Below are 104712 nucleotides of genomic sequence, written 5' to 3'. Positions count from 1 at the left end.
GCCCAGAACCAAGATCCTCCGAGAGAGGGCAGCCGTCATAACCCCAGCCCATACAGAAGGGCTTTTGACTCTTGTGTGCTTTTTTTATTTTTCCCTTTGAAATGAACAGTCACGGGAACAAATAAAGGGTTAATGGGCTAGTCCCTGCCCCGCCCCGTGGGAGCTGGAGGGAAGCAGGTTTGAAAGTTCCTGTGTGCAGAGGGAAAGGGAGTAAATATTTCTGCTAAGGCTAGAGGCGTGGTGGCACCCGCTGCCCCAGCCTGGGGGACGGGACTCCGGGGCGAGGACACCCCCGCCCCCCCCCCCCCGCGCTCCGGGGACCTCTGCCAGGGCCTGGAAGGGCCTGCAAACAGAGCTTGGGGAGGCGTCCTCCTGGACAGTCATCCTTGAGCAGCCTGGGACCCGGGCGGGTGACCGCCAGAGCAGAAGTGAGAGGTGACTGTGGTGTGGGTCTACCGGACTGCGAGGCACTTGAGGCTGCGGTGCCCCGTTTCAGCACTGCCAAGGCTATGCGAGAACGCAGCCAGGACAGCCAGGCAGGACTCACGGTGTATGTAGGACTCTTTGGGCACCTGGGGATGCTTCACCGGACCAAGTACAGCCGCTTTCGGAACGAATCCATCACGTCTTTGGACGAAGGGAGCCCAGGAGGCTCCGTTGGAAACAAGGGCTCATCGCCGCCTCCCTACCCAACCCTGGCCCCTCACCTGCCGACTGAAGATGCCACTGCGCCCAGCCAGGAGAGTCCTACCGCGCTGTGCACCTTGATTCCCCGGATGGCAAGCATGAAGCTAGCCAACCCTATCACTTTTCTGAGCCTGAAAACCTTCTGCTTGGGTACGAAACAGGTACCCCGGTTGAAGCTCCAAGAAAACCAGGATCAGACTCCAAGCAGTCCAGCGTCCCCAGAAACCAGTCTAAATAGGACTGGGCCTGCATCTGAACCGGATCCGGACCAGGTGGGACGCAGGCCCACCTCCTTGCGTCCTGATACTTGCCCACTGCCTGGCCCTGGAGAACCAAGCCCCAGGAGCAAGCAGGACAAGCAGGACGGCCCCCCTCTGCAGCACCTGTTGGGGAACGGTCTGAACTACTGTGTGAGGGTAAGTTCCTTGAGGCCTGCTCCCTGAGCACTCACAGGAGGGGCAGCTGTTCTCTCTGCTGGGGCTTCGTTTTAACCTGGCTGGCCTCTAGATTACAAGACATACCACATACCGTTGGATCAACCGAAGGGAGAGTTGACCTTAGGGATTTCCTACAGGGATCTGGCAAATACCAGAGTCGGATCCACTTTGCTCCAAGGGTGTGTGAGCTCTTGCTAGCCCGTGGGCAGCTGCTGGTACAGACATAGCTTCTCATAGAGACAGATAAGATGGCAACCTCTGGCAACTGGGACATGTGGTATAAAAGGGATTTGACTTGCTTTATTTATTTATTTTTTTAATTTGACATTTAACAAGTACTTCCGAAAAGTTTAGCAAAGTCCCGAGTGTTACCACGGAGCTGGCCTTAGTGCTCTCTTACCCACATAGTGGGAGGTAGGCATGATCTATGTGCCGGGTCTAAAGTCAGCCTCCATGTTGTTTGTCCATCTGAGTAACTAGAGCTGCAGCTTCTCAGAGTCTGTCACTTAGAGCCCAGATCTCAACTCACGCATGCGTGATCGATTACACAAGAGCAATGGTCAGCATTGGATGCATACTGTGAGAATACTCAGGGACCTGGGGTGGGGGAGGGGCACATAGATGGGTTCGGAGATTTATGAGAAGGTGTGTCCATGGTAGAAAGGTTGATTCACGACAGGTGCATGAGTAGGATCAGAGTCACTGTGGGGTCTTCAGGGAAGCTTGGGGTTTGTCCTGGAGAGGGGGTGGGGAGGTGGAGGTGACGGCTGGCACAGTCCTCAGGGACTGAGCAAGTTAGAACAGGGAAGAAAGGGAGGTTGTCAAAGCTCTTCAAGGGCCAAATGAAGAGGCTGAGAACATTGGTGAGCAAGGTTCACAGGTGTATCGTGAATGTAGGTTTTAAAAAATTCATCTGATGCTTTATTTAACTTGTGCTGAAGTAGGTAGAAATCCCCGAGGCCAGTGAGAATGCTTGCTGTTCTTCATGGAGGGTGTAGCTGAGTTAGGGCGAAGACTGGAGAGTGAGGAATAACTTCCAAAGTTAAGTCCTGGATGATACTCCGGACGCCAGAGTCAGAAGGGTCAATTGGGAAGGGGACTCATAAGTTTGCACTTGACTTCTCAGATAGCAATGCTATCTAGAGGGGCTGGCCTACAGGTCTCATCAGCCCAGCATTGACTGAGCTTGAAAAGTCAGAACTGAAGGCAGAAGAGTGGGTGACTGCGCTGCACACTGACAGCACCGGGCTTGCAGAAGGCTTGAGGGATGCTTGCTGGAGGGATTGCAGAGAGAACAGGCTTGGAGCAGACTTGGTAAATCGATGCCTACCGCCCCTGAGGAAGATAAGCATGTGGAGCCCAGTTCCTGCCCTCCACAGGGAGCACCGCACTGTGGCCAGGCTTGCGTGTGTTTGTGGAAAGCCCAGGAATGTGTCACACTTATCACGCTGTAGGGAGCCAACCCTTTATGGTTTGGAGCAACTCCCAAACCTGGGCTCTTGGCACCTGCCTATCGCCCTCAGATTCCCTACCTTCAGCCCCACCTTTCCTTCTGTCCTGTACCCCTGCCAGCATCCCCACACTCACTCACATTGTATGATTTTAAGTGTGAAATGCTGGGTGATGTCTGTTTTCTCTGGGAGGTACCCTTACCAGTGTTTCTGGGTTTTTAATGAGGACACCAGCTGTCTCTTCTCACAGCGGTAATAACTTACTCTAGGAGAAATGCTGACCCCGTAACCCAAATGAACTCACAATTTTGCTATGATATTGTGATGTGCATCTCTGGTTTTAGCTGCTTTTCTCACAAAACCTAAAATATCTCAATATTTATAGATCCTAACTTGAAAGACAAAAGGGTTTCATTTGTCACTTTATCAAGTTAAAATGTCTCGGAGGAATCCCAGAGGAGTAATTTTTCAACTCAAAAGGCAGAGCGAGATCTGGACTCCTGTCTCCTCTATCCCATTCTAAGCTCTCCCCCCACAGGATCCCACGCTGGCTGTCATTCTGCCCTTGAGAATTCTATTGGGACGTGAACTAATTTTTAAAAATGCAGAACCAGCCTCTTAATTTTCATTGAAAAATATTGTATGGAGAAAGACCCAGCACAGTTGTGCTGTGTTTATAGTAGCAAAGATGTGGCGCTTGAGTGGGGTGATAGATCAGGCTGGGGGGCCAAGCGATGTCCTAATGACAAGTGGGCATGGGCCCCTGAGGACTTAGGTGCAACTTTAGCTGTAGGTAAAGGAGCCCCCATGTCCCACCTCTCTTCCACATATGTGACTATTGCCGTCTACTCCCAGTCACTCATGTGTCTGACCCACACATACCACGAACCAATCACATTGCAGGATCTGTTGTTGAAGCTGGACATTGGTCAATGAAATAGACTAACCCTAAGCATCAGAAATTATCTTGTCTCCGTGTAAGTCAGTGTCCTGTTTCAAATGTTAGTGATGCCCTGGGATGTGACTGCAGAGTCAATGGAGAGGCAATCACTTGGGTGGAAAGGGCTGGATCCTTAGGGTCAGAATCAACATTGTGATCATGTCTTCCTTCAGTGCAACAGGGACTCCATTTTCCATCTACCCTAAGTTAGAGTTGGCTTTGGGTTAAGCAACCTTTGTAAAAAGTGATTCTTCTTGTGGTCTTATGATATAGAATTAGTAATGCTATCAAATTTTTCCTATGGTTCCTAAATGCTTATTTATTAATTAATTAATTTATGGTTTTTCAAGACAGGGTTTCTCTGTGTAGTCCTGGCTGTCCTGGAACTCAGTCTGTAGACCAGGCTGACCTCGAACTCAGAAATCTGCCTGCCTCTGCCTCTCAAGTGCTGGGATCATAGGCATGGGCCACCACGCCCAGCTTGCTTATTTTTTTTTTTAAAGGAACATTTGTTTAAGCTCAAATTTTGATTCTCTCAGAAGCTTCTCAAGGGCGGTGGTCTACTAACAACCTGTTCTTTTTGAGATCCCAAACTAGGAATGGGTAAAGTACTGGAGGGGGGGAGTGTGAAACAGGGACTTTTGTATTGGCAGTAAGTCAAAATCCCATGACTCTGAGTCCTTTGCAAGGTACTTTACTCATCAACAGACACTCACGTTGGTCTTCAAGGTGCCCAGAATGATCCAAGGGTCCCATCCAGGTTTGCCTCACTCATACCTCCTCCTCTTCTCATTAGCTCCCCACCCCAAGACATAGAAGCTTCCTCATGGAGCAAGGTAGATGAAGGGCCACGCTATGCAGGAGATCTCTCTCCCAGGAACAGCTCATACAGCTAGCTCATACATCTGGCCAGGCTGCACATCTGCACAATTATAGTCACTCACTTGCCCCAGCTTCTCCTAAGTATTGCCCCAGACTGGCATCCCAGGGCTCCTGTGGCACGTGCCACAAACTGGGTGGCTTATGCAACAGGACTTTACTGGAGTTAAAGGATCATAAAGGGGTCTGGAGAGATGGCTCAGAGGTTAAGGAGACAGACTGCACTTCCAGAGGAGCTGTGTTCAATTCCCAGCACCCACAAAGCAGCTCACAACTGTCTGTAACACCATGGATCCAACGTCCTTACATAGACACACATACAGACAAAACACAAATACATATAGAATAAAAGCAAATAATTTTTTTTTTTAAAAAAAGAAGTCAAAAAGCCCCAAGGGAAAAGATTAGAAAGGCCAGCGCTCTACCAAAGATCACTGAGAGCGACCCCTCCTCGCCTCTTACAGCTTCTGACGGCTGCCAGTCGTTCTTGGTGTCCTCTGCTGCCACTATTTGTACGGCATTCTGCCTGGTGCCTATGCCCAAGTCACCTCCTGCATGGACAGGGACAGCTGGCTTAAAGCCTGCTCCAATCAGAGGACCTCATCCTAATTCTATGTCCGCTCACACTGGTCTTCTTGTGCTCAGCAGCTGTGCATGGGTTGAGGGGTTTCTTCCTGTCCTTTGTAAATGTAATTTCCTCCTGCAACATACGCATAAGGAGTACAGCCTGCTCCTTCCCCAATATGTTCCCTGACTAAGGATGTAGCTGGTTCATTAGCCAATAAGCTACCACTCTGAATCTTCTTTGTCTGAACTGGATATAGTCTGCCATACTCCACGTGAACTTACAATTCTGTATTTGTGGGAGAGCCTAGGACTAGGAGTTACACAAAGGACGGTGCTCCCATCTCCCAGTTACACAAAGGGTAGTGCTCCCATCTCCCAGGACCTGTGTTTAGTGGCTCTAGGTCTCCTTTCTCTTTAGAGGACTGAGCTAGAAGCAGTGGCTCTGATATTAACTGACTACATGACCTTGGGTGAGTCACTTCTCTCTCTCTCTCTCTCACACACACACACACACACTAAGGAGCTTTATTTGCCCCTGTTTAAAACCAGGAGTTGGAACCAAATTCGGTCTTAGAGCTTGAGTCCAGGGCTCCCTTTCCATGTATCTCTCTTATCAAGATCTCTGTTATTAAATCTTCCTGGAGGACATTATTTGTAGCTTCTTGGTGGCCAGTAGAAGGAATGGCCTCAGGGACACACTGGGTGATCCTTGTCTCTTGCTGTGTGGCCCTTACAGGCAGGAAAGGTTTCTTATGCCTGAGTGGAGCTGGTGGGTGTAAGGGTAGGGGTGGGGTTTAGGGAGTGGGGTAGAGGGAGCAGGACATTGCATGTGTGAAGTGGCTTCTCTTTAGATGCTCACACACCCCTTGACCTCCCCAGTTAACACTACTGGACAGTAGGACAAAGCAGTTACACAGCTCAGTCAGGCTAAGCCCTGACCCTGAGCAAATGGAGGCTCAGCTGTGAGTATCATCTTGCCACAAAGCAAACATCTCCTTAGTTCTGGAGTCCATATACCTGGGTAACGCTCCAGTTTCCTAACCTCAGCTCACGTCTCCCAATTCATGTCTTCTGTTAAATGTGCCCCGTTAGGTGACCCTGCCTGGTTAAGATGGTGGGTGTACTTTTGAAAGATCAAAACAAAAACTTTTTTTTTTTTAACAAATACAATTAGAATATAATTGACAAAGGAAGTGGAGATATTTTCTGATAAAACTGAAGATTTTCATATAAAAAACAAAAACCTTTATAGGTGATTTGTCTTAAAATAGTAGTAAGATATTAAAACGGATGCGTGGAAGAGTGGCAGGGAGCCTGCATTGGCGTGCTAGCCGTTGCTGTAACAATTGTCCAATAGCAGGAGAGTTTATAAAAAAAAGAGGTTGACTCAACTCACACTTTTGGAGGTTCAAGTCCAGGACTAGACACCACATCTGTTTAGTCTCAGGAGAGGGCCTCTCGACTTTATTGTAAGGTGGTAGATGGCATCCTGGTGAAAACGTGTGAGAGAGAGGTTATTGGAGAGATAAAAAGCCAGGATGATTTACAGTCCAGGCTTTCTCTTTTATAGCAATTCACTTTTGTGGGAACTAACTGGGGGTGCTATGAAAGCTTTCCAAGGGAAGGCACCCACAGACCAACTTCCCTGCCTCCTTCTCCCACCGGGATATAGTTTTCAAAGGCCCCATCACCTCCTGACAGAGCCACACTCTGACAGGTTTCAGCACCTCCATCTTTGAGGACATAGCCAAACCATAGCCAAACCTTAGCAGGCCCACAGAGCACTGGCTTTGCCCATTGTACTCTGTTTAAGGAACATTTTGGGGGTGGCATGTGTCCATGTTGGAGCAGACTAACACAATGTGCTGAGGTCCTCGACACTGTTTGTGACCCTGAATCCCTCTTGTGCCCAACTTCCACTCAAGACAACGCTACAAGGACGAACCAACTGTGGTTCCCCAAACACAGTTCAGTCACCAGGAGAATACCTGCATATCACACTTCACTTATGGGGCAAGGTGGCTTTGCACCCCTTCCATCCAGCCCCACTCACCCCCATTGGCTGTCTGTACCCAAAGGTGGCTAGGTTTATACAACTGCCTGTGGCATGGCTGTGTGAAGAAATCTCCAACTCCTTTATCTTTCATTTTCCGAATGAGAAAACCTGACAGACAAGCTGAGGTATCTTTTGGAGTGAACGCCACGGGGCTTCTTTCTTTTATGTAGGGAGACAAAGAGTTCTTGGGCACACACCTGAGGGAGGGACCCTTCCTCCTCCTCTGTGGGAACAGCCTTTTCTCTCATATAGATGTGGCAGTCTTCTGGAACAGGCTGTCCATAGTCACAAAGGAGTTGACTGTCAGAAGTTACTTTGTACATCAGTTGTTTGGGAGCAATAAACTTATTAAATACATTTTGCTTAAACTTGATAAACTTTCTCATGTGGTCAGGGACAGGCTGAGCTGAGAAAAGAATGTAAAACAGCTTTGTGCAAAACTTGTCATGGGGATGGATCGACATTCAAAGATCTAGGTATATGTAGGTATATTAGAGGCTAGGTATGTGTGTGTGTGTGTGTGTGTGTGTGTGTGTGTGAGAGAGAGAGAGAGAGAGAGAGAGAGAGAGAGAGAGACTACATTTGACCTTGGTACATGACCATGTCCACTTCCTTAGCCCTAGTGGAACCTTCTCTTCAAGTCTCTGCTCTCTGCTCTGATCCCTCAGAGCAATAGAGTAAAAACCTTCTGTACTGTAAAGACATTTGTGTATCTTTTTTAAATTTTTTTTGCTTTTGGTTTTTCAAGACAGGGTTTCTCTGTGTAGCTTCGGCTGTCCTGGAACTCAGTCTGTAGACCAGGCTGGCCTTGAACTCAGAAATCCACCTGCCTCTGCCTCCCAAGTGCTGGGATTAAAGGTATGCACTACCACTGCCCAGTTGGACATTTGTTTATCTTTTTTTTTTTTTTTTAATTTGTCTCCCCTCCCCCCGCCCCGAGACAGGGTTTCTCTGTGTAGCCCTGGAACTCATTCTGTACACCAGTCTGGCCTTGAACTCAAATCTGCCTGCCTCTGCCTCCCAAGTGCTGGGATTAAAGGCATGCACCACCACCGCCTGGCTGGACATTTGTTTATTTAATGATTCTTTATATTGTGTTGTTTCCAGAAGTTTTCCAAGGAAGCTTCTACATCTGTTAAAAATGCAGATTTCTAGCCTACATCCTGGATGAGGAAACCTGAGGCAGGGGCCCAGAAACCCACATTTTGTTAAGCCCTCTGCAGGATTCTTACACACCTAAAACTGGAAAATGACTGACTGAAATGAGTGTTGTGGGTCAGGGTAACTTTGCCTCTCAGACCATTTGGCAATACGTGGAGATGTTTTTGGTTATAACCGAGAGGGAGCAAGTGCTTCTGGATTTAGTTTAGCCACTGTCAAACATGTCTCAGTGTACAGACAGTACCCATGACAAGCACTGGGATGCCTAACCTGCCAACAGTGCTGAATCACAGAAAGAAAAGGAGCCTGGGTGTGGGTCAGGAGCTAATAGTGAAGAAGGAATAACCTAGGGATTCCGAGAAGCTGCTGCCTAAGTTGTGTCTCCTGTTCTACCTTCTCTCTCCTCTCTCAAACACACACATTTTCTGAACCATATCCTTTCCCACACTACCTCCTACCCCCAGTCTCTCAGGGGTCAAGTGCACTTTCAGCAAGATCAAGTATGCTCACACTAGCAGCAGATTTTACCATAGCTCAGGCACACTCTGGGCTAAATGGCACTGAGAGGCTAGACTGGTGTGTATGTGGTAGGTTGTTTGACTATGCTAATGAGACCCCTATAGGCTCTTATAAGCACGGCTTTGTTGGAGTAGGTGTGGCCTTGCTAAGCCCTTCCCAGGCCCAGCCTCTTTTTTTTTTTCTCTCTGTCTCTGGACCAGGTTGGAGCTATTACTCCAGGGCCATGAGTGCTGCCATGCTCCCACTGTGCCTCCACCGTGGTGATAATAGACTAACCCTGAGTCCCCTGGATCATGGTATCTCTTTACAGAAATAGAACAGTGACTAAGACAGTATGCTAAGTCTCGTGTCCTGCCACTATTGGGACTGGCATTTTCACTGGGAAATGTAGTCGGAGCTTTGACAACTTATGGGCCACAAACCTACTCTGAGGTTGGAGATTCCCTCTAGCTAAGGGGAAGACAGGGCATAAAGCAAAAACCTTAAAGATCATGTGCTGTAAAGATAACATTAGAAATCGGATCTTTCTCCTCGGCAACTGTCTTAGTCAGGGTTACTATTGCTGCGAGGAAACACTATGACCAAAAGCAAGCTCCAGAGGAAATACTTTGTCTTATATTTCTACACTGTAGTTTATCACCGGAGGAAGTCAGGACAGGAACTTAAAGAGGACAGGGACCTGGAGGCAGGAGCTGATGCAGAGGCCATGGAGGGGTGCTCCTTTATTGACTTGCTTCCCATGGCTTGCTCAGCCTGCTTTCTTATAGAACCCAGAGCCACCAGTCCAAAGATAGCACCATCCACAATGGGTTGGGCCCCACCACATCTGTAACTACTTAAAAAATGCCCTACAGCTGGACCTTATGGACACATTTTTTTCAGATGACTTTAGCTTGTGTCAAGTTAACATAAAACGGTCACAGTCACATTAGAAAGGAGTTTATTTGAGCTATTTATTGGAAAATGATTAACTGTATAATTCAAACTTCGTTGGAGGGAGGCCGGAAGATGGCTCAGGCAGTGAAGTTCTTTCCTTGCAAGCATGAGAACCACTAGAATTTATGCAAAACGCTGGGAGTGTTAGTACCCCAGTGTGTTTGTGTGTGTGTGTGTTGGGGAGCAGGGAAACAGGTGAATTCCTCAGGCTGTTCTGTCAGTCATCCTAGCCAATCAGAGCGTTTTAGGTTTAGTGAAAGAAGCTGGTTCAAAAAATAAGGCAGAGAACAAGAGAGGAGGACACTGGACCTTGACCTTGGTCCTCACAGACCTGCATGCACACCGGGCATACACAGCGCACTGCCCGTACCTCTGCTGATGGGTCCCTAGGTTGGTTCCCTAAGTTAGCTGTTGTCCTCTGTGTGACAGGAAACAGGAAGTGCAAGCGTCTCTATGGTGCGCAGACTTGGGGTGGAGTCCTTTGGTGAAAACCCAGGAGTGGTGTCCCCCAGGTCATATGTAAGATCTAAGTTTAGTTTTTGGCAGAGGCTCCATGCTGATTTCCACAGAGGCTGGACAAATTTAGAATCCCAGTGTATAAAGGCTCCCTTTCTTTTGCATCTTCACCAGTGTTTGTTGTTTTCTTCATGACTGCCATTCTGACTGGGGTGCGATGGGCTCTAAACGTAGTCTGCGTTTTCTCTGAAGGCTAGTGAGGTTTAATTTTCTCTTCATGCGTTCATGGGCCGGTTGTGTTCCATCTCTGAGACCTAGTTCATGAACTCTTAGTATTGAGCTCTTGTTCAGCTTTCTTAGTTCTTGTCTATATTCCAGATATTAGCCTCCTATAACATTTGCATATAACAAAGGCTTTCTTTCATCCTGTGCGCTGTCTCTTCATTCAGTTAACTGCTTGCTCTGCTGAGCCAAAGCTTTTGCATCTCATGGGGTCCTGTCTGTCAAATGTCAGCAAGGAGGCCTGTTCAGAAAGGCCTTGCCTATGCCTACATCTGGAAATGTTTTCCTGTCTGACAGATCCAGAGTTCTGGGTCTTGCATGAAGGTCTTTGCTTTGTGTGGAGTGAGAGATATGGATCTGATTGCTGAAGAACCTGTCTGTTCTTCAATGTATATTTTTGGCATCTTTGTCAAAATTAGATGGCTGTAGCTGTGGGGGGTTATATCTGGAGCTTCCATTCCACTGATTTACATGGTTGTTTTTGTGCCATTACTGAGCTATTTTTATTCTAATGGTTCTGATACACACACACACACACACACACACACACCTTGAAGTCAACTATGGTGACACCTCCAGTATCATTTTTTTCTTCTGAGACAGGGTTTCTCTGTATAGCCTTGACTGTCCTAGAACTTACTCTGTAGGCCAAGCTGGCCTCGAACTCAGAAATCCACCTGCCTCTGCCTCCTGAGTGTGGGGATCAAAGGCGTGCGCCACCACAGCCCCGGCCCCTGCATCATTCTTTTTGTTCAGAAATGCTCCAGTTGTCCCAGACACCTCTTGGTTCCACAAGAATTTTAAGATTTTTTTTTCTGTTTCTGTGACAAGTGGTTTTGAAATTGTTGTGTAGGGAAGGCTGCTGGCTTTGTTAGTAACTCTGTATCCTGCTACTCGGCTAAGTAGTGTTTAGCTAAGAGTCTCCTGCTGGAGTCTTTTGGTACAGAATCATACCTGTAAAGGAGGCACAGTCCATACACTGGTGTGGAGGAGATGAAAGACATGGGAACCCCAACAGTAGAAGGATCAAGAGGGAGGCTCTGTTTCAGACAGGTTGAACTGGGAGTGGCAGAGTTGCCCAGCTGGGATGGAGGTAACCAGTAGCAGGCAGAAGGGTGAACATCTGCCTGTGTTGTGCTTTGCAGATCAGGCTAGTTGGTCAGCCATCCTTACCTGACAACTGACCTGTTAAATGGAAGGACTGTAGGTGATTTCAAAGTGGTGATGGAACAGAGTGTCTCTCAACGCTGCATGATAGAAGGCCTCTTCTTAGACACTCTGGGGGTGCAGTGAGTCACAGTGGTCTTCTTTCTCTTTGAGCAAATTCTGCCCTCAGCATTGTGGCTTCATTGTGCTTCTTATTTCTCTAAAGTGAAGAAGCTCTTGCAGACACCTTCAAGCCCACTTCATAGTTTATTATATTTTGGAATAGTCTTAGCTACCCCCAACTTAACATTATTTTTAAAGACAACTTGCCACCACAAAGTAGTTTTTACCAAGCTTTTGACCATTTTCTTTTTCAAAAATATATTTATTTTGTTTATATGAGTATACTTTCTTCAGACACATCAGAAAAGAACATCAGATCCTATTACAGATGGTTGTGAGCCACCATGGGGTTACTGGGAATTGAACTTAGGATCTCTGAAAGAGCAGTCAATGATCTTAACTGCTGAGCCAGCTCTCCAGCCCCTTGACCGATTTTCATAGAGTGGCTTTAAAAAAATTAAATCTAACATGCACACCTTATCAGCAAGGGCAATGATTATGTTTTTCTTTATATAACCATAATATTTTATCTATTTTGTTTTTGTTTTTTTCTGAGACAGGGTTACTCTGTGTAGCCCTAGCTGTTCTGGAATGCACACTGTAAACCAGGCTGGCCTTGAACTCAGGGATCCTCCTGCCTCTGCCTCACTGGCATTAAAAGTGTTGGCATTAAAAGTGTTTACCACCACCACAGTGTGATTTTTGCTTTTCTGAATGATAGCCTTGTGTCTCCTAGATACCCTTTACATCTCCATAGAATTTGGTAAACATTACAACATTTGGCTAAGGTGTAATTCTGCAATTTTGCTTTCTTTAAAATAATAGAAATATTATAAGATTGTGCTTTTGTTTTAATCACAGGTGTGGGGATATCAGACTGTCCACACCTGACTATGGTTTGCCTCTTGCTTTAGCAGAGGTGTGCTTTTGCCAGCTGCAGACAGATTTTGAGAATGTATGATGTTTGGAATTCTGGGAAATTTTCTGGGGTTCACAAATGCTAGGTGTGGTGGGTGGTTGTTGGTTGTTCAGGGATGTTGGTTGTGGTTTTTTAGTAGTTATGTTCAAAGAAGAAACAAAAGGGAAAAATAGATTCAGGGATTCTCTCTCTCTTTCTCTGTCTCTCTGTCTCTCTCTTTCTCCGTCTCTGTCTCTCTCTGTCTCTCTCTTTCTCTCCTCTCTCATTCTTTCTCTCCTATCTAGTGATATGGGTGAAGCCAGGGGGATAAAGGGTGGGAAAAAGAACCCATGAAGTAGCAAAGACCAGCTGCACTCAACAGTTTTTGTCATTAGGACAGTGTTAGCAATTAGTAATACCTTCTAGCTGTTGTTGTCAATTACTTAAAAGGGGCTAACTCTTCTAGAAGGTGGGACATTCTGTCTTCACCTTCCTTTTGCTAGACAAATGAGACAACATCTCCGTCATTCAGAGCCCGAGGCCTGTGTCAACAGACGGAGTGTTGGGGTCAAAGGTGAGCTAACGTACATCACATTATGGGGTAAAGCAGTTTGGGGTTTGGCAAACAGATCAGGAAAAGCAGATTGGTTTTTGCTAAAGGATTATTTTCTGTATTGCTCATATGTACATATATTTAGGGCTGACCATTTGAGACTGGATAACCGTTTAGAGTGCTCTTCTCTGGGGAAGACTACTTCTTCACGAGACGTTGCAGGATATTTGACCACACTATGAACCCTGAAACTGTGTTATTTACTGGGAAAAATCTCAATCATGTGATTTTTACCAATGAAGACTTGGGAGCCAGATGCTGGGCCGAAAGCCTGCCAGCTCAGAGAGGCAGAGGCAGCACCCAGCTGACCTTCCTCCTCAGATAAGGTCCTAATGCCTCTCTCTCACCCCTTCTCAAAAAGCCCTCCTTCAAACTCAATGTCCCGCCCTTCTACTTCCTGCGCCCTGCTTGTCTATCAATCCTTCTGACTCCCTCTTATGCTTTATGTTTTTTTAATAATCCTATGTTCACTTCCTGTTAACTGGTTGCTTGTTCCGGCTTTTGATTTACAGTTGACTTTACTTAATCCTGTTTTCAATATTCAGCTGAAAGCTCTTTGATTAAAGGTGTGTGCTAAGACTGAGCCACATCACAATTTAAAAACATGTTTCCCAGTAAATAACACAGTTTCAGGGTTCATAGTGTGGTCAAATATCCTGCAACGTCTCGTAAAGAAGTAGTCTTCCCCAGAGAAGAGCACTCTAAACGGTTATCCAGTCTCAAATGGTCAGCCCTAAAATATATGTACATATGAGCAATACAAAAAATAATCCTTTAGCAAAAACCAATTTGCTTTTCCTGATCTGTTTGCCAAACCCCAAACTGCTTTACCCCATAATGTGATGTACGTTAGCTCGCCTTTGACCCCAACACTCCAGCTGTTGACACAGGCCTCGGGCTCTGAATGACAGAGATGTTGTCTCATTTGTCTAGCAAAAAGAGGGTGAAGACAGAATGTCCCACCTTCTGGCTGAGTTAGCCCCTTTTAAGTAATTGACATCTTCCTGCATTTGTCCTGCTGGTTTCAAGAAAGGAAGCTGGAAAATGGCTGTTTTAAAGCTGGGTACATGTGGGGTACACTGGGGGACACATTTCTTATGTGGACTTCAAAAAATGTTGAATATAGGGCTGTGTACGCAGTGAGCATGATGGGTAGGTCTAAAGCTCTAGCAGTCAGCACAGGGCTAAAGTTAGTAATTTCATATTGGATACTGAAAATTTGCTAAGCAGAGAGATTTCAGATGCTCTTACCAAATACGCAGAAACATTGCCAACAAGGGTCATCTTTTAGTCATGCTGAATTGTCTGGCTCAATTCTTCAATCAGAGAATCAGAGGACTTTCTGGAAGACAGGATATTTCAGAAGAATGTTCGAGGAAATGACTCTGTGAAGGAGCCATCTTCAGGGGTTACAGGACTGCCTGGCTCACAGCCAGCAGGCTGTCCCCTACCTCTCAGGGTTCCCATTGTTTTATTTGCAAATGCTATTAGTCAGGGGTCCTCACTATAGGTTTGGGGTGTGGGTGTTTGGGGAAAGAGAGAAGCTGCCTGTAAAGGAGTCAAGTTTCAGATGGGCTCTTATCCTGCCAGACTCCTTTATGAGCTTGGGCCCTAGGGTTGGATATGATCATCCTTTTGTTGTACTTAATCTTTTTATTGCTATGACAAAATGCCACACATAAGTGACTTAAGAGAAGCAGGGTTTACTTGAGCCTACCATTAAAAAAAAAAGGGAGTATGGTCCATCCTGGCAGAGGCAGAGGACAGGGGCACAAAGCAGCCAGTCACACTGCGTCCAAGGTTAGGAAGCAGATGGGTTCAGTTCCTTCTTCCCCCTTTGTAGTGCGTCCTGGACCCCAGTCCCTGGAACTGCTGCCTGAGTGGCAGGTGGGCACCCTCACAGTTAAGCTCTTTGTAAACAGCTGCACGGAGAAGCCCAGAACATATTCAGAACATATCTCCTGGGTGATATTACAAAGTGTCGCTGAAGATCAGCTATCACACATCTGTGCTATTGATTACTTACACTGATTTACTTTCTACAAATGTGTTCCTCAGTATCATAATGAGTAACACTAACAGGGCTTTAAAAGAGATGGGAAGTAGCAACACTTTAGTCCTAGCACTTGGAAGGCAGAGGCAGGTGGATCTTTGTGAGTACAAGCAAGCCTGGCCTACCTAGGAAGCTCCAGGTCAACGTTAGTTATATAGTGATTCTGCCTCAAAAAGGACAGTAAGAACAAAACAAAACACAAACAGAAACCACTAACCAACCAACGAACAGACAAGCAAAAACAACTATAACCAACCAACCAAAAAGAGACAGAGAACTTCCTTGTATCTTTTCTTTCTCCTCAGTTAAAAAAAATGCTAGTTTTTTTTTCCCTCCCTCTAAGGAGTACAAACCAAAAAATGTACAGTTGAATCTAAGGTCCTATTTGAGATTCATTCTGAAGGTACCGATCTAATAGAGGGCATCATTTAAGTCTCGAGCACAGTTGTAGGGTAGACCTGTTGGGAACTCTCTGTGCGTACATGGCAAACTCTGTACGTGACAAACTGGACAACGTTCCAGGCTCAGTTAGAGTCCAAGGATGGCGATGTTGTTCAGGTCACTTCCTGCTTCCAAAGCAAAGGCTTTATGACTTCAAGTGGGGTTGGGTTTAGAGGAGAATCAGCTTTCTCCTATCGAATGGATTCTCCTGGAGACTCAGGTTAGCAAACCTGGCTTCTAGCTTCTTTATGTGCTGAGCGGTCTCAGGCACAAGACTGTCTCCTTTTACAGACTGACTAGCAAGAATGCCCTTTCGGAAGTGCAATCACAGGGAGCTTTGGCCTAATCCTGAAGCAGCTCTGTGGCTGTTGCAGGCCTGGTATCATACTCCATAGCAGCCTTGGGACTTACACGTCCAGAGGCCCAGTGCTGCTTATATGAAGTTATAAGATTCCCCCAGTGCTACCCAGACATACAGAAATAGCGGATGCCATTTCCCACTCTGAAAGCTGTTTGATCCAGGAACTTAGATCTGACTCATTACTAAAGATGATTTCTCTGAATTCAAACTTGCAAGTCTTGTGAGTATCCCCCCCCCCAGCAGCCCCCCCCCCCCAGGATGTGAGAGTTCCTTGGTCTCTCCTCTTTCCAGTTACTGTCAATGTTGACACTGCACATGCTCCAGTCTATATACTACCTTTAAAATCACTCTTCTCTTTAGCTTATCTTTTATTTCACCGAAATACAGATTCCCATAATAAACAAAACAAAATCTACATGTCTTAGTGAGCTTTTCTCTGCTCCCACTTTGCGTATATACGCCATGATTATTTTGTGAAAGAGTCGGAATGGATGGCCTCTGAGCTTCCTCCAAGCCTGGGCTTCCCTTCAGTCTACCACCAGAATGAGATTTCACTAAGAAACACAATGGCGGATGGTGAGCACCTGGACTGCAGCTCTCTGAGAGCCTGTTGGCTGTTTCTTTTTCAGAGAAATCATCTACGCTGAAGACACAGAGACTCTGTCTCAAAACAAAACCAAAAAAAAAACATCAACAATAACAAAAACAAAATCAAATCTAACCAAAAAATCTGTGGCTGCCACATACTTAAGTGTCACAGAAAAGGGAGTGTCATTAAGCAGGTGGGGGCCCTGAAGTCCTGGGTCCTGGTAGGAGACTTACTAGCACAAGGCGTGGTCTCAGCATTGTGAGGCCGCCATCTGTGCAGGGCTTCAGGGCTCTTGAACTTGTAGGGTGTGGTCTGGTCCCTGAAGCTCACGGGCACAGGGACAGTGAAACAGCAGGGTCCTCATGCTCTGCTGGAGACACCATATCTCACTAAACCCAGCAACAGTTAAATGATTTGGCTTTTCCCAACTCTCCCCTTTGTGACACTAAACTATATGGCAGCCCCAGGTTTTTGTTGTTGTTATTGTTTTGATGTGATTTTGTTGTGGTTATTGTTGTTCATTTTTTGTTTTGTTTTGTATTGTTTTGAGAGAGAGTCGCTGTGTGAAGAAGGCTGGCCTGAAACTCTTGAGTGCTGAGATTAGAAGCATACACTGCCAGGCAACAGTGTAATTTAGCTGTATCTACTGACAGCCAAGGCTTCAGACTTTTACTGATAGCAGGGTTCAATGTGACTGCATGGGCAGGAGGAATATTTCACAGGCGGAAGGCTCTTCAAGGCCAAGGGTACAGACACTTCTCAGTAGGAAAGGGCAATGGAGGAGATGGAGGAGGGCACTGGCTTTCCAGATGCCCCTTTACCTGGAGCAAGCGCGACCAGATGTTCCTTTGTGAGCACACAGGTTTTGTTGCTGTTGTTGTTGCTGCTGCTGTTGTTGTTGTTGGGGTTTTTTTTTGGTTTTTTTTTTTTTTTTTTTTTTTTTTTTTTTTTTTTACAGCATTGTTCAGTACTATAAAACACACACTCTAGGCCCTCACTTATCAAGGCTGAGTCAGATTTGTGGATAGAGGGCATAACTAATTCTTTCAAGGACTCAGAATTGAGAAATAATGTCATATAAAAAGATGTTCCACTTTAAGTGGATTATAGGTTGTCAGGAGAGATCATACACATACATCATAATTAGATTTATTACATCCCAATTTAATTAAACAAGTATACAGAATATAATTGCTAGGTCATTCATTAAGCCATTGGAATGATTAACTGAGTTTTGGTGTTGCCTTGGCTACAGAAACAACAGTACTGAGGCCATGGCCAAAAGAAACAAAAAGGAAAATTAACATGATGGACATGCTGGACCACTAGGACAATAGTCACCCATTTCTTTGTCTGCATCTTTTAGCATCCTTGTTGGCACCTGCCTCTGGGCCTGCCTCTATCATAGGCCACACAAGGTGCCAGACCTTTGCATCTGGGCCTGGCAAGCTTCGAGTCCTGGTAGCAGGCCGGAGAATGACACTGGGTATCTGAAGAACATGGTGCTGGCTTCTTGCCTAACCTTTCAGAGCAAAGGACATCCAGCAAGACTCTCCTGAGGAGCAGACTAACTTCTGTGAGTCACTGCTTTTCCATCTCATTTACGATTCATGACCTTTGCTGTATTTTTAGCTTTTATTTATTTGGGTCTAAGAAGTGGGCTAAAAGGAAATGGAGTTTGGAATCTCACAGAAGGATGAGGAGAAATTGGTATCACATTTTAGCTAGGATTGGCTAAAATTTGGCAAATGTAATCAAACCTTCAGCATATGTTCAGAGAGTCCACTGTTCTGAGCAAGTTCCATACTGTTCTGGGTTCTGAGAATAAAAGACTTCAGAAGACTCTCACACTTCAAGACTGGCTCAGATAGCTGATCAGGAAATGATGGTATTATAATCTCTGCTGATACTCCCTGACATACCTGCACAGCTCATCAGGAAATGAGGGTATTATAATCTCTGCTGATACTCCCTGACATATCTGCAGACTTTAGTCTCTCACTGAAGTACTTGGTGCTGTGGGGCAGCCTTTTGCCCCTAGCTGTACCCACTGTCTGGGAGCTCAGCTTACAACCTTCAGGGCTTGCTTTCCCTGACAATATCCCACCCCCACACCCCATTCCCAACTTTCCTTTCTCTGAGACATCTTCCCTGGCTCCCCAAGATTCGCTAATCCTGCTGCCCCTATAGAAAGAGTTCTTGCTTAAGGTTCCTTCAAAGTAACTGGGCTTTTCTATCCGCTCTCCAAGCTAAGCAGGTGGAATTGAAGGTGTCCAAGAAGAACACTGCCATCCCTACACAGTGACCACTCCATAGGTCAAATACACGAGTCACAAATAGTGAGTGCATGCAAAGCTCAGATCAGTCCCAAGACTGTCTTAGTTCTGAAGCACAGACTCTTAAGACTCTGTGGCATTCTCACTTCCTTTTTGGGCTGACCCTGGTAGGGGCCAATCATGGCCTGTTCTACATTAACAGGACAGTGAGGACTGTCTCGGTATTTCTTTCTCCTGCTGTGCATCTGCAGCGCATTGGCTGAGTCTCTATTCTTTACTATTCCCACTCACTGGCATTGTAAGAGGAAGGAAACTGGATAGGTCACTGTTGTGTGATGTCATCCACCAAATGAGAAGCTGTGTCCAACTTTGAAGAGGCTAACGGAGTAAAAATTCATGCTGGGGAAGGGGAAGGTTGGAGATGCTTTTGGGTTGGCACTAATGGCTCCCATGTAATCAAAAGAAAACTGTAGAGGTAGGAGCGCACAGGGCATGATCAGTAGAGCGGCTGGGACAAGAGTCTTCTGGTCACCATTTGCACCAGGGAGCCAGGTGGCTCCATGGCCTTCTGTGTACAGACCCTGCCAGAAGAGAGTTGGTCTCCCAGGAGTACAGACACGGGCTTATAGGCCCACAGGAGGGACAGAAATAACAATTAACACCAGAGATAATCAGATGGCGAAAGGCAGGCACATGAACCCTACCAATAGAAACCAAGGCTACTTGGCAGCATCAGAACCCAGTTCTCCCACCATAGCAAGTCCCAGATACCCCAACACACTGGAAAAGCAAGAGTTGGATTTAAAATCATATCTTATGATGCTGATAGAGGACTTCAAGAAGGACATAAATAACTCCCTTAAAGAAATACAGGAGAGCCGGGCAATGTTGGTGCACGCCTGTAATCCTAGCACTCTGGGAGTCAGAGGCAGGTAGATTTCTGAGTTCGAGGCCAGCCTGGTCTATAGAGTGAGTTCCAGGACAGCCAGGGCTATACAGAGAAACCCTGTCTCAAAAACAAACAAACAAACAAACAAAAACCCAACCAAATCCAAAAAAACCAAAAAAAAAAAAAAAAAAAAAAAAAAAAAAAAAGACAGGAGAACATGGGTCAACAGGTAAAAGTCCCTAAAGAGGAAACGCAAAAATCCCTTAAAGAATTATAGGAAAATACAAACAAACAAGTGAAGGAACTGAACAAAACCATTCAGGATCTAAAAATGGAAGTAGAAACAATGAAGAAATCACAAAGGGAAACAACTCTGGAGACAGAAAACCTTGGAAAGAAATCAGGAGTCATAGATGCAAGCATCAACAACAGAATAGAAGAAAGAATCTCAGGTGTTGAAGATACCATAGAAAGCATTTACTCAACAATCAAGGGAAACGCAAAATGCAAAAGGCTTATAACCCAAAACATTCAGGAAATCTAGGATACAACGAGAAGAACAAACCTAAGGATGTAGGTATAGAAGAGAGCAAAGATTTACAACTTAAAGGGCCAGTAAATATCTTCAACAAAATTGTATAAGAAAACCTTCTTAACCTAGAGAAAGAGATGCCCATGAACATACAAGAAGCCTACAGAACTCCAAAGAGACTGGACCAGAACAGAAAGTCCTCCCGGCACATAATAATCAAAACACACCAAATACACTAAACAAAGAAAGAATATTGAAAGCAGTAAGGGAAAAAGGGCAAGTAACTTATAAAGACAGACGTATCAGAATTACACCAGACTTCTCACCAGAGACTATGAAAGCTAGAAGATCCTGGGCAGATCTCATACAGACACTAAAAGAACACAAATACTAGCCCAGACTACTATACCCAGCAAAACTCTGAATCACCATAGATGGAGAAACCAAGATATTTCATGGTAAAACCACATTTACATAATATCTTTCCACAAATCCAGCCCTACAAAGGATAATAGATGGAAAACACCAATACAAGGAGGGAAACTACACCCTAGAAAAAACAAGAAATTAATCTTCTTCCAACAAACCCAAAAGAAAGTAACCACACAAACATAAAAATACCACCAAAATTAACAGGAAGCAACAATCACTATTCTTTAATATCTCTTAACATTAATGGACTCAATTCCCCAATAAAAAGGCATAGACTAGCAGAAGTATTTTTCATGTAAATCTTCAATTTTATCAAAAAATGTTTGTTATTCCTCTTCCAATTAATTTAGTAATGTTTTTATGTCTACCATTTTATCTGTATTATTTTCCATGATAATCTTCAATTTTAACATGTTTTTCTATATATTTCTTCAATTTTATCAGAAATATTTTCCATGTAAATCTCCAATTTTATCAGAAAATGTTTATAATTCCCCTTTCAATAAACTTAGAAATATTTTTATGACTGCCATTTTATCTGTATAATTTTCCATGAAATAGTCTATTTTAACGTGTTTTTCTACATATTTATTCAATTTTATCAGAGATATTTTCCATGTAAATTTTCAGTTTTATCAGAAAATGTTTATAATTCCACTTTCAATCAACTTAGAAGTATTTTTATGCTTACCATTTTATCTGTATAATTTTCCATGATAATCTTCAGTTTTAACATGTTTTTCTATGTATTTCTTCAATTTTATCAGAAAATGTTTCTAATTCCACTTTCAATCAGCTTAGAAATATTTTTATGCCTACCATTTTATCTGTGTAACTTTTCATGATAATCTTCAATTTTAACATGTTATTCTATATTTTTCTACAATTTTATCAGAAATATTTTCTACGTAAATCTTCAATTCTATCATAAAATGTTTCTACTTCATTTTTCAATTAATTTAATAATGTTCTTTATGTCTACTGTTTTACTCTTTGATTTTCCATGAAAATTGTCAATTTTTACATGTTTTTCTTTATATTTTTTTCAATTTTGTCAGAAGTATTTTCCATATGTCTTTAATTTTATCATAACATGTTTTTACTTCCTTTTTCAATTAAAAGAAAAAGAAAAAAAGGAAAGCAGTAGAGGAAGCAAAAAACATGAAAATGGAGGCAGAGTGGAGCCTCTGTCTAGAGGAAGGAGAGTCTTAGGGGAGTAAAAAAGACCTGCCTTTCTAACCACAGCCTCTGATTTAGCAGCTGCTGGCATCAATTATTCAGTTGTAACGGGCCCCTTAAATTAGCACTTTTAAAGCCTTTTCTCCTCTGAAAGCATCAATTCTTTGACACGCCCGGGGATTCCCTGCCTCCTCAGGAGAGAGCCAGGAGAACGCAGTCAACTGATACAGCAAAAGCAAACCTAAGCAGGGCAGGCTTGGCAAGCCAGGACCTCAGTTCACATTTGCATTAGGAGCACTGGGTCCCAGAAGGCTGAAGACTTTCTCCCAGAACAAGAGACAGCACCTGTGGTCTACTTGGATTAGGCCTTTACACACTGATAAAAATCTCTTAATAGCTGGGCTTGGGCACAATGCTTGCTTTAGGGTATTAGTTGCAACTTTTGAATTGTAATCACAAAATCAAAACCACCGAATAAAAGATAGAAGGCCTGGTGACTCTACTAAGACTGCATGAGAATTTTTGTCAGAGAATACACCTTTGTTTGTTCCAATCCCTGCTTTCTTGGAACTCAAAGGATAACTGGATAAGGTGGAATGGAAGGCATATTTACCGTGTTTGGTGGCTAAATTTATATTCCAATAATGTTGTTACTGGAATTGTTAGAGTTAGAACCTGGGTACCAGCAACAGTCTCAACCTAGCTGTAGCTTGTCCTCAATTGGCCGACTAAGGAGGCAAAGCAATAGTGGAAAACTCAGCAAGTGGATGTATTCAGTTTGGCCCCATTGGCAAAGATAAGAATAAAAGTCTAGAGTCCATCTTCAGAGTCTCGGTTTATGCATAGATGAATGGCAAGAAGTCTATACAACCGAGCAGACCCAGGGTGGGCATGCTCCTGCCCACCACTCAGCATCCTTGACCCGCCTCCAGTCCAGCACTTTCCAGGGCTCTGAGAACTTGTTGGAACTGCGGGGAATCTTTTCCTGGGAGACAAGATTCTCTTCTGTTGACACCAAGCTTCAGTATTTCCTTCTCACAGCATGAGATTCTTGAGAAAAGCCTACTTCTTGGGGTTCATTGATTCAATTATATGATCACCAAAGAGAGGAGGACAAGTATTTTCAGAATATCTTCATTCCCGACAGGACTGTTACACTGCAGCATAATATTCAAGAAGGGACAGTTTATAAAGAATAAGGAAATTATGTGTGTATGCTTCTGGAGTCTGGGGAGTCCAAGAACATGGCGCTGACATCAGCTCACTTCCATCAGCTCATGTCAGCACCTGGCCAGGGCCATCTTGCCCCACCATAATTCAGTAAAGGGGATGACATGGTGGGATGGAGTTAATGTTCTAGTTTGGGGTCTATTGGATGAACAGGTGGAGGAAAACGTAATGCAGCATCTTTAATCTATAGTTGTTTTGGTTCATAGACTCTCATTTTAAATATGCCCCTATATTATAGCTACTTTGGTATATGACAGACTTTGAGTAGGGTAGGCGTGATGGAAGCCTCTATCTAATCCAGGACCCCAAAAAGAACTGTTACTAATAGATGTCTTATGGATTAGTTGTCATAATCTTGAGTTTAAAGTAGTGTCCAGCACATAGTTGTATGTGTCTGTCTTGTACTTTTTCATAAGTCTAGGGTAGCATCTCTCCTATATGGCAAACTTCTTTGGTGCCGGGTGGTACCAGGATATAGACAGCTTCAAACATTAGAAGATGTAAGCTCCACATTAGCCATCCCCTGAGCAGAGCACCAAGCTTCTGACAATAAGTTTTTGCAGCTGTCAAAAGAGATTGTCCACTTCTGTAGGTCCTGCCCCAGACTCATCCTGAGCCTCGAACTCTTGAGACCAGATGGAGCACATCCCTGTCTGTGGCAAAGCGCAGGGTAACACAGGGTGATTGTCTGGCAGACATACAGTAACAGAAAGAACTCCTTGTGGCTTCAGTGTTGTCCCTAGAGGAGGTCACAGCCCTCAAAGTGCTCCCCTGGCAGTATTTGCCTCAGGGATGGCCTCTGTCTGGATGATTTTGCCTGTGTTCAGGTCTGTAGGCAGAGAGGAAACCTCCCTCCGTTCAAAACATTTCTCGTGTGTAAGGGGTTTTCAATAGGAGTAGGCTGGCTGGAATGAGGGAAGAAAGGATCAGCATAGTTGCCTTGCCCACTGATGACCAGTGCCTTTTTCAAATTAGAAGGTTTCTATGCACAGTCAGAGGCAACTCACTTCCCAGTATATTAGTCATTTTAAGATGGCAAAAAGACCCTGATTTTTATTGTATAGTCTGTTTTTTGTTTGTTTGTTTGTTTTTGCTCCAAAGATATTTTATTTCAGGATCCTGGGTTTCCCCTGTCAAAGAGGAACTCTTTCGAATCAACTTAAAGCCTCACTTATATCTAAAAAAAAAATCTTCAGGAAATTGTATTTTAGATGTCATTTTAGATGACTTTAGATGTACTTTAGATGTCACAAAAGCCTTACTTTAGATAAATCAGCAGTGGAAGCAGAGTGGAGACAGTTCCCTCCGTAGTTTCTGAGTGAAGGAGTCTGCTCAGTCGAGAGGCAAACGGACAGTCATCTGGTCCCAGAATAATAGGCCTTTCCAGCCCCAGTCCTCCCATTCGGTTTGGGCTCTCTCCCTGGGTGTGAGAGCTCCTTCCTTGTAGAAGAAGCAGAAGATACAACTGCTTTTAGAAGGCTCCATTTTTGTGAGCACCAAGAACTCCGGATGGTTGAAATTCCTGGTATGCCAAGTCCCTGTTTGTCAACAAGCGAATAAGTCCAGGTTTTTAAGCTTTGACCTTGGTGTAGAAAAAGGAGTTTTCAGTTCATGCTGAGAGAGAGAGAAGGGGGGGGGGGAGAGGGAGAGAGAGACAGAGACAGAGATTCAATTTAATTGACCGAGATGTATCTGAGGAGCTGCTGGGGGGCTAGGCAGTACATCAGATGCTGCCAACAGAGCAATCCTCCTGTTTTTCAGGATTTTTTTTCCACTAATCTTCCAGTGAGAGAGACAAAATGGGCAAATACAGTGTTTTCAGCAGTAGGGATGTGAAGAGAAACTTAGAAGAGGGCAGAGAATGGAGGGAAGACGGTGGCTTCCTGCTTTCCTAGACATTACATCACTCTGAAGAGAGGCAGTGCTTGTCAATACCAGGCATCTTCCGGGGTTGTATACTGAGTGGTACTTCTTCCCAGTCTAGAAGAAGGGCTTCCCCATCTATTTCCAGAAGACCTACCTTTCAAATCCTAGCCGGCAGGAGAACTTCAGGCGACCTAGCTTCAGGGTTCCCTTAACAGACTTCATACTCCTTTAAGAATGAGCATATTGTAGGTGGTCCAGCCAGGATACAGGCTATTTTGAGACTTCCTGAACATCATTTCTTGAAATAAATCATGTATTGCACTGTCAGAGGTGCAAGGCAAATGATGACTAAGACACACTCCCCTGCCTCACCTCCCCCCCCCCCCCCCAGCCTGTCCTTGAGAAGCCTGTAGGGCAGCTGGGGCTTAGACATCGGAAAGGAAGTGCAGACTCCTTGGGTCAGTGCCACCTAGAGGTGTGACCAACATTCTCAGGGACCCCAGAGGGCAAGCAGAGAACTCTGCCTCCAGGGTATCGGGTAAGGTTTCAGGCTATAATAACTTCTGATTCTGGGTTCATTTATTCATTAGTCAGCCACTCATACCTGAGCGGTTTATTCTGGGATCATGTACCGCCTGCAGGTACTGCTCGATTCACTTCTTAATGTCATAGCTTCTGGGCGATTGCTTTACTAGGTTGTAGTTCACACACCAAAGCATTTCATCGGGCTTTATTTTTGTAGATTCTTAGAGTTGAACAACCATTACTAAGTGGAAAACATTGTTATCAGCTTAGAGGGAAACCACACCTTCCCAACCCAATGTCCTAGATGCTAACCTTCTCACGCAGGAGGCAGAAAGCGGACCCATGTATGGAATTTTCAGTTATGGGTGCACAAAGAGAAAGAGAAGTGGGCAGAGGATGGAGGGAGGGGGGCGCGGCAGTCTGGGGTTACTTTGTACAAATGAAATCATACAAAATAGATTCTCGTTTCCCCTTCCTCTGATTAGTGACTTCAGAGTTTATTTCTGTTACAGCATGCTTTTACACCTCGTGGTTTTCACTGTCAGGCACCATTTGGGGGTTTAGTTGTAATTACTTTCTCCACACATCAGTTGATGGGCAGCGACATGCTTCTAGCTTGGTGCTCTTCCGTATACAACTTTGATGAATGGTTGTGTGCATTTTTTATGCTGCTGTGTATTTTTGGTTTTTCTGGGTCTCCTCTAGGGGCAAGAATGCTGGTTCGTTAATAATTCTCTCTACTTTTCTTGAAGCAGTGCTTAGCTGCATCTCCTCATGGCTACATCATTTTACATTTTCAGTAGTATGCAGCAGTTGTAATTTCTACACATCTGTGCTTTCTGGTTTTGTTTTGTTTGTTTTTTTCTAATCATGCCTCCCTGAAGGTACGAAGTATTTTGGTTTGCATTTTTCTAGCTGATGGACCAGGTTAATAACTTACAGGGGTCACCTAAATATCTTCTCTGGAGTAAATTTGAACCCAGACTGTCAGGCTTGCTGGCAGGGGCTCCAACCACTGAGCTATGTCATCGACTCAGCACAGACATTTTTAAACATTTCCCTGGTGATTCTAATGGGGTCGGAAAATATTTGTGTAGGCTGAGAAAAGCAGGAGTCATTGTTTAGAGAAACTACAGATGGCATGGAACGAAACCAACAAAGGAGACTGAGAGAAGGCAGTCTAAAGAGAGAGATGGTATGCAGAGGAACGTGTTCTCACAAAAGCCAAGGAAAGAGAGGGCTCAAAGGGAAGCAAGGAGAGGGGACGTGAATGGGGAGGAAGCAGTTGATGGCTCAGACAGTTTCAGTGCAGTGGAGAGGGAACCTGAGATCTCTCCCCAACTCTGCACAAGTCTAAAGGCATTTAGTATGCCCACTCCTCCACATAGGATTAGGACTGGAGGTGCAGACAGACAGACAGCCTCATGGTCATGAAGGAAAGAATGTCTCTCCTTTAGCTATGCTTTATTTTTTAATCAAGGAGGACTAGAAATTGTTTAAAGGTGGCAGATTAATCCTTCAGCGTCTTCTTGCTGGTGTGGTGGCCTCTACTGTGGTTGAGTGTGTTTGCAAATGAAGCCTCATGGTGTGGTACTTGATGACAAACCTTAGTGTTTCTTTCTGAAGTATTTTCTTCTCTGTCTGATTTTACACTTGCCAACTGCAGACCTATCACTTACATTTCTCTCACATATACACAGTAGTCTTCCCTACTCTGAGCCCAAGGGCAGCTTATGGTAAAGTTAGTGTCCTTGTACATTATTTGTTGCTGTGATTAAACACCATGGCCAAAACCTGAGTAGGAAACGGGTTGTTTTAGCTTTCAGGTGAGAGTCTATTGTTGACGAAATCCAGGGCAAGAACCCAATGCAAGAACGTGGAGACAGGAGCTAAATTAGAAACTGTAGAGGAACACGACTTACTGACTTGCTTCTGTAACTTGTTCAGCTTGTTTTCTTGTATAACCCTGGCCCACCTTCCTGGGCCCTCCCACATCAACCACTTATAAGAAAATGTACCCCCAACATACCCATGGGCTAATTTAATAGAGGGAATTTATCAATTGAGGCTTCCTTTTCCCAAGTGACACCAGTTTGTGTCAAGTTGACAAGCACTAACCATCACAGAAGGGATCTTTCCATTGGTTCAAAGGTCTTTAACTCTTGTTAGTAAGCTGTGGTTCCTACCCATGAAATGTTGTGTGTTTATTTGTATTTTTATTCTAATGCTATAGATTTACTTAAAAAAGAAAAGCCAATTTTAATGTTTCAGTGATTCCCAGGTTCCAGCAAAGGAACCACATCTCCAGAACTTTGAAGAAAAAGGGCAATACAGGAGAACATGGGATTCACTTTCTCTTTATTGACCAAGCATCCTCCAGTATCTACAGACACCATCATGGCCCCTGGATCATCACTATTACCTATTTGGAAGATAGGAAAGGAAAGGAATAGGAGCCAAAAGTGGCCATACCAGGTCCCAGAAAGAAGGCTGCAGAGACGCCACAGCAGAGCTTCTCACCCATCCTAACACTGCAACCTTTAATATAGTTCCTCATCTTGTGGTGACCCACAACCGTGCAATTAGTTTGTTGCTACTTCATAACTGTAATTTTGCTACTGTTATGAGTTGTGATAATATCTGATATGCAGGATATCTGAATATCTGAATGAATGGATATCTGAAATGAAACCACAAAGGAGTCTCGGCCCACAGGTTGAGAGCCACTGCTCTAGAGTAAATTGTGATTCAGCCTCGGTGAACCAATGAGAGAAAGCCAAGCGCTTATCCTGAACCGGCTTCAGTTTTCTTGTCTATTCCAATGGAGGTCATGATGATTCACCTCTAGAAAGAGAGCCAACCCAGTCTTTTGGAGGCTGCCCTTGTTTTAGGAATAGAAAGTAGATCTTATGTGGATCTGCGTTTAATAAAAAGGGAGGCCTTGTCATCTCTGGTTTATCTTAACAAACCTCTCCCACGGGCTTTGCAGTTCAGCAGCTCTTTACTTCCGAGGTTCAGAAGTTCCTAAACAAAGAGTCAGACAGGTTGCTTTTAGGCACTGCTCTCTCTGGAACTCGGCTGGGGCTTTAGACATGGCAAAAATCCATTGTGGTTTCTTCCACATGTGCCCAGCCTTGGAAGGGGAATTGTCCTCACTGATGGCCACATCTGCATAACTTCTTTTTCTTTAGAATCTTGTGTCTTGTCAAAGTGAGACAATGTCTTCCCCCAATACTCTTGACTAACTATGTATATTGTCATAGAGATTCACTGAAGTGCAACAAATATACCCATGAGCATATGACCAAGAGATCCAGACACCTGCAGTGTTAGCATCCCAACTATGACCTGTTCTACTTGCAATGATTAGTGTTGACAATATCATAGAATCTAGAATCACGTGGGAGATGGGCCTTTGGGTGTGTCTTGGTAGCAGATGCAATTATCTTGATTGTATTGAGGTAGGAAGGCCTGCCTATTATGGGTGGTCCCATCACCTAGCTGGGGTTCTGGGTTGCATAAGCTGGACAAAGGAAGATGAGCACAATTGTTTATCATGCGTTAGCATATGACTGTTCTGTGATCAGGTACTCCTGCTTGACTTCCCCACCATGATGGACTGTAACATTGACCTGAGAGCTGAAATAGAACCTTTCTCCCTTAAGTCGCTTGACCAGGGTACTTTATCACAGCAACAGAAGGAACTAAGGCAGCACCCAAGTCTTTTTTATGAGACTTTAATGTTCCTGTTTTCCTTTGGCACAGCGTGGAAAGACTTGGCCAAACCTTCACCTCCTTTTGCTACCTCTCTCTACTCATTTTAAAGGCACAATGAAAAATAAAAATAAAATGAATAAAGGTATATGCAGTAAAGCACTAGATGCTTACTGTAGAGTAACAGATGTTTTCTTCCTTCCTTCCTTCCTTCCTTCCTTCCTTCCTTCCTTTCTTTCTTTCTTTCTTTCTTTCTTTCTTTCTTTCTTTCTTTCTTTCTTTCTTTCTTTCTTTCTTTCTTTCTTTCTTTCTTTCTTTCTTCTTTCTTCTTTCTCTCCTGAGTATTCTTGGGTTCTGGTCACAGTCCCAGGCCCTTCTTCATTATAAACAAGCAAATTGACAGACAAATCTGATACATGGAGGCATGAAAGAGATGAATGAGAGTTGTGCTCATAAGCAACATGTCATGACCTAAGGACATTGCATGTTAATTAAAGCCTGTAGGATGAACAAGAATCTCAGACCTGTAGAGCAGAGAGATGAGTTAGTCAAGGAGAATGGCCAGTGGGAAACCCTGCCATTGGGAAGAATTGAGGACAAGGATGGCGGGCCAACATTACATCACAGTATGGGAGTGGGGCACTTAGTCAGGTGAGCAAAGGCAAGCCAAAGCCAAGGTCTAGGCACTGACAGTAGTGATTCTGCTTTGGTAATAGATGTGAAGAGATTTAAGCAGTGAGGGTAAGGTATTAATATATTTTTACTTTTTATAAGTCCCTGTGTTAGAGCACGAAAATGTAGCATCTGTCACATTTTTAGGCATGTACACGTAGATCATTGTATCATATATCATCTTGACTTAGTGATTTATAACTGTCAGGGAAAGAATTCACCTCAGTAGGTATCTTGGAGAATTGGAAGTGTGGCCCAGACCTGCTCCCTGACTTGTGTATAGACTCCACTCTTCCCCAGACTGGTGTGTAGGAGATGCGGTGACTGAGTCAGGCTCTAGGGTGAGGAGGAGAGAGAGGGCCATGTAGTCAAAGCAGCCAATGAGAATTCTCAGGTAGACCTTTCCATCGGCCTCATTGTGGAGTGTGGACCCCAGAATTCCCCACCCACCTTCCTGTTTCTAGTCAGTCTAGAAGTCTCAGTCAGTCCCGGTTTCCAGACATTTCACTTCCCCACAGTGCCCGAGCCTTAGGGGTTAAGAACTAAGTATACAGGATGTGTTTTGTGTCAGTCTCAGACACCCCATGAGGAGTCTGTCTAGTGGGGTCTGGCTGAAAATGTCTCTCTCACACCAGACTTATGGTAGCAACTGAACACAAAGTCAATTGGGGCTGTGGCATCTATAGATTCCACTCAAATTTACTACAAAAAAAGGGGAGTGCCCCCTCCTCTTCCCATCACCAAGAGAGGCTGGATAGCTTCCAAAGGACAGCAAAACAGGAAGTGTCTCATTTCTGCAGACCTGAGAGCCCTTTCATCCCCATCACAGGGCACTCAGACTGGTCCAAGACAATTTTCAGTGGAGCGCTCCAGAGTCAATGGCTGCTCTGAGGATCCCACAGCCTCACCTGCAGAGATACTTAAAAAGCTGTGACTGTGTCGTCCCCCCTCCCTTTGCTTTGTCAAGCTTTATCCTCTTGGGGACACTGAATTCCATTGTCAGCTGACAGCCTGTTATTTCCTGGCTCTCCAACCGGGCAGTGTAGGTGCCTTGCATTCAGTGGTTGCCAAGGCGATTCCTAACCTTCTTTGCCTGGCCCTCCTGGTCGTTAATGACCCTCCTGGTTCCTCTGTGCCCTGGCTGGAAGCAGCTGAGTTACCCTTGACTCACTCTACTATGTACTCTGTGGCAATTAAACTGCTGAGTCCTATCTAGGTCTTTCCGTGATGTCACTCAAATCCATCTCCTCCTCATTGGTACCATCCCTCCTCTGAGTGGGCCAGCCTTACTTACTTCTCTCAGGGAGCATCCTACTGCACACTCTCACTGTCACCCACCTTCACCCTTCTCGGCCTCTTAACCCTCATCCCTGATTTGGCACTGTTTGCTTTAGAAGTCGCAACTCTTTTTCCAATACTCCCTGTTCAAGCTAATACTACCAAGCCCTATTTGGGGGCATGCTTTTTTCTTTCTTTCTTTCTTTCTTTCTTTCTTTCTTTCTTTCTTTCTTTCTTTCTTTCTTTCTTTCTTTCTTTCTTTCTTTCTTTCTTCCTCTCTCTCTCTCTCTCTCTCTCTCTCTCTCTCTCTCTCTCTCTCTGTCTTAACTACAATGATCTTACAAAAGATGACAAGACCTTCTTAATGTTACTAGTTCTGTCTAGTGCAGTCATATGCCTGTCCTGGCGCTCAGGAGATTGGCGAGTCCTGCGTTACTTGTCTCCTGTTTATTTTTGCTTCCTCTGACATTTGTGCAGTTTTGCCTGCTAAGCACTGTCCTGAAAGCTTTTCATATGTGACACTATTTAGCTCTCACAACAATTCTAATTGAATTTTCATTTTCACCAAGGACAAAACCAATGTGGAAAAGTTGGGTCACTAGCTGGGACTTGGAAATGAAGATGTGGCAAAGCCAGAATGTGAGTCTGCATCACGCACAGTGTAGCCCTCAGATCCACAGTGTGAAGCCCTCAGATCCACACCCCCAGCCTCCGAGCCCAGGGTCCTTCCCGTTCTCTCGATTCCCAGTACTGGAGTTTGTATTTAGCGTGTTTTATAGCCAAAGGGATGTGTGTGCACACTGGTGGTCAGAGATACTGACACAGGTGATGCACACACGGAGCTGCTCTCTGGGGCCAACTGTGGGTGTTACGCAGGAGGTCACCGTGCAGCTCTGAGCTTCTGTATCTGTGACCTACTTCTTTTTTTTTTTTTTTTTTTCCTAGTACATGGGCTGCATTGAAGTGCTGCAATCAATGAGGTCACTGGATTTTGGAATGAGAACCCAAGTTACAAGGTAAGAGATAAAATTAGAGGGCCTTTAAGGGGCTGCAGTTTAAAGTCTCCTGAGGGTCTCTTATGAAGTCTGCAAAGTCACCAGTGTGGCTAGAAGGGAGGGATGCCCCAATGACCTTGATTGGCTTTATCTCCTTGTGTGAAAGTTTCAGACCTGTGTGGGAAAGCATTGGTGTTATATATGAAGACTTACAAAGTAGTAAGAGGTTCAGTCTACAGAAATAACCATTTTCCAAGGTACCACTGTGTTTCAAGGTGTGCCTAGAAGTAAGGCATTAAGTGTCTCCAAAGCATCAACAAGGTCACACGAAATAAGACAAAGCAAGAACTTTCAGCATCATCAAGGCCAGGCTACCCTGTTCATCTAGTCTCTGACACAAGAACTTGTCTGTGTAGCCCTCCACGTTGTACAATGGTGTGGGTGGACCTCTACCCAGAGTCACTCCATGTAGCTTAGTTTAAGGCACCAAAGTCCCTGTAATGCTGGACTCAAGTCCCCAGCACCAGTACAAGGCGAGCTTTGTTAGGGTCAGCGTTAAAACAAGGAGAGCTGAGTGACAGCAGCTGCCGGGAAGGCTGTGCCGGGAGGGAGATGAGGGGAGGGAGGGAGGGAATGGCTTGATAGATAGGTCAGGATGAAGGCTCGGCATCTGTTGGACGGGATGCCAAGTGTGCCTCAGAGGCTTGCCACGACTCCCATCTGGATCTGTGACTGTGAGCCACCTGTTTAAAGGTGACTGTTCTCATTATCAAGAGGGAATAACCTTTCTTGATGCTTACCTCATGCAATTCTAGACGTAGAAAGGTCCTGTTATCCCCAAAGCCTGAAGAAAAAGTCCTTCTCTCCATCTAGGGGACTCAAGGTATACAATAATGTGTTAATTCCTGTGCTCTGGTTTTTTTTTTTTTAAAAAAAAAAAACCTTATCCCAAAATGTCCTTGGGCTATTCAGACCCAAGGTTTTTGATATAGGTTATTCAGAATAGGTTTTTGATATAACGAAATGTCCCATATACCCCCAGCCTTCCAGGAAACAGAGGAGGGCATATTGAGCCGGGCTCTGCCTTAGAGGGCATGCAGTTCTGCCTTTCCAAATATCTCCTCATCCGTTGCTTGTTTGGAACCGTGCTTAGTGGTCACAACTACACAAACATCACAGGAAGAAAAATAAAAGGAGCCGAAGGCAGAGATGCCCAACCTCTCAAGCGCTGTAACAAGCACTTAACGGAAGTTGGTAACATCAAGTGAGATCTTACCTTCTTTGTGAGATGTCGAGCAAATGACATATAATTGTGTTTGTGACACCTGTTTCAGACCCTGGACCATGGAAGGGGCTTGGTAGATATTTGTTAACTAAATGTGTGTTTCTCCCTGGCTGCAGTTCCCGTGTCCGGTGGAGATAGCTGCAGAATTTCTCTTCACTCATACCCTACTTTTCTCATTCTTATGCCCTTTGGGCCACCTTCTAAATGACACAGATTCTAGACTACTTTCTACCCGGTTAACCTATTTAGGTTTCATTTAGAGGACCCTGCACCCGAGAAAACCCTTCCTAGTTGCCAAGAAGAGGTTGATCTGAGGTTGCCTGCTGGTGGGGCGGGGGGAGGCAGGCAGTGCTCAGGACAAAACAATGCTCCCACCTGAGTGCTATGGTCTAGTAGTGCCCACATTGATACACTGAAGCTTATTTGCTGGTGTGATAGTGTTAAGAGATGATGCCTTTTGGAGGTGATTAAGTCACAAAGAGCTTTTCTTTTACATAAAATTAGTGCCCTTTTCAAAGAGGTACAGGGAGCCCCTTATTCTAGATGAAGATACAGCAAGGGGTTCTCTTCTGTGAAAGGAGATGTTGGCAAACACTGAGTCTGTCTGTGCCTTCATTTTGGACTTCCCAGCTCCCAGGACCATAAGAAATATATTCCGATGAGAAATTCATAAATTTCTCAATTTCGGTATTTGTTCTAGAAGCAGGAACCCCAGACAGAGACAAGAAACCTTACTTTCTGTTCACCTGTGTGTTTATACGCAGACTCCTTGCTTCATCAGAGCATTTATAAAGAGCCTAGTTAGTGTCTGAAACTGCTTCAGCACTATGGGTCCTGCATGAGTAAGGAGAGGAACCACTCAGGCGGAACTTAACATTCAGGTGGGAGACCGACTCTTCAAGGGATATAGCTACAATGTATTTGCAGTAACAAATAGTGCTCAGGAGACCGACCTGCAAGCAGAGCTCTTCCAAATGTTATTGTTTCTAGTTATACAGATACCAAATAGTTACCAGAACATTAAGAAACACATGAGAGGAAAGATATCTTACACTTCCACCCAGGTGATATCTGTCATTTTGTGTTCAGAATATGATTCCATGCTTTTTCTTCCACACATGAGATTGCAGAAATATAAATATAGTGTAGAATATCTCTACCACACTAAAATTTTTCCTGGAGTTCCAATTTTTTTTATTGTTGTTAAATATATAAAATGAATATACTATTTTAACCATTTTTTTTAAGTTCAGGAACTGTATCTTGATTCACACTGTTGTATAATCATCACCAGCATCCACCCCCAGAATGTATTCATCTCCTCAGACTGACATCCTGTACCCATTAAACAACTCCTGACTGGCTTCCTCTCTACCACCACAGTCTCTCTGCCAACTACTTTTCTGTTTTCTGTCTCTGTAGTCTTGACTAGTTCAAATAGTTTAAATGTTTGAAAAGTTTTTTATTTGTATTGGTAGTATACACTGAAAAGTATAGTTTATAGACTTACTTACTTGCCAATCATTATTTAAAATACACACACACACACACACACACATACACACACACACACACACACACACACACACACACACACACACACACATATATATATATATATATATATATATATATATATATATATATATATATATATATATATTTCCCCCTAAGGGCTGGTTCCTACTTGGTCTAATATGTACAAGACCCTAAATGTGATTCCCAGCACTACAAAACAAATAAACAGACAGACAAACCAAAGTAAAAGAAAGCAAGCACTACCATCGCCATCATTATGAACAACAACAACAACAACAAACTTCATAATACCAGCCCTGGAGAGGCAATCCAGGCTGTGTGAATTCAAGGCCAACCTGGTCTATATGGTGAAAAAATTTTTTTGAAAAATATTTTTACGTTTTCCTCCAGAAGAGTTCACATTTTGCTGAAAATAATGCCAACTTTTTTTTGAAAAATTTCTCTGAAGATGTAGGTCTTGTTGAGACATTCTTCATGTGGATATGAGATTGGGCATTAGTATGCAATAATAGATTTGTCCAGTGTATCACTTGCATGGGAATATTTTATCTGAGTCCAGAAGCTTTCCCTTAGGTCCCCTTCTCCCATGGACATTAGGGTCGCCCAGCCAGTCAAGTGGGCATCTTGAAGTCTTGTCGAGCCCCTGAGCCAGTGGCTCGTTCCTCTCAGAGAATCAGAATAAGAAACTGACTCCCTTTGTCTGTAGCATCTATGCTCCCCCCAGGCTCTGGAGTGCTCACTCTTCTCTTTTCTCCTTTATTTTTTCCCTTTTCTTGTTTTTCTTTGTCTTGATGTCTGTGTCTGTATACCATGTGCAACGCCTGGTGCTGGTGGAGACCAGAAGGGCTCAAATCCCTGGGACTGGAGTTACAGATGTTGTCAACTACCATGTGGGTGCTTGGAATAGAACCAGAGTCCTCTGAAAGAGCAGCCATTGTGCTTAACCACTGAGCCATCTCTCCATCCCCTCTCTCCTAATTCTTATCCTGGGGCTTCCAGTCCTGATGCTGGTCCAGATCTCAGTTGTTAGAAAGAGAAGATTCACAAGACAGGGCGAGGAAGCAGGCATTCCCTCTTGGTATGGAGAAACAAGATTATTAAGGGATCAAAAGCACACAGTCATATTTATCTTCCAAGTATCAGGAAATCGGAAAGAAATGGAAAGGAGAGAAGGGGAAACTGAAAGGCACATGGCAGACGGTCTGACCATTTGCTCTCCTCTATAAAAATGCCTTCCTTGTGATTCAAAAAAACAGTTAAAGATCTCAGTGTGCCCTAGATCGAAAAACACAGAGACAGAAACACAGAAATCGAGTTGTTGTTAGTACTTGAAGTCCAGCTTCTTCCCCTGGATTAACTATCCACATAATGACAAAAGCACCAGCCTTCACTTTCCTCAGGGTGCCAGGCAGTGAAGGTTCAGATACACCAGGGTGAACCCAAGAAGCAGAGCTGGGGGCGAGGCTTGGCTTTCATCCTGAAGATCAGAACTTGATATTTTGAGTTTAAAAGAAGTTACAGAGGCCATGTGTCTTAGTTACTGTGCTGTTAATGTAAAGAGACACCATGACTATGAATTTATAAAGGGAACCATTTGATTGGGGGCTTGCTTAGAGTGTCAGAGAGTGAGTCTGTGACTGTCATGACAGAGAGCAAGACGGTAAGCAGAAAGAAACAGTGACTGAGGTCTCACATCTTATCCTCAGTTTATCCCCCAGATAGAGTAAGACTAGGACTGGCGTGAGTGTTTGAAACCTCAAAGCCAGCACGCAGTGACACACCTCCTCCAACAAGGCCACACCTTCCAATCCTTTTCTTTTTCTTTTCTTTTTTTTTTTTTTTTTTTTGCAGATGATTTATTTTATTTTATTTATGGTTTTTTGGATTTTTGGGTTTTTTCGAGACAGGGTTTTCTCTATATAGCCCTGGCTGTCCCGGAACTCACTCTGTAGACCAGGCTGGCCTCGAACTCAGAAATCTGCCTGCCTCTGCCTCCCAAGTGCTGGGATTGCAGGCATGCGCCACCACCGCCCGGCTTTCTAATCCTTTTCAAACAGTTCTACTAACTATGGACCAAACATCCAAATGTGTGAGCCCATGGGGATCTTTCTCATTCAAACCACCACACCATATTTGGTTCATCATCATGGTACAAAACAACCCCAGGGTGCAAGGCCTCTACCCCCGTGTGTCATGGCCCTTTCCTTCCCTTTATTTGCAATTAATATTTGAGAATCTAACCAGCTATGCTAAGCCAACAGCACAGGATTAGCCTCAGCTAGGAGGTAATGGCTCACAATGAAGGACATCAACTATAGAGAGTTCTCTGAGGGAAATGGAGAGCTGCCATTTTGTTGTTCTAGAACAGTGAGCCTGCATGTTTGACTTGCTGCCTTGGAAACTTTGATGCTTTGACTTCAGTGGGATGTTAAAGGTAGTTCTTCAGAAACAAATCTCTGTGTGCATTTTGCTGTGGATTAAACACCTGGATCTGGGTAAACAAAGCACAGGTTTAGCCTTTAGCTGAGGCATATGGACAGCTCCCCAAGCTCCTATTTGGACCTATCAAGGCACTTTGTTTTCCACTATTCTTGGGTTTGAGGGCTTTCTCCCTCAGTGTGGGGCCACCCATATGGTTGATAGATGTCTTAGTTACTGTTTTATTGCTGTGAAGAGACAGGATGGGTGAGGAAACTTATAAAAGAAGACATTTAATTGGGGCCTTGCATACAGTTTCAGAGGGTTAGTCCACGACCATGGCAGGGAGCACAGCAACAGGCAGACAGGCATGACTCTGGAGCAGTAGCTGACAACTTGTGTTAGATCCGCAAATTGGAGGCAGAATGAGACATTGGCCTGGTATGAACTTTTGAAACCTCAGAGCCTACCCCCAGTGACACACCTCCTCCAAGAAGGCCACACCTCCTAACCCTTCCAAACAATTCCACCAATTAGAAACCAAGTATTCAAATGTATGAGCCTATGCGGTCCAAGCTCATTTGAGCTATCAGTAAATATTGATTGCATTTTGGTAATGTGGCTGTGAAGTTCTTCAGAACTTCATGCTCATTAACAGTTAGGAAAAGGCAAAAAAAAAAAAAAAAAAAAAAAAAAAAAAGATAAAGAGAACCTAAGATGTAGGATCTGGACTCTTGAAATGAACCAGAGTTCTAGAAAGTGCCTTGGGGAAATTGCTCAGATCCTTGGCTGCTCAACACAGTATTTGGCTTATTGATACTGTGCGTATGGATTTTGGCCCAAAGGAAAAGAATGGATGTGCCACAGATTCCTAGTCTGGTTTAATAAGCTTGAGGTCTAGAAAGGTGGCTGCAAGCAAGAGAGTGACTTTTCAGTGTCAGGCTGTGCCCCAATGTCTTTTTGAGTGAAGGGACAAGATGTAGCGTCCAGTTACCAATCAGTGGCCCAAAGTTTATTGTTAATTAGTAGATACTATCATCAGCATTTTCATCATATAAACTCTAACACTCACAAGCTAAATGTTACTGTGTATCATGTTACCCATGTGGATAGAGGCTTAGAGGCAGTAAGGAGTTTCCAAAGGTCAGTTCGCTTGTCAGTAAATGGTAGTTGTGGAAACCGGATCTGCTCACTCTTCACCTCCGAAGGAGAACATTTTAAGGGACAAATCTTAGGAAAATGTTAAAGGCCAGAAGTGACAGAGTAACAAGACATGTGATTCTCAGTTGGAACTGGGCTTGGCTTTCAAGAGTCAGACTCACTTCAGTGTGAGCTCAATGTAAAACATCTTCACAGGCTTATAGATCTGCAGCCAAGAATGTTTAGTATTCTTTTCTCATCTGAACTAAAGAGAAGGAAAAGTAGCCTTGACACACATTCTCTGTACACAAGACTAACCTTCAACTAAGAGATCCACCTGCCTCTGCCTTCCAAGTGTTGGTATTAAAGGCATGAGCCGTCACCCTCTGACCACATAAAAGGGTTTGTTAGAAACTGGGATGTTGGAGCATGCCCCTGGAAGTTTTGACTCCAGCCTCTGCTGATCTAAGGTCCTGGGTGACACTATATTACTGGTTCGGGGACCACACTTTGAAACTCAGATGCAAAGGATGCTGCCTATTTGGGGATTTGAAAATGAGGACCCAGCTAGAACATATGTCACATAAAAAGCCCTTATTTTTGAACAGGTGTATCTTGTATAGCATAACGAAGGTTAGTTGATACTAAAGCCCATGCACCCCCCCCAAAAGTTTTCTTCTCTGTCAATCTACAAAACAAACAAACAACAGAAAGAGAAATGGATACATGGTTCGGTGATTGAGAACACTAGCAGAGGATGTGGATTTGGCTCCCAACAGCCATACAGGTCGTTGTCACCACATAACCATTCATAGTTCCAGTTCTAGGGATCCAACAAACTGTTCTGACCTTTGTGGGCTAAATTCAACCTCCTGCCTGATTTTTATCTTGCCACCTTGTCAGCCCAGAGTGCTTCGAATACTTTTAGCTAGTTTAAAAGAAATCAAAAGAAAAGTATTTTGGGATGTGTAGACATTAAACTTCAATAAGCAGCATCCATGAGTGCTGTTGGCATCACGATCATGCCTGTTTGTTTACATGTAGTTTGTGCCTTTATACCCTTTGTATACTTCTTAGGGCTTTAAAACTGTACTAGCCAGAGTTGTGACAGGCTATACAGCTTGAGAAACCTAAAATATTTACCATCTGGATTTCTTCAGAAAAGATTTGTAGGCTGCTGCTCTTGAATGCTGCCCAACTAAGGCTGATTTGGAAGTACTTGCAAGAATGTTGGACATTTGTAGACCCATAATAGAGAAATTGAGGCAGGGACATTAGGAATTCAAGTTTCTCCTCAGCTATAGCAAATTTGAGTGCAGCCTTGGCTATATAAGACCCTGTCTTGAATACAAAGACTCAAAAAAAACCCCTCACAGGCCCTAAGGTCTAACCTGCACTAACTAAATGAGAATACCAGAAGTCAAGATGTCTTCAATGTGTGCTAACACTTTCTGGTGTTTCTGCTCAAGGCTGAGTGACAGGGCTTAGAGCCTGCAAGCATTTGGAGGGGCAGATGGAGGAGGCCTCTCTGCCTCCGGGCTGCTAGGTAAGAGAGAATTCAGGTCACTGTCACCACCTGGGTATGACAGAGTGATGAGACCAACCTAAAAAAAAAAAAAAAAGAAAGAAAAAAAAAGTCCCTCTCCCTGAGCAGGCTGGGAAAAGCTAGAGGGAGAATCATGCCAAATATCTGTCCTAGATTACAGGGTAACTGAATTGAAAGCAAATTTTCCCCACAATGGACTATCATTAAATGTAGAGCCAGTAGAGTCCTTGCTACCCCAGCCTCCAGAATAGGTGTCCTAATTCATTCACACCCACAAACGTAGGCATTTGGTTAAAACTGGAGGGCAGAACAGTCACCCTGTACAGTGTGTATGAGGGAAGGTTCACCAGCCCTAAGATGCTCTTCAAAGCCACTTACTTACTCAGCTTCTGAAACTGCAGGTTGCTAGGCCCCAGCCCAGATGCACAAAGCCAGCGTCTCTAAGAATAGCTCCTGCCATCCGCGCTTAAGCCAGTCACCAGTGGGCTTCTCAGACCTTCCAGCCCAGTCACACCTACCTAAATGGCCATGGTAAGAGTTCTTAGCAGATTTGCAGATCAAGATTGCTTTCCACTATTGACCACTGTGGACTTAACAAGTCAGACCAGTTAGCAACTCCTCTCAGGGCTACATTCGCACACGTTGAAATGATGGCGCTCCCACATGACATCCACATGACATGAACATGACAGCCATGGAAGATAGGCCAACTCTGCTCCGTGAGAGCTCATTCTCTGAAAGGGAAGATGTATATTCCTTCTATCGGTTGGTATTTCGAAAAGTTACAGACATCTCTGTGGTAAACTGTTCAAAGTGAGATTAATTGGGGCCAACTCTTCTTTGAAGATAGGCCTAATTTTTAGAAGCAGATGCTCATTATTTATAATGAGTTGGGATAAATAAAGTAGCTGGCTGAATTAGCCCACCTTACTTTTTAAAAATAAGCTCTTGCCTCCCTCCCTTTCTTCAGAGCTAGGAACCAAACCTGTGTGAGCCTTCGACGTGTAAGGCCAGTGCTTTGGCACACCTGGAGCTCAGGGAACATGATACCGACAGCAAGTCAGTGCAACCTTTAACTCCAACCCAGAGATTTATAATACTTTACACAGTTTATGTAAAGCAGACTTCTTTTAAGGAAGCCCAGGATATCCCAAAGTAAAGGGAAACTCGTTTGGATTGACATTTTTTTTTTTGTTTAGAAATAGAACCAGTCCTATTTCTTTATTTCCATGATCACAAGGCTTAAGTATTTGCAAACTCTGTGAGCCACCAGTTTGTGGGTCTAAGTGTTCAAATATTGAATCATATGTCTCTCTTACAAGAAATCATGGTGAAAGGGTGCCGGAAATCATAGTTATTCTATTAGTTTGAGAGCCTTGGGGACACGTGTTAGGAGAGAATCATTTTCCACCAAGTTCTAGTGTGAGTCATGGGTCCACATTTGCATTGGAACCCAAAGAAAAGCCCAGAGTAGACAGAGACACGTACAATGAGCTGGGTCAGGTTGCCCAAGTGCTTTGGAGTTAGATTTTAAGCATAATTCAATTGAAGCGGACAGAGTGGGGCGGAAAGTCAGCGTGAGTAAATGCTGCGCACACTGAAAGGCTTTATTTGACCGAGCTGAGACTAGAGAAGCCAGTTTCTAAAGTGAAAGGGTGTATTTTAAGAGCTCGGTGTACCTTCCTTGGGCGCTCGCACGCGATGCCCGTTGATAACAGCTCAGAGGGAGTGTGAAACCTTCCACTGTTCCCGGTCTGCGTCCCTGACTGCAACCATTGTGTTCTTATCACCATGAAGGCGAGCTTGGGTCTAAAGTGTCCTATCTGAGGGCTTTTCACACGCAGTCTTTCTTTTCGCCAAGCTGAGAAAAAATGAACACATAGGTCACCGAGTCTTGATGTTTTGTCGGGAAAGATTTCCCCAAGACGATCCCTATAGCTTAAGGAGGCAAGGATGCTAGTGTTGCACAGAAGGCAGCTGCTGCTGTCTGGAGCCAGCCAGTTTTTTTGTTTGCTTGTTTGTTTGTTTAGGGATTCACAGGGCAAGCAAAGGCAGGGAATGCCCCCTGGGAATTACAGGCAATTCTATTTCTCTTGAGCATTTTTGACAATAACCTGGAAAGCCTTTTGCTATGATTGAAATTTGAGTCGCATGTCTGTTCGCCTGGACAAACTTGAGGAGGGCAGGGGAGAGTAGACATCGTCTCTCTCTGCAGAGAAAGTGAAGAATCTTGATTCCTACTGGACTCATTACCTGGGTTCCCCAAACTTCTGGATTTCTTATTTACATTTTCACCAGGCAAAAGCTTTCCTGGGGGCACCTCCCCCACATAACACGCTGCGCTTCGGTGTCTGGGACTGTGCTGCTGTCTCCCAAACTTGAAAGGCGGGGAGGGAAACTGCTAGGCAACATGGCTGCCACAGGAGGACAACTGTTTAAGGGCTAAAGACACAGGGAAAAAACTAACTGAAGTTCTGCAGTGGTCAGGGTCTGGAAAGAAAGATGGCTTTGTTTGGATGATTAGTTTGGACTTTGCAGAGATAGGCAAAATTTCTTTTTTTGTCTTCTGGTGTGGGCGGGGTTTTGCAGTCTCAACAGTAAACCTTCAGCTGCATTCTCGTTTGCTTACATCAGCCCACTGTCTTTCCCTCTCACGTGGAGGGTCAACGAACAAAGTGACCACTGTTGATGCTGTGGTCAGAGTCAGTCTCTCTCTCTCTCTCTCTCTCTCTCTCTCTCTCTCTCTCTCTCTCTCTCTCTCTGTGTGTGTGTGTGTGTGTGTGTGTGTCCAGCAACTCCAAAAGGCCTGTGTGGCAAAGCTGGCTGGGGTGTGCAGGCTGGTGATGAAGTCTGGCCCTCTGGGCCTTGGGAGACATCCCTTCCTGTTCTCTCAGCTGCCGGTGCCTTGGGCTCAGGGTGTGGCTGAGGCTCCCAAAGTCACAAGAGTCATCATGCTCGTCCTTGACAGTGTTGCAGTTAATTTCTTGGTCCCTATCTCAGGGACAGAAAAGATCTTTGTGGAAAAGGCAACAAAATGCAGCCAAGGCAGGCGCCTTTGTATCCCGTGACTGGGATTCTGGGTTAGTCAACACAGATATCGGCAAAGAGAGCAGACACGTGAGAGATTATTTGGAAGCAGTTTCTAAAATGTTTTCTGGGAGGCCAGGGAGGGGAAGCAGATCTTTTAAAATTGAATAGTTTGTACAACAGGTCTGCTTTGGAAGAGACAGTCCATGGTTCATTTTAGAGTCTCAAATCCAAGGGGTGGTGTGTGTGTATGTGTGTGTGTGTGTGTGTGTGTGAGAGAGAGAGAGAGAGAGAGAGAGAGAGAGAGAGAGAGAGAGAGAGAGAGAGAGAGAATAGCCCAGGCTGGCTTTGAACTGTCAGCAATTCCCCTGCCTCTGCCTCATGAGTGCTCAAGTTGTCCACAGGTGCCATCATCACACACATCCACAGAGAAGTGTTCCTGAAAACTAGCTTATAAGTGCAGACAGAGGCTCATTATTCTTTTGGGGACAGTGATAGCCAGAGACCTTCGCACTCACCTGGCCACTGTCACGTGACTGCCCCTTGCACACGTGCTCCTGTCAGGGCTGGGAGACTGACAGCCTGTACTGAGAAGACCTCTGCAGCCATTTTCCCTTCCCAGTTTCTCACAGCCTTGCTGCTGCAAAGGTTGTCCCAGTGTGGCCCCATCTCTCCATTGGGGGTACTTGCAAGAAGGAACAACCGACACACGCTGCCCTTGTCCCCGAGCCGGAGGCGCCCTTCTCTTGCTCCCTCCCTGCTAAGTGCGGGTTCGGGTCTGCTTCCTGCCTCTGCCATCATTTGCTGCCTCATTAGAAGATGCTAAACTTTGAATTTGTTCAAGTTCAGATTCCTCTTTACAAAATGGTCTCGGTGGCCGAAGCCGCTGATGTACGCAGAGACCAGAGCAGAAAGGGACCAGCAAAGCAACCCTGGCCGAAGGAGTCAGTTCATTAACTCACCCAGCATTCTGGAGAGTCAGGAATTCAGAGCCTGATACAATAGAATCAGAAACAAGAAGTAAGGACCCCAGGCTAGAGAGATGGCGTAGCTGGTTAAGAGCACTGACTGCTTTTTTAGAAGATCTGCGTTCAGTTCGTAGCACCCACGTGGTACCTCATAACTGTCTGTAACTCCACTTCCAGAGGATCTGATGCCGTCCTTCTCCTGACCTCTGTGAGCTTCTGCACATATGTGGTACACACACACACACACACCCAGGCACACACATACCCATAAAAAATAAATGATAAACATATAAAAGAAAGAGAAATAATAAGCAACAAGCCACAAACACCAACAAACAACCTAAATTAGTGTTTATAAGCTTGTTATTTGTTTGTTTGTTTGTTTGTTTGTTTGTTTGTTTGTTTGTTTTGGAGACAATGTGGCTATGTAGCCCAGGCTGACTGTGAACTCCCAACCTTCTGTCTCAGTGACCAGGCGCTGGGCCGAAAGCACAGCCACATAACTTCATAAGCGCTTTCTGTAGTAGTACAGTTTGGACAGGATGGATGTAACCAGCATGTCACACTTGAGTGTCTGAACATAACCAGCATGTCAGATTTGACCGTCTACCTTTTCCGCACAGCCTTCGACAGAATCCTCCTAGTATTTCTGTAGTTTGCACATGTAACATCCCAAATCACTGTGTCTCGCCTTTACATTTCATCTGTCACTTAATTGTGGGTCAGTGTTTTTACTCTAAAATGAAAGTGTTTGTTATGTTCACAGAGTATTTAACTATTTCAATCATCTTCTCTCCCATTAAATTTCTGGTAAACTTTATATTTGCTATTTTAAAATGTTTTACACTTATTATTATTTATTGTGTGTTTGTGTGGGGCTTGCTTGCCATGGTGCACTCTTGGGAGTCAGTTCTCTACTTCCAATCTGTGCATCCCAGGGATAAGGACATAAGGCTAGGCAGTAAATGTCTTTCCTGAGTGATCTCAAAGGCCCAATAGTTGTCACATTTTATCAAATTACTCCTTCAAAGGTATGTCCTTACCAATGGATAAATATGTTACTCAAATTTCTCATTTTTCATAAAAACTGATTTTGTATTTTCTTGTTTGCTAATTTAAATTTGCATGAGGTATCTTGCAGTTTTTAGTTTTCAGTTTTAAAATCAGAATGAATATGAACACACATACACACCCCACTTTTGGTTATTTGACACAGTGTTTTGCTGGCCTAGAATTGAAAATCCTCCTGTCTCCCGAGTGCTTAGAATATGAAGCTACCACACACTGCTTTGTTTTTTAAGACTAAACTTTTCTGGTGTTGTGTAAGTGGATTGATTCAGGGACGGCTACTATAGCTCATCGGCCAGCTCTGGCTGGCTCAACTGCCAGGTCTGTCCAGCCCTTACTCCTAAAAATAAAATGTTATTGGCACACAGGTGAGTTCACTTGTTTATGTATTGTCTTAGGCTGCTTTTTGTTAGAAGTAGACGTAACATATTTGCTCTCTGGCCTTTACCAAAGTGTTTGGAACTGCGCGGCTGTTCACTGCAGTGTCCGACAGCTGGCTCCAGCGCTGTCGCTCGTGTGCGCTCCCTGCAGTATCCGGTGCCTTCCTGTCTTTGCTCCTGCTTCTGTGTCTGTCATTCCACTGCCCACTCTGCCAGTATAACTCGCCTTGTGAGAGGGCCATCCCTTCAAGGCAGATTCCCAATGCTAATCTAACTAGAATATGCTAGAACAGGCATGAGAATCAGAGTGTTTGGGAAAGCACTTTGTGAAACTGCAAGGTATTATATAAAGGCAGCAGCTTCTAACATTAATTAGCAGTTACTGTATGTAGCAGCATCAGCATCCCTCACTGTTTCTATTGTTATTTCAAACCACCCACCCAGCACTCTCATTGGCTCCCGGGGAGCAGACAGTCTCTCATTTCTTATAATACTCTATTGAATTCTATCAATCCAGTGAGGACCTTACATGAGTTATTTTTGCAGTACTAGAGGTCAACTTAGATCAATGATAAGAATCTCATCAATTTAAATGATCATTTAAATGACTATAATATCAAACAAACAAACAAACACAAAGTCCAACCTCCTGCATTATCCTTCTGTTAAATCAGAGAATAAAGGTTGGGATGTTGGGGAAACAATAAATATGTCCTCCTAAGAGAATGAACTAAACCAAAGAACAGTGCTTTCCTTTGGCGAGTTAGAAACATAAGCAATTATATGGATGGAGAAGATAATGCCTTGGGGGAAAGTTTCATTTACTCAGAGAAAAACAGAGATTCTGAGCTGGAACATGTTGTAAGAAATTATACGTAGAATCTTTAGAATTTCTGCCTGCTTCTGCAGAGTGTTCTCTAGAACACAGAGCTCCAACCTGTCCCAACTGTGGGTTTTTAGAAGCGTGTCTGCAGTGTTGCTCTGAGGACCCCTCCCTGTCTTTGAATTATCATAGAATATACTAAAAAGCTATCATAACCATTGTATGAACGTGTAGATGAGGTTTGTTCCCTTTGGACAGTGATCTTTTCCGTGTGGTTGTGAACAGGCAGGTGTGACACAGTGAAAGCCTTGTCAGGTAAGAATGCTCAGTCCTGGACCAGAAGCTCCTCACCACCATTGCCTCTCCGAGGAGGAGAGTGTCTACTCCTTCAGTTCCTCCATTACCCGGCAACTCTTATTTATTAATAGTGGTGCCCGTTCCTCAGGAAGTACAGTATACAGTAAGGTCAGAAATAAGCACAGGCGAGAACTTGATATTGATTTTCTTCTGCTCTGTGAAATTACATGAAAGCTCGATGCCTTGCAGGAGTAGCTGAGTCAACAGAGCGCCATTTGAGACCACCTTGAAGTTCAGTGCTTCGCCCATGCCTTCCTTATAAGCTTCCTCTACTGTCAGATTTCATTCATATTTAATTGCCTTTAGTGGTGAAATGGAACGACCTCTATTCACAATGCCATGGTAAAGAGTTTGCTCAGGGTAGAATTGTGATGTATGAAAAGAAAAGAATGGTTTGCCCTTGCTTATTAAAAATCGGCAACACAATGAAATAAATCTGAAAGTCCAAAGGGCATAAGAAGATCAATAAAGCAAATCACAGGACTCCCTGTGAGACAGTTCTTCAGTATCAGAGAGCTGCTAATTCTTTCAGGGTTTGAAATACAGAAAAAACAGGCATAGCACCTTGAAGTGTGGGGCTAAGAGAGAGCCATGTGTCAGCCACGCCATGATCTCATCTGTACACTCTTTGAATACTGTTCTTGATCACTTACAGACTACAGGCAGAACATTAAGACTCTCTACGGTTTCTGTCTTTAGGGAAGCAATAAGTCGCCTGTGTGAAGCTGTCCCCGGGGCCCATGGAGCCATTAAGAAACGAAAGGTGAGTATCTACCGGAGACGCTCGCTTTCTGTCCCTTTATCTCTGACCAATGGTATCAGAGTGATCATTCTACTCCTGTGTTTCATTAATTTTTTTCATTTGTAACCATTTTGTGCTTGAGAATTTTATGTACCTGTGTGCATATTTGAATGTGTTGTATGTGTATGCTCGTGGTGGTAGAGGCTCAGTCTCCCTTGCCATTTATTTATTTATAAATAAATACATTTATTATTTATTTATGGGGTCTTTCACTAGCTTGGACTTGCCAAGTAGGCTAGGCTAGCTGGCCAATGAATCCAAGAAATCTATCTCTGCCTTCCCAGTGTGAAAATTCCAGGCACATCCAGCCTCTGTGTGTGTGTGTGTGTATGTGTGTGTGTGAGTGTGTGTGTGTGTCTATGTATGTGTGTGTGTGTGCGTGAGTGTGTGAGTGTGTGTGTCTATGTATGTGTGTGTGGGCGCGTGTGCGTGCATGTGTGTGTGTATGTGTGTGTGTGGTGTGTGTGTGTGTGCGTGAGTGTGTGAGTGTGTGTGTCTATGTATGTGTGTGTGGTGTGTATGTGTGTGTGTGAGTGTGTGAGTGTGTGTCTATGTATGTGTGTGCGCATGCGTGTGCATGCATGCGTGTATGTGTGTGTGTGAGTGTGTGTGTGTGTGCGTGAGTGTGTGAGTGTGTGTGTCTATGTATGTGTGTGTGGGCGCGTGTGCGTGCATGTGTGTGTGTATGTGTGTGTGTGGTGTGTGTGTGTGTGCGTGAGTGTGTGAGTGTGTGTGTCTATGTATGTGTGTGTGGTGTGTATGTGTGTGTGTGAGTGTGTGAGTGTGTGTCTATGTATGTGTGTGCGCATGCGTGTGCGTGCATGCGTGTATGTGTGTGTGTGAGTGAGTGTGTGTGTGTGTGTGTGTATGTGTGTATCTGTGTGTGTTCCAAGGGTGGAATGTGGGTTTTGGGGTTTGGATGTTCCCAGGCTGAATTATCTCCCCAGCCTGAGAGTTTACATGACGCCAGCTTTAGAGTTATAAGTATACGACCAAACATTTATTGATAATAAGTCATACACAGATTTATTTTAAAGCAATTCTCTGGGGTGGAGAGATCACTTAGGATGTAAAAGCACTTGGTACATTAAAAAAAAAAAAGAAACAAACAACAGCAATAAAGCCTGATGACTTAAATCCTGTCCCTGGATCACCTGGTGGAGGAGTAGAACCAGCTCCTGAAAGTCATCCTTTACCTCCACATACGTGATGTGACATGCACATGCCTGCACTCATAAACACATATACTATGACAATAATAAATAAAAAATAAAAATTGTCTGGTACACATGTAATTTATAAAAACATTTATCAATGGTGAAAGTGAATTTACATAATAATGGGAAGAACGTGCTTATTTGTTTTTATATTAATGAATTAAATTTGGGCTGGATATTTGATAATACAGGATTTAGACCATCTGATACATTCTTCAGATTTGATCAGCATTTTGTGATGTCCATGCTGAGAACGTCATATAAATACATAGTACCAAGTGGCAGAGGTATGGCTATGGCCATTTCAGAAATTGTTGGAAATTTTGACCTGATCTCAAGCCAAAATTCACTTAATGAAATTTTATGAAACTCAAGTGAATGACTCAAATAACAATTTTCTTCCATACCCAACACTGTAGCATGATATGACACAAAGGCATACTAATTCAATACCTATATACTAAGGAATGCCAGTTGGAAAATATTGAGTCTTTTTTCTTTTCTGTAGTCAAACCATTTTTCATAAGAACAGAAAACTGTAAGTTTGGTGAAATGCTACAGTGTCCATAGCATAGCATCATCTTGAATCTGTGCCAAGATGTTCCTCTCAGGCAGTGTGTGTTGGTGTGGTGGGTTCTGACACGTGCACTTCCATTTCCTCGTGCCACATGAAGAACCAAGCTTTGGTCAAGTCCTACCACTCAACCATTTCAGCTCCTTTGGTTCATGTAAAATAAACCAGAGAGGAGGTGTTACACACTCATAACTTATAGTGGCATTTTGTTATTTTTAAAGGTTCCAGTTAAGTTCCTGACAACGGTTCTTGGCAAAAGCAATCTTCAGTTTTCAGGAATGAATATAAAACTGACTGTTTCAACAAGCAGCCTCACCCTGATGAACCTCGACAATCATCAGGTAAGACAGTCAGCGATTACAGTTTAGCATATCAATGTGTTTTTCCTGGAAATCTGTGGACAATAAAGAGAATAACGGGAGAGAGTGTGCTTACAATTTAATAAGCCACAAAGGGGAAATTTCCCAAGACAGATGCACAACAATAATTAGAATTTCTAACAGTGTTACTAACCATTCCTGGGAAGTTAAACTGCCTACAAAACCACCTACTATTCCTAATTGGCTCTATATAAAGATCCAAGGATAAAAGGACATAGTTAATATTGTTTGCCAATTAATATGCCCAGTGTGTTCACTGGACTGGGGTTAGATGAAAAGCAAATAGCAAAGGTAGTGTTGGGTTACGTATTGGGTTATCATGTTATGAGGATTTTCTCTGGGAGTAGATTTGCCTCCCTTTCTCATAAGGTCCCACTGACAAAGTACAGTTTCACCAAAGTTCCCTGGGGAATTACTAAGTTTATGAGGCTCACTTACCAAACATTGGTCAAAGGGTGACAGGCAGGAGTAGGGATGGCCTCAAAACAGTCACACTGAAAAGTCTGCACACAGCCTGGATGATGGCTCTTCTGTGGCTGTGAAGATGGAGCCCCCTCCCCAGTCCTTCCCACCTTAGAGAGGTGGGAACTCTCTGATTGCATGAGAGGTCACATGTAATTAGGGCAGAATTGCATTCAACTGGTTGGGAAGAGTGGCTGAATACTCTCCTGAGGGTCCTGTGACCCTCCTTGCCCCTCCTTGTGAGGTAACATCAACGGTCTTGTTAACTGATCTTTTGCAAATGGTTACAGCTGAACTCTTATTTATTTATTTATTTATTTATTTATTTATTTATTTATTCATTCATTCATTCATTCATTCATTTATTTATTTATTTATTTATTTTGGATTTGGTTTTTTTCGAGACAGGGTTTCTCTGTATAGCCCTGGCTATCCTGGAACTCATTCTGTAGACCAGGCTGGCCTCGAACTCAGAAATCCACCTGCTTCTTCCTCCCAGAGTGCTGGGATTACAGGTGTGCGCCACCACCGCCTGGCTACAGCTGAACTCTTGAAGATGGAAACAGCTTGGCCCAAGAATAGTCCCAAACAAAAGCAGCTAACTGAAATTTGTGCAGAAAATACAAATTCCTCCTTTCATGGCTTATGATGCATGGTCTGCCTGGCTTTGCCTGTAAACATTGTTCAGTACAGAATCACACTACTGAACAAATGTGAAAGATTCGCAGACACTGGGCTAAACATGTATGGGGACTAGTGTAAGGCTCTCATGCCAGGTTATTCATACATGTCGGAGCCTGATGTTGCTCTGTGTTTAATATGCAGTAATGACGCTACTGAGGATAACTTTTATTATAGGGAGTGGACTAGTGGACGGTTCAATCACACTGTCAATGACAAAGCACTTAAGATGCTTGAGACCTCATAGGGGATTGCCACGTGGTGACAGTCACCCTTCATCATTGCACTTTAGGTCTCCTTATCGGTGACCTGTGGGTCACAGTACCTAACTGCAAGGCTTTTTTGATATGAATGCTGTATTATAAAGTTATTTAGAGGGCTAAGTGGGGTAGTGCACACAAATCACTTAGCACAATGCTGGCAATATTGCTAATAGTGCCCAACATTGCTCACTCATTCTTCCTCCAAGGCTTCCCCAGATCCATACCCAGCACTCAGGAGGACAAAAGCATAAGTAAAATTGTCAACAATCTCATTTTTTTTCTAACTTCAAAACCAGGATAAAATACACTGCTCATTCAGCAGTATAAAAATACCTCAGAGGACACTGGTAAATATGGAACAACTCAAGAGTCCTGTCTAGTTGGGTGTTGATTATTTATCCAAGTGTAGGTGATACCTATAGGAAGGATAGCTTTGAGGAGGAAATGTAGAAGATGCAATACAAGTAAATCCATCCATTCATCCACCCTTACTTCAAGGTATCTGTATCTGCCAAATGTGGTGCTGGTTTTACCTGCATATGGCGCCATGGGGTCTCACCGTGTTTAGGGATGACATCTTATTGAGCTACTCAAATTGCTCATTGTGTCAGAGCTGGAGGTAAGGGGACAGTCTCATGTGCAGAATCTAATAATCATTTTCTCTGTGCTTTTGAGATAGGGTCTCTTTATGTAGTCTGTCCTGAAACTTGCAATGTAGATCAGACTAGCCTTAACCTCAGGGATCCCTAAGTGCTGGGATCAAAGCCGTGCACCACCATGTCCAGCTAATAATTGTCTCCTAAATGGCCCTTTCCATGGGGAAGGCTAAACCAGGGAGTGTAAAAGCAGCGGGGCTGTGGTGCATACGTGGTGAGGCATCATCTAGTCTGTTTGTACACTCCACTATCCTTCTTTAACCACAGCAGTCTGAGTGCTGAGTGACTTTTGCTCTGGAGATGTTAACAAACATCTGTTAACCTCTTGTAAGGCACTGGGATGACAGACCAATCAGTTCCACCCACATCTAGCTTAGTGATCAGTGAGTTTGTTGAGACTAATTACAGGAGAATAGATGAGGGGTAACTTACAGGTGCATGGATGACCTAAAAGGCAGTTAGCTGCCCTGGGGCGGGGGTGGGGGTAGGGTCAGGGAGTGTCACCCAGCAAGGACCAGAGCTTACAAAAGCTGCATCTCTGCGGCTTCCTCCAAAACTTGCCCTAGCTGGGCGTTTTAGAGACTCTCAGAGAAGTCTTCTGAACTCCATGTGTGCCGTGGTTTGAGCATGTGAAGTGCACACACACACACACACACACACACACACACACACACACACAAACCTTACAATAAAAATGCCTTTAAAGGATGCCGGGCATGGTGGCACGCCTTTAATCCCAGCATGCAGGAGGCAGAACTCTGAGTAGGAGCCCAACCCGGTCTAGTTCCAGGACAGCTGGAGCTACACAGTGAGACCCTATCTCAACAAAACAAAAGATAAATAGAGGGTCCAGTGAGTAAAAGAGCTTACCAGGAAGCTGGCTGACCTGGGCTTAATCCCCGGGGCCCGCATGGTGGGAGGAGGGAGCTAACTCTTGAAGGTGATCCTTTGACCTTTGCTTACTGCGGCATGCACCTTCCGCAGACACACAAATAAATGCAGAATAAGAGACACGAATACCAACTGGCTTCTCCTCTTACATTCCAAGATATACTTTGGTCCCCAAACACAAACACATTCAGATTTATGTATATTTGTATTATTTCCCCAGTGGAGATGTGAGCAAAGATCTATAGCAGGTAAATACCAGTAACAGATCAAATAAATGATCCCCCCAAGTCCAACTAGTGAGGCAATCACTTTGAGTAAAGAGGAGGGCTGAGGGGTTACTCACGGGAGTATTTTTAGCTACTCTATCAGAAAGTCCCACCACAACATGGGTGACAGCTTTCCCGAGATACCACCGAGTCTCCATGTTCAGTTAACTTCCCACCTTTCATGTTTTAGCACCTATAAAACCACATGTAACTGGGGCAAATCATGTACAGGAGCTTTGGAGGTACAGAAGTGACTAAAATCTCAGGTGAGGGTCTAAGATTACTAACAGGCTCCATCTTGGGGGAGTTCTCTCTCTCCCTCCACCACATGGACCCCAGAGATCAAACTCAGGTCATCAGACCTGGCCATATGGCAGAAGGTACCTTTACCCACTTAACCCCTCAGCAGCCTCCCAACAAAGAGAATGTTAAACCAACCAACCAATCCCACTGAAACCCAGGATTACCCTGTCTTAGCTCTGTCCCGTGCTGATTATCGTGGAGGCATCAGCAGGGACATAGTGCTGATAACATCATTTTTCTTCTCAAGGAACTTTAGCATCTTCACCAAATAAATCACAGCAACACATTAAGTCCTCCAGAAAAACCTGAAATTTGTTTTAGCTTCCCAGAACCCATTTTTTTGGGGTATTTGAAACTGGTTTACATTGTAAGCATTGGATGTTTAAATGTCAAGATGGAGGCAGTGGCACACACGGCAAGAGAATCCTGTATAAAATATGTATGCAAAGCTATTAGACAAAGCAAAATACACAGAACAAGAAAATTTATTATCGCCAATGCTGGTGCATAAAGATTAACAAGCATAATTAGAAGGAGGGAAGGGAGGGGAGAGAGGCAGAAAGGGAGAGAGGCAGAGAGGGAGAGAGAGAATATGAATATCAGACACCCAGGTGGACTTCTGGGTAGGTTTAAAACCTTCAAAGTTGACAACATAATAGCTCATAAATCTTTTATAGATACAGGCAGGGTTTCTTTTTACTTGACAATTTTTGCAAACAGTTCTTACACTATGGACTTCAGTTATAGTCTTACCATCTGTCAAGGTAAAAAAACAGCAAGCAAAATTTCCCTAGTATAAAAGGGTATTAGAAACTTTTGTCTTTGGGCTTTCCCATACATTTTATTTAATGCATGAACTTAAAACCTTAAAAAGACATCCTGTTTTTTCTTTACTTTGAAAATCATTACAATGGATTTTTTTTCCAAATTAGAGATCATAGTAGCTTTATAAATCGTGAAGATTCATGTGCAGTCAAAATTCCAGAAGCTTTTGTAACACATTTTAAGATGACAGCATACATGAAGATAACACGTCTACATTTATACACACATTCACTTTGATTACCTTCTGGGGTTAATGAATACTCAATCTTAAACCTCAAATTTAGCTTTTGTGTATAAATCACAAAAGAGAATTTGGAAAGTTTTTTTTTTCCCAATAGCCTTTTAGTTCAAATCAAAGATATCTTGTGGGTGTATTTTCCCCATTCTTTAATTAGATTCTTGTATTGGCAGTCACGTTTTACTCTCCAAACCATCTTTAAAAGCTTAACACGAGAAAGCTCTTCTTCAATGTAAGGAAAATCATCTCGATCAACAGTCTGAACCAGAGCCTCAGAGCTTTTTGCTGAGTCCCTGTGAGACTCAACAGGAACAATTTGGTCTTTTCTCCTCGCGATTCTCAGGCTTAACACTCTTCCTTCCTCGATTCTCCTTTTCCACAATGCATGGTCATTCACTGTCCTGTCTTCTATTCCGAGAAACAAAAACCAAGTGTTTTTATTTTTTGCACAGAACTATTTGGAATGAACCCCAAAATAGCAGAATGTTGACTCTCTCCCTCTCAGGTAGTTTCCTCCTCTTTCGTCAGCATTTACTCTCGATCAATGATCTCATCACAACCGAGCTCTTCGGTCAGTCGATTGACAACCATCAGCGAAAACAGCTCTTCGATAAAAGCTAGCTGGTCGAAGGGGCTCTTCTCACACTGCGCCTGAAAGCCGCCATCCAGGGCATCGCCGGCTCGCGCCGTTCTCAGGAACACCTTGTTGGCTTCCTCCAGCGCGGCGGACACCCTGTGCATCGCGCCGCTCCAGCGCTCCTCTTCAGGGAAGTCGTAGTCGTCTTCCCAATCATCAAACTCGTCGCCTTCCAGGTCGGCGCCGGCCTCGGGGAACAGGCCGCGCTGGGCGCGGGCGGCGGCCGGCCCGGCCTCCTCCTCCATGGGGCCCTCCTCCGGGGCCAGCCCGCGGGCCCCGCGGCCTACCTCCATATCGCCCTCGCCGGGCAGCACGTCCATCTGCAGCTCGTTGCTTTCTTCGTACAGCTCGCAAAGCTCTGCCATCTCCGCCATGGTGGAAGCAGCTCAGCCAAGATAAAAAAATCACCTTTTACAGAGACGGGCGCGCGAACGGGTGTGGTGCGCGTGCGTGGAGCGCGAGCAGACGGGGCGCGCGCGCGTGCGCAGGCAAGCAGGCGTGCGTACGCAGGCGAGTGGGCATGCGTGGTGCGCGTGCGGAGCACGTTTCACGTGCGCAAACGGGTTAGGCGGGCGTGGTGCGCGTGCCAGCTTGGCGTGCGTGTGCTGGCGAGGAGACCGCCTGGTCTGCGGGTGGGTGTGGCGCGTGCGCGCGAGCTCTGCCCCCCACTCCCCGCCATGTTTCCCGGACTCCCGCCCCAACCTCACACACACCCAGGACCCGGGATGCTTCCGCGGGGTCTGCCCCTTCCACCTGGAGACCAGCTCTAAGTTCCTTGCCAAGTGCTTGCTTTGTCTAGCTGGAAAGCCCTGGCCTTCTGTCACAGATGCCTTCTCTCCTCCACCTCCCTGCCTCCCCAGCATCCCTGTGAGCAGGGTGTCCATGACCTCTCATCATTTCACGTCCTCCTAGTCTGTCCTGTACACTGTGAAAATTTAGCTTTTCGGGTTTTTCTTCTAAATTTATTGAAGTTGACCTAACCATAGACAAATTGTGTGTGTGTGTGTGTGTGTGAGAGAGAGAGAGAGAGAGAGAGAGAGAGAGAGAGAGAGAGAGAGAGAGAGATTATCCACACCCTTGCCACGTGTTGTTTTTTTTGGATTAATATAAGTAAACTTAAGTTTTATCAGCTTGATCTCTCTTTCGTGTGTAAGGGTGTTTGCTGTCTGTAATGTCTGTTTGCCATGTGTGTGCATTGTGCCTGCAGAGGCCAAAAGGGCGTTGGATCTCCAGAAATGAAGTCACAGTTGTACACTGCCCTGTGATTGCTTGGAGTTAAACCCCAGTTCTTAGTGTAAGCAGCGATGCTGTTTACTGCTGAGCCATTTCTCTAGCCCTGATTGTATCTTTAAAATCTTTCCATAGCTTTAGTTTATTATTCGTAGATGCAATGACCCTGTCTTGTCCAGGAGACTATATTCCTTAGCATTCCTCTTTATCATCTGGCTCTTATATAATTTTTTGCCAAAGGTCATTTTTTATATCCTTCAATAAACTTTTCTCCAAAGTGTTACATGATTCTTACTAGTTTTATATACTTGAACATATTTGTATAAAATATTCCTCTTTACCCATTAAATGCGGTTTCTCATGAGCTGTTATAGATATATGATTTTTGCACGTTGATTTTGTTCTTACTGAAATATTAATACAGAAAAGTGCACAGATAATGTGTGTGGCTTTATTATCACAAGCTGAATATATTTGTTTACCCAGCAGAAAAAACATCATTTGTGGATCCCAGAAAAATCACTCTTCTCTCTTCTTGTGCCCCATGAATAACCACTATTCAGATTTTAAACAAATAGTTCAATAAAAAGTTTGCCAGGTTTGATAAATGAAACAATGTATTGATATATTCTTTGTGTTGACTTATTTTTTAAACACTACAAACATGTTGTTACATTGTAAGCAGCCTACTATTTGAATATCACAACAGTCACCTTCAGGATTGCTTCTAATCCAGGGCTATTATAAATAGCATAGTTATTTCATTTCCCTTTTTTTTAAAAAGATTTATTTATTATTATATGTAAGTACACTGTAGCTGTCTTCAGACACACCAGAAGAGGGCGTCAGATCTCATTACGGATGGTTGTGAGCCACCATGTGGTTGCTAGACTTTGAACTCAGGACCTTAGGAAGAGCAGTCAATGCTCTTAACCGCTGAGCCATCTCTCCAGCCCATTTCATTTCCTAAGAAAACATTTTTGTTGCACAAATTTATTCAATTATTGTTGAGTATCCATCTAGGAGCAGTTTTGCTTGGCCGTCTTATATGTACAGCCTTCGTAGGTTCTGTCTTGTCAGGATTCATTGTAGTTGCATAGCTGATATTTTAATTAACCTTTAAACCTATACAAGTTAGTCATTGACTGTGATTTCCAAACACAAACAAACAAATTAGAATCTCCAATGAAACAATCATTTTGGGCAGTTATTTGTCTAGTCATACTTCATATTAGAAGTCTTTAAAATTTTCAATCGTTTTTAGATTTATGTGTGAGTGGTTTGCCTACTTGTATGTACTATGTGCATGTTCGGTGCCCCTAGAGGCCAGAAGAGGGCTTTGAATCTTCTGGAACTAGAGTCACTCATGGTTTGAGACAACATGTTGGAGCAGGGACTAGAACCAGGGTCCTTAACCACTGAGCAACTTCTCTAGCCCCCATGTTAGAAGTCTTAATATTAGTGTGTTTGGATACATAGTAGTGAATAACCAAAACAAAAGTAAATATACTAAATCTATAAATAGAAAAAATAAATAAGAATATGAAGGGAAGTGGGGGAAATGTACTGGTTAAAGTGATGAAACACGTTTCCAACTCCGTTTTTAACTATCAGCTCTCAGTTTTTCTGGAAAGAAAATTTTATATTCCAGAAGACTTCACCCACATGACAAAAGATGGCCCCTTGGGCAAGTGTGTGTGTGTGGGGGGGTGTTCCTTAGTGACAGAGAGAGATACTCTCCTACTACTGATCTCCCTCAAAACTCTGATTGGCTGTATCCAGACAGTGGTATTTAGTAGATTGCTGATTTGATAGTAAGACCTAGATCATTTGTCTACCTAGGTGAATAGGGGCAGAGAGAAAGGCATGCCAAATCCATGAATTAGATGAGAGTATTCAGGGGTGGATACATACCTTAATGGCAGAGTAAATCCTTAGGATACACAATGCCTTAGTGTCAATCTGATAGCAAAACAACAAAAGAGTTTTAGAATTTACACAGAAGTGTAGTTTCTAAGGGGGTGTTAAGCGGGGTAGCAACTAATCAAACATATTATAGCATTAAATTGTTTCATTTGCTTTTGTTTTCCAGATTATTGCAAATCATCAAATGCAATCGATTTCATTTGCCTCTGGAGGGGACCCTGTAAGTTTAGATCTGTAAAACTTCTTTTTGTGAGTCCTAAGAATTTTCATATGCAGAATATTAACTACTTAATATCTTTTCCAGATATTGTAATTTGTTAAATGCTTCATGTATCAGATAGAAAACAAAACAAAACACTCACAGTGGTTTGGGCAAATATTTCCTGTGTCTGGATTTTAAAAGATTAGGCTTACTAGAATACCATTGCTAACCCTCTGTGGTGTTAGTAGCCACTGAGTTATCATCTGGTAAATTTTCAGTTAACATAAAAATCATGAGATCTGTCTGTCCTATGTGCACTGCCGTTTCTCTTTTGGAATGTTCCCCATCAGCAGACTAATTAGACCATCAGTTGGATTTAATACAAGATGGGAATCCCATTCTAGTTATCAGCCATCATAGTTGTCAGCCAAGGCCAACAAGGACAATCTATAATGACCACCCAGATTTGTGTAAACCTTGGAGACACTGCTCAGCCACGGAGGGAGAATTCATGGTTCCTCTCTGTCAGGAGGCTGTGTAGGGCTCACTTCCCACAGGCTGTACAGTGCTTCTCTCTGAGAATACTTTCCAGAATGTCGTTGCTTGATTCCTCACTGTGTTGCAGGATATTTGATCACACTGTGAACCCTGAGATTGTTGTTTACTGAAAAAAGCTGACTTTAGTTGTGGTGTGGCTCAGCCTTAGCACACACCATCTATCCCTTTAGCTGGAATTCAGACTAAACTGTTAGTACACACCTTTAATCCCAAACAGTGAAGGTAAAGTTAGTTTGTAGAGGAAGCACCCGTGTTTGAAAGTGATTTCTAATTGAGTGGCAGAAAAGGGACACATCAGAAAAAGATTTGAGAGAATAGGATATGCCCAACTCTCACTAGAAGAGAGAGGAAAAAAGAGGCTACTTAAGACAGAACAGGGCAGAAAGGAGGAGGGAGGAGAGGGGGAGGGAGGGAGGAAAGAGGTGGCAGTTTTACTGATAGAGAAAAAAAAAAAAAGAGCTAGGCACGGGTGTGGACAGAATGAGCCAGAGGATGTGTGAGGGAGCCAGAATATTAGAACTGATTGTTCGAGTTAGTTTGAGGCCAAACAGAGCAATTCATTGAGAAGCTGAGAGAAACCAGATAGACTCAGTCAGCTTGGAGAGCCAGAACAACTGAGTTAAATCAGCCAGCCAGAGTTCAGAAAGAACAAGAAAAGTACATTTATTTGGCTGTAAATCTCAGAGACTGAAAACATTCTAGGCCTAGGTTAGATTAGATCGTACAGAGGCTAGAAGCTTCCATGACTAGACCTAGGTTAGCAGACAGAGGCAGTAAGCCTCAGAGATGACAAGTGCATCAGGTGACTAAAAGATACTTTTACATCACTGCTTCATTTGGGGACCAGAGTCCTTAGAGTGGGCCTGCATGCACAGATAGTAAATTGTTGATCCATTAGCAAACAGGGTGTGTAGGATGGCTTGTGTTGCATGATGTGAGCCCATAGAGAGAGTGTGTGTGCATATATAAATACACTCTAATCTAGCCAACCTCATAATCTGACCTCAACTATCAAACCTAAAGTTAGGAGAGAGAGAGGGGGGGAGGGAGAGGGAGAGGGAGAGGGAGAGGGAGAGGGAGAGAGAGAGAGGGAGAGAGAGGGAAGAGAGGGAGAGGGAAGAGAGGGAGAGGGAGAGGGAGAGGGAGAGGGAGAGGGAGAGGGAGAGGGAGAGGGAGAGGGAGAGGGAGAGAGAATCTTAGTCCATTAGATTTATTATGATGGGACTCAGGCACACTTTAAAAAAGATTTATTTGTGTATGATATACTTAAAAAATAATGTAATGATTGGTGTTTGCCCTGACATTATCCTGTGTGAGTTCCTGGGGCTGTTGTCATATTAGGGCTGGTGCGCAGGCCTTCATTTACTGTAAATCCAACAGGAGTTGTTTCTGTCCTTCAGAATTGTAAGGCTTCCCATCCTGTCTTAAAATGATTTCAAAGCTTTAAATTAACTGAAGCACTGTCCTTGCCAGAATCAAACCATCCTCAACCATTGTGGGAAAATGTTTACATCACTATAATTGGTGGAAACCCTGGACTCCGCAGTTGAAAAACCCACTGGCTGGGGTTTAAACGATGACCCGGCTTGGTATTAGCCCCTCCCCCCACCAGTGAAGCTTTACCCTCCTGTCAGGAAGACAGTGAAGGCTGGGGTTAAACATTAGAGTCAAGAGCTTGATGTATTAACTTTTCTAAGATTTGGGTCTTCCTTTACAAGATAGGGATAATTCCTATCACCCCTGTGTTGCCAGAACCGAGTGAGATAACGCACACAGAGCTGGACACAGTGAATCTGTCTCTGCATTTGCTTAAGGATGCCACTGAGCTACTTCAGTTAACTAGCTGCCTGGGCTAGTCACAGAGTGAAGCCAGTTAGAAGTCCCATGTGACTCAGCATCCTCGTTCAAAAATATGGGACATTCCTCCTACCCAGTGATGTCTGCTCTCCTTCCTTTTAATTCTCTCTCAGGAAGTTTTTGTTTTCCTAATAGTTGTGTGAACATCTATTGCAAATGCTCCTATATGCAAATGCCCATGCTTTCTCTGTTTCAAAGCATGCTACAGATTTGTGAAAAATTAAAGATATTTCAAATAATATTTTCTCCTGACATGTGTTCTTTCCTTTTAAGTATTCTGCAGTGTCCCCCCCTCCCCCCATATTTACAGTTATAGAATTTTAAAACCATTAGAAAATGCAAGATCATTTGGAAGGCGATGAAGCAGGCCAGGAGGGGTCCCACGGCTTCTTCAGCAGTACCTGTTCCAGGGACACTGTAGCACCTGGTCAGCTTAACTAGAGTGTTCAAGTCTGCGAGGACCTCAACTCCTACGCTAACAGAAAGCAATACTGATAGACAGGGCCTGACTTATTTAGAAGCTATTCCAACCAGCTTTCTATTTGCCTGAGACATTTACTTAGGTGTGTGCTATTTTTAAAAATGACTTAAGACAAGTTCTGCTGACCCTGAGATCTGCTTCCTGCATGATTCATTGTGGTTGTTAAGTGGCTACCCTGGAGGGCATTACCAGCACCGCTTCTACTTCCTGCCAGTAGACACCATCTTCCCTCTAGGGACCATTCTAATACTCTGAAATAGCATTGCAGGTATTTTTTTTTCCCCTCTGAGAATTAAGATAGCAAAAGCACCTTTAATTATTAAAGCCGTCCTATTCATCAGCTCACTGTTTTCCATAAAAACTGGAATTTCCAAGTGTTCACCCTCTTGTTTTTACAAACACAGCAGTGTATCTCTTTTTGAACTTAAGATATTCATAGGTTCTCTGTTTTTAAATGATTTGCCTCTGCCTATGGGTAAAATAATTTTTACTTTTGCTCTTTTATTCTGTAAACTATCTTGCAACACACACACATGCAACCAAAGACACCAACAAGTCTCTGATGAGCTCATTTTCATATGCACATGAATCTGGACACAGGCCAGGGGCGGCACCACATCTGAGCTACCGCTGACTTTGTGGCAGAGGAGTTCTTCACACATTTCAACCCAGTTCAACAGTCAGTTCCTAGATAGTTTTAAAGAATTCCTTAACTGTATTCTCTTTTATTCTTAATGATATACTCAGACTGAATTTTTGATCTTTATCCTTTCCTCATTAGAGTCAGAAAAATACAGATTTAATTGTTAAACTCTCTTGGGTATGCCATAGAGCAATAGTTCTAAACCTGTGGGTTGTGACCCCTCCAGAGGTCACTTAAGACCATCACAAACATTTACATTATGACTTATAACAGTAGAAAAAGTAGTTATGAAGTAACAATGAAAATAATTTTATGGCTGGGGGTTACCACAATATGAGGAACGGCACAATGTAAGGGTCATAACATTAAAAGGCTGAGAACCTAGGCCATAGATAAACAGTTATGTCTAAGACTTTGGCTCAGTTGGGTCCTAAGGAAGTCTTATCTTCCAGTGGTTACAATTCATTCATTTTAAATGCAATTGTTTCTCTTTTTTTTTTTTATAGGATACTACAGACTATGTTGCCTATGTAGCTAAAGATCCAGTCAACCAACGAGGTATGGAAAAGCAACTTCTGGGTTTTCACAAGAACTGTTAGATACTAACTATAACAATAAAAATAAACAGTTATTTCTAATGTACCCAGTAATGGGTATCACACAGTAAGGCCCTGTCTATGAGCAATGCTTCTGTTATCCTAGGAGTCACGGTCATTGCAAACTTGAGCACTCTTTTTTTTTTTAAAGATTTATTTATTTATTTATTTATTTATTTATTTATTTATTTATTTATTTATTATATGTAAGTATACTGTAGCTGTCTTCAAACACACCAGAAGAGGGCATCCGATCTCATTACAGATGGTTGTGAGCTACCATGTGGTTGCTGGGATTTGAACCCAGGACCTCTGGAAGAGCAGTCCGTGCTCTTAACCACGGAGCCATCTCTCCAGCCCCTTGAGCACTCTTATTAAGCTGACCAGGCGCTACAGTGTCAGCCTGGAACAGGTGCTGATAAAGAAGAATCTGTAGGTCCCTCCGGGCCTGTTTCATCGTCTTCCAAACGATGGGCATGGTGCAATGGTGTGCCATCACTGTAGTGTGATATTGACAGACTCTAAGAAAACTAAATTTGAATTGGAAATAAATAATTCTACCAGCAGAGAAGAGTGGAAAACTTCACAGTATTTAAATCTTTGCACTTGAAAGGTTCACAAACTGAAAAGCTTATGCATTTACATATGCAAAAAATAAACTGTTTTGGTTATGGTAGCATGGTTCCCATATCCCTGGGTGATAAGAAATTCAACACAAAACTCAATGAAGCATTGGTGTTGGTGTGTGTGTGTGTGTGTGTGTGTGTGTATGTGTGTGTGTCTCCCTATGCACTTGCATCTGAAAAGCTGTTACTTTGAGTATGTGGGTTTTGGGTTTGATTTTTTTTTTTTTTGAGATAAGGCTGGACTTAAACTCACTGTGTAGCTGAGGATAACCTTGAACTTCTGATCCTCCTACCTTCACCTCCTGAGTGTGATTATAGGCAAGTGTCACCATGCCCAGTTTTATGCAGCGCCAGGGTTAGAACTCAGGATTTGTGTGTCCAAGGCAATCTCTCTCCACCTTTAGGTCTCAGTTCCAGTGTCTCTTCTTTTGAGGGGCCTTCTACTGATGACATCACCTGCGTCTAGTCACGTGTGCCCCACCCCCATCATGACCCAGTATTTCTCTTCCTACCAACGAGTCATACTTTGTTGCTGTTTTTCACATACTTGTTTGCATGTTACATGTTCTTTCTGTTAGATTGATATCTCCATGAAGGCAGGGGCCTGCCCTTCTTACTGTTGTTTCTCAGACCCTTCACAATGGCTCAGACATGAGTGATACACAGAGACAGTCTCAATGACCGAGTGGACAAGCCCAGTGAGGGTCTCATCCTAGGGTATAACGAGGTAACCTAGGAAAGGTACCTACAGGCTGATTCCAGTCAAAGGCCTGAGGTTCCTTAGAAAGTTTGACCTCTCTGGACTGATGTAGTTAGTACTGTTTCTCATCCTCAACCCGGAGGCATTCAGACTCCACTGAGAGATGGGTTTAAGCTAGTTCCCCTCTAATAGAACCTGGGATTTAAGGAAAGTCTTCCACCCTAGTGATGGAATTTGCCCACAGATATCTGATTAAATAAACATGGAGTGGTATTTGGGAATGGAAGGAACAGAGGTGGAAATGCGCACAGCATGTTGGGAAGCACAACTGCAGGCTGCATGTAGAGGAAGAAGGAAAACAGTCTCCCAGGGCAGACAAGGAAGACCTAATAAGCAGGGTCTTGATCTCATGCGTAGATGGGTAGAGGTGCCATTTGCAGAGTCCTAGAGAGACTGATGGAGCAGACTGTAGTGGGTGCATTCAGGGAGAAACTTGAAGCCATGGAGGCAGTGTGATTGTCAGAGTGAGATTATGAGATAAAGCTTGGCCATAGTCGATGCTGAAAGACATGGTCCTGAGAATGGAGAAAGGAAAGAGCAGGTGGCAAACACTTTAAAATACTCCGGAGAAAGGGAAGCACTGAGCTGCATGATGTTGAGAGGATAATGGGGACGTGAAGGAGCCGAGCACTGGGAAAGCTACTGCAGGAAGCCGCTGGCTGTGCTTGGGGAGAACTCTGAATAACATTTGTTTTTCTTACCCTAAAAAGTACAGATATGGAAAGAGGATTGCCACAAATACTCGGCCAGTCTGAGCTATGTGCTGTGCTCTAGGACATAGTCTGGGCTATAGTCCGAGATCCTGAGACCCAGTTAAAAAAGAGGGTAAAGAAAGGCACCTGGAATGCAGATTCATTTGCATCTTTGGCATCTGCCATTGTCTTAGATAGTCTCCCTGCTGCTATGACCAAATAGCCTAACAGAGCAGTTTAAGGGTTTATTCTGGATCCCTGTTTAAGGGTGGTTGTCAGTGGCAGGAAGGTCACAAGCACTTGAAACAGCAACTCCTGTCACATCCATCTTCAGGAAGAGAGAAGGGTGAAAGCATGCTTGCTGCACAGTTCCCTTCTCTATATATACAATCCTGGATCCCTTCTCTATATATACAATCCTGGATCCCAGCCAGGGAACAGCGCCATGCAGAGTGCCTGGGCCTCCCGCCTCAGTTAACACAGTCAAGATGACTCCTTACAGGCATGCAGCAGCCATCTGCCAGGAGATTGATTCTACACTGTCAAGTTGATAGCTGACACAAACATCAAAGGAATCAAAGCCTTCACTGGGTCTGTGCTCAGTAGGATGTGCACAGGTTGAAGTACAATGTAATGAGGTAGCTGTGAGGAGGTGGCGTCCATGGAGACAGGGCTTCGGAGAAGGAAACAGAACAGAGGCTAAAGAGCCACAGGGAAAGAGAAGTCAAAATGGACCATAGAGAGTGGGAAATGCACTCGCACATGTGGTGTCACCAGACACCAGTGAAGATTCTGAGATTTATAGAAAGTGTTATGACTTCTGCCATTGCTCTGCAATTGCAATGCGATGCTTCTCGCTGCTATGTCTGTACAGTGATATCAGAGGATAGAAAATCAGTCGGAATTGTAGATTCCAAGTCAGATAAATTCTCCTTAGTCCTAAACAGATGTTGTTAATGGCCTAAATTGCCTGGGGGATGAAGGGGCAGTTTGGACCAAATCTGTGGACTAATAGGATCTGATGAGTGTTTACATGTAGTGTTGACATGGGATGGGAATTGCTTATTCCTGGGGAGCTTGGAGAGATACTGTATGTAATCCATCATCTCTGTGGCTGGCTCCCAGTTCCTACCTGCTGCCTCGCATCATCCAGCAGGAGCTGCAGGCAAGTTGCTACTAAGGAGGTGGAGATTCTTGTCAATAGGAAAAGGGTAAATAGTGAAACAGAAACAAGGAGTTTCATTTCTCAGGAAGTAATTAGCATGTTCAATTATTATATATTATTTTATATATACATATAAAGTAAGTGATTCTGCATAAAGTTGTGTATATATGTATAAAGTAGGTAATACCTTTATGTCATTATGTGTGTACATATATATATAATAGGTAATACTGTATAAAGTTGTATATGCATGTATATATAATACAAAGTAGGTAATAATGGTATGTCATATATATATAGAGATGATACTGCATAAAGTTTTATATATATAGTAGGAAATAGTGTATAAAGTTGTGTATATATGTATATATAATATAAAGCAGGTAACACTGGTATGTCATGGATAAGACAGTGAGTGGGGAGCAGGTCCACGTCCTGAGCACAAGCTCCTTTCAAAGGAACATTACAAGACTCCAAGAAGCATGTGAAGGAAATGTGGCTTTACCAGCAATCCAGAGTCCAAGCGCTATAGATGTCACGTTTCATGTTCTGATTTCTAATGTTGGGAAACAGCAAGTGTGGCTTAGAGAAGTGGTTAACAGTGTGGCTTGGAGAAGTGGTTAACAGTGTGGCTTAGAGAAGTGGTTAATTTTGAACGTGGCCAACAAGAGCACAGATCCAAACTTTCTATAGGGCTGACTGACGACTTGTGTCAAAAATCTGTTGTCCAGTATGGCCTTTAAACCAGCAGTTTCATTTCTCAGGAAGTAATTAGCATGTGAAAAAAGATCAAACAATTAAAATCACTGCCATATAATATTTATATGCTGGAGGCAAATATTAACCCAGTATTTATCTATTAAAAATTAAACCAATCTGCAGCATGTTCAAGATTGTTTTAGAAGAATGAATAAGCCACAGTAGAAGTATCCACTATGCTATTGAGTGCACAGACAGAATATGAGCAATCCGTATACTGTGACCCCAGGTGATTTTGGGAAGGGATTTACACAAGAAAAAACAAAACTTGAAAGGCTTATGTCAAACCGCTAATAGCGACTATCCCCACATAGTGAAATTTGGGGTGTTTTTAACTTTCTTTTCCTTTTTCTTTTCTTCAGTTCTAACAATGAATATTTGTTATATATTTTTAAATGTTCTAAATCCCTGAATAAAAACTAGTGGAATCAGACAGTGACATAGCATTGCCTAGTGAATTAGAGTTATCCTGAGGGAGAACAGTTCTGTCCAAGTGTCACTGGAGATTGGGATTCCCTTTTACAGGTCCTTAGTTAATAATAAAATAATCTTAAAACAGACTCTGAAGGAAATTCAAAGTCCGTTTTATTAGCGTTTGAGGGACAAAGCACAGGACAGACAGGCTGTAAATCCTGGCGCTGCTTTGGAGAGGAGGTAGGGAAGATTAGGGAACCAGCCACGCCTCTGAATTACGGTCAGCAATGGGAGTCGCGAAGCCACTATGGAAGTGGGATTATAGGGTCTTCATAGAAAAAAGCCCAGAGTACCAAAGCAAATATACCTAAGATTTTGGTTGGTATTTAGTGAAGAGATAGAAAGCTGGGTAGGGGTGGGGTGGGGGTGGGGGTAGGCTTTTTTGGTTAGAACTCTAAAGTTCAGAAGGCTTGGCAATAGAGATCTGCAAACGACCGCACAGATGGAGAGATTTCTGGGGGCTACAAGTAGAAAGACTGCCAGGGGCAACAAGGGGTGGCCTTCTGACCAGGAGATTGATGGGCCTGGCTGGGTTCAGTAGTTTACAGTGTTCTAACCATTGAGGTGTGTGGACATGCCATTCGTTCCTCAGACCAGGAGGGAGCAGCTGTCCCTTCATCAGCCTCGATAAACCTCAACCTATTCAATTGGCAAATGGGAGGGGGGGGCCCCAAACTGACCGTGAGCTAGGCATCTGCCCTTAACGCCCTCCAAGCCTGCTACTGCAGGTCTGGACCTGATGCCAGCCAGGAACGGATCTTAAGGCATGCGAGATGGGGAGACAGCTAGACACATGGGAGGAAGACAGAGAGGAAACAGAAGAGAAGAGAGGGAAAGAAGAGACCAGGAGTAAGATCACCAGCAGAGGAGTCCTGAGCGGAAGACCTCAGGCTTTCAGAGAGGGCCGAAGTCGAGGATTTGTGGTTTGAGAAGGAGGCTCAGTGAAAATGGCCTTCTTAGGAGGAATTACACTTTTTCCTGGAGAGGACACCAGGATGGTTGCACGCTGGAGTGGGAGGAGACTGAAGGAAAGAAAACACATTCACTTCAGCAGAGAGCCCACAGACTAGGCAACCTCAGAAAGGCAGCAGCCAGATGGCAAGGGTGATGAGGACAGCTAGGCTGGCAGGAAGTGGAGGTGGGCCCAGGAGACCAACGTGTCACCCGCCCCCACCCTCCCTCTGCTGTATACCTGGTTCAGTGTTTCCATCCAGATCAAGCTGGTTTTACATTTTCCTGTCTTGGCTAGGGCCCTGTGATGGACTCATCAGTTTATGAAAGGCTTTCTTTGTAGAGAAGGCAAGTTAAAAATGTCAGTGTTAAGTCCAGCCTTCTCCTGTAGCTGTTGTGAGGCAGTCCATGCTGCGAGAGGCTAAGGTAGTTTCCATACTGCTTCTGACCTTAGTCTGAGGAGAGGCCCCGGTTTCCCTGGACTATTTATGTATAGGAAAGCCTTGGGCTGAATGAAAGAGAATTGTAAAAACCAAAGCCCCTGCCAATGAAAATCAACCTAAACGAACCTGCTAGCCTGTATTTGCATGTATGCTTATAGAGTACACAGGCTCTGCCTGTGAACCTACTGTTCGTGGAGTCCAGTGCTTCTGGAGGCTGGTACTGCATTTGTGTCTCACAGCACCATCTGGTGGATGATCTGTGCCACTGACCTTTATTTCAAGATCGAATTCTAGACAAGAACAGTCTGAGAGTGGTGGTGTATGCCTTTAATATCAGCACTCAGGAGACAGAGGCAGGTGGATCTCCATCAGTTCAAAGCCAGCCTGGTCTACAGAGAGAGATCCAGGCCAGCCAGGGGTACATAGTGAGTTCCTGGAGGAGGTGTGCATTGGGGGTGAGCTTTGAGGTTTCAAAAAAGCTCATTCCACTCTCAGTCAGCTCTCTCTGCCTCGTGATGCTGGTGCATCAAGATGTAAGCTCTAAGCTAACTGCCATTGCTATGCCTGCCTGCCTGCCCGTCTGCCTACTGCCTGCTGCCTGCCTGCCTGCCTGCTGCCTGCTGCCTGCCTGTTGCCTGCTGCCTGCCTGCTGCCTGCTGCCTGCCTGCCTGCCTGCCTGCTGCCTGCCTGCCTGCTGCCGGCCTGCCTGCCTGCCTGCCTGCCTGTTGCCTGCCTGTCTGCCTGTTACCTGCCTGCCTGCCTGTTGCCTGCCTGTTGCCTGCCTGTTGTCTGCCTGCCTCCACACTCCTAGCTATGATGGTCATAGACTCACCCTCTCAGAAACTTAAAGAAACAAAACTCGTTAAAAGGCCTTCTATCTGCTAAGAGTAATATTCATTATTTTGGGTACTATTACCATTCGGAATTCTAGTGAAGGGACATGCTAAGATTCCCATGATTCTTCCTGATGCTCCAGGGAGAACTGTGGCCTTGGGAAGGAGACCAGGTGCGTGCAGTGATTCCAAACGTGGACAGCAGAACTCAGGGTACCGTGGCTGTTTGCATGTCACCAAGAGTCACTTGGGAACATGGGATTTCATATGTATCCATCTTTTCCCCTTTGACTGTTAGCAGCAGGTAGGGGGGCTCCTGACCAGGAATTCTGGCATTTTGTATGTGATCCATGGAAGGTTCCCATGCTGCTTCCCTGTGATCACATGATCAAACTAAAAGAGTTCAAAGAGTAGCACTGTCCAAACAGGGGTGTTTCCTAAGAGGAGGTGGGGCGTGGCACCAGCCCTGTTTTTTTTTTTTTCTTTTTTTCTGTTTACTTTTTCCCTTTTCTGCTTTCTGTTCCATGCTTCTTAATGGAAGCGAAGCAGAAAATTATTTTGGAGAACTGCCCATGGACAGACAAACCCCAAACCTCTAGGCTTTCAAGTCAGAGAAGTTGCAAAGAAAGCCAAGGCATCGAGTGTGCTCAAGTGGCAAAGGGTGGGGTTGGGTCTCGTGCTTCTGTGTGCCCTGCCTGCTTGTCCTGCTCGTCAGACGGTTTAAGCTAGTATGAAGAAAAGAATGCTAGACTTCCTCTAAAGTAAACAGACAGCTTGTCCTGTTGTCCTCGTAAGTGAGGTCTGGCCATTGACTGGCGCCATCGTTACTTTTCTAGTACTGTGACAAACACCATGGCCAAGACAACTTATAAAAGGAGGAGGATTTAGTTTCAGAGAGTGAGTCCACGGTCGTCATGGTAGGAGTGTGGCATCCAGCAGACAGGTACTGTGCCTGAGCAGTAGGCCAAAGGCTCACATTTTGATGCACAAGCAAAAGGCAGAGAAACCTCAAAGCCCGCCCCCAGGACATGCCTCCTCCAAGGCCCCACCTCCTAATCCTTCTCCAAAAGTTCCACCAGCTTGGGACCTCATCAAGCTTCTGAGTCTATGGAGGACAGGGAAGGGCAGGCATTCCTATTCAAGCCCCCACAAGCAGCACATCCAGCATTACACAGCTGGTGGCACAATCGGAATTTGAATTTGCCTCTGGGTCTTTTTCACAGAGCACTTCTAGTCTCCCATCCTCTTAGCTCTCTCACAGGGGAGCAGCATTGTCTGTGTACTTATTTATGCTGGAATCTCCTGCTTCTCTCTCTTTCTCTCTCTTTCTGTCTTCCTGATTTTTATCTCTTTTCAACCCAAAGGAAAAAAGTTACAGCAATTTTGGTTCTATTTTGCAATCATTCTCATTTTGATTTTTTAAAAATTGAGCCACATATGTATGAGATTAGAAATGAACAAACAAGAAAACCTCAAGTAAACGACCTCTCTGTATAATGTGATTTACAACTTAGCTTGCTTCATCTGAAGAACATGTCTTACAGGCTCTAAGGATACTTGCTACCAAGCCTGAGTTTGATCCCAGAGACTCACACGGTGGAAGGAGTGAACTAATTCAAGAAAGTTGTTTTCTGACCTACATTTGAACACACACATACTTACTTATAAATAATTGCAAAAAAATTTAAGACAATCTAAAGATTTAAGCCCTAAATATCTGCCTTGATACCATTTTTTGAAGCAGTTTCTCTGTGTAATCTGGCTCTCTTAGAACTCAGTCTGTAGAGTAGGCTTATCTGGACCTGACAGAGATCCATCTGCCTCTGCCTCCTGAGTGCTGGTAGTAAAGGTACACCACATGCCCAGCTCAGAATTTCCAAGTTTTTAGATATGTACATTTTGATTATTTTCTGCTTGATTCATATGGAATATGAAATCTGATTATGCTGTTTTAGAGGTGGAGAAGGTCTGATTTTTTTTTTAAACATAGCTATTTACTCATGTTCTGGGACTATTTTGCTTTTGTATACTGTTCTCATGATACTACGTTTTTAATGTGTCTTCTCACAGCGTGCCACATTCTGGAGTGTCGCAGTGGGATGGCCCAAGATGTCATAAGTACCATAGGGCAGGCCTTTGAACTCCGCTTCAAACAGTACTTGAAAAATCCTTCCTTGAACACTCTGGAAAGGTCAGTCAAGAGTTCCATTATTATTTAATTTTCTGTCTTTCTGAACACTTAAATCATTACCGTGATGGCAGGATGTGTCACGCATGCCTTGCTCCCAGCACTTGGGAGACAGAAGCAGATGGGTCTCTACAAGTCCAAGGCCAGCCTGGTCTACATTGCAAGTTCCAGGGCAGTCAAGGCTACTTGGTGAAATCCTGTGTAAAAATAAAACACCAAAAAAAATTTTTTTGAAGTTCATTAATCAGAAGAATATTTGTTCTTATAAGTAACAGTTTCAGTAATAAACCAAAATTAAGAGAGTGGCTTTCTGGCAGCCATCTCAGAGCTCCTGCGGCGAGATGGAAGGAAGGAAGGGACAGCAGCTAGCCTGGATTCCACAGTGAAGCAGCAGAAATAAGAGCTGCATCCTCAAAACAAGAAGGAGGGCGAGGACTGACTCCCCAAGCTGTCCTCTGACCTCCAGCTGTGCGTCATGGCGCATGCGCACACACACAGAGGGAGACAGAGACACACACACACACACACACACATGCACACACACACAGAGGCAGACACAGACAGACACACATGCACACACATGTACACATACACAGAGGCAGACAGACAGACACACATGCACACACACACACACACACAGACAGAGGCAGACACAGACAGACACACACACACAGAGAGGCAGACACACAAACAGAGGCAGATACACACACAGAGGCAGACAGACAGACACACATGCACACACACACACACACACACACACACAGAGGCAGACACATACACACAGGAACATAAACCCTTCATCTCAATCACACTGCCCCCTGCCCTCCACATACATGCAGAATCATGAAGAGATTTGGTTTGACTTATTCTTTTTTATAGGAACTTTTGTTAATTCCAATTTGGAAGAAAAGCCAGTTTATTGCCTTTCTACCCTGTTTCAATTTTTAAAACAATTGCATGTTTACAGAATTCTCCCACTTGCCACATGTGACTCTAATAGTTCTTTATGAATACCATACTTGTCTGGATTTGTGCAGACAAGATAGCTGGCTACAGCTCTCTGTTTTTAATGGAGTTTTCATTTTAGTTTAATAAACTCGGCCAGGCTCTCTACCCAAAGAACAATTTCTAAATTTTCTTTGACCAAAGCATTTCCAAAGGAAGCAACTGAAGTGAGCCTGAGGTACTGAAGAAGGCTTTGTGCCTTTATGATATTGAGGTAAAGCAGCCTTTCGTTCAGGTGAGCCACCGTTTACCGTCATTCTCACCCCCATCAGCTGGGGAGAAATCCAAACGCCTCACCCCGACAGTCTTCGATGGCTTTCTCCATGGGTGCTCTCCACAGACGTGTAAACTCTTCAGCGTGGCAGTCCAAGTGTGTGACATGGCCTAAGCACAGCTGTAAACTTAAAACACAACTGCAGTTTTTCCGCTGATTTGCTTGGCTCTGATTTCTTTGTATCCCTGCAGCCTTTGAATTCCCACACAGCCTCTTGGAGCTTCTCTTTTCTCTTTACAGGGAGGAGGTCCTTGTTGATGGTACCTCTGAAAACAGAGACCATGACTATTACAACTCCATCCCAGGGAAGCAGCCCCCTGCAGGCGGCATTTCAGACGTGCGGCTCCAGGTTCCAACTACAGAGCAGATGGCTTACTGCCCGATCCGCTGTGAAAAGTTGTGCTATTTGGTGAGTACCATTTTATTGTTACTGGTACCAGAGGTGTGATTCTGTTCTTACCACTAGAACCCTCGATTTGAGGATTTTCAGATGTGAAAGTAGCATCTTCTTCTTCAAAAGTGGTGTAAATCACAGTCTACACTGATCATTTTTATTCCCAGTACCCTACCCACAGTTTCTGAGATGACTTCATATCCGTCTTCACTGGGAAAACTAAAACTATCCAATGCATGGCTGTCATCTTTACCCTCCCACCTTCCCCAGTCTTCCTGGGCTCTCGCTTCTCTTCCTGAGTCACTGTGTCTGATTCTCCCCTGTGCTCTGACCCTCCTCTCCTGCCAGCACTATGGCCTTGTTCTATCCAGAACCACCCCATTGATTCTTTCTCTTCTGCCCATGGATAAGCTATGGCTGCTGCAACTCACCAACACCACCTCCCCTTTTTTCATCCCCACTTCTAAGGAGCATTGTCTTCCTCCTGGCTCTCTCTCTCTCTCTCTCTCTCTCTCTCTCTCTCTCTCTCTCTCTCTCACACACACACACACACACACACACACACACATACACGGAGACCCTAACTCTGATTGGCAACCCAATGTAAATGACTTTTAGGTTGGCCACTAGGGACTTCCTTGCTAAGTGGATTCTCCCTTTAGTAATCTCCCTCCATCTTTAGAGCTGGCACCCACTGGATGAGTCCTCTTCTGTTGGCTTCCAAACATTATTTCATGTTGGTGCTCCCTTCCTGAACCTTTCACTTCTGCCCAGGTCTCTCTATCTCAACATTTTCAGTATAGTTGAAAGAATCCCGCAGTGAGCACTCGCATATAGAATCCCGCAGTGAGCACTCGCATGTAGAACATTTGACTCATTTCATTTGTTTTATCATATGGGATGCCATCATCCATCTTGAACTTTTTGCATATTTGTATATGGCTTTGTGTGTGTGTATGTGTTGTATACACATTCATGTGTGAGGGCATGTGAATATGTGTATGTAGAAGTCAAAGGGCAATCTGAAGGTGAGTCCTTGCTAGAGCATTCTCTCTCTCTCTCTCTCTCTCTCTCTCTCTCTCTCTCTCTCTCTCTCTCTCTTTCTCTCTCTCTCTCAGGTTAGATGTTCTGGGAGCTTCTGGGCATTTATACACTCCTGCCTCCCATTTCACCCACCCACACACTGAGGTTACAGAGTTCTGCATAGGGCTTTGCCCAGACTCTGACAATCCAAACTCCAATCTTCACTCTTGCTCAGCAAGTACATTACACATTGATCCATCATCTCTCCAGGCCCAGATGAGTCTTTCTAACACACACATACTACACTTCTCCAAGGCAGCAGCACATCTTCACTCCACTGCTGGAGAAAACGTGTGCAAAGGTGCGGATGACCAAAGCCCTCTAATTGGCTGAGGTTTTCAAGAATAACAAATGAGTCTAGCAAAACTTCAGCAGATCAGGGTTCTAGTTTGTCACCCCAAAAGCAGGTAGTTGTTGGGATAGCTCAGTCTATAATGTGTTTGCTGTGCAAGCTTGAGGATCTGAGCTTAATTCCCTGAATCCACATTAAAAGCACAGTCGGGTGAGATGGCGTGGGCTTTTCTTCCCAGTGCTGCAGAGGAGGTAAGAAGGAGACAGCCACCTCGGGTTCCCTGTCAGCCAGCCTGGCCTATCTCAGAGAGGCCCTGGTTTCAGTGAGTGACTGAGACTTCAAAATACCAAGTCAATGGCCTCTGAAGAATGACACCCAGTATTAACCTCTGGCTTCCACACTTAGATGAACACACACTCACACACACACACACATACACACACACACACACACACAAAGTAATTAAGACATCATTTTCTGGCAATTACATCCCTTTGTAGCTGAGACTGTGAGTGCTGGAATATGACTTCTTCAGCAGAGGAAGGGACACTTGAGACACAGGATGTGGCCAGCCCTTTCCACCCCCCCAACCTTCAGACCCACATTTGTAACTAACTCTGAAAGGGTGGCCCTGGAGTCTTATTCTCTCACACACAGATTCTGTTTCCAACCTGTCAGAAATCTCCTGGGTCAGAAAGTGAAGCTGACTACTCTATTTTCCTGAAAGCTATAATTTTCTTTATGAACATGTCCTCTTGATAAACATCCTGCAATCTGTTGTTTGTACAGCCTGGGAACTCCATGTGCAACGGTGTGTATAAGAACTGTATGGGACGGAGCAGGCCAATAGGTAGGTACAATGCCTCCCCCGCTGCCACCCCAGCTCCTTCTATTCCATGTGACTGTGTAGGCCCCTGCTCTCAAAGGGCAGACGTGGCACTAAACATTCAGCCATTGTGCTGCATGCTTCCCAGGGAAGCCACAATGCTATCGTGTTGTTCAACAGCCCCACACTTCTCCCTCACTCTCATGTGATCTTCAAGGTCATGGCCGTACCTCTGGGTTCTGCACTGCTTTGAGATCATGAAAACTCTCACAGGAATGAGATGCTTGGATGTCCGATTCCAAAGAGTAGACAATGAATTAGTATGGAAATCAGTGCTGATTCCAGTCTGGTTAAGACATAACCTGTGTTCTAGTTCGGCAAAGGAATCAGGAGAGATAACTGACTGCACCAATAACTCCTACCATCCACCTAGCCTGGGAGGCCTGTGCTCATCCCTGTGTGTGCTCATGCTGAGGGGCAGACAAACACAAGGCCTCAAGTGTCATGCTAGAAATACGTCTATTGCGCTGCCAGCTAGCGGCTTCACCCGTCCCACCTGGCAGGACTATGTATTTATTTAGGAAGGTAAGTCCTGCAGGGTTAGGGGAGGGACTGGCTAACCACTTTGAGGGACTCAGCGATCCTTCATTTGTCACTTTTCATATCTACTTCTGCCATTGTAGCCTACTATTTTATTTTTATACAACAGGGAAACATGAAGGTCCTTTGTTGTAGTTTATCTCTGATTTTCGCCATTCTACATGCTACATGAGAAGATCTGTGAGTGAGAATAGCATTTTGACTTTCTAAAAGCATAGTTTCTTTTTGATACCAATTAAAATTCCACAGTGGCACTTGCCTTAAATCCCAGCACTCCAGAGGCGGAGGGCTTTGAGTTCAAGGCCAGCCCAGACTATGTAGTAAGTTTTGAGCCAGCTAGGGCTACATAGTGAAACTGTCTCCATTTTTTTTTTTAATGAAATTCTTTAGTCAATTAAAATTCTAAGTTAATTACTTCTCAGTCTTTTGGCTAAGACCAAGTGTAAAATTCTAATTCTTAGTTATATGGCTAAAAATTAAATTAATGCTAAGTGCAAAATGCCTCTTAGAACTGAGGGTCCTTCCTGACCCTCCTCCTACTTCCCTCTTTCTGGGAATTTCTAGCATTCGAGATGTACCTGGTATGAACTTGTCCTCTTTGGACCTCTCTGCGACACTGGCAGTGTGTTCTCCTGTGCTGATGCTGACTTGGTCTGTCTCTCACACAGCCTGCATTTATTCACAGCTCCCTCGTGATATCTACTAAGGCCTCACACAGCATTTAGCATAAAAGTGCATGCACATCTACATTTCAGAGCAGGCTAATGTTGAGTATGGGAAGAGGTCTCCTTGGATTAGTCATCACTGAGTCTCAGCTCATGACATTGCTTAGGGAAGTATTATCCAGACCGCCACTGCCTTGCAGTGATGTTAGCCACTTTTTTCTTTGTGAAAGTGTAAAGCGGCTTCCCTAGCCCATAATTCCATCCGACTAAGCAAGCAGTCACATGTCACATAATGCACAAATACAGCGCCCTGGCTACCCTTTCTTCTGGAGAGACTGGAGTCTACCTTGGGATTTCTTACGTGCAAAGTGTTCACACTGAGTGAGATCACAGCAGGAGGTGACAAACAGAAGCACACGGAACAAGGAGCAGGTACCAAGAGTAGATTCTTCCCACTGGGCCTCTCTCCCACTGTCACACGAGAGCTGCTGTGAGCTTGTCCTGTTTGGACCACATCAAAGGGGGCGTGTGAGCAATAGAAGAAGGAATGTTGTTTTACAGCAAGCCAGTCAAGAGCCACGGCTTTGGGTTCAACTTCATGATGATCCTGGAGCACATACAGCTGAAGTTTATAAATGTGCTCATTTAGAGATGCAAAAAAAAAAAATCTTCCTGGTGTCCTTACGACACAGCCATTTGTATGATGTGGAGTCCTTCATGCTATCAGATCATGAAAGATTGTGCTAATAACCATGCATCCAATAACAGTCATGTGCCAGACATATGACATATGATGCTTTGCAGCTGTGAGCAAGCGGATGCTACCCTTGCTTTTGCGGAATGTGCAGCCTAGATGTGGTACAGACCTTAAGGAAGTAAGAAGGATGGGAGGATTAGTGGCTCCCACGGAACGGCCCTCACAGCCTGAGTACAAGCCTCTGGGAAAGCAGAGGGCCCTCTAGTCTTGAGGAAAGAGAGATTTGAATTGACCCCTGAGGTTTAAGTGGCAATCATACTGCAGAAGGCCAATGTGACCTCTGGTAGAGACCGAGGAGGTAGAGCCGGGTTGACAGAGAAGGGATCGCAGTTCTGCGGAGAAGCAACTAGAAGGTTTTTTAAATCTCTGAGAAATGTGATTGGATTTTCAGTTTTAAAAGAGCATTTGGCCAGTATGTGTAGACTGAGATGGTGTGGGAGAGGAGAGGAGGAACTAAGGTGAGGGAAGAGGCCTCTCCCCCAGATACAGTCAAACACCATCAATCAGGGCAATGCTGAGCTTGGCAGGAGAAGAGCCAGACTTCCTGTCCTTAGGAGCTTGTATTAGTCAGGTTCCTCTAGAGTCACAAAGCTCATGCATGGAATGTCTCTATAGATTAAGGGAAAATATTGAAATGATTTATAGTCTTCAGTCCAACTAACCCAACAATGGGCAGCTGTGAATGGGAAATCCAGGATTCTAGCAGTTGTTTGGTCCCATGAGGCTAGGGTCTCAGCTGGTCTTCTGTCTAAGCTGGAATCCTGAAGAGGGTTCCAACAGATATGCTGGCAAGTAAGTGCAAGTGGACAGAGAAGAACAAACCATTCCTCCTTCCACTGTCCTAATGAAGGCCTCCAGCAGAAGCTATGGCCCAGAGTAAGGCGTGTGCCACCACGTGGGCGGTCATTTAAGCTTTTCTTTATTTGGAACTTGCTCTGTCCCAGGGGGGCCTTGAACTCAGATCTGCTAACCTCTGTCTCCTGGGATTAAGGGTGTGTACCATCTTTCCTGGGCCTAAGCTTTTCATGGCTATTATGCCTCAAGATCCAGATCAAAAGCCTGTGCCATCCCAGGTCAGAAGCCTGTGTCTCCCAGCCACAAGATCTGGATCACAGCTGTGCCCTCCATTTCTGGATTGTAGTTCATTCCAGAGTTAGTCAAGTTGACAGCCAGGGGTAGTCACCACAGAACTGTATTGGTTTCATCCATTTACTTCTAAGTTAATTTAGTGTAAAGTAAGAAATAAGACTTTGCATTAAGTAGCTAGTCTTTAAAAGGGGGTTAGTGAGAGAGTTCTTATCCAGATGATATTTCAGTGTCAGTGTTCAGTCCTTGTTTGGGGTGGGTATGTGTGACATACAATTTCCTGTTGCTCTTCAACCTGGCGATTTACATGGCAAAAACATAATGGGCTGCTCACTGGTAACCACTCCAGGTGTACCCCACGAGAGAGGGATACCGAGTGACATTCCATCGCTGAGGCACTTCTGGCGAGTGGATCTCTTTGATGACCCCTGCTACGTCAATACGCAGGCTCTTCAGAGTATGCGCAGCTATGCTGGAAATCAAAGCTCAACTCTGCCACAGGAGAGCCCATGGCACCTTGGAAGTAAGTGATTTCCTGTATTCATTTCCTGGTTCTGTGGCAACAAACCACTACCAATCACTGTGCATGTTGTGTCTGAGAACAGCTCTCGAATCTCCCAGTGATGAGGATCAAGTGACCAAGCCAAGGTGTTGGCAGCACTGATTCCTCTCGATGCCCTGAGCAATCTGCCTAGTGTCTCTGTCCTTGTTTCTGTGGCTAACTGGTGACTGTCAACAATACTTGGCTTACAGGCACTCCAATAGCTGTATTAGTCTCACACACTGTATCTCCTGTGGCTGGATGAGTCACTGCATTTTGAGTGGGATAAGGTGGTATGCAAGATCCTTAATGTGATTATATATGAGAGGCCCTTTTACCAAATTAGACAGATGACTAAGACGTCAGCATGTCTTTTGGGGTGCCGCTATAGACAGGCACTGTCTGTCATTTAAAAACTATTTCCTTGGCTTCATCTTTGGGGTGTTAAAATGATTTTCTTTTTTTTCCTTTGTTTTTCTTTCTAACGTGTTTTATTTGGGGGTATTGCATTTATTTGTTTATTTTGTGTGTTTGTACACATGAATATATACAAAGGCACTCAGGACAAACTGTAGGAGTGGGCTCTCTCTCCACCCTGCGTGTCTGGCTGTTACACCTGGATGTGAGGCTTGCGGGCAAGTGAATGCCTTACCTGTTAGTGTCTTACCCTGTTAACTGTTAACTATTAGTGAATAATGAAACAGCTTTTCATGGACATGCTATGCATTTTAATGATTTAACACACGGTTTTTAAATAATTCTTCCAACACTGAATTTACCTCTGTTTTTCTCTGTGTCTCTGCTATGTGCTTTTGATCAAGGGAGGGTTCTCAAAGCCACCTGGTAAGGCTGAATTTGCTTCATTGCAAGAGGAACAATGGGCATTATGTCTGTTCTGTCTAGTGGCACTGCCCCCGTAATCTCCTCAGCCGTCCTGACAATACAGCGGCACTCTGTTCTCCAACCGTACTCTTCAACTGTGGGTCAAATACAAAAACGGAGTGCGCAATTGTGTTTTGGTCAGCTTGCTTGGGGGAGGTAAATGTATAAATAGGAACGGATTAATAAATCTAAATAAGCCCAAAGCCTAAAATCGTTTGGAAAATAAACAGCAAAGTTTTTCACAAGATAATGTGCTCAGTAAAATAAAAAAAAATAAATAAATAAAAAAAAGATAATGTGCTCAGAGGTTGGTGTGGTACCAGCCATGACTTGCTCCAAAGCTGGGGAAGCTGCCCCTGAGGAGGCCCGGTCGCTGCCCAGGAGGCTTCTGCAGAGCTGTCAAAGTGAGCTTTGCAGGTAGGGCAGCTGTGAGCTGAGATGTTTCAAAGGAGTCGTTGTCAGGTCTGGCCTTCGGCAGATCCTTAACTATGGAGATGAGAGCCCTCACAATCAGCTGTGTGACAAGTCCTTCTTCTGACTTTTGGTAGAAAAAGATTACTCACCACTCTCCCTCCAACCAGGCTTGTTCTCTGGAAGGACTCACCAAGGTGGAGGTCAGCATATCTGGTCTCTTTGGGCACCACCATCTAGATGCACAGGAAGAGAGTTTGCCTGGGCGGAGGTGACAGTGGAACACACTGTGGGCCTGGGAGAGCTTTGGCCACCTCCTCAGAGAGCCTGTGTGTTCTGCCAGCATTGTCTGCACAGGGCCCAAGAATCTGGATGTGGGCCACCAATGGTAGGCCATCTAGGAGCTGACCACTGGGCTGGGATGGAGCTGTGAAGGGGGAGGCAGTTGGTCCTTCCTTGAAGAAGGTGCACCTCCATCTGTCACAGAGAACGTGACATGGTGCCGGGATACTCATTTCACCTTGTTAAAGTAAGTTCCTGAGGTTGTCCAGAGGGAAATGTCCTGTGTGGATAAGGCAATATTTATTGTAGAAATGGCTTCCAAGGTAACTTCTGTTGGAGATAAAGACTAATCGGAAGCGGCAGCGCTAACCCATAGCAAAGCGAAGCCGTGCTCAGAGCTCGCATGCGGCCGCCTTGGCCTGAGCACAGTGCCTCTGTCTCTACCCCTCCCCTCGACCTGCACTGAGGCCAGTTCCTTCGCCAATGCTTTCCCAGCCTTCGTTTCCTATCGGGATTCAATCTGCAAGGCCTCCGGGGCTTCCTGGCCCCTCGAGGTTAATGTCAGCTCGCCACTCCTCCGTCCAAAAGTCAGATCCCAGTGCAAATGCTCTTATTCCTATTCCATGTGCAATGGGGTTTTGCCTGCATGGATATCTATGTGAGGGTGTTGGGGACTCTGGAACTGGACTTACGGAGAGTCGTGAGCTGCCATTGTGGGTGCCGGGAACTGAACTTGGGTCCTTTGGAAGATTGGCTAGTGCCCTTAACCACTGAGCCATCTCTTCAGCCCTCCACCCCTGCCCCCCACCCCAGATGTATTATTAAAATGTTGGTTTAAGAAAATCTTATTGTGAGACAGAGCAGTGGTCCTTTTCTTCTACTTATTTTTTATATGACATGCCTTAAATAGACCTCCAGCCTCTCCTTTGTTCCTCCAGTTTCCTTAAAGGTCCTTTTAGGCTCTTTTATCCAGACTTCGCTTTTATCCAGATAACCTTCCTAATCCACTCAGGAAAAAGACAAATAAACAGAAAAACACACACAAGGCCAGAGTTGTGACCAGCAGGGATCCGTGGTCCATCCCACCACACTACAAACATGAGGTGTGCTGAAGAAGCCTTCCTGTTGTTACTGACAGTGGCAGAGGGTTCTCTAGCTCTGTTCCCCTAACCAAGAGAGCACCCAGACACTGGAGCGTGAGGCAGACTGGCTTAGTTATCTCTAAGTACTTGTTCAAGACTGGTAGCACAGGCCAGGGACCAGGCAGACTGTTACACACAACACCTGTCGGGTAGCACAGGCCAGGGACCAGGCAGACTGTTACACACAACACCTGTCTGGTAGCACAGGCCAGGGACCAGGCAGACTGTTACACACAACACCTGTCGGGTAGCACAGCCCAGGGACCAGGCAGACTGTTACACACAACACCTGTCGGGTAGCACAGCCCAGGGACCAGGCAGACTGTTACACACAACACCTGTCTGGCCCCAGGTCTGCCTGGGGCCTCACCTGTACTCAGCCTGTGAAAGGAAGGGCAGAGTGGCATGAGAATTCCTTTAACGGGTGTCCCCCAAAGTGGCAGAGTATCATTTCTTTTCACTAGAGACATCATTCGTTTTTTTTTCACTGCAACTGTAGAACCCAGACACGTGGCCGCCTCCCTGTAAGAGAAGTTAGAAGTTACCGTATCTGGGTGCCTAGAGAAAGCTTAGGGGTCCTATAGTGTGGTGGTGGCAGTGGGGCATTGCCTGTGGACAACTGTCAGGACCTGGGTCTCTGCTGTGCTCCTTCTAACTCTCAAACATCTAAGTGGCGCCCCCCACAATATGGCACACAGCATCCAATGGCTGCCCTTATCACTGCCAAAATGCCTCCCCTCTCGGCACTCCAACCAGAGGGTGGCATACAATAATGGGAATGCACCTGTGCTGAAAACTCACACCCACAAAGGGGCATCAGCCACTGGAGTGCTAGTGGGCAGGAACTCTGAAGACTCTCTGAGCTACAGACGACACCGCTTGCTTCCACCCTGGCTCAGCTTTGTGGGCTGCCTCTCGTCCATTGCCTCTGTGGGCTTTGCCGTGCCTCTGCCATCACCCTCTGCATGTCCGCCTGGCCAGACGCTGAGGATGTGCCTCTCTGGCCGCTTCCATCTATTCAGCCTGCTTCACATTGATATGTACATGAGAGTTTGAAATTTGTTTCAGGAGCCAAAATATATAACAAGGAGGCATGCAAAGTCCCTGGCAGTGTGATTTCTCCGGTAGCTTGGTACAGAATAGTCCTTTGCTGTTATTTTGTTGTCCCATGGATCCCTGGTAATGGATCCTCTTGGGCTGTTTTTTATTATTCAAGTACGCCTTTGTTAGGTTTATTGATTTTATTGATTTTGCTATAGCATTTTGGCTTTTATTTTTCCCATGTGATTAATATCTATTTTTTTTAATCTCTCCATGTTTCTAATGTACATCCTTTTGATTAGTTTTCTTTTTGTCTGGCTTCTGCTGCATTTTCTTTTTAAGGCTATATAATTTTATTACCTCCTGACTCTTTATACTTTGTTTGAGATAGTTTTGTGTGCGTCAGCTTTTCAGACACTGCTGACTGAGTGCTATCTTTCTCCCCTAATACCACTCTGATACACTAAGGTCACGTACATGTACCTATTTCTGGGCTCCTCACTATACCTTCTCTGTTGGGCCAGTCCTCTGTTCTATTCTACCATACTTATTGCCAAATACTAAATTGACACAGCTTTGTAACTTTCTTAACAGGCACATAGTCTTCCATTATATTAACAAATAATTTTTCTCTTGGTATCCTCCTCCTTCTCCTCCTTCTCCTCCTTCTCCTCCTTCTCCTCCTCCTCCTCCTCCTCCTCCTCCTCCTCCTCCTCCTCCTCCTCCTCCTCCTCCTCCTCCATGATCTCACTATGTAGACCAGGCTGGCCTTAAACTCAGAGACCCACTTTCCTCTGCCTCCTGAGTGCTGGCACTGAAGGCTTGTACAGCAGACATGCCTGACTTCAGGGCACTATTTTAACCTCTCATCTTCACTTAACATTTTTTTGTCAGAATTTCCAGGTACTTTATGGAGGTGTACTTGTACTTCCAGTAATACAAGTAAATTGCTGTTGTTTAATCTTCCGTCAGGTCTCAGTAGTTACAGGTTTCACAGTTGAGAAGTGGCTTGCTCAGCAGGGCTAGGCTGTGCCTCTTACAGCAGTACCCACAGTGTTTTGGTTGTGACTTGGAGGCGTTCATGGACCCACAAAGGCTATCAGTCTTCTGATGGGTGATGGCAGCAGGGAAAGTTTTAGCTCCTGCTGACTTTAATGCTTTAAGCATCCAAACCAAGTGTGTGTTCCCAGCACTTGGGAGGCTGAGTCAGGGGATCACAGGAACTTAAGACCTAACTGGGCTACATAAGAGAATTTGGGGATAGCATTGTCTACACAGTCAGGTTGTCTCACAGAGTGAAGAGCAACCAGCCAACCTCATGTCCTTTTGTGGTACACTTAGTGCCGCCCCCCCCCCCCCAGTTCTTCACATTTTGTGCTATTTTATAGTGGTTTCACTGTTTAAAATAGTCCCTGAGCATTGCTACTAAAGTGCTGTGTCATGTTTTTAAGTGAAAGAAAACTGAGAAGTTTCCTCACAAGAAAAGACAGGTTTATAAAAATATTGATCAAATATGAGTTATAGTGCTATTGGCTGTGATTTCAGTGTTAACAAAATATGCCACATCCCGTATCTTTAGTCCAAAACACACAAAGACTGTTAACTAAAGAGATTATTGTAGCCTGAGGCTTGTTGGAAAGGAGACCCGTGTTTCCTGTAGAAGTGAAGGTTTGCTTTTACCTAATGCGGCATCAACAGCAACTTTCTGAAGCACAATGCCACAAATAGCCAGAAGTGAGGCTCCCCTCAGTGCCCTGCGACAGGACATGAGTCATTTGCTGAGGGGAAGACCTGAGCCTGACAATCTCTTCAGTCTGCAGCTTCCTGTATCCTTAGGTGTGGGGCTGCCCTGAAGTTCGCATGCATCTTATTCTATAGAGTATTTCCCAAACTCAAAAGTATTGTAGATGCTCATAGAATACAAATAAGAAAGAATGGGGTATTTGAGAAATTAAATCCTTTTCAACCCTAATGCTGTACCCAACACTGTAGATGTTGATAGTTTCCTGCCATTACTGTCTAAACACTGGCGAGTCTCCAAGCATCTACTCCTAACCTCTCTGCCCATCTCTACCTCAGGAGGAAATGAGCAATCCCCCTGCCCCTGCACACCCATCTTCTGTCTCAGAGATGGGCCTATCGTGAGCACACAAGCATACTGACTGACATGGGAATTGGGCTATCCATAGGGTACGGAAGGCTGCCCACACTGATGGCCTTACAGCATGGTGGAATACAAGTTACCCCCATTGTCAGCGTCAGTTATCACCTAGGACCAGGGCACACAGCAGTGCGCCTCAGCCTGAGCCCCCAGAGTGGGAGATGAGGCCAGAGTTGGCTTTTTGTTGTTGTTTCCCAGATTAACATATATAACCTTCGGAGTTAAAATGAGTTAGAAAGCACGTCACATTTTCTTCTTCTAGCAGAATTTATTGCTAAGGAAACAGTTGAAGTCGCTCAGCACACTGTGTCGTGTCCTTGTCTGAATCTGGGAAGCTATGTTAGAACACTGTCTGCATCCCCAAGGCTGGCCCATGAGCTGTTGACTCTTCAAGATGATATAATGTCTGTTTTTCTTTTGTTTTGTCCTTGTCCAAAAGCTGTCCATAATTTTAGGACAAACCAAAAGTGCACGCCACAGTAAACTTCCTGCATCCCCACGATGCATGCCTGCATGCATTGTCTCACATTCGTGCAGAGCCTGTCCCTGACATGATGCATGCCCACACGCATTGCCTCACACTTGTGCACGGCTTGTCCTTGACACAAACACACATGGGACTGCTCATTAGAAGTCTTCCACTGTGTCCAAGAACAGGCAGCACTAAGGCCAACTGCAAGCCTTAGTCAACATCTGGACACATTTCCTCAGGCTTTTTCTGGCAACAATAGGAAGAGAGATGATGATTTGTGGAGGAACATTCTTTCTAATCATTAGCTTAAATGTTTTTTTACAAGATATGTTTGTGGTGCTAGCTATAACTGTCATATGACAGTCTTATGTCAAATAGGCATCCTTAAGTAGAGCAGGGCTCCAACTTACTGACATGGGAATTGGACTATCCATAGGGTACGGAAGGCTGCCCACACTGATGGCCTCGCAGCATGGTGGAATACAAGTCACACAGTTTGAGTGCAGTGCATCTGTCCTGCTGAGCCCTTCCATGAGCACTGCAAGTTCCCCGCTGTGTTAATGAAGGAAGAGTGCTTCTGCAAAAGAACCTCTGCGTTTCAAAGCACAATGCTGCTTTCTATGATGCTTTTTTCTTTTCTTTCTTTTTGCGAATTTACCATTAAATATATTATTTTAAACAAAATTTCGTCATAAACTTGATATAGTGAACTATTTTGGGTGGATTTAAAAAAGGTTTGTTTAACTTTGAGTGCTTCACCTGAATGTAGGTACACCACATTTCATGTAGTGCTCATGGTGGCCAGAAGAGGGAGCCAGATCCCTTGCAACTGGAGTTACAGGTGGTTATGGGCCAACCTGTGGGTCAGAAACGGAACCCAGGGTCCTCAGCCAGAGCAGCATGTGCTCTTGACCTCTGCATCGTTCTTTTTCTCTCCTTCCTTCCTTCTTTCCTTTTTTCATTCTTTTCCCTCCCTCTCTCCTTCTTCTCCCTCCCTTCCTTCCTTTTTCCTTCCTTCCCTCTCTCCTTCTTCCTTTCTTCCTTCTTTTTTTTTCTTCCTTTCACTCTTTTGCTTTGAGGAAAAGTCTCATTGACTGGCATAGGCTTGCCTCAACTTTGTTGTGTAGCCCAGGCTAGACTTAATACTCTCAGCAGTCCTCCTGCTTCAGCCTGCTAAGTGCTGGGTTACAGGTGTGGTGTGTCTAGGAGACACCGTACATCTCCTGGCAGCACTGCTGCTTCCTAATGGGCCTTTACGGGACGCTGGACAATTTGGAAAATGGAAATTTTTTTACATCCATTGCCAGCGACTTGGAGTTTGTTGATTAAAAAGTTCAAGCTTTGAAATCAGATGGTCCTTGTTTCAAATCTCAGCTCTGCAACATAGACAGTGTGGCTTTAGGGCTGGAGAGATGGCTCAGCAGTTAAGAGCCCCAACTGCTCTTCCAAAGGTCCTGAGTTCAAATCCCAGCAACCACATGCTGGCTCACAACCATTTGTAATGGAGTTCGAGGCCCTCTTCTGGAGTGTCTGAAGACAGCTGCAGTGTACTCATATACATTAAAAACAAAAACAAAAAACAGCATGGCTTTAAATAAGTAGTTTATCCTTTCTTCAAAATTCAATTTGGGGACCTGTTTAATTTTGAAAATAAAGTAGCAAGAATTATCTGAAGCTGTCAACAAGTGCCTGTTCTAATAAATTGCCTGGTAACCTTTCCTAGTGACAGCAGCTAAAGATGATGTTCAAATTCACCTTTTGATTAGAGCCTGCCAGGACATTAGGCCCCCAGAGTTGTTTAAACGGTGCGTTGGACACAGAAGGAAGAACAGACAGACTGACGAGGTGATAACTCTGTGGTATCATTTTGTGCTTTAACTCCAGAGGCACCGGAAACCGTGCAGCCAGGAGCGTCGGCCAAGCCCGGGAGCGCCGTGCAGCCAGGAGCGTCGGCCAAGCCCGGGAGCGCATGCGCCTTGCCACACATGAAGCAGCAGCTGTGGACTGAGGACTGCTTCCACGGCAAACTGAGCAGGGGCGAAGCCGAGAAGCTGTTGGTGAAGGATGGGGACTTCTTGGTTCGAGAGAGTGTAACATCTCCTGGCCAGTTTGTGCTGAGCGGACTGCAAGGTGGCCAGGCCAAGCATCTCCTCTTGGTGGATCCTGAAGGCAAGGTATGACTGAGTTCTCACTGTACTCCACACTTTGCATCCTCAGACAGTGTTTGGGAGAGCTCAGGCTGAGCGCTAACATCTTCTTGCACTGTTTTTGGTTTTTTTGTTTTTTGTTTTTTGTTTGTTTCTTTTTGTTTTCGAGACAGGGTTTCTCTGTGTAGCCCTGGCTGTCCTGGAACTCACTCTGTAGACCAGGCTGGCCTCGAACTCAGAAATCTGCCTGCCTCTGCCTCCCAAGTGCTGGGATTAAAGGCATGTACCACCACCGCCCGGCTCTGTCAAGTGATCTTTAAAATGATCACTAAATCTTCCTAAAGTAAACCCTGGAGAAAGGACACTCTCTAAATGCAGATGGGAAACTAATACACCCATGCAGAAGGATGAAACTGGATCCTTACACTAGTAATGAAAATTAACTTAAATGGGTCAAAGACTCAATTGTGCTCCCAGGAGAGCGCACAATGTGGTGGTGGTGTTTCCATAGCAATGGTCTTATAAACCATTAGGTAAGACAGCCAGAATACACACTTCAAAAGGCGAACACAGGAAAGTGGCTCTGTGTTAAATTAAATGCCTTTGCACTGTAAGGTTTATACTCAACCCACAGAAGGAGGTCAACATTTGCAAACTATGAGTTTATAGAGTTAACATTCAAAACACAGAAGGAAATCCTGCAATTCACAAAAACAGAGCAAAACAAAACATTCCCTCCAGGGTGAGACATTTCTCCAAAGAGAAGAGAGAAGAGAAGAGAAGAGAAGAGAAGAGAAGAGAAGAGAAGAGAAGAGACGAGACGAGACGAGACGAGACGAGACGAGACGAGACGAGACGAGAAGAGAAGAGAAGAGAAGAGAAGAGAAGAGAAGGCGTGTAGATGAGTGTAACAGCTCCATGAGAGGGTGCCCGGCATTTCTAAACAACAGGAAATGGGAGCCAAAGCCGCTGAGAGCTTTCACCTTGAGTCTCTTAAGCTGGCGATTATCCAAAACCAGAAAACAGTTTGCAAAGTAGCAGTCTCGCTTCTGGGCAGTGGTCTAAAAATGAACAGGAACCACCATCTTTAGGAGACTTCCACTCATGCTCATAGCAATGATATTCCAGTGGCCACGAACTGGAAATAATCTCAGAGTTTGTGGATGAGAGGAGAAAGAAGTTATGTTGTGTACATACCAAAGGTATGTTGTGTACATGCCAAAGGTATGTTGTGTACATGCCAAAGGTATGTTGTGTACATGCCAAAGGTATGTTGTGTACATGTCAAAGGTATGTTGTGTACATGCCAAAGGTATGTTGTGTACATGCCAAAGGTATGTTGTGTACATGCCAAAGGTATGTTGTGTACATGCCAAAGGTATGTTGTGTACATGCCAAAGGTATGTTGTGTACATGCCAAGGAATCCTGTCCAGCCACGGGAAGGACAGCGTGCCACGTGCTGTTGTGCTCTCCAGGATGTTGAGGGGAATTTTGTTAAGCAAAACCCAGCCAGTCTCTGGACAAATCACTCAATCCCACTTAGATGAGGTGTCTTAAGAAGCCAGACTCCCGAAGACATAAAGTAGAAGGATGGCTGCCAAGGTCTTGGGGTTGAGGAGCTCCGAAAGCAGCAGAGTTCACCTGGACAAGGTCTGAGTTGACAGGATTGGACTCCATGCTTCGAGTCTCACATCATGGCCTTCTTTAAAATCACTCGGTTCTTAAAGCTTTCGTGGACGGGGTTGCAAAGGCAAATGTCTGCAGCCCTGACCAACATATAAGGAAGCGGAAGTGTGTAAGTGACGGAGTGAACTGAGGCTGTGGCTGGCTCTCTCTGTTGAGCTGCAAAAACAGTCACCACTCAACTCTACCCAGCTGCTGCCATGCAGGGGAGGGGCCCAGAAGGGCCGGCTTACTTTTCCAAAGAAGCCCCCAAATAGAGTTTTCTGTGCACAGTCTTCAGTTTCAACTTAGATGCTTTAAAACTTCTGGTATAATGATATCTGGTGAATTTGTCCACAGTGGCTGGTTTTGGTTTTCACACTAGAAAGGTCATCCTGTCAGCTATGTGCAGAATTAGTTAGAGGGCACAGTGGAGGGTGTGGGCCAGGCAGAGACAATGTGTGCCCAAGGGTAGGAACTGCCAAATCCTGGACCAGAGTGTAGGCTGGAGAAACATGGAGGGAGAGGAGTCGGACAAGCCGGGCTGGAGAGCACAGCGGCGTTGGTCAGCTGCACTGGAGCAGGAAGAGAAGACTTCAGTAAGGTTCCAAGGCCTTAGGGAAAACTCTGAAGCCACTGTCCCCCTTTCCTTGTCTTGTGTGCTAACAAAACTAAGGACACACTCATAGCTCTAGCATAATAATCAAAATCAGGAAATTCAATTACAGATCTTATCGTCTGACCTATAGTCCACATTCAGATTCTTCCAGTTATTCCAATATGGTCAAACCAATATGCAGACAGAGCTCCGTCTCTCTCCCTGCAGGAAGGGGGCAGAACTATTAAGTGGGTGTTGCTCGTTGTAGGCCTTCGCTGTCCCGGCAGGTCGCACTGTCTGTAAGGGAGGGTATAGAGACAGTAAAGCATGCGGGGCAGATGCCTGATGCTGCGAGGAGGAAATCCTGCAGCGCCATTTCCTTCAGCAGGCAGGCTCTAAGTACCGTGAAACAGCTCTTCATGAACCAGCGGTTGCTGAACAAGCTTGCAGGAAGACGTCCCAAATGCCTCTTAGGAGGGCTCGGTAGCTTTCTTGGAGGAGACAGGGTTTGTGTTGAGGTTCTAAGGGAAGGTAGGACTTCTCTGAGGAGTCTGCTTTGGGCAGGGAGGTGGGTAACATGGAAGCATTCCACTCTATGGAAGATCATGGTAATCCTGGGACTGTGCCTGAAGACCTGTCAGCTAGATATTTACAGGAGCATCGCTGTGACAGAATTCAAGCACAGCACTGTGGAGAGGCTGGCTGCAGATCTAGACTGAATGACAAGTGCTTGCCAGTGACTGAACTTGTAGGTGTACTACTGCAGAGGGGGATGGGCAAGGATAAACTGGTGTATTAAGGAAAGCAGAACTGAAAAGCACCTGTCCTTCACTCAGCAAAATAACTTTAGGGACACTGCCCCACAGTCGCTTACCTCTTTCAGAACGTCTATTATTCAACCTAAATATATGTGCACTTCCTTTTCCAGGTGAGGACGAAGGACCATGTGTTTGATAATGTTGGCCACCTTATCAAATATCATATGGATAATAGTTTGCCAATCATCTCTTCTGGAAGTGAAGTAAGCCTTAAACAACCAATAAAAAAATATAATAACACAGGACTTTTGCCCTCCAAGAAATGACGACTCTGGGTTCCGTGTCAGCACTATCAGAAGTATATCCTTTTGGCCAGGAACAGTGGCTGTTGAACCCTTTTATCCACACAACTAGAGCACAAACTGTGGAACATGTCTTCAACATGTCCTTCTTAGGCCATGGACCAGGTCTTTTACAAAACAGAGAAGTAATAAAATATCTTCTGAATATGAAAATCAGAGAATAATAATTTTGGTCCATTTGAAAAGGTGTTACCCATATGCACGGAGGTCACTTTTTAAAGGAGGTCACATTGTATTGATGAAAAGCTAAAAGCACAACTATAATTTCATATGCTAAAGACAACTTGAACTGCTCAGGCAGTGGTGTGTGCCTTCACCTTGATAATCCGGGGACAGTTTCCTATGGGGGAAATTAGTTCCAAGTGTCTTCATGTTCTATAGCTACAGAAACAGTTGCCAAAAAAGTTCTTCCTTGCTAAAAACAGCAAGAAGCATTTTGACTAATAGTTAACTTTATTACATTTTGTTTAGTAGTGCTTTTTGCTGCCATGTTAAATATGACACTGACATCAACTTCAGGCTGTGTCTGTGCTTGTGGAATGAAAGCAAAAGCTGCTGATGGTTTCCTAATCCTGCCTCATTTGCTGATTAAAAGGTTGGGGTTCAAATTCACTGGCCAGCTTTGCTGTCTGAACTGTTCATAGGCAGCGTGGGACACGTTCAGGAAGCCAAATCTCTTGGTTATTTCTGATTTGGAGTATATGGATATAAAAGATAGCAAACAAAGGCAGTGTTCTTCATGCTCAGCCCATACTGGTGCCATTATTGAGAGTACACAGGTAATTTCAAGTATACAAAATTTTCCTTTTGATTGGCTGCCACTGCATCCTGGTGTCACCTTGGTATGTGTCCTGCCACCTTCTCTACGTGTGATCAGACAAATGCAGAAGCACCTGGAAAGGCCTGCCACACACCAGCGGTGAGATTAAGAATTCTCAGAGAAGCCCTAGGCTCAGGCTGTTCACCACTGTGAGTCTTGGAAGGTCGATAAACCTGTCTGGACTCCAGTTTTTTTGTTTATAAGATGAGGGAGCTCAAGGTGCACGCAGAGGTCCACTGCTATCCTAACATGACAGTTTCTTCTTTTTTAGAAGTTAACACTGATAAGCAGACTGTGCAGTTGGGGGTAAACATTTAGGATTTTCCCTTCATTCTGTGCCTACACTCTACAGATAAAGGGTTTACCTAAATTGCACTCATATAGTCTGTGTTTCAGCATAAACAGGTAATGTTGGTAGAGTGGATCTGGTTGGTTATAGCAGAAATGCTTCAGTCAGTCCTTACTTGCCTGGGCATATAAAGCTATGGTTATTACGAGAGAGAGAGAGAGAGAGAGAGAGAGAGAGAGAGAGAGAGAGAGAGAGAGAGAGAGGGAGAGAGAGAGAGAGAGAGAGAGAGAGAGAGAGAGAGAGATCCTGAGGTCTCTGGATAGTTATCTCAACACCACTTCATTTTGGCTAAGTAGAGACAACTTAACCTTTGTGATTATGTTGTATTTGGTAAGTTTTAAGTATAATATGAGATAGTTCTTTTGGGTAGAAATCATCAGAAATCAAGTACATTGAAGTCTGGCATTTTTATGTAACAGCTCACCATTTTATTTTGGATGCCACTGGCTTCTTAGGTAGGTTTGTTTTCTTTCCACAGCTAGAAAATAAAGTGTATTTCATTGATTTTCCTCCATATATCATAGGTCTTGATCATTTTTCTTCATAAAAGGGATCAGCATAGTGATAGGAACTTGTAGGCAACCTGCAGCAGAGACAGGGCAGGTCTAGTGCCTCCTTCCGGCTGAGGAACGCAGCCGGGTAGCCAGTGGAGTTCCAGATGCAGGGGGCACTAATGGTGTGAGCTGCACATGGGCAGTCAACGCGGGCTGGTGCTGCTGTAGCCTGGGAAGCAGGTGCTGCACTTTCACACGCCACAGACACTGTTCACCAACCTAAAAGATGGAAATGTCTGCATGCGGTTTTAATCTTATATTCTCAACCTCTATTTTAAAATGGTGGTTCATTTGCCTATAAATATCTGTAAATGAGTTTTCTTTAAAAAAAATAAATGATTATTGCTTTATGACAACTGGCAATGTGTGGTGTTTGGGACTTGGCAATTTTTATCAGGTGTGTGGTGGATCAATGTCTCTGCAGGAAACAGATGGTTCACTCAAACTGGGTAATTTGAGGAGAGATTAATAAAGGGGACTTAAGGTACCGGCACAGAATAGAGAAACCACAAGCAGGTCTAGGGCCCAGGAAAAGGGAGAGGGTGAGAGCAGTTATCGATTCTGGAGAAGGACTGCATGTCCACACGGAAGAGCTGTGGACAGTACTGAGGTCACAACTGATCTCGGTGATCCAAAAGAGATTGGCTAAGGTCATTAATGACATGCTATTGTCTGTTCCCGTCTCTGATCTACTGGGATTCTTCACTGATTGAGATAACTTGAAGGCAGAGTTGGCGGGTGGAGTAGCTGCCGGTGTTGTGTTGAGGGTCAGCCTTCTAGGGCCAGTGGAGTCATACCGGAGAAAGCTGTCTCTCTGGGGTTCTTTAGTGTCCTTAGTCAAAGAATTTAAGAATGGACTCAGAATAGAAGCTTGAGGACAATCGGAGTTAGAGTTCAAAGCAAAGCCTCAGGGTAGGCAAGCTGTAAATCTTGGCTGCCCAGAGAAGGAGAAAAAGCCATGCTCTCTGAGTTTATCTGGCATCCAGGCCAACTACATGGTGGACTAGCAGGGAGATGGGGAAGGGGGAGCTGTAGAGAAAGAGTGAGAAAGCTCAAAGGCCCAGAGAAAACTTTTCTTGAGCTCTGGCCAGCGTCCAAAAGCAACAGCTGGGAAGAGAGAGGAAAAGTTAACACCTGCTGGACTGGGGACTCACCAAGGCAGGCAGACCCTGCAGAACTTCATGGTGGATCTCCACTGAGTACACAAGGGACAGACATCCCGGAAGGAAAAGTACCTTATCTCAAAAAAGAGCAAATTATTCCTGCGTCCCTTCGCACGCAGTATTCCATAGTAGACCTCAGCACGGGACCTCAGGCAGAGTTTGATAATGAAACAGGCCCAAGGCTTTCCCATTAGCCAGCACCTGGGATCTTTCAACAAATGCCATTTCCCCGAAGGCCTTTCATGGATCTTTCTGGGCTCAACATCTTCATTTGCCCATCCCATCATTTACTCACTAACGAGATAACACGGTTGTTTTTTTGGGGGGGGGGCATGAAACATGATGACAAATGCTCAAGTAAATACCCCAAGACGTTCATATTGTTCTACCAGTGAAACAGACACACAGTAACTGATTGTAACAGAAAAGAAATCCATCTTCTCTTGGTAGGTACGCACCCTGTGTACAATGGCAGAGAAATCCAGTTCCACTGAGGTGGTGTGTGTCCCTAGGGCTGAGTGCGTGAGACCAGAAGCAATAGAAGCAATAAGCAGCACGGGGAGGGGTGGGTGGGTGTGGGAGGTGGGGGGTGGGGGGCGGGGAACACAAGCCATCCCGGAACTATTGGTAGCGCAGCCTTGCGACGGCGCTCTGTCTCTCTCTGGCATACTCTCATTCTGTAGCAGGCCCCTAGCAGAGGGTCAAGGTCGGCATTACAAGGATGGGATGCAGGTGGCAGATGTAGCAAACTTAGCTAGATTTGGAAGAGCCTTGGACAAGTATTTTACTCCACATAGTACACATGGGAAAGATTTAAAAAGATGTGGGAATCTAAGCCACCAAGTTCTTGGCATTCACTAGAATACCCTTCTTACCAAAGAAGCCTGAGACAGTAATTGTTACAAAACTCAGGTCTGTAACATGCCAGGTCCAGCCACCCTCAGCAAGCCAATCAAGAGACACAACATTAAAAGTGGAAAGCAAGCAGGGCAGTGGACCAGTGGTAGCGCACGCACGCCTGTAATCCCAGCATTTAGGAGGCAGAGGCAGGCGGATTTCTGAGTTTGAGGCCAGCCTGGGCTACAGAATGAGTTCCAGGACAGCCAGGGCTACACAGAGAAACCCTGTCTCAAAACCAAAAACCAACCAACCAAACAAACAAAAAAGTGGAAAGCAAAAATGAGATTTATCCAATGTGTTTGCGATCTCCAAGTTCAATGATATACTCGGATTTAACGACAGGATAACATTCAAGAACATCCAAGGAAATTAGAGTTTTAGGGAAGAGGCACCTGGGAGCACGTTCAGTTTTGTCAGTAAAAGAAACACAAATCTTAACCAGTTAAGTCTGAAGATGATGCCAAATTTAACCACGACCAGGTCTGGCAGTGGCACTTCAGAGAGCAAAAAGAGCCAGTGGAAAAAACTAGAAGTGTAAGGGGAAAAAGGAATGTCCTCGCTAACCTCTGGGAGGGCAAACACTCCGCCGTATCTAGGCAACTGTAGTCCTCTAGGAGGCTTTTGTGATTGGCTCACGACTTCCCCAATGGAGGCTCCGGGAAGCTTCCCGCCGCCACTGGCGCCCTCTTCGAACAGCCGCGCTCTCACAACCGTGGGCGACTTCTCAACCGACCTTGTGGGAGGCGGGTTTTCCGCCCCGTAGCTCCGCCCAGCCGGCCGGCCCATCGAGCCGCGGCGGCGATTGGAGGAGGCGGCTGCTCGTCGAGTGGCGGGGTTCGCGGGCTAGGGTGTACCGGGAAGGTGCTCGCGGGCTGCAAGTCCGGATAGCGGGTTGCTGGAGGTGACTGCAGTCTCCCCGCCCGGCCGGCGGCTGCGGGATCGGGACCTGCCTTCGAGTCTCCTGTACCTGGGCGGTGCGTGCTGCCTCCCTGCTCGGTCCTTAGCCTGGGCGTCCCACCGGCAGATCTGTGCGCGCCCCTGGTTCCTGGGCCCCGGGCCCAACTCTTTGGTAAGGGAGCTGCTTGAGTACACCCAGTCGAGGGGGCTTCCTGTGTTTTGGGGTTACTGTCCTCTGCTCACCTTGGTTTTCCATGCTGCTATCGGTACTACCGAGCTCAAGAGATTGTCATTGCCCCCTCCCTCCGTATGCTTTGTAGTCGGAACAGGACCTGGAAAGTGTCTAAAAGACTGTTGCGTTCTGGCTGTTTCCATTCTGTAAGAGAAGTTCTGTAAGCTAGTGCGATCAGTTTTCTAACTCCCAGGGCACTTACATTTAGTCTATCTTGTAGTCATGATTTTAAGTGTGATTTAAGCTGAATCTCACTTCGTAGCTTCACAATTCGTGGTTGTTTTTATGTAAATAAAGGCTGAAGTTTGAAGCCACAAGCAAAGGATAATGAACCGTGCGCTCTGGAAATGACCGGAATGGACTTTGGATGTAGCAGGCATCCAGAGGAGTGCGGAGTCCTTATCCGGGAGTCCTAAGGTTTCCCACACCTACTCTGTTTTTACCGTTTCATTACTAAAGAAACGGAAGCAGTTAAGATTGCACAGCTGCCAGAGTTGAGGATCATCAGTTCTTAATTGCTTATAGCCATATTACATCCTTTGGGATGTGAACAAATGAACAAATAATTTGGAACGTAAACAAATAAAAGAGATCTGTCTAAAGATCCTATCTGCTGCAGTGGTCGTAGATAGTAGTTTCAGCGGTTAAGAGCTTGTCACTGCTCTTGCAAGAGGGTGTGCGTTCATTTCTTGCACCCAAATTGCATAGGTCACAACTATATGTGACTCCAGCTCCAGAGGATCCTAAGGCCTGTGACCCAATATAGATATATACACTCATAACTGATGATGATGATGATAAATATATTTGGAAAGGAAAATATACACTAAAGTTTTCTCACAAAGCAAGTAAATATTTATCCCTTTATGTGAGGGGTAGAGGGGGATAACAAAAAATTACCAGGGACAATACTGACAAGTATTGTCAGACAGGTATTGACAAACTGGGTCAGAGGTCTGTCTGATCTGAGTGTAAGAGAAGACAAATGTGCTTTTTATATTCTTGTAATGGGGTTGGGAAAAGTGTCCTGGCTAGGATGAAAATATTAACCAGGGAGCTAGCTGTATTTTAGAAAGTACACTGTCCATGTAGATACCTTGGTTTATTTTTTAAGTGGTCGGCTTTCCTGTCAAGCACAGAATAGGTCATTGTTCCTCCTAATGGCGTCATTTTGCCATATTAACCAAGATACGTTTACTATGGCAAATGTCCATTGCTGTTGATTGTTTTCGTGATGGTTTATCAGCTCATATTTTACCAGCAATTTATTAAACCACAAAAAACAGTGTTTCGTGTGACTACTTTCACTATAGTAGTTGAAGATAGTACATTACTACTCAAAGTAGTAATTACACTTCCTGAAATCTTCATGGACCTAACCTCAGTGTGTGTGTGTGTATGGATATTTGTATGTGTGAATATGGGTATACAGGTTGTAGCAGTCAAGGGCAGCCTCTGGTGTCGGTGCTTGGTGTCTGCCTTGTTTGAGACCAGCATTTGTTGCTGTTCCAGTGTTTGCATGCTAGCTGGCCCATGATGCTCCAGACAGCCTCTCACCTGTGCTCTCTCCTCTTGTAGAAGCTTTCCTGACAGATGCCACGGCTCTTTGTCTGGCCTTAATGTGGGTTCTGAAGATTTGAACTCAGGTCTTCAAACATGCGTGGTTACTTGCACTGAGCCTTCTCCTGAGCCTGATTTGCTAAAACTCTTATAATATTAAATGAACATTTATATTTCTTTCTAAAATGGATTTTTATGCTATTTTCTCTTCTTAAGTTGTCATTTTCTTGGAAAAATTTGTTTACTGATAATTTTTAATTAAGTGATTTGTAAGTGGTAGTTTTACAATTTTGTAATTTTATCTCCTGACTTTGTAAATGTGTTCCATGATATATACTATTTGATTAATGACTGTTGTGTTTTGCTTGAAACAGTTTTTAAAAAATGTATTTTTACTTTGTATGCCTGGGTCTTTTGCCTGCAAGTTTGTTTGTGCACCACTTGTGTGTCTGGTGCCTGTGGAGGACAGACATGGGCCTTTTGTCTCCTGGAACTGAAGTTACAGACGTTGTGAACTGCCATGACACTGGGCATTGAATCTTGGTCCTCTGCAGAAGAGACAGCTCACTTGACCGCTGAGCCAACTCCAGTCCCTGGAAGGGTCTTTGTGTCTTCTGAGGGATGGATGCCTTTGGCTCAGCTTGGTCCCATCTTTAGGGTGACGGGTTAAAGTGTGTCCGTTTCCATCATGAGACTGTAGGGCTGAGGTCTGTTTGGAGCTATGAACTAAATCCCAAGATATGAGAGCAGTGTTTTCTCCTCACCTGACAGCGGTCTCAGGTTGTCATATTCTCATCTTTATCTGATGATTCATCTGTACAGGAGAATTCCTGGAGGCATTGAGGAATACAAAGCTTCCATTCCCCAGCGAGGGTGCATGTGTTTCATGCCATGTCTGGTTAAGAGTACACATCTTCTATTCACATTTTAACAGCTATAAAACAGTCAGTATTTTAATAGTGGTGTTGTTTCATAATTGTTTTCTTTTTCTTAGTGTACAAATGGGACTACAGGCATGCATCTGCTAAAGTGCGTGCGTGTGTGTGTGTACAGGGCTAATGGTTATAAAGTTTATGATGTAGTTCACAGCTATTAACAAAAGGGAATTATATGCTTTATGGTAAGATGCATTTGTTGCTGGGGTCCTTATACTTCTTATGTGACACAGTTGAATGACATTTTACAGCCTGGAAGTTGTGATAAATGAGTTGTGACTCAGACCACACACAAAAGAACATTTCCCAGGTGCGGAGCCTAGACTCCTCCTCCTCCTTCTTGTTCTTCTTCTTGTTCTTGCTTTTGTTGTTGTTGTTCTTGTTTTTCTTCTTCTCTTCCTTCTCCTTCTTCTTCTTCCTCCTCTGCCTTGTTGTTGTTCTTCTTCCTCCTCTTCCTCCTCCTCCTTCTCTTCCTCCTCCTCCTTGTTCTTCTTCTTGTTTTTCTTCTTCTTCCTCCTCCTCCTCTTCTTCCTCTTCCTCCTCCTTCCCCTTCCTTCCCCTCCTCCTTCTCCTCCTTCTGTCAGAATCATTTGCTTTTTTGGACTTTGGGGACTTTAGCATCCCTGTGTATAATTTAAATAATCAGAAGCCTGTCCAGTGTTAGTGGCTGTGTCCATGGGAGCAGTGAGACTCAGAGCCTCACAGTGGCGCCGTCATGGTTGTCTCTTCTGCCCTGGAGGATTTTGCTAGCCCCCGGTTGCTGAAGAGGGAGTCATGGAACCCTAAGCTTTTTAGTGTGTGAACAGTTTCTGGTGACATTCATTAGCTCGGGATTGGGGAGTTCCCTTTTGGGATGCATGAAATTTGTATTTGTAGAATTCAGAGCATGGAGCAGACTCTGTAGGACACTTACTGTATCCTGTGCATACATTTGAGGCTTCACTTGAGCTATTCTTAAGGTTTTTGTGTCTTTCGAGTTTGTTAGTGTTTTCAGTTTTTGATTGCAGACATCTTGTTGAAAATACCTTTTGCCACTTGGGGCCCCTGGTTACTGTTTTGTTGACTGCATTTCTTTTGTGCTATGAGTTGCCGTCATATGGCTGAATTTTCATGAGTCCCAATTCTCCCCAGGACCACCATGTCATTGGAGTTTGGCAGTGTAGCACTGCAGACACAAAATGAAGATGAAGAATTTGACAAAGAAGACTATGAAAGGGAAAAAGAGGTAAGTTCCTTGGAAAAAAGCTCCCTAGCCTGGTGTTCAGCAGGTGATCATAATTATATCATCTTGTGTCATTTTGAAGGGATTTTTAATTCATTAAACTTCAACAAACAAAACTTATAACCTGTTCGATACTGGACTTTTAAACAGTAGCGGACTTGGGGCTGGAAAATGGATATGTGGGTTCTGGGGGTTCGTCTTCCCAGTTCCTAGCAGTCCTATTGTCCTGCAGCTGCACAGAGATGTTTGGTTAGTTTCATTGTATGCCTTTGCATCCTCTAAGAGCAGAGTATCCCATAGCATTCCATCCCAGGGCTTAGACGATTGCCTCTAATCCTTCACTCCCTGGAGGCTCTCGGGTGCTTTACCAGAGCATAAGGGCTCCCTGGACATATGTGCTGCTGCTGTTCCCACCACCTGGGCAGATTGTCACTCCCTGGAGGTCGGATTACTGGTGAAGTGGGATCCTGAGAGGCAGTTCTGCTCTGTGGAACCTGATACTATTGGATGAGTACCGTGATTTACGGTTGGCTGTGCTTCCATAAAGAAGCTTTTCAGTTGTGATGTGTGCGCATATAAACCAGACACCCTAGTAGAAAAAGTAGAGCCTGCTGTTACTCATTAATCCTGGCGTCGTGCGTTCCCCTTTCCTCAAGTGAAATTATGGACACAACGCATGCGCAGTCGTAAGGGATCTTTTTGTGTACATCACTCATTGGCTCAGGGCAGCCTGGGCAGAGTCGTGCGTTTAGTCAGTGTGATGTTGACGTGACTCCTTACTCAGTTGCAGCAGCTTCTCACAGACCTCCCTCACGACATGCTGGACGATGAGCTCTCGTCTCCCGAGCGCCAGGATTCTGACTGCAGTGTGGACAGCACAGCGGGAGAGTAAGGACCTGGAGCCACTTCCTCTTGTATCTTGCACTCCATAGACCTTCCTTTGAGTCTCTGCTGATAATAATGCAAACTTAAACTTAAGATTGATTTCTAACACTTGGGTTAAGGTCTAGGGAAAAACAAATATTAGAATCTTGGGTTTCTTTGTGTTATTTCTGGCCAAATATGATAGAGTATAGATCTAAAATATTGATTTTTCTCAAGACTGCATCCTTCTGGGCATCTGGAAAGGAAGTGGATTGAGCGTGATCTACTGCCCAAGTCTCACGGCGTGAGTGTAAGTGTCCGTTGTGGCCTCAGTGCTGACGCGGTTGGGTAGGACCTGGGCCCCTTGTTTTATACTCTTGCTGACTAAACGGGACTGGACTGGACTTGTATTTTGGAGAACAGTGTGGCAATGGCTGGGAAGAAAATCGAAGTAAAACTGAAGACCCGCACCTTCGGTACCATCCTGGAGAAGATGGGGATGAAGGCGGAAGTGGCTATAGCCCTCCAGGTAAACAGGAGCAGGCAGATTTGTATCGCCTTCCTGAAGACTTTAGGCCGTACACCGGTGGTCAGAAGCAGGCAGCCAGCGTCATTACGTTTTCAGATCCTCAGAGGGACAATTTTCAGGTATTGTAAGAGTCTGACTTTGAAAAATTTGTGTGTGTGCGTGTATGTGCATGTTGTTTTGTGTTTAAGGAAGTTCATGGATGCAGTGCAAAAATGATTTCTCAACTGTTTCTCCAAGTCTACTTGCTCAGGTTCATGCTAATCAGCCAGGCTCGGTTTCCTTTATAGTTTAATGCAATTGCGCTGCCAAGCCTAGTGTGTAAAATGGAGGAAGCAGTTATTTGAACACTGGAGGTTAGCTCTGCCAGAGTTGCTCCTCATTTACTGTTGCTCTGGCTTCTGTGGGCCTACTTCCCCAAGAAGCATACAGTTTCTTGTAGCAGCAATTTCATGTAGATCACAGTCCCTTCATTTCCATGTTCACCAGTTTCCTAGCACCTCAGATCCCAGTCCTGCACTATACGGTGTCAGAACTGTGCACTGACTGTGGGGTGGTCTAAAAAGGCACCAGGAGACTGTATGCCTTAGAATTTCCCAATGACTAGCAGTGCCTCATTTTCCTAATCGCTATTCTGTATCAGTGGCATTATTATTATTAATTATCATCATCATCATCATCATTATTTATTGGTCCATTAAAAGGTAGTTATTTTCTCTTTATCTCTGGAGAATGTTATTCACTGAAAAACAATAGAATTTATTATACATAAGATGGTATCAGATATTTTCATTTATTGAGCATGTGCATGTTTTATGTTCCCAAGGTGGTAACATTATCTTGATCATTTGTGATACATTACTTACTGCAATTCTTAAGTTTTATTTTTGAAATTGACTCCACTGTGTGCTCTGAAGGACTGTGAAACAATTCATAGTGTTCAATGTAGTGTGTACTGGTTTTGAACAGAAATTGTCTCAGAGAAGTTGGTTGTGGGCAGGGATGTAGACCAGCTGGTAGGAGTCTTGCCTAGCAGCCGTGGGGCTCTGGGATCCGTCCCCAGTATCTCAGGACCCGGAGTGCTGGTGTGCATGTGTAATCCCAGCACTTGAAGGTAGAGCGAAGTGCCTAGTAAAATTATTTTGGAAGAAAAGACCAAATCTTAATTATTAATTTTATTTGTCATCTTTTAATAGCAATTTGGTTTATCTCAAGGACCCAACTGTCGCGCTTTGGAGCCATATAAAGCTGTATATAAACCTCCCCACGCTTCTGTGCAGAAGAGTGGTTCGCCAGCCCTGGAGAGGGCAGGAAGTGACACCTTTGAAGGCTTGCAACAACAATTTTTAGGAGCTAATGAAAGTAGGTGTTGTGTTTATATTTATACATTTGGCCATTCTTGTTTTGTTTTGAGCTAGGGCCTGGCTGTGTTGCATAGGCTGGCCTCACACTCACGGCAATCCTCCTGCTCCAACCTCCCAATTACGAGTTTTAGAGTCGTGTGTTGCTACACCCAGCTATATTATTATTTTTTTTGTTAAGATAATTGGGGAATTTTGAACATTTAATAAATAGTGGCATGCTATTAGTTAGTTGTATACAATTAATTAGTTGTATACTAAGAATTAATATTTTTAAAGTAACTTTCAAAAAGCCCATTTCCTTTTTAAAGGTATATACTAAGGTATTTATGAACAAACTAATATGCTCTTGGATGTTTATTTCAAAATACTATATTGAGCTCTAAAGTGGTGGTTCACCTATAGTCCTAGCTCTTAGGAGGAGGGTCAGGAAGATCTGACACCAGTTAAGGTCAGCGTGAGCACACAGTGGAGCACTCAAGGTCAGAGTGAGCACACAGTGGGAGCACTCAAGGTCAGAGTGAGCACACAGTGGGAACACTCAGGGTCAGCCCAAGTACACAGTGAGAGCACTAAAGGTCAATGTGAACACATAGTAGGAGCACTCAAGGTCAGCGTGAGTACACAGTGGGAGCACTCAAGGTCAGCCTGAGCACACAGTGGGAACACTCAAGGTCAGCGTGAGCACACAGTGGGAGCACTCAAGGTCAGAGTGAGCACACAGTGGGAGCACTCAAGGTCAGAGTGAGCACACAGTGGGAGCACTCAAGGTCAGAGTGAGCACACAGTGGGAGCACTCAAGGTCAGCGTGAGCACACAGTGGGAACACTCAAGGTCAGCCTGAGCACACAGTGGGAGCACTCAAGGTCAGAGTGAGCACACAGTGGGAGCACTCAAGGTCAGCGTGAGCACACAGTGGGAACACTCAAGGTCAGCGTGAGCACACAGTGGGAGCACTCAAGGTCAGCATGAGCACACAGTGGGAGCATTCAAGGTCAGCGTGAGCACACAGTGGGAGCACTCAAGGTCAGCGTGAGCACACAGTGGGAGCACTCAAGGTCAGCGTGAGCACACAGTGGGAGCATTCAAGGTCAGCGTGAGCACACAGTGGGAGCACTCAAGGTCAGCGTGAGCATACAGTGGGAGCACTCAATGTCAGCCTGAGTGCACAGACCACTCAAGGCCAGCCAGGGTTGACTGGTGCTGGAATTGTCTGGTGAGACGCTGTACTTTGTCTCAGAAAAGCCCGGGGTTGCAGCTGTGAGTGCTGCTCAATGGTAGGGGCATGTGTGGCATTTGTAAAAGCCCTCATTGTCATTCCCAGCCCCTCAAGAGAAAATGTTGGCGGGAGCTATGTTCGTGAGATAAAGTAAAACTGATGTGAATCAGAGCTGCTTCTTTGGGAATCAGTGTGCTCCCTAATGTAGCAATCAATATTCGACAGCAGAATGTCGGAGGGAAGCTTTTGCACTGTGTCCTGTGTGTCTCAGTCACTGAGCTCAGTGCTGTCCTGTGTGCTTTGGGACATGAGTATGCTCACCTCCCCGGGCTTAGGCCTCTCACTCTGAACCCTGTAATTAGTAAGTCAGCTATGAGTTTCTTAATTTTTCTTTTACTTTTTACATTTTTTAGTGTGATGATTGTACAAACTTGCTACTCAGAATTGATGCGGGTCTCAGGCTTAGTTATGTGTGACTTGCCCCGTCCTCAGTCACCGTTTGGTTGCTATGATGAGGCATAATGACCAAGGCAGCTCTTTGTAAAAGAAAGCATTTAATTAGGCCTTGCTTAGAGTTTCAGAGGGGTGGTCCCGTGGTGGGGAGCGTGGCTGTGTCCTTGGGGGTATTGGAGCAGTAGCTGAGAACTACGTCATGCTCTGTAGGCAGAGAGACAGAGGGAAAGGGAGAGAGACAGAGAGAGAGAGAAAGAGAGAGAGGCAGACAGACAGGCAGACATGCTCACACTCTGGGCTTGGCATAGACTTTTGAAACTTCTAAGCCCACCCCCAGTGACATATATTCCTCCACACCTCCTAATCCTTTAAATTAGTGCCCCTCCCTGGAGTCTAAGCCTTCGGAGTTTAGGGGCAATTCTTATTCAAACCACCATACTCCCCCGCCTTTTTCTTTGAAGTAGAGTATGTATAAATATGTCCATAAGGAAAACACTTAAAGCCACTAGAAGAGCCACTGAAATGTTAGTTTAAAATAAACAAACAAACAAACAAACAAAAAAGCTGTCCAGTGACTATCCTTAGTGTTTTCAGACAGAAGCTTTTATCACTATGCTCCTGGTGAGTTACTGGGAGTGCCAAAGCGCCAGTGTGACTCTAGAGTGATGGGGAGCTGTCCTAAATCCTGTAGAACACCTGGGCGAGACCAGAGAGGGCACAGGACTGCTCTGTCTGGACACAGTGTTGCTTTGAGCTTGTTTGGGCCGCAGGATGGCTGTAGGGAGTACAAGAGCTCCTTTGCCTTGAAGCATCAACATCTATTGTGGAAGAGGCTTCTCCTTATAGAAGCGCAGTGAGGACGGAGAAGAAGCAGGTGGCCAAGGTGGAGTGGGGTGACAGAC

At 44.6% G+C, this 104712-nt stretch overlaps 3 protein-coding genes across 12 annotated transcripts in view; 2 read left to right on the top strand and 1 right to left on the bottom strand.

Moving 5' to 3' along the window:
* The first annotated feature begins 509 nt into the window (after positions 1-509).
* Shc4 (SHC adaptor protein 4) lies at positions 510-90944 on the top strand. The gene is made up of 12 exons (XM_052183480.1): positions 510-1103; positions 32134-32204; positions 47434-47497; positions 49549-49668; positions 58252-58305; positions 62333-62384; positions 71196-71316; positions 72833-73001; positions 75151-75211; positions 78645-78818; positions 87112-87401; positions 90564-90944. Exons 1-12 carry the CDS (start codon positions 510-512, stop codon positions 90717-90719), a joined length of 1926 nt encoding a protein of 641 aa, XP_052039440.1. The 3' UTR covers positions 90720-90944.
* Positions 53697-55423, bottom strand: Eid1 (EP300 interacting inhibitor of differentiation 1). The gene has a single exon (XM_052183481.1). The coding sequence runs from the start codon at positions 55301-55303 to the stop codon at positions 54824-54826; it is 480 nt and encodes a 159-aa protein (XP_052039441.1). The 5' UTR covers positions 55304-55423; the 3' UTR covers positions 53697-54823.
* Positions 90945-95377: 4433 nt separating the features above from the next.
* Cep152 (centrosomal protein 152) overlaps positions 95378-104712 on the top strand; it is a 70959-nt gene continuing 61624 nt past the window's right edge. For 9 of the 10 annotated variants that reach the window (XR_007977932.1, XM_052183478.1, XM_052183479.1 and 6 more), the window contains exons 1-6: positions 95378-95610; positions 99297-99390; positions 100172-100275; positions 100489-100561; positions 100675-100899; positions 101974-102139. Coding sequence is in view for 9 of the 10 variants with exons in the window: in XM_052183478.1 (XP_052039438.1) it covers positions 99304-99390; positions 100172-100275; positions 100489-100561; positions 100675-100899; positions 101974-102139 (655 nt within the window). In the remaining variant the exon portion in view is untranslated. Of the gene's footprint in view, positions 95611-99296; positions 99391-100171; positions 100276-100488; positions 100562-100674; positions 100900-101973; positions 102140-104712 lie in introns of those variants that run through there. The other variant, XM_052183477.1, reaches the window with a different exon arrangement.

The sequence above is a fragment of the Apodemus sylvaticus genome, chromosome 5, assembly GCF_947179515.1.
Source record: "Apodemus sylvaticus chromosome 5, mApoSyl1.1, whole genome shotgun sequence".
Classification (NCBI taxonomy): Eukaryota; Metazoa; Chordata; class Mammalia; order Rodentia; family Muridae; genus Apodemus; species Apodemus sylvaticus.
Note: the sequence above shows the minus strand (reverse complement) of the source record. Positions and strands in the feature narration are given on the sequence as shown.

Coding starts and splice junctions, on each gene's coding strand:
- Eid1 (XM_052183481.1), bottom strand. CDS start 55,303: ATGGCGGAGATGGCAGAGCTTTGCGAGCTGTACGAAGAAAGCAACGAG.
- Shc4 (XM_052183480.1), top strand. CDS start 510: ATGCGAGAACGCAGCCAGGACAGCCAGGCAGGACTCACGGTGTATGTA. Junction 32,205..47,433: donor ATGAGAACCCAAGTTACAAG/GTAAGAGATAAA, acceptor TTCTGTCTTTAG/GGAAGCAATAAGTCGCCTGT. Junction 71,317..72,832: donor TCCTTGAACACTCTGGAAAG/GTCAGTCAAGAG, acceptor TTCTCTTTACAG/GGAGGAGGTCCTTGTTGATG.